Here is a 114,579-nt window from a genome sequence, read left to right as displayed (position 1 = left end):
ACACACACACACACACAGATGGACATCTCCTTGTCTTGTTATCAGTTGTGCTCGTGCATCACTCAGCCCCTTTCTGTCTGCTCCAGATCTTCATCTCCACACAAAAGGTCAGGGTTATGTGGAAATTCTCGGAAATATCAACTGCCCCACTTCGTTACAGAAAACTAGATATCATCATACTTAAGCAGACAGATCCTCCTTGTTCAGCTCATGTCATGAACTCTCTCCAGCTTAAATACTAGCTCTTGTCATTTCACATTATCCATTAGTGATTCATGTTCTTTTTTCACCCCTACCTAGACAAAGGGCAGGTAGCCTGGAGTATGCTGCCCTTACATTTCTCCACTGAATTCTACCTTTGGTCTGACTATTGGAGATTACTGTACCTCCACTGATCTCAGCAGTCAGTCATGAACACAAAAACAGAGCCTTCTTATATTCCACAAGACAACATGCCGTGTTCTGCTCCACCAAAATGCTCGAGAGGGAAGAATTGTGAGCTTTTGTCTTGCTTAAATCTTAATGAAGAATATTATGCATACGTGAGTAAAAGGAAAAGAAGGTAGCAAGAGCAGCATCTGTCAGAGACTCTGCAGAGAGAAGTTTTTCAAGGGGAATAAAAAGGGAGCAGGAGAAGTAAAGGAGCTGGAGGGAGGGATGAACAGAGTAGAAGGAGTAGAAATATAGAGAGAGAAAAGAAAAACAGCCTTGTTCTTTCTAGTGAGGCCTTCCTTTTCTTTAGAGAGAGGCAGGGGGCTGAAAGCAGCAGAGCAATGGAATACTGGCAGAATTTTAACAGTGTTCTCATTATTTATTTACTGCTCTGAGGAGAAGACTGCCAGTATATAATACATTGCTGCAAGAGCCATAGTTTGTGTTTTTTGCATACAAGTGTGCGTGTGCATGTGCTCGTGACACGACTGCTGTATCATAGTAAGGGCGATGACAGACAGTTAATAGAAAAACGGCCCCTCGCAGCGTCTTCATTCATATTCTGGAGAAGTCACCATGCGTTAAAGCTATTTCACAGAGGAAACGATGAGGGCCAGCTGCCTCAGAGCGGCACTGAGATGGCATAAGATGGGGGCTTAGATAGACTGTGGAGAGATGGATAAGTGAAAGAATGAAAAGAAACTGAGAGAGCCAGCATGTTGTGACTGAGAGGGGAGGAACTCTACAAAGGAGCAATTGGTAACTGTGTTTAATCGTACTGGAGTGGAGGAAAGTTTGGCCGGCAGAAGCACAGACTTGTTAATTATCTGGCTGGGGGAAGCACATAAGCACATTCGAGAGACAGAAATCAACAGTGATGCACATGAAGGGGGCGTGTAAGGGCAGACACTATCACTATTCTACTAACTGATCTGTTCTTGAAAAAGTGTGTTCTTGTTTTGATACTGCTGATCACAATACTTTGTTATATAAACTGAACAATAAACTAAACAAATTTTAATGATTCTGCTTACAGCTGATTCAAAACATATCTTTCTGGTAGAGTTCACACGATTGTTGCCGCTGGTTTCAAAACAAAACACCAAAAGATTGATAAAGGAGTCCCACAAGGATCAATATCAGGCCCTCTGCTATTTGTTCCATCCTATAAATAACATTTGTTTTCTGGCCAAGTACTGCAGTGTACTTTTTAATGCTTACAATACCATCTTGTTCGTACCATCTTCAAAACAAACAACTGTTTTCAGTTACTATGGAACTCTGTGTTAAAATATACTGCAAAATAAAAGTCACAGACATTTTCTCTTCAGGGACTTCTATTCTACATGCTGGTGTTTTTATTAATGTCAAGCTTAACCAACTACTGTAAGAAAGTGGAGGACTTTGATTTAAAGCATCATGTTTAAAACAAAGCTCCAACTGAAAAGGGAGATGTTGTACACCGTGTACATAACAATGGTAATTTTAAATTTTAATGTAAGGGGAGAGAAATGAGACAGAGACAAGCAGACACACTTGAGAGTTGTTGAGCAGTATTAAGAATTGAATTATCTGTCTATCACAAGAGGCTGACTGGCATGTGGGACATGTAAGTCCTCTTCCACAAATTAATGGTTTTTCATGGTCGTCGGGCAGATGGGGCAGGGTTGGGAGGGGTGTTATTCCCTGATGTCAACCCATCACTGTTCTCAAATCCTCACTCATCACAACTCTATATCCTCTATTCCCAATTCTCACTGTGTTTTGCTGCCATGTCACAACAGACTTAGCGCAGAGCAGGGATGGGGCAGAGGGGGAGTAAAGGGGATGTAAAGGGTAAAGGGGGGGATTGGCTTTGAATGGCACCATCTCACCTGCAAAGCTCAAATAAATGAGAGGGAGACTGAGAGCAGAGAGATTTCCATGCATGTGATCTACTGCTCGGCCACCTTCCCTTTAATAAGGATCCTGCTGAGAGCTGCTTTGTGGTGTTTTTGCAATAACAGAGAAAGCGATGAACAAAGGGAGAAAATGGGAGAAAGTTTGGAAACAGAGGGAGAGACATGAGGGCGATGAGAGCATGTGAGAAAGTTGGTTGGAGGAGGAAGAGAAGATTCAGCAGGTGGAGAAACAAAGGGGTTTGAATGAGGGGAAAACACAAAAGAAGTGCAGTGGGCGTTGAGTTGAATTTTCCAAAGGGAAAGGTGATTACCATAGTACCGTAGGGGAGGAGGAGGAAGGCTTAGTGAGAGAGAGAGTGGCCTAATTAATTTAAGTGCTAACACAGAGACCACAATATGGAGTCTTCATCTCCGACGCCTGGATGACTGCTCGCTTCAGCCTCTGTCTCAGCCTGTAGACACACAGCATTACACACGATTTCACATATAACAGCATGAGCAGAAACCTGGTGTCGCATTAGCACAACAGGAAGGTGGACGGCAGTGCTGCAGCAGTCACGTAAAATACTGAATTAACGAAGACACGGTGAGAGCTAAAGTAATTTCCCAAATTAATATATTATCTCAGGTTTTTAAATTTTAAACCTGCTGGCGGTGTGACGACTCCAGCTGTGAGATTCCAGGTTATTCCCTGGCATTTTTCCTCTCGTTTTGCTTTATCTTTAGTGACTCCACCAATCAATAAAAACTATATCATTTACCCGGAAATGTATTTAATAATCAATATCATCTACTTTCACCTACTTGCCCTCAGGGACACATGTGCATGGACACACATGCACACCTTGATGCATTATAAAGAGAGATTCCTGATGTACAAAATCCCATTAAATCCACTTCGTGCCTCTTTCTCCCCCCTTAGTGATCTCACCTAATGTGATCCCCAGTGACCAACCGCTGTCTAAATGCCTGCTTTTATAGCCAGAAGCCTTGATTTTATTCTGGTCCAGCTCAAAGCTTTGGCTGACAGCTGAGCTATCATTTTTCTAACATAAAAACCAATTAAAATTCCCTTCAAATTACTCTTTGGATACAAGCGCTGCAATACAAGGTTGAAATATGAATAGTGCTTTTGTGTAAACAAGCATAAGCTGTGCTCAGATGCTTGGAGATGCTCACAAATAATGCCTCTCTCTCTTTCAGGATAAGCATAAAATAAACAAAACTTATCCCACCCAGGTGTTTTAAGACATCTGCGAGCTGTGACTCTCCTCCACCCACACACTCCCACTTATTTGCCCCAGGCTTGGCCAAATCAATATATCATTAGCTAGTCTCTCCGCTCACCCCCTGTTTCTCCATCTAGAGAACCTCACCTCCCTCCCACTCCACTCTTACTCTGTCCTCCCCTCACATTTCACACTATTTCATGCTGTTTTTCTCCCTTTACCTCGCCTCTCATCTTCACCCCTTCGGCCTCCACCTCCCCACCCTCGCTCGAGCTCTGCTCCTGTCCTTTGTGTATTTTTCTGAGCCCACCACTGATTGTGAAGGAAACTGTGAAAGAGGGGTGAAAATAGGAGACAGGGGGTGGGGGGTTATAAGGTTTAAGGGAGGAATGTGGGGGGTATCAGGTAGGGATGGAGATGGTGGGCGAGGGCAGGCGTTGCAGAAATATGAAGAGGGGGAGAGAAAGAGCAGAGCAAAGCAGGGAGGAGATAGGGTGCCTGAGGGGGAGGGGAGGCTGGCTGGCTGGTTGGCTGGCTGTGTGGGTGAAATGAATGTGTAATTGCGTTGTAGTGGCTCAACCCTTCGCCAGACAACTGAGTGATGGCAGGAGCGACAGCCACAACACTCTCCCAGTGGAAGTGGTTGGGCCTGCGGGTTGTTAGGTAAACAGAGGAGGTTGTCAGGATTAGTGTGCAGGCGCCAAAACCACCAGGTAGCAACACGCCCATCCTTTACTGCAGAGTGTCAGACATGGCAGGTGATGGGCATGCATGGGACAGGAATACTAGAGGCCAGAATGAATACTGATCATTTGATAGATGAAAGAAAAAGTGTACAGAAAAGAGGGGTTTAAAAACTACTCTGTATACTTTGCTGTTAAAAATAGGGTATGCGCTATTGGCCCACTTGTGAACAAAAACAGTGACGGATTGGCTCGCTTCTCCCAAAACAGGCCACCCATTCAGTCGCAGCCCACCCCACCCTTCTTCCATTTTTTTATATTCTCTCCTCAATCTCCTCTCTATTTTCCTCTTCTCTGTCCTCTTTCCCCTCACTTAGAGTGACGCGAGGCGGGGTGAAGATGAGGGTAATTAAAATGGGGATGCTGTGCAGTGAAATGAAGCCAGTACAAAGACACACCTTGTCTCTAACAGGGAAAAGAAGAGATGGAAATGTGAATGGAATAAAGTGTGTTGTCAGGAAACAGAAATATGTAAACAATATAGTGTTTTATGATGTTATTTTTCTCACATAGAAACTAGAAATAGACAACTTTGATGACCCACCCAACCGCTCTCCCTTTCACATACACACAAAGAACAAAGCAGCAGCGCAGAGCTTTGATTCATGTGCATAGCTCCAGGACAACTAAGGAAACAGGTGAGATAATGATAGCTCACAAAAAGAGAGGGGAATCAGATCCCAGTAACTGTACCATGGTAACTGCAGAGAGAGGGATTGGCAAGACCAGGGAGGGTGCAGATGGAGGAGTCACCTTGAGGGAGAAGAGGGGAAGGAGGGAGGTAAGGGACACAGTGGCAATGCCAATTTGTTTCCTTTCAGGTCATAAGCTTGTACATATTGAGGAATCACATGATAAGCAGTTAAACTGCAGTCTGGAGTGGAGTATGGAATTTATAAAAAGCCTATAACATGTGACAATTGCAAAAGAAAATCCTGTAATCCTGATATAATCTTCACAGGTGTCAGCCACTGTTTGCATTCTGCTTGTGGTACAAAACACTGCCAGTCTGTTCAGTGGTGCCTACAAGTTGGTGTCAGTAGGACTCTGGTCTTTCTCTCAGTGGAGGTCTGAGTGGAAATGAAATAATATTGATTTGACTCTCAGACACAGCCTTACAGATTGATTTTCATTTCAGTATTTGAATGCACCCCGTGAGAAGTAAAAGTAGAGTTTATCCACAACAGTGCTGTCCTTATGTTCACCTGGGTTACTGTTTATCACAGCAACAGATTTGGGTTTGAGCTCTGCCAGTGAGACTTTATAGACGAAGTGAAGAAGGATTAATAAAAGCCTTTCTTATACACCACTGATTATCAAGTCAAACAGTTTAAAATTTGACATTAATTACCAGGGTTTTATTTTCTTATTTTGAAATCCTGAAGACAGAGTAGCACACCAGCTCCCCACATTACACAACAGTGACATCTGTTGGTGAAACACTGACACTGACTTAAAAGATAAGCATAATTTTCTATGTTTTTTTCCTACTGTCAACAAATCCCATGAGAAGACAAAAACCAGCAGTGAATGGATCTGACCAACAAGTATTATCTGTCTGGCCAAAGCCTTATAAAGCTCGTTCCTTTACATGTTTAAATGTACACACCTTTTACAGCCAGGCGGTGGCGTATGGGCCTTACAGCACAATCCAGGGCTGACAGTGGGACACCTACTAACGTCGCGTCATATTACGTCACATAAGGGAGACGGAATCCTCTGCTCAACGTCCAGTAGTACCTAGTGGAGTTGGTTAAGTTTGAATTGCGGTGTGTTGATGACTTCAGTACACTTTTTGGTAGTTTTACATCGCGTTTCGCCTGTTTTATCATGCCGAATTATTGCGTTTGTGCTGGTTGCAGAAATTCTAGCCTGTCTGGACATCGAGTCCACAGTTTCCCCGACAGGACAAAGAACAGCGACTGCTTCAATGCCTGGTTAAGTTTTGTGCAGAAGAGGAGACGGGACTTCACCGCTGCATCTGTAACTAGAAACGCGGTCGTGTGTAGCGCCCATTTCAGAAAGGAAGACTATGTTCCGGGCGATGTCATGGCGTTACGGATGGGATGTCGAACCCAGAACCGCGTGAGACTGATACCTGTTGCGGTTCCGTCGATACATGCAGCAGATCCTGGTTCTGCCGCCGGCGGGAGTAACCGGAGCGGAGCCGTTAGAGGCTCTATCCGACGAAAACGTAAACAGTACACCGTAAGTCTTATTTGCTAACTTCCAAATTAGTCCGCATAATGATTTCAACAAGGAGAAGCAACATGTGATAAGTATTAACTGTAGGGCAGCGTAGCATAATAGCTAACGTTAGCTAGCATTAGCAACGTACTTTGTATCACCCACCATTTAATAAGGCTTAACTGGAAACTTGAGTTTGTCAACACTAGAACCCTGAAGTGTAGCTTGGTGACTTTTTTGCACACATAATACACATGTAGTGTATTTTTATGTGGTATATTGTTGGTGTGGCAGAAGGTTTTGGGAGATACCGCGAGTGATGGAGGGACAGAGACACCTGGACCCAGTCAGCCACCACCTGTGCTTCACTGTGGCTCACAGCGCAGCCTCAGACCTTTCCACCTGTCAACAGGTAGTGTAACTTTACTCTTGTACCACTAGCTGCACATGTTCTATAGAAAAGTGATAATCCATTCATAAAATGTAGGAGATCAAAATATTAGAACTAGCTTTCAGTATAATGCATCTTCATGCAACTTCAACACTATTTTTATTACCTTAATAATCAAGTACTTAATCATCATAAGTTCTCAATCAGCATCATCAAGTATTTCTTGGTAATGCCTACTATGTTTCCATCATTGTCAAACAAAGCACCAGAATCTGAACAAAGAGCTCTATGAATGGACAGGTTAGCAGTTAACAATAAGATTCAAAATCCTAACTAAATATCTATCACCATACACATAATGACTACTTTTTAAATTCATTGTTCATTATTTATTCTCAATCAGCTGCACTGAAATAATAATGACTGATATCACACATATATCAGTTGTTATTTGTTGTCTTTGCTCCTCCATTCTGAGTAATTTAGGAGCTAATTGTCAGCTGTTCACTAATTAAGTTGTGGTTATTGCTTATCAATTAATTGGTAATTACTTCGGATTATTATTATTATGTGTAGTTTATTGTAAAGTATTAACATTAAAGGAGGAGAGAGCTCTAAGAGTGTAAAAGCCAGGATTAGCAGGTCAGTGCGTGCCAATAATAAGCAAGAAGGAGAGAATTTCTGATGTTTCTGAAAAAGGTTTACTTCAGAAATGAATTACACACATGCAACAGTGTTTTAAACTAAATTGAACTCAAGGGCACTTCAAATGTGATGTGTTTCTGAGTGGCAACTGGAATTAAGGCACATTTACATTTCCAAAACTGTACGTGTATCAGTGCATGTGGGAGGTTAGAGAGTCCTGGCAGGTATTCAGGCAGACATAACACACTGGTTAGGACATAATGGGCTGCATAAATTCAATCAAGACAGGGGGGAAAATATTAACATATGACAATTTATCACAAGCAGAGGAAAATCTTTACAGTTGAAATGCTTCATGCTTTAAAGTTCCCTTGACTGTTATTTAGGAATATGCACTGAGTTGGCTACACTGATTATTAGAAATGATGTCAGTAAAACCTTTTATCGAGAAGACCAAGGACAGTTCACTTCTTGAGTACTGATAAATGAAACACACATTTATATAAACCCATAATTTTTTTAACAGAAAATATTGTATGAAAATAGTTCTGAGAGAATAAATATAACAAACAGTCACTTAAAAACATTTTTTTCCATCAGTGCCCTGCTTCACATTTATAATGCATCACAGGAACTAATCAAATCAATCTTAATCACCACCTAATGACACTGTAATTTTTGATGTAATTATTTGCAGAAGCTATGTAGAAGCTTCACATTTTAAGTCTGTCTTAAACCAATATTCACATGCCCATATGTACTTTGAAAAAGTAATCGGCCCCTGATGTGTTCCTCTTATCCATTAGAAAATTAAATACTCACTAAAACTCACTAAAAATGACTGTAATTGTGTAAATGATCATAGATAAAATCTCATTCACTGTAGTTAAAAAAAAAAGAAAAAAAAAGTGTTCAGCTGAAGCTAATGTTAGGCCTCCGCAGTCTGAGACAAATCATGTGAGTATGTATGAAATTTTCTCCACAGCCCCAGAGGACTGTGGATATCCCCATCACTAACAGTGTAATTGTGTTAGGAACAGATTTGTTTTTTTTTTTTTTTTTTACTGCCATGCAAAGGTTTTAGACACTAAAAGTAAAGTGAGAATGCTTTCAAAAATAATGCATGACTAATTTGTTATGTATCAGTTAATTTCATACAACAGTGCAGTAAACAGAAACAGAAACTAGAGAGTTTCTGGAGAAATTTTTAATGTGCACAGTTTTTCAAGATACATGGCAGATAGGTTGTTCCAAGCATCTTCAAGAAATCGCCACAGTTCTCCTGTGAATGTAGTCTGTCTCAATGTCTTATGTTTCTTCGTGTGATCCCAGAGTGATTCCTTACTCTTCTTGTCTCTGAAGATAGTTATTTCTTTCTGGCTGTATGTTTGGGGTTGTTGTCATGCTACAGAATAAATTTGGCACCAGTCAAATGCCTCCCTGGTGGAATCTAAACATGTAAATAAATAATATCACAGCCTGGACTGTGACTACTGGCTAGGTTAGGAGACCACTTGAGAGACCGCAAGGTAAAACTGCAGGCACTGACGGTTTCAGCCCCAGTGCTCTGACGACCTGTGCTAGCCAGTTGTCTGCTATCCTGAGTCACCTTTTCAACGTGAGCCTAAGCTAGCTGCTTTGGAAGACCTCCTGCCGGGTTCATGTTCCCAGGAAGTTGACTCCATCTGGCCTTAATGGCTGTTGTTCAGTTGCTCTCAGTGATATTATCGCTATACCCTCAGCAGTTTGCTTGCAACCTCACCTGGGAGTGGATGATGCTGTCATCTACTTATCTACAAATAATTGAGACATTTATTGCTTGATTTTTGTTAAATGGTTGTGTTTATTTTTGTTGTTTGTCACGTTTCTGCTGTAACATATCTATCTATCTATCTATCTATCTATCTATCTATCTATCTATCTATCTATCTATCTATCTATCTGTTATTTACTTTTGAGCTTTTATGTTTTTGAAGTTAACTGATAAATACAGACTACTCATAGCATTATTTTTAACGCATCCTCTCGTTAGTTTAGTGCCAACAACGTTTGCACATCACTGAACATGTAGGCATGTGATCATTGTTAGACTTAAAAAAGTTATTTTCATGTAGGCTTCAGAGAGGATACATACATTTGATTACACTTGAATCACAAATATCAAAATTTGTGACTGTATGGATTTGTCTCTTGATATTTTTGTTTAATTTTGATTTTGTGAGACGCACAACATTTCAGGTCACAGAATCCGATGGGTCACAAAATTCAGTGCAACGCCGGCCAGCAGGGGGCGGTACTAACCTCTGCCGAGTACAGGGAGCCCCACAGGCACAACGAAACTCTCCTCACACAGCTGTTTTGGTTGAATACATACTTAACAATAGTCCACCTGCACCAACACAGGCCTAAAATGTTAAATATAACGGACAGGCCGCCGTCAAGTGTTGTTATTTAGCGGTTTTCTTCAATGTTAACCGTTAAAACAAAGCGTCCTGGGTATTTAAATGACGTCTTCCTGATAAGGGTGCGCGCGCGTCTTGGCAACGGAAGTGAAGTTTGTTGTTTCCGACGAAACTTAACACTAAATCCAGACTGTTTTACACAAAAATGTCGGCATGTTGTGTGTCTGGCTGTAAAAATCGACATTCCGCTACCAGCAAACTCAAATTTTACAGAATACCGTCAGGGTATCGACCGTTTCAGGCAAACCGGAGGCGTTTATGGCTACGAGCAATCCAACAAGTAAATGGTAGCACCGAGGGACTCAGAGGAAATGCTCGTATTTGTGGCGCTCATTTCGTATCTGGTGAGATAACCAGTCTGTTTTCGTGCTAGTACAAGCTACAACCGATAGCAGACTCGCTGGATATGGTGGAAGATGAGGTTTAACTCTGAAGTTGGCTACAAACTTTTGTGTGTGTTTTAATGTTTTGCAGGGGAGGCGTCCATGGACCACGACAGTCCTGACTTTGTCCCCTCTGTGTTTACATGCACTAAAACGTTGCCCCAAGAAAAAGCCGAAAAGGTAAGGCATTTAAACTGTTGTTCTTAGCTAAATAGTTAGGTTAGTTGGTTAGTTAAGTAAAGTAGTGGACGATCTTAAGATACCAACACAGCAGTGCAGAAATATTACGTGTTGAAGTCCTGCTTTCAAAATCTGACTTGAGTATTAGCATCGACAAGTACCAAAAGTTAAAGTAGCTATTCCACAGACTGGTCCATTTCAGAATAATAAAGGCTATATTATTGGATTATAATTATTGGTATGTATAATGTATATGTCACTATAACGTAGTGGTGGTAATTTAAGTACTTTACATCTCTGGTTAGCTTGTTAAATCCCCCCTGTGGATCAATCCAGTCTTATCTTTACCTATAATACTACACTGTGTTAGCAGTTTATTAGGAACACCCTGGCTTAAACCAAACCTGCCTAATACAACTGTCCTGCAATAACTCCAACGAAGATTATACTATTCAGTTTTTGTTGAAACTATTTCAGAGAGGTGTTGATCCAACTGTAATATATTTTAGAGGATTTAGTTTTTGGTGCTGGTGAACTGTAATGCATTATAGATATACCCTGAAGTTAATCCAACAATTCTCTAAAACAATTAAATTAAAAACTGAACAATATAACTTCTTATAGTATATACGTCTTATAGTGGAATAGAAGTGTAGAGTATGTCGGTTTCTGGCTAGCAAACCAGTGACAACAAAACATGACAAAGTCTTACATTATGCATGCACACAGAATGAAATTCATAATAAATTATACTTCACATGTTATTACCTAAGCCTTGCTCCTTGTCTCTTAGACTGAGGAGCTCAGTTGGTCAGTAAATCTAACTGTGTATGGATAATTATATAGTGCAGTAGCTCACTGCCTCAACTTTTTGGTGCATTGTTACAGCACTGCTGCAATAATGTCTGTCACACCACAAGTTGTTAATGCTCAGAGCAAACTCCCTCACCGCTCTGACGAGTAGATATATGTGACACACTTACAGTGTATTCAGGTGAATTATTTTTTACAATTTTTTCAAAGATTTTGCGGTCGCAGGAGAAGGCGTCGCCATAAATTCAATGTGGTAAAAGAAGAAATAAAGACGCCGCCTCAAGTTGATTCTCCCGTGGACCTCCAGTCACCTGTTTTGATGAAAAGTGAAAGTGAACTTTCAGAAGAAACAAAGATGCCATCAGCCCCTTCAAAGGTAGTAACCACTAATTATTATTTATGCATTTATTTTATACTTTTACAAAACAAAAAAAGCTGTATATTTTACAGCTGTATATGTTACTGTTATTATTGTGTCTAGAAGGCACACAAGTTTATTTTGATAGTGGTGGGAGGGAGTGACAGTGGGACCAGCATGCTATTTATGTTGAGCACATTTTTCTGATGTATCTTACATTGCTCTAACAGGTTTTTCCTTGTGTGAAGAAATGGTTTTCTCCTCTGCGGTTGTATGTTTACCTCCAGTCCTCATAGTCTCTTTATGTGAATCTTTTCCAGGAAACAGTGACTAAAGAAGCTGAGGCTGAAACTGGAATCGGAACAATCAAATCACAAACAACATTCAGGCCAAACAAGACATCACAATCTTTTAAAGTACCAGCAGGCCTCCCAGGACTAGACAAAATGAGTCCTGTCGTTCTCCTAAAACCTCTAGTCATACCAGCAGGTGAGTATCAGTATGAGCTGTGCAATCAGGACTTCAAGACTGTATCTGAGCCTGTAAAATGCAAACAGCTCCATGAAGAAGAGAGCTCCTTTATCTGTGAGATTTGTGGAAAACACTTCACCAGTGAGAACGTTTTCACCGAGCACCAATGTGACCTAAAAGATGAGCCCTCCTTTCCGTGCAACATGTGTGATCGATCTTTCACTTCAAGTCATAACCTCAAGCGTCATAAACTGCTGCATGTCAAAGATGGCAGGAAGTGCAGCATCTGTGGTGTCCTTTTCTGTCGACGTCACAACCACGTTTTATTCCTGCCGAAAACCGAGTCTGCGACTGAGTCTGAAGAGGATGCCTCCGTCGATGATGAACATGATGCTTCCGTCGATGAGCTGCAAAATGTGAAGTCTGAGCAAAGCCAGGCTAAGGACCTGGGTGACGCCGCTCAGAGCACTGGGACCGCAACATCGACTACAACTTTGTCTACACCCCAAAAGTCTGTACTTTCATCCAGGATTCGTAAGCTCCCACCTCTTAGACCAAAACCTCCGTCTATGCTGCATTCACCCCCACCAGTACCCAGGTACTCAGAAAACCCAGGTACGTCATCCATGCCACCCCTGCCTGGCTACCCTGCAATCTTCATTGAACCCATTGATCTCCCACCTCCAGAGCTCCCACCCTCACTAAAACTCTTTTCACCCCAGTACCTCACCTCAGCATTACTTGAGGTTAAAAGAAATTATGAATATATTTTAAGCAAACCATGTAATGTTAAGAAGGTTATTGTGAAGGAGGAAGAATACGAGGTGCCGCTGGTTTCTCCAGATGAGCAAAACGTTGAGCAAGTCAAAAAGGAAAGAACTGCTTATGACCTGGAGATTGTGGTCTGATCTTGGGGGGTTTCTCACTTTTAAAAGCAGGCAATGAGTCTCTCTTGTACTTCGTTTAACTACAGTTACACCTGATTCACCTCATTCTTGTGCTTTGCATCATAAAGCTATTAAACCACTCTGTCAAACACAACAACTAAAACATAAGCTAATTTGGGCTAATTAAAGGTGGAAGGACTTACCGTTGTGATATGTTTTTGCCACCTGTATGGCAGAAGTTGTCATGTTTTGTTTAGTATACCTATGAATGTATCAGTTAGCCCTAACCTGGTTCAGCACTCTGATTTTTTTTATGTAAGTGACTGAACCTGTCATGCTGCTACTTTTTATTCTGTGAGAGCTCTATGTATAAGATGCTGTCACTTCTTAATCACTGATGATGTGCGATTTGTTTCACCACTACACTTTGTTAGTTAATACTGTTCTGTATCTAGGGTGTAGCTGACCTGGACTTTAAAAGTGTTCATCAGGTGGCGTTTCTAACTGCAGGCTATATTCTGACCTGTCTGTTTGTGGAGTAATAATCAATTCAGTGTGTGAGGGAATTGACTATGGAGGTCATTATCCAGCATAGTATCTGATAGTAATCATCACTGGATTTGATTTTTCCATCTACGCTACCAGGAACCACATTAGTCATTATTGTAGAAATATATTTGCACAGAATGGTCATGTAAACAAATATAGAAAAAATCCACTCTTTGGGATACTTTGCATTTTTGAGTGAGCATTAAAATGTGGAAGACCTAGAAAGCTGGGTGTTATACTGTTATACCTGTTGGACAGTGAGCAAGACTCATTACTCACATAGCATTATATTATCAGTACTCTCCAATTTGTGAATACAATACACTGACTGACCTTAGAGGTTTAAAAACAGCTGTTTACATATCAACGTAATCACATAATTTCAAATCAACTTTCATATCATTTAAGACAAGATAAATCCCTGTGGGGTATTTGCAGTTTTGGTCACTACAGTCAATAGATGACAGTTTTATTACAATAAGTATTTTTCTTTGCATCATGCTGTGACCACTGTCATAGCATTGGAGCCTCACAAGGCTGACTTTAGAGCTGTTCTTTTTAAATAGATGAAATTGCAAATGATATGTTGTTGGCTGTGTTTCATGTGCAGATGCACTAGAGTCGTAGAGGAAATCTAAAACTGGCTTATTACTAAGTCATAGCATTTTTAGATGTAACTTGGTGCATCCAAACTACACTGTGTCAACCTGATTTTCAATTGAACAAAGGAACAAAAGATGAAAGAAATTGTATGTGCAATCTGTTCAAACTGAAATATAGTCTGCATATAAATGTGTATGCAGAAATAAAATTACTACCCTTAATTTGTTGGGACTTTTTTGTTCGCTGGGGAAATAGAGGATTTACTGTCCCTGAAGTGTTTCAAGATTTGGCCTGATGGTGGCACTAGAGCGATTGTTACATTGACCCAAAAATGTCTGCCTGCTTTTCTTGGGCTGACCTCTTATCATTGTGTCACAGTGCATTAAAGTGGCCAGCTTCGTCTGTGAGCTCCGTACGAGCCTATTGTAGAGAAGAAAGCCCACAGTGCAATAACAATAAGACACCCTCATGCCTCCATTCCTTGGGCTTTTTCTGTCGCTACATGTGGTTGTGGCTCTCAGAGTACCAAGAGCACTACTATAAAATGATGCTCTTGCTCAATAGTACAACCCATGCAAAGCTAATTTCTAAGGGGCATTTTTTATTGTCAGTGTCAACTTGAAGGATTGGTGTAAAATAATGTAACTGCATTTTATTAATGACATTGAAAAGCAGAATTTGGCTCTTATTAATGAGTGACAAAAAACCTATAAATGCAAACCTGTTGTAGTAAATTGAAAATTCATTACCCTAAATCAGTGAACCCTAAATGACTTTGAACACTTGTAACTGCACAATTGTTCACTTATTAAAAACTTAGATTTATTAACCTTTAATAATGAGTGGGAGAAACAACAACCTTGGAGATTTTTCACAATCTTGTAATTCAAACATTCTGATACATGGCTTGTTACTTACTGATAAAGCATCAGTATTTTTTTCATAATTAAACCATTAGCTAAAACTGTATTGCTTACATTCCAGTTTAACAGTTCAACAAGCCCACTAAACACAGAACTGCTGTTCTAACAGATTTTGATAAAAATAAGAACACATATAGCTAATGTTCACACCCACATTAAAAAGAAGGTAAGGCACTAGGTACAAGGTAATGTACTTAAATGTCTCCGGGGGACACAGCATATACAACATACAAGTATGTGACTGTGCCCCAACTATGTGGAATACACACTATTTCTAAATAATAAAACACAATGACCTGTAGCAGCACATAAAAAAGATTAAATCCAGATGTACAAAGAAGGCATTGTACATAAATGACATTAAATATAGTCTGTTTAATTAAATTTGGATTTGTGGATGGTGAATTTTTACCCGAAGTAAAAGTAGGTTAAGTGTATATTGATTTTATTACTCATGTCCACAGTGTATTCCTCTGCAACCTCTTGTGCCACATCTCTAAGCCTGCTGAGAGTTGACCGTCTCCAGTCTGATTCCATCTGCACGCTGTACACATCCCATTGGTGGGAAGGCACCGGCGAACGGTGGATGCTGATCCTGATTGGTCCCCTCGGCTGTCATTCAAAGCCTACCCAATCAGTGATTGGCTGATGTCGTCGGATCCAAGCAGCAGATTGGTCGATGTGTCTTCGCGTGGCATCACATAGATGACAGGCAAGTGGTGCTGATGCTGTGACAATGGGAGTCATCCAGATAAGCATCATCTGGACCGAGTGCGCTTAAACCTCAGCGGCGGCAGCACACGCACACACACACACACACACACTCACTCACACACACATTCACACATACACACAAATACTACGCACAACTGACCGTGAAGGACCGGGAAAAGCAGCTGGGTAGAGACACGCGGAGGAACCTCCAGCTGCTGCTCTGAAAGGGTAAGGTTACCCCCCTTCTGGAAAACAAACTGACATGCCCGGGGCGTCCAGTTAGCTGTTTCTGAGTGGGGGCTGGGGATCAGCTCTCAAGTACGTTGGTAGCAAGACCGCTATAACCGCTAGGTGAAGCGAGGTTAGCGATCTTTACCGGGACTCCCCGAATTCATTAAAAGATGCTTCGCTTTCTGGCAAGTCGCGCGGCCGTGGACGTACTGTAGTGTATTTTGTCTGGATGTGCAGCTGTGAGTCAACTCATCTCCTTCATCGACTGCATTGCGGAGAGAGCATGCCGTGCAGAATAGCATGTGTCTTAATGTTCTTAAGTGTTCAATTCACCAACACAGCGGTCACAAGGCCTTTCTCAGCATGTTACTGCGCTGTGGTTTAAATGCTTTCACACATACTGAGATTTCAGTTCGTCTGATGTAATGTTTCATTTTTGTGGATCAAATGTAATGCATTTGTCGCAAAATGAGAATGTAATGATCAAAATGCATTAAGGAAAAAAAACATAATTAATGGTATCATCATGGAAACTCAGTAGCTATTGCATGCATTTTCACTGATTTGTAGTAAGCTGCTTGGCATGCTGGGATTTGAAGTTTGAAGGGGGTGTGCATCTGTTGACTGTAAATGAGTCTATGCTTGCCTGCATGCTTGCATATGCGTGCAATTACACATACAATATGTTGTACCAGCCACCATAGAATTAAATGCTGGGAAAATGGACATCATTTTTTTGTTGCTCTAACGATTCAGTGTTGGGCTTCCCTCTGCTTTTTAAGTCAAGTGATGGGAGCGCTCAGCCGACAGAAGTTTTTCCAGGAGCTTGCTCACGGTTGCCTGCTGCCTACAGCTCAGCAGGGCCTGGAGCAGGTATGGCAGCTGCTGGTTATCTGCCTGCTGTGTCGGCTTCTCTGGATGTTGGGTGAGAGTCCAGTTATTTTGTGCCCACTCAGTGTTATTCACCCTTCATACAGCCTGCGTCATCATAATCATCTTCCTATCTTGCAATGTCAGGCCTCCCCTCTTTTGTGAAACACCTGGGCACAGTGGCCGGAGGTTTCTACACTCTTTACCTGTTCTTCGAGCTCCACATGATCTGGGTGGTCCTTCTCAGCCTTCTCTGCTACCTCTTCCTCTTCCTGTGCCGCCACTCCACCATCCGAGGCACCTTCCTCTCCATCACTGTGCTCATCTACCTGCTGTTGGGGTAAGAGAGTCAGTCCTCCTCTGAAACCTGACAGCTCTGCAGCACGCATCACGCCTGTGTTTGAAATGAGTGCTTCAAAGCCTGTGTTGCAATGACTTTTCTAAAATTTCATTTGTGGCGAGAGGACTACATCAGAACTGAGACTATTCTTATCCAATTTTATCAGAGAGATGCACATGATGGACACCACCAACTGGCACAAGATGAGAGGTAGGCCAGGCGTCTTTTTTTATAGGCAGCAACGTTTGACACATTCCTCATAGATACAAGCAGTAAATGTGATAATTCTAGATTTACCTTTATATTCAGCATCAATGTGCTTTTTATTTAGTAATCTAGTGACTGTTTAAATGCTGCTGCTGCTGTCACCCAGGTTCACAGATGGTGGTTGCCATGAAAGCCATCTCGCTGGCCTTCGATTTGGACAGAGGTGTTGTGACCAGCGTGCCCTCACCCATCGAGTTCATGGGCTATATTTACTTTGTGGGCACAGTCATCTTTGGTCCCTGGATCAGCTTCAACAGCTACAAAGAAGCTTTGGAGGGACGCAAGCTTGTAAGTGTAATACAGTATTTCTTAAGTATGGAAGAAGGTGAGGGTGAGGATTATTCAAAAGATTTATCTTGACACTAGCTGCTAACTGTTTAAATCTTTGATTCTCTTATTTTTCCTCAGAGCTTTTCGTGGCTTTTAAAAGTCTCTGTTAGCTGGGTGAAGAGCCAGGTCTGCCTAGTTATTTCCAACTGTGTAGCACCATACCTCTTCCCTTATTTCATACCTGTTTATGGAGACAAGCTGCTACGAAGGTAAGTGGAACATTCACTTGTAAACAAATCAAAATGGCTGTTTAATCTCAGTCTTTGATTACTCATCGCTATTTCTATCTTTGTTTACAGCAAAAAGAGGAGGAAGATCAGGTAATTAATTGTCCACCTCAGTGACTCTGAACATACCCAGCACTGTTGTGCTTTCCTCATATGTTGTGTTATTTACAGCATGCTTATTTACTGTTTACCATTTGTGTATCACCTTTACCTGCACGCATGTATCCACATCGTTCCCCCTCTCTGTGCAGCCACATGTGTTCCAGGACACCCATCTCACCTTCTCATTTACCACAACTGTTTCACCATCTTGAAACCCGTGCTGAGACGTAGATCATCACATGGCAAGTCATTTGGAAATTTGTACGAATTTAATGTGTCACTAACATTAACCACTACAACTTCTCTCCTTTATTCTCTTGCTTCTCAGAGGTGCATTGGCAAAGTATGTCTTTTAATGTTGTGTAATAATTTATTCATTAAGTTGGAATTTACCTGAATTTGAAACGTGATATCCACCTGTTTCTTCTCCTTTTAATGTCATTACATTAGGTGGTTGCTGGCGTATGAGAACACAATGTCTTTCCACTTCAGCAACTACTTTGTTGGCTATTTCAGCGAGACTACAGCTACTCTGGCTGGGGCAGGCTTCACTGATGAGAAAGAAAACCTTAAATGGTCAGAATGGCACGCACAATTTTAACATAAAATTTTTTTTCTCTTTATTTGTGTTTCTAAACAGGCCCTTACCTTTTGTTTTATAGGGATATGACCGTGTCCAAACCCCTTAATATAGAGTTTCCTCGGTCGATGGTGGAGGTTGTAACATCATGGAATCTGCCCATGTCTCGTTTTCTGCACACCTGTGAGTTATAATGCTCAATGGCAGCAGCTGCTTTTGCTTTTCCTCATTATGAATGGAATGATAATGGCTCACTTATGCAAACTGATGTTCTCATCTCACAGATGTTTTTAAGAGTGCTCTCAAATTTGGGACATTCTCTGCCATCATGGTGACATATACAGCCAGCGCCCTTCTGCATGTGAGTATTATGTGAAAGTCCTACAAGGCAATTATACATTGTGCTCTGAAATGTGATGCGCCTGCGTCAACAAGTGGGTTGTTTTAATTCTTACTCCTGTGTCTGGTAGGGTTTGAGTTTTCATCTGGGCGCAGTGCTGATATCTCTGGGGTTCATCACGTACATTGAGCATGGTAAGAGTCTGCCTAATGTTGTCTCTTTTCCACATTAGAACTTTTCCATTTAGAGAAGGTGCTTAGCTTTGCAGTAATGGTTAATTGCACCCACTATTACACATTGTTTCTGTTCACTGCAGTGCTTGTAATTTATCTCTAATGGTAGGAGAGGAATGTTTCTGCTAGCGCCATTTTAATGCTTTGGTCTTGTTTTGTGTTTTAGTGCTGCGGAAGAGGCTTGCAGCCATTTTTAATGCCTGTGTACTGTCAAAGAAATGTCAGCCCAACTGCACTCACAGGAACAAAAAGGTATAATATAATGCACCTTTCTCTTCCTTCTCTTTTTTGGGAGAAGTAATAAAATAAAAATACTCAGTAATAATCAGCTCATTAATTAACACACAAAATCTTGTTTGTTTGAGCTACACAAAAAACAACCTGTAAAAAGTTTGGGGTTTATGAGGGGCTGTGCGCTGGAGTATTTCTTGCCAGGTCACAGTGACTTTTGGATTTTATTACCTTTGGCTAGAGCCAGGTCAGCTGTTTCCCCCTGCCTCCAGTCTTCCAGCTAAGCTAAGCTAATTGTCTCCTGGCTTTATCCTCATATTTAGCATACAAATACAAGAGTGGTGTGAATGAATAATAGCGAATAACCATTTATTCCAAATATAACCTTTGCTCACACTTACATTCACACACACACTGAATTATCTTTACAATTTAGGTCTAGTTGATTCTAGTTAATTTTAGGACTTTTTTTTTTTTTTTTAGTTTTTAATTTTTTATTATAAATGTTGAATTAATGCTTCATGCTGCATAAATATTAATCTCAGTTCCAACCACAGGATTGTGGTGTTTTTACTCGGTTTGTATATATTCTGGTTTTCTTCCAACTATTTTATTTGTGCAAATGGCCATTGCACTGGCATTGCTGGCACTTACTTTGAGAGCAGGAGGTGCTCAAAGGGGGCCTACCTAGTAGATCTTCTGGCCTAGTTAGCATTCAGAAAAAAATATGCTCTCTATTTTTACCCTCCACTAATATGAAAATTAAAGCCCTCATAATTCCTCCCCGGATTTAGCCTAAATATAATGACAATAACATTAATACTCCTCAGCAGGACAAGTGACCATTGTATTTAACAAACACAAGAAATAGTTTAACCATTAAAATATGTACTTCATAATCACTTTGGTAATGTGAAAATCAGGTTTTAATACCAGGAAAAAAGTACATCTGCTGCCATTAAAATAGTCTGCCTTGCACTGTCAGATGATATATTTTGGGAGTTGACTGGCAAGATGCCCAACAAAAATCCCTTATGTTATACTGGCTACAAACATCAAGAGCAGCAGAGAGAGGAAATAATGATTATGCAAAGAAAAAGCAGCCTGCAAGGACTGTACGACATAGTTCTTATTGTTCTCATCACAGTTTAGGCATTTATACATTAAAGCTCCTGAACATAGGGTTTCAAGTAATTCTCTATAACATTAAATGTTAAAAAATTGTACAACAAAATGTGCAGCGATCCAAGTTAAAGTTTAGACGAAACAGTATGAACACTCAGCTAATGTGTTTCATCAAGTCTGTGTAAGAAGCTGATTGAGACAATCGATTTCTAGGGCCTTAAAGAGAAAACCCAACAGATTATAGAGAAAAAGATATGAATAAAAGGATCTGAAATATTGATTCTTCCATGATGCCTTGTCTCTCCCTCTGCAGGAGCTGTGGGTCTATATGATTAATATAGCATTCAGCGCTTTGGCAATTCTCCACCTGACGTACCTGGGCTCTGTGTTCAACTCCAGTGTGGACTACATGGAGGAGGATGAGGTAAGATGAGATAAAACTATACGGATTCCCAGAGGTGAAATTCACATGTTGCAGCAGTGAAAAAACAACAGTCTAAAGAGGTAGGAAACAGACAAAGAACCACTGAGTATAATACATGCAACAAAATAAAAAAAGTTAATTACATTTAAAAGCTTTATATACATGCTTAGACCTACCTACATTACTTGTGACTTGTTAAGGAAGCTGTACAAATATCTATGGGCAGAAGTAAAGAGGTAGAGGTGTCTCATTGAAGTAGAAGTGCGACTTAATGAGTCATTGTGAAATTGAAGGTCACAACATGTTTAGAAGAGTATAGGTTACTATATTTATACAGCCTGTACTCACAAAATGTACAGCACACTATGTGACATGAACATGTGAGATGCTTTATAGACATGTAACCTTAAGCTGCAGTATTTATACTTCAAAGGAGAGTAGTGTACTGTACTTTGTGTGATGAGTGGTTTTAGATTTTACATTTGTTCATAAAGTTAAAACAAGTGAATGTTGAATCCCATTTTTTGTGACAGTGTTTTTTATGAAAGGAATAAATAATATTATGCACTGTCCAATTCAGCTTACATAGTATGTACCGCCCTCCACAGGACGATATCACCCATCATACCATTCAGAAGTGGTCAGAGCTGAGCTGGACAAGCCACTGGGTCACGTTTGGATGCTGGATATTGTACCGCCTCATTCTCTAATAAAAGACAGCGACAGGGTGAAGGAAGCAATAATGAGAGATGTAAGGCCGGTTCTCCACTCCTGCACTGTGACTTCATCTTGCATCAGACCGAAGAGAACAGATTCAACCTGTATACAACAATAAACCAACTTGCAGTGTTCAGGTTGCGCTGCATGTTGGCTGGGTAATCTATTATTCTAACCTGCTGGGGACTAGTTTTGATATCCATGAAATGATAGCCCGCCCCCCACCCCACCCCACACCACACACACACACACACACACACACACACACACACCCCTCCATTTCTCCGTATCACATCCTTTATATCTGAGCCGCTGTTGTTGAGCCCTCATGTTGTGACAGCAGTTACCGATGTCTCGCTGTGAGTCACAATCAATACCTGTCAGCATGGCGGAGATCGGCTGCTCCTTTCTGTGGACACACGATAGAGCCCATTATCTAGGTTTCACCATCGACTGCAGCAGATGTCCTCCAGATGTGGTTTCCCTTCACCTCAAGTGTTTTACAATTGTATTTTTAGGTTTGAAGGATAAAACTGGTGATATTCTTATAGTCCCATGAAAAGACTTAAAAACAACAATGCGATAGCAGGCCTCTCAATACTCTCTCCAAGCCTATTCACTGTACTTTGATTTTTAGTCTAAAAGTCTAAATTGTTTTCTAAAACAGCTGGACACTGTACTTTTTAGTAAACATTACTCAAACAGGAGTAAATAGAGTATTTGTTAGGAATTATTTTCAATGGTAGATCAATATACGTTTAGTTCTCTAGTGAAAATCAATGGCAGCAGAACAGTGAATGAGCGACTGACTCAAAATAAACCACAGTTCCCATGTTCATTGTAATGACAGGATGTGTCACCTCGTGCAACAGTGTAGCTCCTGGATATGTTGTAAACAACAATCACACAGAAGAAGCTACAGAGACAACACTGTTTGTAGAATCAGTTTATTGTTGTTTTTGGTCTTTTCATTGGATCTGTGGGCAATAAGAAAAACGCAGAGTATCACCAGACTCACCCTTTAACAGAGCTTGTCTCCTGAGCATGTTTAAGACAACAAAGAGTTTACGTTTGAATGAAAAGAGCACAGGTTATGGTTATAAGGCAGCAACTTTATTGTCGCCAATAACGACTTCCCCCTTTTGTGAATTTTAGATAAAGAAAATTAATCAGCAAGTTTATGAATTCATTTCTGTGGTGCAGTTTCCTAATAGTGTTTGTATTTTCTTTTGTGTTATTTTGATGATTTTCTTTTAAATTGAACTTTTGCATTTGCTTAGAGAAGGTCTTATTAGTATTTGTGAACATTTGAAAAACTCTTTCACTCTTCAGTATTGAAAATAAAAGTTTAGAATCAGGGTATTACACACATGTTCCTGTAGAGAAAAACTCTTTAAACTTCTCTTCCAATTTCATATTACAGACAAGATGAATTATACGGTACAGTATATTAAATATTTATCCTCAAGTACAGATTTTTATCACACTGCTGCTTTTAATGATGCATTTGTGTAACTGATTATCACCTGATGAAAGAACATGAGCGTCTGTATCAGATTGTCAACACACTCTGTCTCTATCTTTCTTAAATCTAGAGCGTCAAAGGATTTGCTTCTTGACTAAGATGTAGTGTTTTAGATTAGAGCCTGGATGTTCGTTCGTTGCCTGAGAACAAGTGCTCAATCTCTGCAGACCTAATGCCACTCAACTCACTCCAACAAGTATTTTAAAGACTATTCTAATAATTACTTTAAGCTTTTATTCCCCTGTAAATGTGAAGGCACTGATTCACCTGTGATATTTTTATAAAATTTTACATGAAACCTGGATTGGTGTCTTTGTTTAATTCCAAAAAATCCACACAGAGCTATCTGAGAGGGTGTGAAATGATGATATCAGGTATACACAGAAGTCAGATACACTTGGATTGCCGTAAGAAATAATTGTTTATTTGAATCATCATTATTTACAAGAAGAATGTATGGACTGTCAGACAGTCACTCTACGGTATGAGGGAGTTAGGGCAGGATTGCAATGGGGTGACAGACTTGTTTTTGCTCAAAGCAATGGTCCGGTTTAACCTGGAGTCTGTTTCTGAGCATCCAATAAGCCAGAGAGGACAGTGTGGGTAGGGGAAGCGGGGGAGGAACATAAGTTGAACAACAGATGGCGATGGATGGAAATCGGGTTCACTCTCTGTGTTGAGAGGTGAGCAGATGCTGTATTGGGGGAGCCACACAACTGCCCCAGTTTGCAGGCTCAGGGGAGAGAAAGTGCGGAGAGGGGAGGGGAAAAGCGCACTCAGCCCTGTCTGCCCCGAGGACCACCATGTTTACGACGGCAGGACCCCAGCAGTGTCTCCAAAGCCATCTTCACGAACGCCTGGAAGTTATTGCTTCTCTCCCTTCGGCTGTCCTGCGAGGGGATGAAACACAGACAGATACCTTCACTGGGGACACAGCAATCACAGCACCTTATTTCCACACTGTGTGCCTGGCATAGGGAATTTACTGCAGTGTCCCAAACCACTGAAAGTTGGAAATAGTCTGAGCACAGAGTTAGAATAACATGCTGTCAAAAAGAAAAATAATTTCATTTGTAAATGCTTACCTCCTTGCTTCTTGTTATCATCTCCTTTCTGATCACCTTTCTTCGGCTGCTCTTTAGGACTCTGAGGTTGCTGTGAAATTAAAGCAAATATAAATTAAGTGAAAAATTTACAGTTGAGAAAAGAAAATGACAATTTTAGACTTGTAATGATTTTCCTACCTTGGTAGTTGACTTCTTGTCCGACTTATTACCTGAAAATATTCAGATGAGTGTCAAACATTTGGAAGCAAGGTCACTTTTTACAGGTTTCTTTTTGCAAAAGAGTTATCAGTTTTTAAAGTATTGAACTGAACGTGCAGTCTTTCTGGTATCCATATAAATTAAAGAAAAACATTTTGTAGAATTTCATTTTTGTTTAACATTGCTTACCTTTCGTTCCTGGCATTTTGGCTGTGCTCCAGAGTCTGTGCTGTTTTTTGAGAATGCAGTGCTTAATGTGGTGTTCAACTCGGTCATTTATGGCCCATGCTTCTGAATGGCTCTGTCACTGGGGCCCCTTCGAGAAAGAGCACCATGAACAAGCAAAGAGCCCCGTCAGCTGAGCAGCACGCTCCACAGCCCTGCAGGTCTTTGCTGAGCGAGGCGAAATCTCAGAGCTGACCTTGTCATACTGCCATTGTGAACTCACTGGAACTGTGTGTGTTTACCTATTGTCCATGACAAGAAAGCATTTTCATCATGTTACAGGCGAAGTGATAGTGGATTTTAGCCTTTTAATTTTTTATTTTTTTTATGCCAACTGGGTCATGAATAACATTTTCCACACTGACCAGCCACAGAAGATAAGAAGATAGCATTTTGTCCTAAATTAGAAGATTTTGTTGTTACATGTGAACACATTAAATAAGCCCTCAGTACTGTCAGCACTAAAAGAAGAAGATAATAGCAGTGTTTTTAAGTAATGCTCAAATGCGCATACTTTGCATTTCTCATTGTGTGGCTGATACATGTAAAGTATTGCTGATATTAATCAACTGATTATTTTGCTCCTCAAGGACCGAAATGACCACTTAAGACAGCACAGCATGCAAATATATAGCGTGCCATTGATATGAGTTAGTGCTTGTGTATAGGAGGGTGGGAGGATAAACGTTAACAGAATAAATGTATAATGTAAAATGTAATTTTTTTATCCCTTACACACCATGATGCTGTAAAACAAGTTTGTGCTCGTTATGTGTTGAATACTCGGATCCAATCACACTGTTACACTGGATCAAACGATGGATGTAAACGCCGTGAATCATAATCTGGATTCATGTGGCTCCACATCAGTCAGTGGGCTGGTCACTCCGCGTCACGTGACTTGACAGGAAAAAAAAAAGCAGCGATGGAGAAAAGCTAAGGAAGGTGAGCCGTTTTCACACATATTTCTCGATGTTTCCTCACTGTAATGCCACAATGAACGCCTTATGCTCTGTGTAAAATTGATACTTGATAGACTGTTTATGTACATCGACGAATGAACTTAGAATAGGTTTTTATGCGGGGACATCGCATATGATGTTGTGGCTAACCTGCTAACTGCTAGCTAGCGGTTAGCTTCGCGACGTTAACTGTAAAGAGGAAGGCTCGCTTGCTTATGGAGTTGTTTGCTAACCTTTTGCAAAAAAAAGCTTAGAGCATTCATTCTGTAGCTTCGTTTGATTTTATTTGATAATTATCTCCTGGTGACACAATCACATAACTCAGTTACTCAGCTCAGTAACATCTCTGTGGTGCCAACAGATTCTGCATCATCACTTGATTCAACGTTGTTATGGAAAGGGTGGGGTGATATTTCAGTAAAATGAATGTCATATTCATGTTAGTCAAGCTGTGTTCTCATACTGTGCACAAATATAAAGTTTATTAGTTAAAGTAGCTAAAAATATAGGGTGTGTGATGTGTATTTTGACAGGGATCTGCCCTGGCAGTGGCTTCGTCTTTACCCAGAGTGCTTGTGGAATGGCAGCAGTTTGGCAGCAGGTTTTGGCAGTGGACGCAAGGTAAGACTGAGTCAGGCTGCAGCCTTTAATAGTTCAAACTGATGAAGAAGCTGTTCAGACGTGTAATTGCTTATGGATCACTTGTGAGTTATTGTGTGTGCTGTGTCACTTCTTTCCCCTCCCCAGGTACAATGCTTACCGCACGCCTACGTTCCCACAGTTCCGAACTCAGTACATCCGCCGACGCAGCCAGCTGCTCAGAGAGAACGCCAAGTGTGGCTTTGAGCCAGGGCTGCGCAGGCAGTACCTGAGGCTGCGCAGTCAGCTGCTGGCCCTGCGCTACGGGCCCCTGTCTGAGCAGAGCAGCTTCAGGGCCAGCAGTGTGCGCAGCTCCCGCACCACACTGGACCGCATGGAGGTCAGACCCAAAGAAATAGAAAGGACAGGGAAAGTAGAAGAGAGAGGCTAGGAGGGGGGTGTCTGTACTAATTTGGAAAGTGAGATATACAAATATCTGACAGTTGGATTAGAAATATAGAATACAACATATGAGAGCCATCTGGATGGCTAGACTTCAGTTTTCATCAATCAGCAGCATTGTCTAACAACACTTTGGTTGTCCATGAATATTAAGCTGAGCAGCTTGGTTGAAATGGCTGGCACTGCCTGTGTATATGGGCAGTGTCGTTAACTTAAAATTGCATGGTAGTTTTCAAAATATTCTCAATATTTATTAATCGTTTTATGATTATTTTTGGTCACAAATTCTACACTTTACTTGCACTCACTCCTCTGAGGTTCTGTGTCCCCCTGCGGCTCCCCCCTCTCTCTTCTCTCGTGCAGGACTTTGAGGAGGACCCCCGCGCCCAAGGGGCTCGTGGTCACCGCCGGTCCGTCAGCAGAGGCTCCTACCAGCTACAGGCCCAGATGAACAGAGCCGTCTATGATGAGAGGTACCAGGGAGACCGCCTCACAGAGATCCTCAACTTGCATCCAGCATTTTGTCTCCTCATTTTGAGCAATTGAATTGTTTTTGATTTATTTTTCCTTTGAGCTATTGCATTTTGTTAGATTTACTGGCTGTTCTCATTTGTTTGCACTGAGTAATGATCAGATCTCCCATATTGAGGTGTCAGCTAGCTGTAGATAAGGGTTGTGAGGTGTGTTGTATTGATTGTATGCTTACATTGTGGTTTTTATTTCTGGCCGCAGGCCTCCGGGCAGTTTGGTGCCCACCTCAGTGGCAGAGGCCAGTCGTGCCATGGCAGGAGACACAACTTTGAGTGAAAATTATGCTTTTGCTGGCATGCACCATATATTTGACCAACACGTAGACTCTGCTGGTAAGTAAACTGAATTTATAATAATCAACCGGTAAACATAAAGCATCAACATTTATTTTGCTCTTATCCTACTCCACTTGTTCTTTTAGTTCCACGGCTGCAGTTTGCCAATGATGACAAGCACCTCCTCGCTTGCTGCTCACTGGATGGCACCCTGTCCATCATGACGCTGTCCCCGCCTCCTGCCAGTGTGAAGGTGACACTAAAAGGTCACGGAGGTCCCGTCACTGACTTTGCTTGGTCTCTGAGCAACGACATCATCGTTTCAACGTCACTGGATGGGACTCTGCGTATCTGGAATACAGAGGACGGTCGTTGCATCCGAGAGGTCAGAGACCCAGAATCCAGCGAGTTGCTCTGCTGCACTTTCCAGCCCATGAATAACAATCTTACTGTGGTGAGTCCCATTTGAGATGTGTCATCATTTTCATATTCTCTGGTACTAATTCCCTAGTATCACAAAAAACAATTAGAGTGATCTATACACTCAGTGTAGTGTAAAAAATGGAAAATTAGAGAAAATGTTTTTCTGTGTGTGTACAGATCCCTGTCTATTTTTTGTTTTTAATTTCATAAACTCAGGTCTGTGTTTATCTTACATACCTGTTAATAAATGAGGAGGCGTTGTTTTTGTGTCATACTTGTAGTCACTTTTTAAGAACATTTTAATTATTTCCTTCTCGCATTCTGTTTTAGAAGGTGTGCCACTGTATTACTTGATATTATGTTTCAGCAACAAATCTGCTAATACTTTTTTTGCCTCCAAATCATCATCTCACTTCTACTGGTCAAGTCAAACACAAATGACAGCAGCTGTGTTTCTGACACCAGTGGCAGTATTTTGTTTATTAGTTAATTACATTTCATAAGGGACCAATTGTATCAGATTTAGCTACCAGCTAGTTTTCATTCGGCATCCCTGGTCAGATAAATTAATAACAATAACAATATTTTTAAAATTGATACTGCAGTAAATCAGGTAATTAAGCCTTTCCTATGAGAAATAAAAATATCGCTTGTCACAATTGCAGTTTCTTTAACTTTAATAATAATCCCACCTACAGTTATTATCATAGACGATGAAGAAAAGCAGGAAATTCCCACATTTGAGAGGCTGGATACAAATAATGTTTGGCATTTTGTTGAAAAAATGTTTACACAGTTAAACAGTTGATTAGTAATAGGACGTATCCTAATGTCTTGTGTTGTAAACACAATGATGGCTGAAGCTCCTGGCAAGCGACCATCACCATCACCTGTTCGCAGCAAGAAACCATGTTCAACAGCAGAGAAAACTTACAAATAGCCCCTTTAGGCGACTAATTGTTTCTGCCCTAAATATTCTAATGGTCTGCTTATGAATCCTGAAATAAGTTGCACTGCTGCATTCATTGCTGTGATAATCCTCATTAGACTGTTAACAATGAACAGAAATTTGAGACATTCAGTATGTCTCATATTATTTTGACCTTCATAGGCCTTTATTTTCTTTTTTGCCTTACAAAGAAGACTTGAACCAGTGTGAATAGCTTTTGGTATGTGTCCGTGTTCAGTTTGTGTCAAATGGGAAAATTACTACGTTATTTTAAGTGTGAGTACCTTGTAAAGTAAGGCATTGGTTGAAGCTAAAAAAAACATAATACCTTTCTTGTCATGTACATTTACTGCAACATCTTCACTTTTTTTGATATGTTAAAGAACAGTCCAATAAAATACGGCATTCAGAAAATGTAGAATAAAGAAAAGAAAGAAAAGTACAATTTTGCTTTGCTCTGGACCAGATATAATCAGAGACCTCAAAAGACAGGTGGTGACTTTTCCAGCTTTTATGTCCTCCTTATGGTTTATTGCATGCGGCCTCATTAGTTAATTGTCACGCATTTTGTTTTATTCAAAACATTGTTTCATTCTTGTGTGTAAAGTAAATTGACAAAATTTTGCGCACAGAAGCAAAACCTCCCCTTAGTATCTTTTCATCCCATTCTTAATAACTTCATGCATATTTACTCTGTGCAGACACTGATTAAAATTTTAGAATTAAATATCTGTTTTTGTAACCAAACAAAAGTGGTAAGTGTCATGGATAATTTTGATTTAACTCTGCTTTTTCAGCAGCAAATTGTTTAATTGAAGAGCAGAATGTAAAGTGAAAGCAGAGTTGTGAACAGCAGTGTCCATTTACGCTTCATTAAGTGAAACATGAGGGAGATGGATATTTGTTTTTAACTGACAACCAGTGTGAACAATAAGGAATTTGAGAGGAACACATTTGTCTCTTTAGCACAGACTTCAAAATCTGGTTTGTACAGATTAAACTGGTCTGTCAGTGGTCTCATCTGCCTGAGGACAGCAAGATAGTCCATGATTTCAGATGGATCACACAGTGTCTATGTTGTTATATCGGCATATAAACAATAACACATAATATTGTGTATATTTCCAACATATGGTACATTATTGCTTTATATGCTGTGTCCAGAGCAGAGTATTAAAGCTCAAAGAAATACATTACAGTACATTTTACAAAGATAAACCTGCGCTGGTTTTCACTAATTACAACAGCACAAACACAACAACAAGTGCTTTTCTCAGTGCTGCCCTGTCCTCACTCCTGGTTTTGTGTTCCAGGTGGGAAACAGCAAGCACCACTTGCAGGTGGTGAACATCTCCACTGGGAAGAAGGTGAAGGGGGGCTCCAGTAAGCTGACAGGCCGCGTGCTGTCTCTTTCCTTTGATGCTCCGGGAAGGATCCTTTGGGCTGGCGATGACAGGGGGAGCATCTTCTCCTTCCTCTTTGACATGGCCACAGGTATTATAGCATTTCCACTTGGCAGACGGCAGAATGTGCACTGACCACATTATATATTATAATCAGTTTTTTGTGTCGCTGGTTGAGGCGGAAAAGTGGTTGATGTGTCTCTGCCGGTCTCTGCTGTTTCTGCCCCGCCCTCCCACAGGGAAGCTGACTAAAGCCAAGCGTCTGGTGGTGAATGAAGGCAGCTCCATCTGCAGCATATCTGCTCGGTCCTGGATTAGCAGAGAGGCCAGAGACCCATCCCTGCTGGTCAACGCCTGTGTCAATAAGCTGCTGCTGTACAGGTCAGTCTGTAAGGGCAAGTCACAGTTTATTATTAGGCAGTTTTGCCTCCACTGTGCTGAAACAGAATTTAAATTACATTTTTATTGGTGCAACATGTATGTGAAGATATATTTACATTGCTTACATAGAATTTTATCAGTTATGCCACCTTTTCATTGGCAGGGTGGTGGACAATGAGGGCACACTACAGCTGAAGAGAAGCTTCCCTATCCAGCATGGTTCTCAGCTTGTTCACAGCATCTTCTGCCCCCTCATGTCTTTCAGACAGGGGGCCTGTGTGGGTAAGACGTCTCTCAGTGTTCCTGCTGTGATATTTGAATAGAAAATTAGACCACAGTTCATTACTTGCTGCAGGCTACCCAATGTGGAAAAAAAGGAAATGCAAAAAATAGCATACTGCTGCTTTTGGGAAAAAGAAAAAGGAAAAAAAACAACTGCAACTGTGTGCCTACCTTGTTTGTAGCTTGTATGTGTTGTGGAATATTTGACACTGCTCAACCTCAGAGCATCACCTTACTTAACATTTCTCACCTTTTATTAATTCCTAAGAATAAACAACTCATTTTATTCACGTTTTAAATTATCAGGTTTGTCTCTCCCAATTAACAGGTTTCTCACTCATAAAAATACTGTCGAGAATCTTCAGTTAAGAATGTGTTGTAATACAGTTGTTAGAAAAGCCACTGATATTTTGCAATATGTTAAGTTACATTATTTACAAAAGGACATGAACTGACAGTGAAGACACTTGTGAAGCACTTGTGATGAAAACCTGCAGCATTTCTGGATTCTTCTGTTCCTCATGTTCCTAAATGTAAAGGGTGTATTGTACATACAAGTGATTTCACAATTGTCACAAGAATGATTGTGTCTCTTGAGCTTGTTTAGAGGTGGTGTGAACTACTGAAATGAATTGTTTTACTGAGACTTACATCATTTATTTATGAAGTCATGCTTGTAATTCCTCTTACCCTCTTGTCCCTCTGATTTTCCATCTGATACAGTGACTGGCAGCGAGGATGCTTGTGTCTATTTCTTTGACGTCGAGCGCAATACCAAGGCGATCGTGAACAAGCTGCAGGGTCACGGGGGACCAGTGCTGGACGTCAGCTTCAACTGTGACGAGAGTTTACTGGCATCTGCCGATTCCACCGGCATGGTCATCATCTGGAGGCGGGAGCAGAAGTGAACTGATCCACCGATCGAAGCGCTTCCATCTACTGCATTACAAAAGGCCTGCCGCTCCTCAACCGTCCAATAACAAGTCTGTAGATTTTCACTGGAATGTAACAGGCTGCATTAAATGTTTAATGTAATGATACTCAAGTGCAATCAGATAGAACACCATGCTGTGTAGGTGGTAGGGATGTCTTAGAGATTCAAGGGGTGGGTTGGTGGGTTGTGTGTATGTGTGTGAGTGTGTGTCACTACTCCTACAGCTGCAGCTGAGAAATTGCTTTTCAACAAAGAAAGAAAAAGCACTACTCCCATGCATGTGTCATGGCTTACCTCCGACTCGTGCGGAAGTGACTGAATTCATGTGAAGAGGATACAACGTAATCTTCCTGAGAAACCAACACTTTGTATCACACTGGCAGTCCCTCTGGCATAGCTCTAGTTCACTATTTATGTAACTGTTATTCAAGCAGTGTAATCAAGTGTAGTAAAACCGCCTTATTTGCTTTCAGTTCCGCAATTGCCTGTTTGCATTTGAGACCATGTGCATGACATTGAAGTCAGAATCAGTCATAGGCATATCAGATTGATCATAACAAGAAAAACACGTGTGTTTTTAAGTATATGTTTGTACTTATCTGTATGTGTGTGTGTTCTCAGTTCATGCTGGTGCAGACTTATAATTTATTTAACGCACATACAGAATAAACTACTGTAACTGTCAGTTGTCTTTGTTTCCTTTTTCGCAAAAATATATTGGAAACAATAGAATTTAAAAATGGAAATACTAATGTCAGAGGAGCTTAATGTAGTAGGGTGGTCAAACCTACAGTGTAGGAGAGTATTAGTCATTGTGTGGGATCTACACAGGATTCCCCCTACGTCAATGACTAAAAAGTGTGGAAAAAATGTAGTATTGCATTCAGTGCTGGGCATTGTCCATAGTATTGTGTCATGAGTTAAGGTACTTTCTGGGATTTTGGTTGTTTTAACATCATGAAAGAGCTTATTTGTTGTCTTTTCATGGTCTCAAAGGCTTAAAGGTTCAATAGTATTTGACCTTTTTGGTGTGCTCACTGAGAAAAATAGTGAATTCCTCTGTCGTGCATAACAATTGCATTAATAATTACTGTGTTTTTTGCCACCCTGGCAGTGTGGCTACATGGATGCAATGACAGTCAGATTTCAACAACTATAGGATTAATTGCCAAGATATATTGCTCAAACGCGTACAGACCTTCATGGTCCCCAGAGGATGAACCATACAGACTGACTTTTCAATCAGTGCAACATTTTTTTGTTTTGAGTAAAATATCTCTGCAGATGAATTGACAATTCAAGGTCCTAGAAAATGTTAGCATGATAATAAACCTAACTAAGATGGTGAACACGGAAAACATTATACCTTTATAACATTATATTAGCATTGTCAGTGTGAGCATGTTAGCATGCTGATATTAGCATTTAGCTCAAGAAATACCTTATTTTGCAGAAATGTATGGGGACCCCTCAGATTTTTCTTGGGACCCTTTAGAGAAAGCTCCTACACACAGACATTTCTATTTTCTAGGTGTGGACTAGTTATAAAAATGACACATCAGTGTTGCATTGTTGGACTAATATATCATTGCAAGAGTCTCACATTGTCATCTCCCACACTGTGTGACATCAGGGGAAATTAAGAAAAACATAATCAACTGAAAATTGTGGAAACAGTCTGAATCAGTTTTAAGTCACAGAGAAGAACAGAGTGAGCAGGAATCTGTTCAAAAAGTTTTGAACATAGTTCTGGATTTATCCACAAATTCAGCACCTTAAGACCTGTCTGCTTTCCTCTCAAGGTTGGTGAGGGTATTGTGACGTTTAAATGTGGCTGTGTGGGAGTGAGAGCACAATGAATGGTTGCTGCCTAGGAAGGTCAGGACAGGGCTTTGTTTGAAACAGGCAGGATGGGTGCTGATAAAAAAATATATATACAGAAACCAATCCAGGAGAGCAACACTAAACTTCTCCTGTGCGAAACTGAGCGCTCTGATAGGACAATGCAGAGAGGCCTCTGCACAGCTCTGCATCTTCTGAACATGCAGTGGGCGAGCATAAGTTTTCACAAATGAGTAAGACGGCCTTTGTTGTGGTGTATCTTGGAGAGAAGTGGGAAGGAAACTAAAAATAAGCACTTTAGATGAAGGTTCAGCATCAGTTCTGGGGAGACAGAGAGGCACAGTCAGATAGAACCTGTTAAACCTGGACTATTTAGAGGATGTTCACACAGTTGATGCTTCTCACTATGGAAACATCTTTTCCATCAGCCACAGTCAGCGCACAAATAAAGACAATGGAAATTATCTCTCATTCAAATTCAAAATATAAGCTAATTGTTTATCGAGAGCATACACAGTCATATGATGGCTGGGTTTCAATCAGGTCCTAATTAAGACTGAAATTATTTTTTTCTTCCCACCCTACCTATTTTATTTTATAATGTCTGGTGCATAATTATGTAGTATTGTTGGCTGCACAAGCTTTGCTGTACATGTGGAGTCTGTGTGATTTGTTTTACCTCTGGGGAGAAAGAGATTCAGCACAAGAAGTGTTTTATTTATGTGCTTTATGTTCTTTATCCTGCAGCAGAGTTAACCCTTAGCAACATTTAAAATGGTTTCCATTTTCAGCACCATAGATTTAAGATTAAATTATTGTTTTTAAACAGGGGAATCCTGATACTTGTAGAATTATGAATTTTAAAGAATAAACTTTGTTTTTCTGGTCTTTTGAGTGACTGGAAACCACCTTAAATCCTTTGAATTAATAAATAATACATTCTTCCTCTTACAAATGAAAATTTGAATTAACCAGAAATAAAATGTCTCCTTTCTCAACTCAAGACACTAATGGATTTTGTTCCTGAAGCTTTATTTGGTCTAGCATGAGCAGTAGCTTATGATGGCTAATGTTAGCTAATGTTAGCAAACTTTAGATGGATACTGCTGAATAACATTGTATGACATTGCTTAGTCATGTTCTTGACTTCTTCTTTATTTGTGTTACTGTGACACTTAAGTTTAGCATTTAGCATCATCCTGTACTTTAAATTCACAGTCAGCTAAAGATGCATGTCTTGCTTTTAAGTATTTTAAACCACTAGCTTAGAAAACTTACTTGTTGAATCCAACTACATTTGTGTTCCCTCACAGTTGTTCAGTTCAAGGCTTGTATAACGGTTCTAAATCTCTTCACTCTTTTTTGTATTTGTACACCTGTCCCCACAGATTTGATGGCTTGGCACTGGACAAAGAAATGACAAATCCTTTTGACTCTACAACAGTTGTTGGTCAGTGCTCAGTGGAGAGGAAAGCGTCAAGATGACTTTTTCATTTCATGCAGTGGAGTGTACAAATCTAGACCAATGCGTCACAAATTCACCTTTTTTGTATATGTTCAGGAACTAAAATGGATGTAATTTGTGCTATATGACCTGCAAAGTGGTCTATTTCCAGTTAAGTGTTCTCCACGGGGGGTCCGGCCATGTCAACATCCAGGCAGGTCAAAAATCAGAATGCATCAAAAGTAGAGTCTTTATTGATGAGTGGGCAAAAGAACCACCTCAGTTAAACTGTACAGTTACAGGATATCATCTTCGCGAAGGAATGCCAGACTTAAAAATTATGGACCTCAGTTCACTTTTCACTTTGTCTTTCCACATCAACATCTGTACAAGTTGTAATCCCCAGTCTTGAATCTATGAAATGCAGTGGAATGCATGCTAATACAGTATGCTGTGCAAGTGTCCACATTTAGAAAATTGACTGCACAAATATATCTATGCCTAACATACTGTAGGTCAGACATTTGCATTACATGAATCTTAATTTGGAGAGACAGCTTAATGTAGTCTAAGCCGGTTTTCCATACATCATACATCTCTGGGGTCGTACCCAGCCTGAATACGTTTTGATTTTAAAATGTACTGTGATCCAGACACTCAAATGGTGACATTTACGTTAAGGGGAAATATAAGAGGGCCTGGTAACATTCAAATTTCCTTCACATTAAGTGCCACTTCATTTCTTCTTCTTCTTTTTTTTCATATTCTCGTGAGAGCATAACAGTACTTTAAAGACATTCCCAAGATCATCATTTGCAAATAAATGTTCATTTGCTAATGATTTTTTTTAAAAAAAACATCATAATTTACATCATCATTCAAGTCATTAAATCCCATGGCCTGTTTGCAATGTACAAGTGTTGTTTTCTAATTATTCGGCCCCCTTTTTCATTATCCATCTGTATTTCCCATTTGCTTGAACCATTACCATTAAAAATAAGACTTCATTTTCAGTTATGGAAATCCATTTAAAGGAAAAATTTCCATATGATGACTGTTCAATTTTGCATGATTTTGAGACCACAAGATGAGGCTGCTTTCATATTGACTCAGTATTACTGGAACCTATTCTATCATCATCATTATGTCCCGCTCTCTTTCTTTCTCCCTCCCTCCTCTTCACCTCTCTTTCTACCTCTTCCTCTCACACACACATACACACAAATGCTATATAAAAACACACAAGCAGGAATATACATTCCTGTACAGTCTATACAATATCAAATCAAGTCATATTTCAAAATAGTGTCATCTGCTTAACATGTATTGTTTACAAATAAAGGAAAACAGGCAATTTTTTTATGATACAAAGAAACCTGACACGCCCTAAATCAAGTCCAAAAAATCAAGCATGTTAGGGGCTTCTTGGGTTCACAACAGCTATTTAAATGTATCCAAGGTTATTGGGTCCATTCAGTGTTCTGCAGTCTCCTTTGAATTACATGAAAAGGTGTCCAGGTTGGTCTATCAATCCATTCAGACCCTTTGAGTTCCTTGATGTGTTTCAGAGTTAGTAACGCTCTGATCAACACCTTCTATTCACAGTCCACGGCACATTTTCTTCAAGGATTTCAACCGTTTGCGTGTCTGTTTTTGTGCCTCGTGTGACACAGAGACTAATTCTCGGTTGAAAACTCTGGGGCGTGTCCCTCTGAAATAAGGCAACATCAATTTAAAATGGCATCTGTCACACTTAGTTGGAGTGGTGATTGTTGTGATCTTTCCTACGTATTAATCATACAGTACATCAGAAAATACAAACCATGAAAGTGTTACCAGGGCTTTTTCTTTTGTCCGGTTCAAACCTGTGCACCTGACACATTAATTTAAATATTAACATTCTTCATAAAATGGCACTGTGCCTGCATTTGTTGGCGAAATTTTGATTTTGTTGTGCAAAACAACAAAACAGACACTGACACTTAAACCAAGGTGCATTACATCACTTCTTTTTCTCCACATTTCCCTTTAAAACCTGAAACATTCTCTTCGTTGAGCTCACATCTTATCACATAATGCAGTAGGCCTCGTCCTGGGGCAGGTGTTGTTTAGTCCTCCAGTAGGTGGGCAGGTGAGCTCTCAGCACTTTCCTCAGGTCCTCGTTGAGCAGGAGACAGAAGATGGGGTTGACTCCAGCCTGGGCGAAGCTCATCCACACTGTGATGGAGAGGTACCTGTGAGGGATGGTGCAGGACTTGACGAACACCCTCCAGAAGCACGCCACGATGTAGGGAGCCCAGAGGACCAGGAAGAGCAGGGTGATGGTGTAGAACATCCTGCCCAGCCTCCTTTCTGACCTCACCTCTTCCATCCCGAGCAGCCGCCGGTGTTGATTGTGTAGATTTTGCCTGATGCCCAACAGAGTGGGTGGCATGGGACCACGACCGAAACCCTGCAATCCAGTTGGCTGCGGCTTGACCCGTGGCCCCAGGACCGTGGAAGGTCCAGTTCTGGCTGATGGCTGGCACCAGCTGGACGGGTTTCATCTTGCGGTGCCTGTACTCAAACAGCAGCAGCTTGGCATAGAAACCGTGGGTAGCCAGGACCACCACGGCCAGCATGAGCATGAAGCCCAGGGTGTCGTTGGTCTTCAGGTAGCGGTGTTCAAAAATGCACTGATCCTCATCACGGATAAACTTGTATGTCCCAACATCAAAGACAGGTGGGAATGCCATGGCAACAGCCAGAGTCCACACCATGCAAATGATGGCGGCGCAGGTCCAGATGGTCATGCGCTTGGCGTAGAATCGGTGGTGGGCGATGGCAAGGTAGCGGGTGACAGCCACGCAAAACAGCATGAAGGCAGCATGAAAACAAAACAGCACGGCCATAAAAGCCACAACTTTACAGCTCAAGGCACTGTAAGTCCAGGCCGAGCTGTTGTGGACGGAAACCAGCACGAAAGGGAAGCAGGCAGCTGAGCGAACTGCATCGGCCAGGCACAAGTCCAGGAGAAAGAAGTAGGGAGCCTTGTGAAGTGTCCTGTCTCGTAGGACCAGCAGGGAGACCAAGAGGTTGCCTACGAGGCTGACACAGATGATCAGACCCAAGAAGACCAGCTTAAAGTAGGCAGACATATCTGTGGCAGAGACTCCTCCACTGTTGCTGCTGCCGTCACTGCTGCTGCTGCTGCTGCTGCTGCCGCCTCTTGCCAGTCCGCTCTGTGAAGCCAGCACAGCCAGCAAACTGCCAGGGCCATCGATGGCAAAGCTCTGGTTAGCCATTCTATCACCTTCCACAGGAGCCTGCCTGGTTCGGCCCTTTATAAACACTACTGATCCTCCTACAGCCGTCGTCTCCTACGGCTCTCTCGTCTTTACAAGGAGAGGCCGTAAGGATCTTTTCTACATGACAGACTCATCTTTCCTCTTTGTCCACAAGCACGCCACCTGTGAACAGACACACATTTTGGAGAATGAAAAACAAGATGTCTGACGCGCACGTTTGCTCTAAAGCCGCCCTGCTAAAAGGAAACAAAACTTACATTTAACAGCATGGATATAGAAGTGCTGTGTTGGGCAACACAGTGGAAATCTCTGCCTTCCTGTTTCTCTGAGGCTGGGATCAGATCAGCAGCTCTACAGCATGCCAGCTCCTTGGCTCTCTCAGTAATTACCTTGCCCGTTGCTAAGATACAACAGCTCACATACTTTGTGCAAGTGTGGGTGTTTGAGTGAATGCATGGGGGTGTACAGGGGGATGGAGCAGACACAGTACAACCAACACTGGGTATGTCCAACAAACAGAGATGTTGTAAATGAGCAAAGAACATTTTATGCTTTCTCTCTGCCGCTCTGTGCATGTGTGTGTGCGTGTGTGACAGTCAGTTAAAGAGCAGAGAGGGTGTAATCTGTACCATTCACAGCACAGAACAAATATGAGAATATAATGGCAGAGCAGGCAGCCATTTGGTTTTTTTTTCTGTGTGTGAAGAGTGGATTTTTACTCAACAAGGAGGAGAAAATAATCACTGTGATTATCATAGTCAGGCCTCGGTGTTGAAGCAGGGAACCTGGAATCAACCTTGTTTAAAGATGACACGATTAAAATCATGAAAATTCGATTAAAACCCACAGTTGAGACGTAGCCTCCACCAAAAACTCATTTACAGGCGTAAGGTGGTGATAAAACATAGCTGTGCTTGTCTGGGTGGGCCTTGTCTATGTAGGCCATGAAACACAATATGATTTGCTGTAACTGTAGGCTTATTCTTCTCTCTCCCCCTCCATACAAAACACAGCCCTCTGCCACCTTGACAAATATCATTTCACCTGATTAGATGGCTGCCATGTCAGCTAGGCCTGAAACACAGACTGGAGTGAAATAAAAAACAGATGAACAGGTGTCAAAATCACCTCTGCTGTGTGTTTTTGTGTCTTGTGTGTGTGTGTGCGCGCGAGAGAGGGGGAGAGAGATGATGATAACCTACCTTTCATACCCTCATTTTTTTTTATTTTTTTTTGGGGGGGGGGGGTCTCTCTTCTTCTCTCACGGTAAAAACACAAAAATTATCCCAGTCGCTTTGTTTCACTGTTTGTCAAATCGAGAGAAAAACACATAATAAAAGCCTCATGTCTCTTGCTGTGCTCTCGGGCTCAAACAACACCTGTTATGCATAAATCCATCGCGAGGAAATCGAATTGAGCAACATATAATAAACATAAGACGGCAGAGGCTATATCTAATAATCAACAGCTGATCAAACGATCCAGGATGAGGACTCTGGCTGATAAGAGATATGTATAAAAAATATCCACTGCCACCCTTTTACTGTTTCATAGAGAGGGATGTGTTCATTTGGTCTGTGTCTGAATATCATCCGAGAAAACAGATTTTATGTTGCATCACGTCGAGGATGGGTTTCCAGAGGGCTATAGAAACAGACGCGATAAGAAAAATCACATATCTTGTTCTGTTCATATATCCAAATGATGTCAGATTTTCAATGCTTATAATAACCCACCCACAAACGTTAGAGAGGAAAAAAAGATCGCGCATCCCCTAAATGAATCGTCTTGGCATGTATATTGGCTAGTGGCACCAGAACAATTAGTCCACACAGACAACAGCCTCGATACGTCTCTTTTTCCCATCTTTCAGTCACAAAAAAAAGGCGATGTATTTACCCTGAACTGTTAATATGCAGTCTTTGTTTTGCTGTCCAGCGAAGGTGGACTACATCTTAATAGTCCACAATAAAAGCCTCCACCACGAGAGAACAAATACATTTTCTTTTTGGGCAAATCCAGCGATGTCACGAGGAAATCCACATTGCGAACGCTGTCGAAATCACGATTTAAAAACAAAACAAAAAAACAAAAAAACAAAAACAAAAACAACACGGCTGGATTAGGCGAATTATTCCTGAATAATCCCAATTATGGCTGCTTGCAAGGAGGCAGCTCGCACATTCGCGGAAAGCGTCGGTTTTATTCGGAGAGAGAGAGAGAGAGAGAGAGAGAGAGAGAGAGAGAGGCGGACCTGTGCAGCAGCATTGTGGGCCATAACTTGAAAGTGATGTTTTATTCTAACCGTCTCTCTGGCATCATGTATGACGCGTCTGTTTTCTCCAGCTGTCAACAAACTATGTGTTTCATTGGTCTCCTGCCCTTGGTGACAGACTGGGCTGGCTGGACCCAAAATGACACAGGCTGGCCTGACAGGGCCGCAGCAAGGGATTCTGGGTCCTGATTTAAAGGGAGAAGGAAATATACAAAAGTCGAATCTATAATTCATTTTCCATTTTCTGTTTATGCAGCATTTGTAACATTCATCCATGGATTCACCATCATTTGTAAATTGTATCACTGTGTTATATTATTTTTTTCCCCAATTTTATTCCTTAAAATGTATTTTAGTATACATTTATATATTATATATTTAGTATACCACATAAACATAATCTATACTTTGTATTTGGTGCAAATGTTAGCATGCTAACAAGCCTAACTATGATAGTGAACATGGTAAACATTACCTGCTAAATCAGTATGTTAGAACTGGTGGCTGTATTGTTTTACTGTGCATTTATACTAGGGTATATAAATATTTCACTATGAATACCACGTATTTTGAATGCTTTTCTTCAGGCCATATGGCTGTCCCTATACAATAAATTCTGTAAAGGTGCTATGAAAGGTTTTGCTATCGCTATATAGCTAACGTTAGCATCAACGTCTTTTCAACATGATAAAATGTTATATGTAGCTAGTATACATACTAGTAGCTAGTATGTTTATGTAACTAACTGTTTCCTTTGGCTATTTTGTAACGTTAAAGTTCTACAGTCCTAACGGCTCTTCTTCGGTGCTACAAAGATATTGTACAACGTCAAGATCATTGACTTTCCCACAAAATTCACCGGCGTCATTGTTTGTGGCATAGCGGGTGGAGTGAATGATCTTGACGTCACTTCAAACTCTTTGCTCAACACGACGGTTCTTCGACTGTGTCAACAAACCGGACAGGGAGCTTAATCCTCTCAAGCGTGATACAGGTAACAAGAAAACGTTACTAACTGACTGTTTGTAGGTCACTGTCATTCATCTCCAGACGCCATCTGACCGACAGGTCCTGTGTGGTCACGCTATATTAAACAACTATTGTCAATCGTGATGCTAGCTAGTTAATCTCCCTTGAGTGAATTATTTTGCTCACTAGCTTGCTAGCTTAATTAATGTCGCTAGCTAGCTAACATTAATTCCATCCAATGGCAGATTGATAAACTTCAAACGAAAGTTGAAATGCTCTTTTTCCAGTTCAGTTTGTTTTTGTGTTATTTTTATTTTCACAGTGTGATTATGCCATGTAACATGTACATGGAGGCTAAATATCGATTGAGCCTGTGATTACTTTCTTCACCGATACAGATGAAATTGAAAAGACTGCCATGGTTTTACAGTTAATGTATTCCCATTTTTCTCACCCCCATTTTGCCCTTCATCATTTTATTATTTTTGGGATACTGTGATTGTGATGCACACCAATGATTGTTGCCTCATATATTTTGTTTTTCTAAGTCAGGTAGTGCTTTAAACAATGTTGTGTCTGTAGACAGGGCTCCCACAGTCACCCTCAGTTATCAGAGAGGCAAGCCCATGTCCGACGCATCACATCTACAAGAGGAGAAGATGAAGTTCAGAGAAGATCTACAAAGACACACAGATGGTGCAGAGGCCTTGCTGGATCTTCATGAGTCAGCCAAGAACCCAGAGCCAGAGGACATCACTAAGATGATACATGATTGACAAGGTAAATGAATTGTATTAGTAGTGTAGCCACTAGCCAGTATCTTAGATTATAGATGGATAAGGCAGACATGATTCTGACAGCAAGTAATGTATGTTGACTTTGAATTAGGCTTATGCAGTCAGTTCTCAGCAGTGGTGGAAAAGTATTCAGTTCACCTAAGTACTACCAAAACAGTGATGTAGAAATACTTCATTACAAGTAGTAGTCCTGCATGAAAAATCCTACCTCAGTAAAATTCCAGCTAAAACCAACAACCATCCTAAGCTTGCCTATGCTGGGTTTTTTTTAGCAGGGCTCCAAAGGGAAAAAAGAAATGCAAAGAAAAAACAATAACAGTAATGTTACAATGTGGTCTACATTTTATGTGGTTTATGCAGCCAACTGTGTAGTCACTGCACAAAACAGAGGAATTAGGCCTCCGACTGCAGATGAAGTTTGGAAGCCATTTTTTTACGTTGTCAGTTTCTTGCATTTTCCTCCCGATCAACAACTTTTGGTACTTGATAAAAGCTTACCTGTGATAGTGCTTCACGTGTAAAGAATCACTTCTTGTCCTCCATTGGCATTTCACAGACATTGTACCCAAACAAACTATTGACTTGGATTCTGTCCAGTCACAAACAAGAAGTGTCGTCCCACCCTTTCCATAATCTTAAATGTTTTTGTGTTTTGTGAGATGTCATTGGGCTCTGACCTTGAGGGCCACTGTAGATTTTGCTGTAAAAGATATTATTTAAGAAACCGCTTGTACTGCTCAGTGTTTCTGCTGTTTCTTGTGATGAAATAGCTCCAGTTGAACAAGCCAACTGCCCATTAGAGTGATGTCACACTGGGTAAGAAAGAAAGAGTAAGAAAATAAACCCTTCAGCTGCTGTTTTGTAATATGTCAACACTCCAAGAACCTTTTTTGAAATAATTTCTTAACACGGCTCTCAGTGGTGTAGATCATTGCTTAAAATGGCGTTAATTATTCCAAAGTGTGCGTCTGTTGCAGAATTCACACTGATTATCCTCCTCAGGTCAGTTTTAAGTCTGCTTAAATTTTTAATACATTCTATGCTCAAGTTATGTGACCATCACACAAATTAATCACTCCCGCCCCTTTCCCTGCAGAAGTCTATGAAATAAAACTGTGCAGAGACAATTATGGGTTTGAGGTTGTGGATTCAATACAAGGCACAGTGGGTTGATTCAGCAGGAAAAGACTGAAGCAGTTTATGTAACTCAGATATCAACCAATCACGAATGTAATCACAAATAGTCTGTGACATCTCATTATGTAGCATCTGTGGAGGTTTCCTCAGAATTGTCAGCTTCCAAACACTGATCTCAGCTTACAATGGCTAGCATACACTGTACTCTAGTATGACACTATGACTTCAGTGCAATGCATGACCTTTGGCTTCTCTCTGCAGCTCATGTTGCCGTCTGTGTATTTCCACTTCAAGCAAAGCTGAACGCGCTCCAGAATCGGAGGCGCTAAAGGCTCTGATGTTATTTTAGTGGTGTGTCAGTCTCTCCAAAAATTTTCTGCTCTGCACTGCAGTGTCATTACCGTGCGTGGAAACTGTTGTGCCTTTGCAGAACAGATGAAAAGAAAAACAAATAAACAAAGACACACAGTGGTACAGGGTGTAAGACCATGTTTAATGGCAATACACTGCAAAAAACTTTCATCACTTCAAACATGTCATACAGTGCCTCAGTCTGTCTGTGAGGTTGTCAAAATTGTGCTATAAAATTTTATATTATGCAGCAACAACAGTTGCGAGAATCAACAGGAAGGATTATCAAATGAAATATGCAATAATGAGGAGGCTGTTCTCTAATGATTAGATATAAGATATCATTTTCACATGTCACACTGGACAATTTTCCACTTGTTTTGTCTCTCGGGCAGCATCACTTTCAATCTGATGTTTACTAAAGGTCATCAGGTTTTTGTTTGTTAAGCATTAAGGCAAAATACTCTAGGTTTTGCTTTTGCATTTTGTAAACAAAATTCCATTTATAAGTCTCTTCAGTGTCCAGCTGTGGTAATGTTTTTTTGTTTTTGTCCTTCATTAAAGACATAATAACAAATGGAATTCTCAAAAGTTAAATTCATGGCAGTGTGGCTAGACAACAACCTTAACTACACACTGACAACAACAATCACAAAAAAAAAAAAAAAAAAAACACAAGTGCATTATAGTGCTGATTGAATAAATCAGAATATAACACCACATACACACATCTCCACATGACACAAAAAAAGTAATTACAGAACACTGTGATAATATACTGCAATTTTATATCAGAGTGATCACAACGATGTTGTAAAGATGGGGTAATAACTTTTCTATTACTCTACACTTTGACAGACTGCATGAAAATATCACCAATATTTTTATAATAACTGTCTCCAAGATATGGACTTGGACATGAAGATACTCATACATTGTACCCAGTATGTCTTTCTTTTGATGAAAATATATATTAATCTAAAAACTCACACAGTGATACACAACTTGAACTTGATGGCTTCTTTTGGAATCATGAAAAGGCACTTAACTTGAGGACGATTTAGAGGGAACTTTTGTGGCATAATCACAAATGGTGCAAGACCAGAAGCAGTCCAATGAAGAAAAGGGCACTGGGTTCCTGCATCACTATCGAGAGGGAGACAACTCCGCTCAGAAAGATGACGGATGGCATCAGATTCCGGTTTACATCATGCTCAGACTGGGGCTCAGAAGCTTCTGACAATGTGTTTGATAGATTCTCTAATAATGTGTCAGGGGAAATCTGGGAAGCATCTTCCTTCTCTTCCCAGGCCGAGACAGACTGAGAAGCTGAGAAGTTTTGGCTCGCCTCAGTGACACCTGTACTCACTGAGGCATTCTCTGTGAGTTCAGGTGATGGTGGAGCTTCACCTTCTGCTCCCAGAGATGCTAGACTCTCTGCCACAGGAGACAGGAGCGTGGGCGTACTGCCTTCACATTGTGCTGCTGCAGACCCGGTGAAACCTTCTGATAATCCTGCAACAAGTTCACTCGATCCCAGTGCAACCTCTCGCTCAAAGCCCTGAGTCACGCTGGGAGCAGAGACGCACACGGCAGACAGTTCAAGACAAGGACGACCAGCTCGGTTTTCTGTTGATTTGTCCTCTTCTGTTGGCTGCAGATTTGTCTCTGTGGTAGGAAGATGCATGCAAGAGGCCTCTGAAGGAGGGATTTCCTCTCCGCCAGCCTGGGAACTGTCTGATCTCAGCCTCGACTCTTGATGTAGAGAAGGCAGCAGTGCAGAGGGACTACTGTCTGTGGGCTTCTCTGACGTTTGGTTTCCTAATTCACAGTGGAGTCTGGGTAAAGGCTGTGACTTATTTGGCTGGACTGATTCGCTGGCACAGAGTACAAAGGATGAATTAGTTTGAAGCGTGGTTTCGGAAGACGTACAAGGGAATCGTTCACCTGGGGATACAATGTGAGCGGACAGTGTGCCATCAGCAGATGGAAACTCTTGGTTGGGTGGGACCGAGGGACCAGATGGGTGAACTGCAATCTGTTAAAGTAAAACATCGAGACAACAGTGACAGCTAGGAGAATAGAAAGACAAAGGGAAAAGATTTGTACATTATCGTCTCACACAGAGAGAAGAAAAGCATTTTACTGCATACTAATGCTTTTCTGTGAAATGGATCCCATGCTGACATTGTAATTGTGGGGAAATGCAAACAAGGGCATTATGATGGGATTGACTGACATATTTTTTTTTTCAAATTGTTGACCAAAACATAAAACATAATGCCCTCTCCTGTCATGAGCATAAAACGATGGAGATATTTCAAAGATACTTTTAAGTGGAGCAGAAGGGTATCAAACAGAGAAAAAGAAATTAGATTTTCATAGTTATTTTCTCTTCAAGTTTACCCAATGAACATATATTCACATAATGTACCAGGGGGTGAATGTTTTTCCTTTTAACACCAGGCACTGGAACAAATATCAACCAAAAGAGTTTTGAGGCTGTTGTGACAAACATCCAAGGACATATCAAGATAAAATCACAACAATATAAAACCCAAAAGTCAGATAACAAAAACAGCATCCAGACAAGCAAGAGCAAGACACGTAAAACACAAATGACAGAAGGACTCATAAGTGTTAATGTAAAAAATACCTGGACACAGATGAATATGTTAAGACTTTAACATCATGTTCCATGTTAATGCCAGCTGTGACCTGGTATCATTTTTGAAGGCAAATTAACACAGAATCACGACAATTCTGGGAGTGAGATATTTTTATGTTTAAAGTTATACCTACATCTAGAATTTTGTATTCTGTTTCTGAGAAATCTGTTTTTAGTTTTATTCAAGAGAGCACTTTGTGTCAATCTCAGAGAAATATCTATTAATATATGACTTGAAAGCACCACAGAATGAGTAAAAAGCTCAAGGAAAAACCGACCTTTTCCACACAACTAAGCACTCAGTGAGAGAACCATTAAAATGGTGGATGCTGGCAATTATGCCGACGAAATTTAACTTGAAAGAGATTATACAAAACTTGGAGGATTAGTTTGTCAGGAATGATGATGTTTGAATGTTTAACCCCTAAAAACCCTTGGATTGGATTCTTAAAATATACTGAATGACGTTTGGAGCAGGGAAAAATTTAACAAGCGGTGGGAGCTGATGTTCATACAGTAGTTGACTGGTTCACACTTTAAGTGTAATGCTCCACTCAAGGAAAACAGCATGCATGTGGATACTGATGTAAAACAAACAAACAGATGACCTGGATCAGTGAGACATGGATACTAGATCACGTCGTCATGGTACTCTGTTGGGAGGTAGAACGTCCTAATACTTTTTCTTCTGGGCTGTCTGAGGTAGTTTACTCATTATTATGCAGATCAACAGTAACTCTCTCCTGCTTCTGAAATACAAATTTCTTCCAGTCTGATATGTTTTTATGTATGGAATAGCTCCAAAATCAACTTTGCCTTGCCAAAATGCTAATGCGAGCCCCCCTGGTAATCCTGGTTTTAAGCAGCTCAACATTTCTCTCCTCCACCATTTTATTGTAAAAAGAAAAAATAATAGGAAGATGCCTACACTTTATCTTGCATTACTGTGAAAATTTGACTTCAGAGTAGTATCAATTTCCTCATCCAACTCTCAGCAAGAAAGCAAATACGGCTGTTTCCTGAAATATTGAACTGTTCCTTTAATATTGCTGCAGGGTCACAATGGTCAAACTGTGTTTCTCTTCAAAGATTACCCACTGTCCTTGCAACAACATATATATAAATACACAGACAACAGCACAACGATAATGGATTTAAGTACCATATTCACAAGTAATGTAAACATACAAGATATTATGATTATACATGTTATGATTGAATATTAGTGTTCGAAAGACTTACGTAAGGTGGGGATAACTTATGGTGCAAAAACATGAACAGCATGCATCATGATGTGAATACGATTAGACGCCGACGAGGAGAATAGCATACAGTACTCGTGCTACAGCGGTGAGAAGCGAGACATTACCTAAGTTGTTGCTGAAGCTTCAATGAGCTGTGAACAACATAAACAACCAAGCCAATGATGGTAAGCTTTTAAAAGTTGAATAGAAATGTTTGTTATGTTTTATTAGACACGTGACTCGCATAAAGGGATAAAGCACTTAGCCTGCTTACCTGTTAAATGGGAAATGTGTCAACAACTGCATGCTAATCAAGATAATTTGAAGATAATCAAAGAGGTAATTTTCTAAATGTGTGTGTGCTCTGTTGGCTACAGTAGCCCTTTCCAGTAATAATGGACTATTTTAACTTTTGCAGGTCATAGAAGATTCATGAGATAGAAGAACCCCAGTGAACCCTCCTGTTAGTTAACATTTTATTCCATTAAAAGCAGTTCCTTTCTTTCCAGTTCTTCTCATTTCACCCTTACCTCTATGTCAATCTCCGGCTGCACAATGACAGGGCAGACAGCTGTAGGTCTGACAAGTCCTGACTTGGAGGTCCCTGCTTCTTTTGCTGATGTAAAACAGATAAATATACAGTGAGATTAGTATGAATAGAGAGAAAGCAATGACCTTATACGACAAAACACCAATTACCAACAGTAGAAAAATAATTAAAGGCGCTCTCCACTAATTTCCCATAAGAAATGTGGTTTACTCAGTGTGAAAATGTTGTAAATGTTTTTCTGTGGCTCTGTAGGGAGGTCTGACACATCTGAGAAATAACCCTGACTATGCCATTATGGTTATCTTGGTTTGGGCTTGGGACTGGGATGAGCCTGGTTTACAAACTGGGTGTTTACAGGATAATGATATGCTATTGAGGTGCACTGTGGGAAATATTGGATTTACCATTTTAGGAGCCTGACCCACACTAAGAACTGAAAGTCAGGATATCTCTGTGTCTGCTGCACCAACTTTAACCATTCTTTATACCTCTGCCGAGCATGTTATGTTTTCACTCGCATTTGTTTGTTTGTTTGTTTGTTTGTCTGTCTGTTTAGTTGTAAGCAGGATTATGCAAAAAGCACTGAAACAATTTGCACCAAATGTGGCAGAGGGATGGAGAATAGGCCAGGAGAAAACCCATTAAAGTTTGGTGTGGATCCAGTTAAAGGGGCAGATGAGAAATGACAGATGACAGATGACAGCTAGACAGACATGTGTAGGATTGTTTGGCCTTGGTGAAGGTATGTGCTCTACTCAGTGTCATTCTAGTTTAAATCTGTCTCTTCTGAGTCCCCAGAACTGAATGGAAGAGTGGTACTTAATTACTGGGGTAAACCTTTAAGCAAATTAATTCTATGCAATACTAGCGCATATAATTCTGAATTATATAAATCTTAAAATATTCCTGTTTTTTTAGATGGTGAGACCGTATGTTGAAAAAGATTTTGTATGACTGTATCCATACTGTACCTTCTTCCTTTTCTTGCTCATCCTCTGAATCTAAATCATCATTCATACTGAAAGAAAGGAGAGACATTTGGGTAATCATACAATATAAAAACAAAACAAAAATATTCAATATTACACTCTTTAAAACACAACGAAATGTCTCTATGAGTTTATACTTTTGAATACAACTATGCAACTGAAACCTCAGAGGTCAGAGATATGAACATTGTAATGATGATGCAATAGCTGAGGCCTAATAATGCACAGTGAAAATACGCAATTGATAGAGTGGTCTGTATACAATGTCGACCATGGGGAGATGCACTAAGTGAGATCTATTAAAGAAAGCTCAACTATGGATTTAGAGCCACATCTCTTCTGTTTTGTGCAATAGATGCAGCATGTTAATCAGTTAACAAATGCAGTGGTCATGTCTGAAAATAAATGATGCCATTTTGGGTCCCAAGATGGACTGTTCATGTATAAAGAAGGCAAATATAACGTGGCAGAAGAAGATAGTAATACTCCATCATTAACACCTGTTCTGGATAATTAGCCATATTATTTGCTGATGCAGTTCAGCTGTTAATGGGCTGAATTTGCCATTTTAATCAAACATGGTGAGACATCTTTTTGTACTATGTTGTACATTTTGTACAGTTCTGTTTCGGAACCGCTCCACCGGCTGAACAGAAGCACTTTAAAGCCAAAAGCCTCAGTGATGAACCATCTCATTAGACTGTTTGTTAAAATAGCTGGCGAGGGCGGAAATTACTGAGTGAGATATTGCTGACTGAGAGTAAGGGTCACTGTAAAGAGCAGGCACAGTAGAAGTCATATTTTTTATATCAAAGTTGATGTATCAAATGTAATTGTAATAATTACTGGATGACACGCTAGATTAATTCAGCTAAATAGCTTTCTTTGGGTATGCCCAATCACATATGATAGGTGTTTTCATATGTGGCTAGATCAGATCCTAAATACTGATATGAACTGTTTGGAGAGCTGATTAATCTTAAAATCATATTCAAAATAATGGAGCAGAGATGTTTTCTGTAAGAGGGCACTTCTGTCGAAAGAAGGGGGAGATAACATTGCCAAGAGTCCTGCAAAGGATGCCAACATTAAATAAAGGTCAAGAAGTGTGACGAGCATGTGACAGGAGCTACACAAATAGAGGGGGAATAACCTGACAGGCTGTTCATAGTCCCTGTGCTGCTGCTTAATGCACTTCCACTTTTATATCAGAAGGGGCTGATTTAGAATCTGATAGAGATCTGACAAAGATCTTTGCATTATACATGTCTGGTGATGTGAAGTCATTATTTGCTAAGCTCTGCACAGTTTTCAAACACAGTATCCTCAACAATAATTAGAAAAGAAAGAGAAATTATTTGTAAAATTTGGGAAGAATCAACTCAGACAGAAGCAGACATGACGCTTTTCTTTATGCATTTGAAGGTTATATTTGAGATGTCAGGGTGCATGGGTGCTGACTAGATTCCTGGTCTGACATGTTGCAGAAAAATAGGGTTTGTTGTGATTGTGTTGTGAGGTGTGTGGATAGCTCTATGTACAGACTGATTGAGATTCAGTTAACATAACAAATTCTGTTCGCCTTACTCAGTCCTTATCTGGAAATGTGGCCTCGTCTGGCCCCAGTCACGTTGCAAAACTCTCGACTGACTCAGCTGCAAGTTGATGCAAAAAAAGATTAAGACTGAGGCAAAACTCTGCAACCTCATTTCAGTCGGTGATGAAGGCAGGTGCCATCAAAACAAAAGTTACTCCTACTTTGATCTCAGTATTCACTATCAGCTACAGTGCATATAAATGTGTGATATCTATATTTGCCCGAGGTGGATACGCTTCAGTTAAATATAAACTAAACCAGCAGTAGGATTACATCAAAGCAGAAAGAGAAGCTACTGTTTGTAATTCATATTAACATACAGCGAGTAATGCATTCTGGTGTCTAGACTTGTTTCATCCAGTAGTAACCTTTCCTCCCACTGGCTGCCTTGTTAATGTGTTAAAATCCAATTATCAGTTAACTTCAAAGCACCTAATGAAATCTATGACGGTTGCTGTGGTGGGGGTGCCGCCACAGTTTCTGTTCCCCAAAGTCCTCCTTTTCAGTCAGTGACTCATCCATCCCTAACAACCCATCTGTCCCCATCCTGCTTCCTCGCAGCTACACTGAGGAAAACCTACATGACAGCTACATCAGTTTATACCTTGTTTGCTCCTTTTATGGGTCCTTATAAGCTTGGGGAGGGAGGGGACCTTTGCTGGTGTCTCCGGTCTCTGTGCACTGTGAGATTCACCACGCACTTTTATGCTGATGTAACAATACATCATACTTGACTTAAAGGGGGTAAAAAGGGGAGCGCAATGACTTGTGTGCCAGCCACTTGACTACACAAGGGAAAGAGGCCAATTTGTTCCATTGAAATTGCCCTGCTCCCCTATGACTCGGATAGAAAAGGTCAGGGGTACATTTTGGTGCAGAGCTGAAAACGACACCTGCCCTTTGCCTATTTTGATCGTCCTCACACACCACTGGATGATTGGCATTCTGAAGGGGGTGTGTATCCTCTCCCAAAGCTCTTTCTGTGTCTCACTGCAGACACCGAAGACACCAGATTGTGAGGAGTAAAACCAGCCATAAACAAACTTTTATAAACACTTAACTTGGCAGCTTAGATACTGGCCTTGTGCTCCCATTGTGCAACAGCCTGCACAACTGTGTTTTATTAACATCCTGCTTCACTTTAGACTTGAGTTCTTGCTATGCTGAAGGCAGTCTCCAGGCAGGACTTGTGAATAAAGCTCATTTAAGCCACAAAACCTCACAGGGAATTAGTAAGCAAAGGAAGCTCTGCAGCTGTTGCACAAAACCTACTGTTGCCTAGTGCTTTGTGACTTTGTTTACATCTGTCTCTTTGGTTTGATTGCCAGTGTGAACCCTATGCTGAAATAAGGATATTTCTCTTGAGCAATCAGATTTTGTCTTTGATAAGAGAAAGGACAGCTTACAAGGACTTTGAGCAGACTGAGGTTTAACTACCTGTGATTATCAGTGAGCTGCAATCTGTCAGAGGTCAGAGGTCAAAGGAATCTCAGGCAGGCAGCTGCATTTTTATCCCTGACAAATGAAAGCACACATGTGATGGGTGATTTACCTGTAAGCTTTTGGAGGTCTCAGGATACTTCTTAATTGTTGTATGTCTTTGTCTGTTTGAGCTGAATCGTCTTCATAGGACAGGAGCAGAGTTACCACATAATTCATAGTGGAGTTATTAGCCCAGAAATCACCATCAGATGTTTCATAGCGAACGACAAACTCGATGCGAGAACCATGTGTGATGTAAGGTGGTGCGAAGGATAGCTTGAAGGAGAACTGATCAGTGTCCCCATCATGAGATCCATGGACATACTCTGCTGGGTGATCAAAGTAAGTAGCCCAGTTGTCCATGGTCGATCTGATATAAACTGCTTTATGGAAGGAGATGTTCAGGACTCGTATTAAACCACTGAAGGCAAGTGGCTCATTCTCTACTGGAGACATCTGCTCAACCTCCACTTTGTTCTTGTGCACAGCCTGCAGCAGGGCACTGACGGCAGGTGCGTGAAACTCTGGCTGCACCTTATAGGTCGGCACTCGCTCGGGCTTACGGTACTTTGCCTCCTCTTCTTCCCACCTTGCGCTGTCCTCTTCCTCGTCCGAATCAAACGCGACAAATTCCTTCACATCCACCAGATCCCCACCTGTTGTATCAGCAAATGACACTCTCTTTCCGGCAGACAGCGCCAAGTGGATCCGCATATACTCAGCAGTCTCGTCGTAGATGGACGCGCCTCGCTTTCGGGGAACCGGGGAGCATCTTGGGATGAGGTGGACGTCCTCGGTGTCATCATCTTCATCATCATCATCATCATTGTTATCCGCGTCGCACATGGGGGACCTGCTCTCTGCCTGCTCGGCTGATCTGCCCGATTTAATCGTGGTGAAAAGCCCCTCTTGACTCGGTATGGATAAAAAAGACATTTTTGCAGAAGTGCACACTCAGAGAAGCTGCGCGCTGAGAGTACATATGGCGTCTCCAAAAATAAAATAAAATAATTTAAAAAAAAACCCCAACACACACACACTACCAAATACTCATGGTTTGCGCAGCAGCGGCCAGTGTAGATCCAGCGCTGTCCCTGCGTTACGCACACAGCCTCCTCAGTCAGCGTGCGGCGTTAAATGTCACCCATGGAAAACTTGCCTTTACTGCCAGCCCTTGTGATAGTGTATCCCCCTGGTTTACATGACTTTATGCATCGCACTTTGGCTGCTGTCGCGGAAGGAGCAGCCTCTAATTTTAGCACTGACCTACCGGGATCTCCATGCCCCAAATTTGTCTAAGTTAAGTTGGTATAATCCTGCGACTCCCCTCCTGGTTCCGTTTGGTTCGGGCTGACTGAACGCCCGCAACTGAAATGGGATGTGAAAGCGACGTCATATCGACCAGGTTTAGTCAGGCTTGACACATTTTTAAACCCACGTCTAGATGTTATCGATATATATTTCAACCTCTGCAGAGATCATGAGGTGGAAATATTTCAGGATGGCGCATTTCCTCATCATCGTGGAAAATGCAGACAGTCCTTTATTTAATTGCTATTGTATATTAAACCTAAATTATGCACAGGCAAAAAAAACAACAAAAAAAAAAAAAAAAACAAAAACAAAAAACAAACAAACCAGTTTTACCTATAGCCCATCTACCTCTGTATGTGTTTGTTAATTTATCTGAGCTCCAACAACAATATAAGTAATCTTGACATGAAACAAAGATAAATTATATAAGGCTTTTTTTTCTTTAACCAGAGGTGTTTTTCATGCATAAGACGTTTCAGCTCTCATCCAAAAGGATTCTTCAGTTCTGGCTGACATGGTGAGGAGTATTTCACCCTGTGGGGTCGTTATCAAGGTCATGATCTCCCTTGGTTCGTTAGTGCTCCAGGCTGTTGTCGTTAGAGTCGCCTGAAGCCAAGTGTGAACAGTTGCTGAATCTCCTGAGAGGGGATGACATGATTACACTGTAGATTGGGGATTAGTAGCAGACTGTTGATGGAGGGTTTCTCCTTCATACCTCTTTCAAACCACCTGTCCTCCTCATCTAAAATATGTATATTGTTGTCCAAGAAGGAGGTGTCCCTTTTCTTTCAGGTGGTGGGTTATCTTGACCTGAGGAGTTGGCCCTCCTGTATCGAGCCATGCATTTGTTTAATGCTGTTGAATTTTATCAGTATGTAGTCTAAGTCTGTCCATTCCTCACTGCATTGGACTGCATACACCATATTGCTTTTCTTCTGTTTGGATGTGTGCTCTTTTAGATGTACCAATTTTTGTCTTAGTGCTGAAATAAGACACAATTGTATTTAATAGTGCTACAAAATTAGTCACTGAAGCACTTGCCTCACTTAGGCCTACTTATGATGTACTGCATGTTAGAGACCGTGCCGTTTCATGTTGTAAAAAAGGGCCGAGAAGGAGAAAACAAGCTGCACACGCTTTTTTTTTTTATTGGGAGGCTATTTATAGCTGTATGCACTCAGATCTTTTCTGGGAATAAAACATTCCTATTTGATGCTCTAAACCAGCACACGGGCCTCTGTTTACGCCCACCGCCTCCACTGAACTCATTCATACGCGCACGAAGTCCTTGTTTACATCTGGCTTGACGTCTGAGGTCTTGATGTGTAACTAATTACAGATTTCTTGCATTTTAATACCGCCTGCTCGACGAGTAACCCCTCAGATAGAGAGTTTAAAATGATGTGGGAGTGGCGTAACCTTCAGTGTGTTTCGATGATATCGGGTAAACATGTAAAAGATACTTTACATTTATTGAGGTTGTGATTTTCTGCTGCACTTGCTGCTGCGCAGTTAAACCGCTGCTACAGAAAGATTACCGTGTAAACACACCCTTGTAAATGATTGGTCGAGAGGTTTTAGCGCGGCGTGCCGTAGCCAATCAGAAGATTGTTTTCCTGTCACGTCGGTGCACGAATAGTAAGCTAACGGATAATGCAAACATAAACTAAAATAAACAACGCGGATTGTCGCTAAAGGTGGTATAGCACGGGAAGGTTTGACTAAGTGGACCGTCTCTGTCTTGTTGGACTATTATTCGTGAAAATGTGATGCAGCCATCACTGCGAGGACACACGAATTGGGTAACGTGAGCTAACTACCGTTAGCAGTAGCCTGCTAATTTTTAACGTTTCGCAAGGCCGCGGAGAAATAGGAGAGCTGCTTCCTGCTCTGCTTTCACTGAGAATGTAGGTAACACTACGACCCAAGAAACAAAATCACAACGGTTATCTGAGTAGCTAGTTTAGTTGAGTAATCATTTGCATTTACGTTTGTTTAACTTGAGCTTGCGGGCTACCTAGCTTGTTAGCTATTTGGCTAGCTAGCTAGCATGAGTGAACTGACGGACTGCAAACAGTCCGCTGACTCTGCATCGAGGAAACGGTGTCCATCACCCGACCAGGATGAAGGCAGCACGATCCCCAGCAAGTGCTCAAAAGTAAGTGACGCATCAAATGAAGCGGGGGTCACTCCGGAAAGTTGCAAAAACAGTGAAGCTGAGAGTAAAGAAGCAAATGGAAGCGAGGGCCAGTCAAAAGATAGCGTGCAAGAACCAGCTGCCGTGCAAACGGATCAGAGTTCAAATAGCACGGGTGGCACCAGTACACTGCCTGTCAACAACTCCAGCACTGACGCTCACGATGCCAGCAACACCGAAAAACCACAGTCCTCTGGTGCACAGGAATTTGCTGACGCAAAGGAAGCTGCACAGAAGACAGCAGGAACTGAGCAGCGTCCCTCAGCTCCTCTGGACCAGTCCGACTCAGCAGCCATAGCAGCTGCTGAAGCACTTGCCAGTCTCACTGGAGGAGACGGGGAAGACAGTCAAGAGACTCCTTGCTCATCTGAAAAGGCTAAACAGATGAAACAGGGGAGCAAATTCAAACAGCGTGGGGGCCAGCAGTCCTCAAGAGCGGGCTCTAAAACGCAGGCAGCTGCAGCAGACAGCTCCACATCTGTGCACAGTACTGATAGAGAAGATGCAGATGATGTGCCCGAAGCAGATGAAGGTGATGAATCCATATCTGGGTCTTCATCTACGCCAAGCTCATCTTTTCCATCAGACAATGAGGACAATGATGATGGGGAGTGTGCCATTGTGTCAGTTAAGATGGCCCCTGAGATGAGACAGTCAGTGGCTCTCCTAGCGCAGGTACAGATGAGACTGGAAGCCCTTGAGAAGAAAAGTGCCCGGCTTCACCAGCGGCTGGAGCTGAAGATTAGTCGTCAGCGGCGCCCACATCTGGATCAGCGCAGCTCCATTACAAAGACAATCCCTGGCTTCTGGGTGACAGCTGTATCCTTTAAGTGAAACGTTTCCCTATGTCTCCATTCCTGCTTTGTGAATATGTAAAATGAACATATGTTGAGTTTTATTTAACTCAGATGTGCCAGCTGTTGAACCATCCCCATCTCTCAGCTCACATTGACGAGACTGATGAAGATGCTCTTAGCTACATGACTGATCTTGAGGTAGGAGGTGTTGGTGCTTTGTTCTTACAGAGTCTGGCTATTGTATATGCCTCAGCAAAATTTAGACTTTTCCTCATGTCTTTCTCAGATTGAGTCTTTCAAGAACAATAAACTGGGCTACAGGATCCGCTTCCACTTCAGACGGAACCCATATTTCCAGAACAACATCATCATGAAAGAACTGCACCTCGGGATGGGAGGTAAACAAAAGCAGGGTGGTGATTGAGTCAAGATGTATGTAGTTGTCATTCTTGATGAATGCATAATGTTATGAGAGGTTGGCTTTGCAGGTTGGCACATGTTGTGTATACAAAGGATAATCTGAATTCTGTACCAAAACCACAATAATCATTTGCCATATACATTTTGTTTTTCATTTGGAACAAGAAAACAGCAAGTCCATCTCATTAAATTCTAATCAGAGGACATTCAGTCGTATTTTGGGAGTAAAAAAAAAGAGAAATAACAACACATTTTGTGGAACAGCTACTAAAGAATGCTGAGAGTGAAGAATAGATGGCCACAAAACAAAGTTATTAACTTCACGCCCACGGTCTTCAGACAATGCAGCTGTACAGGAAAAGAAAATATTGTGAGAAGACTTTAGCATTTCCATACAACATCACTAACTATGATCTCAAAAACAAACAGAAGAGTTAACACATCTGACACAGCTAAGATAAGAATTAGTATTATAATATTTCATATATTTAGTGTAACACAGCCTTTTCATTGCATTACAAATGTACAGGGTTTCTAGTTTTCAGGGCAGGGGTTGTTTACAGTTAGCTGTGATCAGGTTTTTCATCTGTCAAACTGACTGTGTGAGCTCTGACAGTACTTCTGAAGATGGGTTTTGATTGTATTGTGAGAATAAAATCAACATCATGCCCACTGATTTCTGGGTCAGTTTCTAATGCTTTTGTTTTCAGGGTCTCCAATGTCTTTCTCCAACCCCATTCTGTGGCATCGCGGACAAAACCTGACGGCCCACAGCGAACCCAGGAAGTCGTCACGTGGGGTCTACCAGACCTTTTTCAGCTGGTTCAGTGACCATAGCAACCCAGGACAAGATGATGTAGCACAGGTATAGATGACTGTGCCCTCATGCTAACACTGGTTCATCATTACAGCACACAGACATCAACAGGTTAACCCTACCATGTTTAGAGTTTTGATTCATCAACTGGTGACCAGCCATTTTTAATGGTGCACTGCACAGCATGTATTCAGACCTGCCAACCTGCATCCTTTTTTTAGTGTTACTGTGATATCTTTGTAACATTTTCTCCCACTTGACAACCATTAATTGCACTCGATATGTGTGCTGGAAGAGGCTCAAAGTCTGAATGGTTTCACAAAATGTAATCTTTTAATTTATTCAACTTTCCTGCCAGTTTGTGATAAACCAAAATGAGTCAGGAATATGCGCAGATTGAGATTTTACCATCACAAATACCAGATCATTTTTGGAGGCATTATAGGAATTATGACACTTGTAACATGCACATGTGCCATATGATACTTAAACCTTTGTCTCAAGTTGGCAGAACTGTAGTACAGTTCACAAACAGAACTGTTTGTTGTATATTAAAAACACTTCAAGAGAGCACATGCGTCCAAACCTGTAGAATTAATGATCTTTGTTCTGATGTTTAGATACTTAAAGATGACCTGTACAGAGATCCTCTGAGATACTACCTCACTCCACTCTGGGAACCGAGGGAGAACGGCAGGTATGACCAACACACACACATAGCTGTGTACATAAGGTGTGGTAAGTGGACAAACCACTTATTAAGCTATAAATTCTAGAAACATTCTCAGCCCCAGGGTGTTGAAATTATGGTTCATGTGTAAACTTTAACAGTTTCCTGATATTCCCCCCCCCCCTGGTAAAACCAGGTGGGATGCATACCAGAACTATGAGTGTTTAATGTATGTGTGTATTTACATTTTCTCTCCAGTAGTGGCACCGCAGCCAGAGCGGCTGACAACGGTAATGGAGACGACTGTGTGGTAATCTCAGACTCAGATGACGAGCCTGGTGAGGAGACTGCTGAGGCTGAGCAAGGCCACAGCAGGGAGGAGGAAGAGGAGGAAGACGAGGAGGAGGAGGAGGAGGAGGAAGAAGAAGAAGAGGAGGAGGAGGAGGACAGGGGGCCTAGCGCAGGTCAGTACTACAGTAGAACAACAGAAAATTGATGTCAGCAGATAGCTGTTGTAAAATGATCCTGTATGAAATCCCCAGTGTTTGCTGTTGCTCATGTTGTGAATGAGAGGCTACGGGGCTTGTTAGCATCAAGATGTGTTGTAGCTGAAATATAAATGTTTGAGTAATGCAGGCAAAACTGAATAGACAGGAAATATGTCCTCCTCAGATGAGAGCCCAGAGGAGGAGGATGATGGTGGAGAAATTGTGATCGACGGTAAGACACCATTCTTAACACCAGTGTTGGAAATTCACCACTATCACAATCAATCAGTGGGAGGGCTGGGGAACCTAAGGGGTCACAGTTCATCTTGTTTTTTATATTTTCTACTTTTTGATTATGCATTTTTTATTATCTTACAGTCTGACTGAAGAATGTTTGGAGTAATTGAAACCACACCTTGAAAATTATATAATATATAATCACTTTTGTCCTGTAGGCTCTGATGACAGTGACCAGGAGGAGGAGGAGGCCTAAGAAGTGCAGAGGAGGAGGCGGTATATGTTGCAGAAGGCGAGTCATCGAGGGACCAGAGACCAGGAGGATGGAGAGGATGCTGAGGGCGACAGAGTGTCAGAGCAAACATTGAATCCTTCTTCCTGATCTTAGTCATTTTTATGCACAAAATATCAGTTTATGTTTTTTTTTTATACCTAAAATACATAGAAGCATTTTAAATCAGGGTTCACTGTAATAATAAAGCCAAGGCAGCATGTTTCCCCTCTATTTTATACAGTCGGTACTGTGTAATCTGATGTACTCTAATTCACATTTTTTGCAAAAATGTTTTTCTACAACAGCTTCATACAAGTAGTGGTTCTTCTGTTTAATGAAGAACATCATTAAACAGCCTACTCACACGCACACAAACACATGTAGGTTAGATTTGATCGCCACTACTTACTGGCATTAAATTTTGCATTGCAGATTCTTCAAATTAATAACACTGAAACCTTCTGAGGCATTATTAGTGATCATTTCAAGACAAAGTTTTGGCTTTTTTTTTTTTAAATGAATAATTGACGTGATGAATCAAACATGTCAAAGGATGAATTTGATAATGACAACAGTACATTTCAGATGCACTGAGTACTGAACCAAAATTTGTTCTCAGGGATGATCATGGTGGTAGTTTTATGGAAAGAACTTTACTGATTCTCAGACATTTACACTCTCTGGTTATTGTCGGCTGTGTATAAGGAAACGTGTACTCTACTGTAGTAAATAGGAACAAATATTGTTTTAATATAAGACCTGTGTTTTCCCTCCTCTTCTGTATGTTCAGTCTTGTTACACACCAATCTCTGCTCCTGTTAACAGTCTGTAAACCATCTCTGATGTTTAAAATCATGGCGTAATTTGACCAATGTTTCTGTGGTTTCCTATATTTTCGTAACACGCTCCTTTAAGTAGTTAAGTAGTTGAGTTTTGTATTTTTGGTTTGTTTCTTTAGATTGTAACTTAATTTGAATTTGCTTTCTAAAACAAGGTTTGTTTTCATGTTATGTGTTATAGGATTTGTGTTATCTTCTTTTTAAAAAGATGATATTTATTATGTTGATTTTTCTACACGTCCACATTACGGCACGCCCGTGAGCATGAAATGTAAGGCAGGATGATTACATAACTTACGAGGCTGTGTAGGGGGAAATAATTTGCGGTGCACGGTGTCAGTAAATGTCTTATATTCACAGCAACATTATGGGGTGCACTGTAACAGAACTAGTATTTGTATTTGCTTACTTTTCTTAGCAATGAACTTGTAAATAATATTTCAGCATTCTCTTTTGGATAAGACAGTACACATGTTTAATCCATGGATAAATTTATCAAATAATCTGGAGTTTTTTCATAAACATGATCAGAAAGTTATATTTTGTGTGCTGTGTTTTATAGAACACTGTAGTTTAAAGATACCTACTTGTTTGTTGCTTTGGTTAATTTTGTTTGCTTGAAGATAAATGTCCACCTTTTGACTCAGACCTAAATAAAATAGGCAGTTGTTTCACCTCGCTGTCTGTTGGTGCTTTTGCATGGACTGCAGCACCCTGCAATAAAAGCAAAACACATTTGTACACTGAACAGCCACAACATTAAAACCTCCTGCCTAATATTGTGCAGGTCCCTGTTGTGCCACTCTGACCTGCTGGGGCTCAGACACTGGACCTCAGGGGGTGTCCTACGGCGTCTGGCACTGAGTCTTTGGCAGCGAATCCTCTGGGTCCCTGTGGGTTGTGGGGTGGAGCCTCCGTGGATCTGGCTTCTTCCGGTGCATCCCACAGATGCTCCATCAGATTGGGGGTTTGTGCTTGGACTGCAACAATGCTCAGGTGGGTGGTGTGTGTCAAAATAATGCTCACGTGAAAGCTAGGACCCAAGGTTTCCCAGCAAAACATTGTATTGTAATGAGTTGATGAATGTTAATCACCTCCACTGTCAGTGGTTTTAATGTGGCTTATTTGTGTATTTATTCTCTGCTAAGTGAACTGGAATTTCTGCAAGAGAACCACAAGATGGCAGTGTAGTTCAGCCTATTCTTACATCATCTGAAGGTGTTAATTTTGATTATGTGTGAAAACAGTGTCATATAGTACTTTGATGCCAGTATTTAAACATTCACATGTGCATAATTGAGAAAAAGTCAAATCTTGCCTTTACTCAGCTGCCTCACATCTTAAAAACTCCTAATAACAAAGCACATGTGTTGACTTAATGACATAATAACCACCTCTGATATGCTTGGCTGCAACATGTTCTTCTTGAAGGGAGGAATCAAACAAACCCCGCTGAGATACAGCTGTTTGTTAATGTATTCCATCTTTGATATGACAGCAGTGTGTGATATCACTGACATTTCGAATGTAGCACTGCAAATAGCCCCGGGCAAGACATTTTTGGACAGGCCCAGACAAAGGAACGGCAGCGGTGTTGCAATGGTACACTTAAACCCTTGATTCCACTTTTAATGCACAGCTATAAATATTCCACTAGCAAAAACCTGTCCTGCTGTACGCCCAGCAGCACCCAGGGTATGCAATCTAGGATGGGCATATACTATTAATACTGATGATGGAAACACATTATACCCCATGAAATGATCCCATGTGAAACCACAGTGTTTGTCTCCTCTTTGAAGCAGCTTTATTCAGCCCACCTCAGAGCGCGATGTTTTTATAACTATGAATTAATAATGGGCTTGGTTCCTACAATATTGATCGTGACAAACTAAGTACAGATTGCTGGGACAACAAAGCTGTCCTCGGGCTGCTTTGTGGTCTGAGGGTTGTCTCTGAAGCCTTTGTTATGTATGGGGTGGCAAAAGCCTAAACAGATTCCCCACTGTAAACTACACTCCCCCTGGGTTGAGCCTGTGTTGCTACTGTACACAAATCATCTTGTCATGCTGCTTCATGCTCTCACGTTTCACAAAGTAGCTCGTTGGAATCTGCTACTCAGACTGATTCGCTCTAGACTGAGAAATGAAAAGATAACACACAACAGCTCATTCTTCATCTGTATGATTGATGTTGGGAGTGTATGAGCAAAGGGCTCCTGCTGCTTTCTGTAGTGGGTAATGTGAGAGGTTGAGCTAGTGCCCCTGAATACCAACTACCTGTATGTGTTTGTGTACATGGTTGTAGGCTTGCATTCTCTTATGTTCCTCCATGCACGCATGCATATTTGCAGGTTTTCAACACACGTGTGCGTGATTGTCTGCTCGTCAGCTAATCAAGATGAAGCACGACATTTGAACTGTGCAGAGGGGGAAAACAGAGAGGGATGAGGAAGGAGAATAGAGGGAGCATGATTGAGGGAAATGGATGAGTGCAGCGATAAGCAGAGCTGCCTGGGTCCTGACAGATACACACAGCAGATGGATGACTCTTATCTGGGAGATCACAGAGTGCATACTCACGCCTAGGCCCCGGTTACAGAGAGCCACGATCACACCAGACAGACGAACGGGCCTGCCCCCCCACCAACCGCACTGCACATACTGTACGCGCACGCACAGGGGCGCACGCGCACACCTACACACAAACCAACCACTTGACAGAATGAACAGATTGCAGAGCTTGCGTTACCTTCCGTGCCTTTGACATTGAAATTCACCTGGAGTCCGGTGTCTCAAGGATGTGAGGAGAGAGGGGAAGGGTGTGGAGAGAGAGAGATAAGAGAAATCAATTTCATTTTGATTCAAGCAGCAGAAGCGAGAGCAAGTGTGTTTGTGCATCTGTGTCTGCACACGCTGTATACATGTATGTTCGCATACAAATTTGTCTGCCAGAGAGAGAGCTGCATGCACTCTATTCTCACTTTCTTTTTTTTTTCCAGCATAACAGATTTTTTTCGCTGATTCTCTGAGGACAAACAATATCTGTCAAGGAGATTAAGTGGAGCTGAAGTCACACATACTCAAAACAGAAAAACATTTTTAAACTGTTTTCACTGAGACACTTAATCATTAACTGGCTATTACCAAATGCTTTTGCAAGAGTGTTGACAGATTTACCTTTAAGACACAAGGACCGTACTTTCACTCATCAACATCACATCCTCACCATCCTCACTTTCGTGTACAGTAGTCCTCCCTCCCTCCCTCCCAACACACACACGCACACACACCCACACACCCCTTGTTGTATGGAAAGAGCTCTTCTTCAACAGCTGTTGATTCTCCCAGCTGCATTTAATAGCGAGGGAGAGTGCCAATCTTGTCTTCAAGGCAGATGGTGGCTGGCTGGCTGGCCCCGATGAACACGTGGCATGTTGGACGACTCGCAGACGGTGCTCCATCTCAGGGAAGCAGCACTTATACGATATGCACTGTACGGTGCTCTCTATAAAAACCTGCAACCTCCCTCACTCTCAATGCAGCGCGAGGCCAAGCAGGCTGCGACTGGAATGTGCGCCACGTACGCGCCCTTCATGTCAAAGATGTTTTCCAAAGTTGCTCTCCTTTGATAATCACTGGTGTGTGAAGTTCGTGGATGTCACACAGCACCTGTTCCCTTATCTCGCATTTTGATGTTTACATTTTTTTCCTGACCTGTAAGATAATAATTAGAGGAGTTGTGAAGTCATGTGAGGAGGAGCTGTGGTTGAAAATAGAGCAAGTCATCTTGGTGAATATTGTACCTTTATTTTCTCTACCCTATAATTTCCTCTCAAGGTCATGGTAGTCTATGGTGGCGCCCTGGTCTTTCTGCAGAAGGCATGTTCAAACACTCAATTCAATTCATCAATATACTGTAGGAAAGATCATCAGTGGGTCAAATAATGGGTTGTTTTTCCTCGAGGGGACAATACTCCTGCCCCCTAGAATTGTCATGATTGATGTGTCTGAGGGCCCAGGATTCATCCGGAGCCTTTGGGTTGACCTGCAGGGATAAATGTCTCCCTCATGTTGCACATTACCTATCCATTAGAAGAGAAGATCCCCCTGACAGAGCTTTTTGTGGATCAGACTCTGTGTTTGTTTTCTAATCCACACGGCCTGTCTCCATGATACAAAATCCATCCATCACGTTGGAGGTAACAGGCCTCTACAGCCACTATTTCCTGCTCCTTTTACTTTAATACACAGCATAGAAAACACCCGTTCTGATCGTGAGCGAGGAGATGTTGCTATCTCTAGCAGGTTGAGGCAGTAGTGGATGCATGCTGGTCAGATAAGACCACAGGATGGAGGATGGCTCGGTGAGAGATACGGATGACGTTAATGGGTGCTTATGAAGCCGTGGGAGCCGGGCCGGTGTGCTGGCGTCCATGGTCAAAGTTGAGAGCACACGGAAACCTGAACTCAGCACACGCTCATGACTCACTTCCTTAGCTGGAAATGGAGAGATGCCTCCTGTGGGGCGGGAAACAAAGACTCCCTCCTGGACAAATCTTGACACATCGCTGCCTGTGCAACACGTCTGGCTGATGCCCAACCTGAGATAAGGTCACTGCTTACATGCTCTGCTTGTGTGACAATGAATCAAACCTGAGAATGTTACATTAAAGTCCAGAAAGTTAGAACTAAAGCTTTGTGAGGCTTTGCCAGGAACTGCCCTCCTCTGTGACCTTTAACAGACTGACACACCACACTGCCTCATGTGTTTATTTTATTTTACTGTCTTGTTGGGGCCGTTGCTGCACTCAGAATACACTCACCCTCTGCTTTTGTGTCTTTTAGTGCACCATACCGCGTCACAGCTCGCCACAAAGCCGGTAATGATGAGAGGAGCCCTGAAAGCTCTTTTAATTTCAAGCTCAAGGCTGTGTTAACAGGATGGATGTCCTTTACGTCCAGTGCCCCCTCCCTCTCCTCCTACTCCGGCTGCTTTGTCACCGTTGTCCCGAGCGCTGGAGCCAGCCACGGAGGAATCTCAGGAATCTTTTTCGCCTGACCTGGCTCTCATGTAGAACTGAAGAGTAATGGTGACATGGTCCAAGTAGCAGGCCTCCTCTCCTCCTTCTCCTCTTTAATAGTGAATTTCAGCCCCTGCATCATGCATAAGAATAGTCTGTGGCCTTCCTGGTGCATGAGAAAAACATTAATATAAAACTGTGGCTGTTCGCCCGTTCGCCATTTAACTGAATTATTCAGGTTAAATAAACTTCACCAGAAGAAAACTGCTGAACTGGCACAGATTAACAACAGTTAACAGTGAGAGTGGGAGCTGTGTGCTGAACTTGCCAGCAGTGACAGGGTTAATCATACCCATATGGTGTACCAAGAGGTTTGGTCCAATGCTGCTGTGGGCCAACAGGAGAGGGAAGGCTGGGTGGGGGCAGAACAGAAGGGAGAGGACAGCGGGGCAGCCACTCTCCCAACACCTGCACCTGGTCACTTGATTCACACTCAGACACCCTCAAACTCCCTTTAAAGGATCAATGGACCACCACCTCGCTCACATCACGGTGATGGTTGCTGCCTTCCGGGCGTAAACTTTTGGATAGTGTGGAAGAAGCGTTCAGGAATCAGATCTGTCTCTTTTTTTCTTCTTTAAATGTTGCATGGAAGAAATGCAGTCGGTCACAGCGACTGATTAGGCAGCGTTTTTTTTTTCTTCTGAGAGGGAATTTGCAAACCTATCGGATTGTTTTATGCCTGCGCAGCGCGGCTGAGAGAGATTTTCCAATCCAGCTCCGAGACGCAAAACGCGGGGAATGCAGCGGTAACATCCTGCAAGTTTTGAGGGATTTGAGAGGCGTATAGCGTCTATCGACACACTCAGAAATCAAAGGTAGGACGTTTAACTTCCCTCTGGTTTAACTTTTAACTCGTGTTTAGTTACTCTGTATCGTAGCCTGAACGGGAGGTGACTGAAGTACACCAGTACACATTTGCTCGGGTTCCTATTTCTGGATGTTGAGTTCACAGGTAAGTGCGCACTCCTCAGCGGAAAAAAGAACTAGGTTATAGAAATCCTATAATTATTTTTTAAAGGGAAACCGTATATTAGTACAGCTGAACTTTCATCTGTCCTGCCGTTTCCACCCAACACGGAAAACCACCAGAAACACCGTCATTCATGCAAAATACCACGAAGTACAATCAGGCCATCACACACACACGCACACACACACACACACAGCCCCTCAGGCACCATATAATGATTTTGTCATATTTCCTCATTGGCGATTTTAGGTTTTTTTAAAGGTATTTCAGGAGGAATATTTAGCCTTATATTCTTTTTCTGTCTTCATTGAATGACACAGAGGAGGGGACATGAATTTTAATCTGCTGAGATAGATTCACCGAGCCATGGTGCCTGTTGCCTAACCATAAAAAAAATCACACAGGGGCTTAAAAAGTGTCCGTGGTGTTCATGTGATCATATGCTCATTTTATTTATTCCTTCACTTTATGTCTTTTATGTGTTAATATAAAGTCAAAGTGATCCAGTGCTGTTTTTAATGAGTGATCCTTTCATAAGGTGATTGATACCTGTGAATTTTCATGACAAAAAAAAAATGTGTGTCCACATCATTTTGATTACACATCTCATGCTGGAGTATAAGTACCATTAACAGTAACTATACAGTGCTTGATATAAGAGGAATGGAGATCAAGCTTCCCTGGTGAGAAGATATATGGCAACTGTGTGATTATGCCAAGAAGCCTGCGAGGCAGCTCCCAGTGTCTTCTGTTTTTAATTTCCAAATGTTCACCGTGCCAGTCATTTCAGTTTCATCAGAATATTCACATTTTTCATGGGGACATATTTTTATTTAATGTGTCACACACATGAATCAACGCCTTATTTAGAAATTTTATTTTGAAATCTCACCACTTTTCCCCCATGAACACATCTCCCTAAATGCCCCCACCATTTTTTTATTCTTTTTCCAAGGCTTGTACTGTGTGCCACCAGAGGCCTCAGCTACATGGATGTCATGAGAAAAAAGAAAAGCCCGCGGGATGGCTTATAGCCCAAGCAAAGCACACCTTCAGGGAGACAATTTAATGGATGTTATGGACTCAGCTTTTAGTATTCATAATTTATATGGGATCCTCTCCAGCAAAGTGCAGATGCATAATGAATGCAGAGTTAAGGTCTAACAGTTAGGCTACGTTTCAACACCCCTAAACTGTCAGAGATGGTTTCAGCGAGGGCTACCTGTTTCTTTGAACTGTCATGTATTTCACTCGTCAACTTCTGAAAGTACGTGGACGTGCTTTGTTGAAAGACTGAGAGAGAGGCAGAGGGAATCACTGATGGGCATCGGAGTCTGGTTTTATCCAGCTTTCTATGAAAATGTGTTGAAATATGTGTTTTAAGAAAATATAACGTGTTTAGTAAAATGTACAAGAAGACGACAAAAAGACATCAATCTCCTTTTTCAGGTGTTTTCCATGTGACTGTGCTTGCATATAGCATTATACAGTCTTAACACATACCTCACTACATTTACACTTTAAATAAATAATAGGGCTGTCATATTTTCCAGAGCAGGTGTGAAGATTTGGACGTTGTTCTCTCCTGCCAAACTATACCTCTCGCCTTAGAAGGCTGCAGGCCAAACTTCTGATCAGAGAGATCAGAGAAAGAGAGTGTGAGAGAGAGAGAGTCTCTTTCCTGTCCTTCCTTCTTTTTCTGTCTCGTATTTCTCATGGGGCGCTCTATAATAATAGTTCATTCCTCTTTTCTTTTTTCGTCCAGATTTAGATCTCTGTGGGCTACCTGCATGACTGTTACCATGACAGCATCTGGAGCCCAACTGCTCCTGTTAGCCCTGTGTGTTTACAGAGGCTCGGGCCTGCAGCAGTCTGCTCCACGGGTTCGCCTCTCCTTCAAAGGTGAGCTCATACAGATTAACTAAAAACTCTTCTGACAGCAGGGATTGTCGTAATAGTTTTACTTTTGTTTGGTTTCTCCCACTAAGTCACTGGTGTGCACACACACACACACACAGAGCTCACGCACATATCCACACCAGAGACTATGTTTCCTCTTTATACATATGTAAAGAACGTATTTCCTGCCACATGTCAAACAGTGCAACACTGAAAACAAAAGGTGGATGTTACGTGTTGTTGGTTACTGGTGGTGCCCTTCGACAAAGTTTCTCCCCACACCCTAAAACCCACACGCACTGTAGTCTGACCTGTCAGTTCTTTGTTTTCTCATGTCTGACATGATGACACAAGAAGGAAACACCTGAAATCTGATCAGAGGACCAAAATGATATTTTAGAAGTGTAATGTTTTGCCCGCGAGGTGTGAATTCAAGATGAAGGTGGATGGCGGTTTTAAAGCCCTTTTTTGTCGGCTTCTGGGATTTTCCCATGTAGTCCGCTCCCCGTCCTCATTAACTCTAATGGCAGAAGTTCATGTTACAAATATGTGGATGACACCTTTGATCAAAAACAATGCAGGATGATTACAGTCATCCCAGCATCTCTATCATGTTGTCACTTCAAGTGCACCTGCACACGTGGATGTGTGCGCTCACAAACACACACCTGAGGTACCTGAAGTAAGCGAGGATCAGAGGTGCGAATCAGATTTATAACATTCCTTAGTGCTTTGATGTGGAGGTGAGTCAAAGCGCTCTGGTCCCCAGGTCAGGTCCAGGCAGAGTCAGCAACGTTTGGTGCCTTGTCTTGTCGAAACCGCGGTGATTCAATGAGAAACATTTATGATTTCGTACTTTTCTAAACAAGGGACATCTGCAGCAGATTAGAGGTGAGCTAATCATGAGAGCTGTGGTTAATAACTCCTGGCAGCTGGGAGTCTAACACGAAGTGCTGTTTCGAATTCGACTGATTTTTGCTAGACTGAAAACAGCTGTGTACATGCTGTTGGTAGTTGTTGCATACAACGACGGTTCCATCTGAGGCTCGTGAGGGTAATTGCAGTGCGTTTTTATACGACCTTTAACACTAATCCCCTTTCAGTAAACAGCTTATACACAACAGTATGTTTTTGCAGCAGGGTGCACAAAGTAGTAGTCTGACCAATTACACAAGTTTGGTCTTGAACTTGATCGTGTTCCTCCCTGTTAAGATACAGGAATTCACATCAGCACAGAGAAAATTCAAACCTGGGTATCTTGCTTAAAACAGCGGAGAGGTGTTTGAATTATTTGATTGTTGGTCAGCCGCGCTCACAGACCTCACTCACCCTTCCCCCTAATACCAAACAAAAAGAAGAAAAGTTGGATTTACTCCCCAACTGTTTTCTGCCACTCCAAGGATTTATTGTTCATTGTTTGTGACTGCGAGTCTCTTTGTTCCCTGAGGCGCCTGTGGAGGAGGTTTTGGGGCGGCTGGAGGACATGTGACTCTTGTGAGCAAATGAGTCGGCCCTGAGTGACACTCTGGGGGTGCAGAGGGCCTGGTCGAGGAAAGAGATCTTGTATTGTTTCCTCTGTCTTTTGGAAGCTGTGTCAGTTATACACACTTCAAAGGGATTGACTGAGGCTCATTTAATAGAATTAGTCAGCATTGCTAGAGAGCAAAACGTGCAGTGTAATTGAAGCCATGTTTGAGGATCCCATGCCCTCATGGTGCTGTCACCAGTTTGTTCATGCTTGAGATAGGGGCTGCGGCTAAACGGCAGTGGTCATTAGTGCCTTAGTGACAATATGTTGTCAAGTTGTAACACGAGAGCTTATAGTGACCCAGCTGTAGCTTCATACTTGAATCGTATGTCCTTCCCAGTGTTTCCCTATCAGTGTCAGAATGTTGTCAGGGGGTAAGTGTTTGCTGAATGTTTACCAGATGATGGCAGTACATTGTTTGCTATTTTTGGAGAATGGAGACATGTATAGGGGTGTGGTGTTTCTACATTTAGCCCCCTCGGTGAATCCACTATGGCCCAGTGGAGCTTGGCCAGAGGCTTGTTATCCTGTGTTTACCTCTCAGGAACAGAACCGGACCTCGTCCCACCTCCAAGGCTCCATCCCACCCGGAGATCCGATTGCATTGCCTATTTTAGTGGCACCTTGACTGCATCCTGTTAACATTGACCTCAAAAGGAAGATGGCAGGCACTTTGATGTAAATAAAGATTGCGCTTCCTCTTGAATCCCTGTAAGCCGCCTTCTGAGGGTCTGTGTGAACATTTGTCATTATATAAGCCTGCTGTCCTTAACATGCCTCCATCGTGTCCCAGTGTGCACATATGGTTGTCAATATCTTTCCACAGATGTGTGTGTGTGTGCATGTGTTTAAAATGATGCAATGAATTGTTGGATGGAGGAACGGAAAAAAAAATCACATTCTGAGGTAGAGTGCTGTAAGGAGTCCATTTGTCTCGCAGCAAATGAAAATTGTTCAATCAAAGCTTTCAGCTGAACAAAAAAGGAGAAACCTTTTTCCACTGCAGCATGTCTTAACAGGTTATGCTCTGCTGAACACAATCCTGATCTTAAGAATTAGCTGCGAGTTCCACTGACCGTGTTTCCTAAGGGACTGGCTTTTTCGTCTAACTCCGCAAGGCATGCGGTGCCTTAAACTCAATCAGACAGTCAGGACACATAAAATATTGAGATCTTAAAAGCGAATGTGTTTCTTAAAATGCTCTAAGTAGAGTTATATTTAATCAGTGACACACATTTTCCAGAGACGAAGTGAGAACTTTAAGGGACCATAAGTTCATCCAAGTCAGTAATGAAACATGTTAAAGGCATAAAGGGAATAAAGTGAATAGCAGTTAAGAGGTAACCTCTGCTCCCCCTGCTGTTGGTTCTCCAAATGGTTTTAGATGTTTTTAACAAAGCTGCAACTTTTTTTTTAAAACACAGAGCTGATGGACACACGGGCAGCTCGACCCTTCAGTTTCTCCTTCAACACCAGCGACTACCGCATCCTCCTGATGGATCAGGATCAGGGTCGCCTTTACCTGGGCAGCCGGGAGTACCTGGTGGCTCTGGACATGCACAATGTGAACAAGGAGCCGCTCATAGTGCGTGCAAACTCCACCTGCTTGCTTTTTCTTAAACCCAGTCTGCTGTTTGGTATGTGGCATTAAGTCTTTAAATGCAGTGATCCTTAATAATCTGGTGTTTTCATGTGTTTTTTTTTTAAAAACAGATCCATTGGCCGGCGTCTGCTAAGAGAAAGGGAGAATGTCAGATGACGGGAAAGGGAAGACAGGTGGGATTCATCTGTTTACATCCTGTTCTTTTCAAAAATCACAGACCTCTGCTTTCACGCTGGGACAATGACGGTGGTGATGTTTGAATTCCATTTGTCTTACTTCTCTTTGTCCAGGGTGAATGTGCCAACTTTGTGAGGTTGATAGAGCCGTGGAACCGCACCCACCTCTACACCTGTGGTACGGGGGCGTACCAACCTATCTGCACATTCATCAACAGAGGCTGGAGGGCAGAGGTGAAACGCAAAGACGTTTACAGTTCCCTGAGTGGGATTTACAGCAAAAATCCCTCAGCAGCAGGCCTGGAAAGCTTTGTCCTGCTAAATATTTCAGTACTACAAACTGGGACACTGATTTGTTTGTGATTTTCCCATGCTCCCATGTGACGTTTTAGCAGTCTATTTATACGCATATTCTCCCTGTCTGCTCTGCCTCTGCAGGACTACCTGTTCAGGCTGGTCCCTGGGTATGTGGATTCAGGGAAGGGAAAATGTTCCTATGATCCCACACAGGAGAACATTGCAGTTCTAATCAGTAAGACACGCTTCATTTATAGGCAGAAAAAATAACACAAAATCTTTAAATTTAAATGTCTTATGCTGCTGAATCACAAAGTCTTATCTCTCTATTCTCTCACTGCCTCGCCTCTGCAGATGGTAATCTGTATGCTGGGGTCCATATAGACTTCATGAGTACAGATGCTGCTTTGTTCAGGACCATGGGAGGGAGAACGGCAATCAGGACAGAGCAGTATGACTCCAGGTGGCTCAACGGTGAGTAAGTGTGGGTGTGAGGAGGTAAACGTTGCTGATTACAGGTTATGACTCCTCTCATTTTATTTGACAACCACTTGCCTCAATCCCCTCTTTGCTTATTTGTTTTTATCCCCCCTTAGAGCCCGTGTTTGTTCAGATCCAGCAGATCCCTGACAGTGCAGAAAGGAACGACGACAAGCTTTACTTCTTTTTCCGTGAGAAGAGTTTAGACTCCAGCGGCGGGGCGAGCCCCACCGTTTTGGCCAGGGTGGGAAGAGTGTGTCTGGTGAGCCAAACCACACTGTATATGTGGAGAAAAGATGTACAGCTTACCGTGTAATATGAAACGCGTTGCACATATTGAATCATGACCTAATTCCCTTCCTGTCTAGAATGATGAAGGAGGGCAGAAGTCCCTGGTGAACCGGTGGACGACGTTCCTGAAGGCTCGTCTTATCTGTTCAGTGATAGGAGAAGATGGAGTGGAGACCCGATTTGATGAACTACGTGAGGCTGCGATAAAATAAGCACTGCGCTTCAACTGATCGACATTTTAATTGCAACTGCTTTTCTATAGAGTTATTGATCAACTTATCATTCATCCTCCAGGGGATGTGTTTATTCAACCCACGCAGGATGAACGAAACCCTATGGTATATGCTCTCTTCACCACAGCAGGGTGAGTTGTTCATGCTTTCATTTTAGGGGTTGGGTGCAGAGCATCTCTTAATGCTACCTCTTACCTTAATTGTCTGTTTCTGTTAAAGCTCTGTGTTCAAGGGCTCAGCAGTCTGCGTGTACTCAATGGCTGATATCCGCAACGTCTTCAATGGACCGTTTGCTCACAAACACGGCCATAATTACCAATGGACGGAGTACACTGGCAAGATTCCCTACCCTCGGCCTGGAACAGTATGTTTCAGTCACATTATCTCCAGAGTGATAGGATCAAATTCACCACAGACATTCAAACCTGTTTCTAACCATTTACACAAACATATAAACAAACAAACCCCACCTTATCTTCCTCCTCCCCATCCAGTGTCCAGGAGGAACCTTCACCCCTGGGATCCGCTCCTCCAAGAACTTTTCAGATGAGGCTGTGGATTTCATCAGGTCCCATCCCCTCATGTTCCACCCGGTCTATCCGATCCACCGCCGCCCCCTGGTGGTGAGAACCGGCTGTGGACTACCGCTATACTGCCCTGGTAGTAGATCAGGTGGATGCTGTGGACGGACGCTACGAGGTGCTCTTCTTGGGGACAGGTGAGGCAGCTGCAGGACTGACGGTGCTTGTCCAGCCGGAGGATTATTTTGGGAAGAAAATGTAGAGTTTAAATATAATTTCTCTCACCTCTAGATCGAGGCACTGTGCAGAAAGTTATTGTTTTGCCTAAAGACCCAGTCAGCATGGAGGAGCTCACACTAGAGGAAGTGGAGGTTTTTCGGGTATGTTTAAATATGTGGACCTGAAATGAATAAAATACTTTAATGTAAAGAAGACTTTATTAAAAAACTTTTTTTCCTTCTTTTTATTAATGTACAGACCAGGGCTCCTGTCAAAACAATGAAGATATCTTCTAAAAGAGTAAGAAAATTCCTCTTGAATACAGATCTGACTTGAAAATTTGAACTGTTTCCTCACTGCCTCACTGATTTGGGTTTATTTTGCTTTTGTCACCCCAGCAACAGCTGTATGTATCATCGGACGCCGGGCTGACCCAGGTGTCACTGCACCGCTGTGGTGTGTATGGCAGGGCCTGCTCTGACTGCTGTCTGGCCCGGGACCCCTACTGCGCCTGGGATGGAGAGAGCTGCTCTGCATTCACCCCGTCCACCAAGAGGTCAGGGACGTCTCATAGCTTCACAGTGTGCTCTTTCTAGACTTTAAAGCGAGGATGCATTGAGTCGACTTCATTCTTAATTCTGATGTTTGTTTTAGGAGGAGCAGAAGACAGGATGTTAAACATGGTGACCCACTGAGGCAGTGCAGAGGCTTCAATGCTAAAGGTGTGGCAACTTTTTTGTTTGTTTAAAGACCACATAGATTTCATATATTTTGTTTCAAGCAGCTGTCACCATTTCCTCTCTATCTTTGCAGTGGAGAAACGTCTGAGAGAAACAGTGCAGTTTGGGGTGGAGGGCAGCAGTACTTTCCTGGAGTGTCAGCCTCGCTCTCCTCAGGCCACCGTCAAGTGGCTCTTCCAGAGGGAAGGAAAGAGGAAAGTGGTGAGTTAAATTTTAGTAAATGCTAAAGGAACAGTTCAGTATTTTAGGAAATACTTACACTTAGGTAAATTATATGGTAAATATAAGTCTTGTCGGCAAGAAACAGTCTGTCACTTACACTCAATAAAATTGCAATTTGTTGTTTTTAAACTTTGGTTTTGGCATGAACGTTACAGGTGCTGGTAGCTGAATCCATAATGTTGAACTGAATTGCTTTAAGGGAATCAACCACTTGCTCATTTTGAATCTCTATACAAATTCAAACACCTAGTTCCCTCACTTAGACTTTCCTCTTTTTCCTACAGCTCAACCGTGCGGGAGGTCTCTTGAAGACCAACCATGGCATCCTCCTGAAGTCCCTCAACCAATCAGACGCAGGTCTCTACCACTGCCTCGCCACAGAGAACAACTTCAAACACACAGTGGCTCGCGTGGCACTGCGCATCCTGGATCGAGACATCGTTTTAGCTCTCACCGCTCAAGATGAGGACGAAGAGCCAAAAACTCGCCACGCGGGACCTTACCCTCAGTCATCCCTCGTCTCCACACCTTTCCCACCTGAGATTAGACTGATTAACCAGTACTGCCAGTCCTACTGGGAACAGCTCAGTCCCAAACAGCAGCAGCAGCGCAAGCGCACCAGCCGCAGGCACACAGAGAGCCAGGACCAAGGCCTCGGCTAGAGGATGGGACTGAACCTGTCCAACACTGGCCTGTCTGGACTTCATGGTGGACTTTTATGTTTGACGTGCATGTCCTGGTGTTACCTCCATTCATTAGCAGGTGATGCTGTCATGCTGTCATTAAAGAACTATATTGGTGGTTTTGCAAGTGTCGGCCTCAATACAGATTGTGTGTGTTTTACATTACCGATGACCACTTTTCAAAGAATACTGTACGTTTCTTATGTATTAATTCAGTTAGTATGACATTGAACTCAACTTACTGACTTAATACTTTGATCACACCACACAGGGATTGTTTTCTAACTTTTTCTTGTTGGTACATTCAGGTGCTTGTGGGAAACTCCAGCATCACTGACTTGAGAATCACTGTGGAACAGTTTTAGAGCAAGAAACAAACAAACTAAAAAATCCCATATCCATATCCTATCTTTTTCACAACATCCATGTTGCTTGTTATTTGTCTGCTTGGTTGCTCCCACAACATAGTGTAAAAGCAAAAGAATTTCTGCAGCTGATTGTTAAATGTCAGATGTTGGACGGTCCCTGAAAGCACCACCAAGGAAGCGTTTTCAAAACCATGTTACTGTGACAAAAAATAACATTGCTCATCGTGATTGATCACGTATTTCAAGCAGGTTTGTTGTTGTTGTCTTGGAAAATGTTTGACTGTGATGTAAAGTAAATGCAACGTGTAGTTTAACAGGCTACAACCTGCAAAACCACAGGTATGGTCCTTTTAAGTATCTTGAAACAAAAATGTAATATATTGATTGTGAATATAATATATATGGTCATTGGATTTCTCTTGTATTGTATGAAGATAATATGATGATATAAATGCAGATGTTTGCATGCGTATCTGTCGTTGTTTGTTGCAAGTTGTACATTTTACTGTTCCCTTTTCAACCTTGGTGTGTTACGATGTTTGTAAGGTGTAATGTATTCTGTTAAGCTAATTCCATTGGATGTTGTCATGTAATGACTCCCTTACTGTCCTGTGCTCTAGTGACCTACAGTATGTGAGTGTTTTAAGATATGTATAGCATACAGTGTTCTTCCAGTTATGCACTTTGTCGGTGGCGGTATTAGAGGGAATTGGGGATCTTTGCACAGATGTGTGAGAAAATGATACAAGAACATAGTTTTCATGTACAGTATGTTATTACAAAAATGGGAATGAAACTGGTTCAGTTTTAGTATTGATTTGGTGGTGTTCTGTAATAAGCTGTATTTACTTATTTTTTAAAATGGCTCTTTTTAACAGAAGCGTGAGGAACAAGATATTTTCCAGCCAGAGCCACCATTCACCTTCCTTGTGAGTAACACAGTGCTATGTGCTGTCATGCCGAGCAATTCTACACTGGAAATGTTTGAACAGATATATAAACATTTCAGAATTCTCTTAAACGTGTCCTTTACAGTCCTTCAATTGCTTGTTTATTTAATCTCCTTCATAGTTTGTCTCATACACAAGTCACATTCCACTTTGCAATAGCCGAACAATATGTTGCAACCTGGAGGTTTGTCACTATAATCACAGTTGAGATAAAGATAAAGATAAAAATCCACACAGAAGAACCTCTACGTCAGTCATCCCATTCGTCATCGTCTTCGTCCTCTTCTCCACCCTCATCTTCACTTTCATCTGAAAGAGAAGATAAATATTGGACTGTGTTTGCTCTCTTAATGCATTTTTAGAAAAACAAACTTTTTCACACTTTATGTACAGATGTCATTTATGTCCTTATATTTACCAGAGGAGTGGATGACTTTACTCCTCTTCTGCATGACCATCATGAGAGCACCAACAATGCCCTCCTCTGATGCTGGAGATGCAGGTGGAGCTGGATCAGGGTTCTCTGTCACCTAAAACAGCATTTAAACAAAATCTTAGTTGTGAGACTTGTGTGCTCATATAGAGCATATATTAAATGTTTTGGAAAAGAGGAAATTGTTTTACATTTCTGAGCTTCTTCCCTAGTCGGATCTGATCCAGCAGGGCTCCTCTGCTGTCTCCTCCTCCTCCTCCAGAGGATGCAGGGGGAGGTGGCGGTGGGCCATTGGACAGGGGAGGAGGCGGTGGGAAGTCTGAGGACATCAGAGCAGGTGGAGGTGGAGGTGGAGGGGGTGGAGGAGGAGGTGCAGCACCTCCTCCTCCTCCACCTCCCCTGCTGGGTGTAGATGGGACAGGAGGAGGTGGGAAACCCATGGAGCGCTGTGGGCCAGACGGTGGCGGGGGAGGAGGCGCGCTGTGGGAGGACATCGGAGGGGGGGCATGAGAGAACTTCGAGGGGGGCGGTGAGGGGAACTGAGAGTGTGCAGGTGGCGGCGGTGGTGGAGGACCGCCTCTGTTTGACGGAGGGGGTGGGGGTGGCAGGCCTCCGCGACCTGAAGATGATGGAGTGGATGGGGACCCTCGCTGTGGCTGGCCTGGGATGGGAGGCAAGGGGCCAGAGCGGCCTCGTGGAGGTGGAGGGGTTGGGGCAGAGGAGGGACTGGAGCCCGGCAGAGGAGGTAGGGGCCCTTGTCTGCCAGGTGGAGGGGGTGGAGGTCCAGAGGCTGTAATGGAGTGGAACAAGATATTCATTACAATTCAACCTGCACTTTAGACCATTACATTAGCCTGTGGGGAGCAGTGAGACTGATGGGTAGGTAGAAAATGATCCAGTCTAACCTTTGTTCACCTCCCTTTTGACTGCCTCCATGCCTCCAGACTGCTCAATGACATTATAGATGAGCTGGGAGGTCTTTTCATCCCTCATATCAGCTTCACCGATTCCAGCTTGGGAGAGCAGCTTCCATAGATCAGGATCAATGTTGTTTGGATCCCATCCGACGTGAGTAACATGTCTGCCATGAAGGAAACAAATGAAGATACCATATTGTCACATATACGGAAAGTTTTCTGAAACAACATCCTCACTGCTCGACATCGGAGAGAACTCACTTGAATCCGCTGGGAGCGCCGATGTCTGCTTTGGAGAGTTTGGGGCCCTTTTTCTTGCTCTTCTTGTCCTTCTTCTTTTCTTTGCTGCTTATAGATGCAGCAGCGGGCGTAGGCACCGAGCGGTAGCGTGAAGACTGGATATCTGGGTTCTGGATGTCCACTGTGGCCATGCGAAAAGATCCAGGGCTAAGAGATGAGGCTTTTGGAAGAAATGCAGAGAACATACAAGTCAGTGTTTAATTTCAGGCATCACTGGTGGTGGTAAAAGTTACAGTAGAGATGTGTTGAGGTGAAGGAGTCACGCACCATTTCCAGGTGGCGGTGGAGGCAGGGAACCTCTGTCTAGAGTGACAGGAAAGAGAAAAAGAGGAAGGAAACATAGTTACTCTCACAGTTGACTAGATACGTAAATAGCATCCTGCTGTCATGAAATTAATTGCTATCTTACCAGTGGGCGGCAGAGGGCGCTGTTTTTTGTCTGTCAATAACAAAGGGGTGAGAGACACCATTTTGCATTACTTTACCACACCATTGTTGACAATGTCATTTAAACAAGTCTAGATTGAAAAAGTAAGTTATTTATCAATTATTTATCATTACATAGCATTCTCACTTGTAAAATGATCAGATTTAGGCAAAAATCAACCTTGTTGAAGTGGATGTCAATTATTTTTTCTAGGTCAAACAACAACAAACAACACAAAAGCCCAAGCATATAGAGGAAAACATAGTGTTGGGACAAATATAGCTATGAGTAATTGTATTAAAAATGTATTTGTTCCTCTATCATTCTAAATATAAACATCAGTGTGGTGGCTTTGACCTCGCTGACCTTGACGGTTGTGTCTTTGGTTGATTTTCTCATCGACAGCATTTTTAAAGGCCGCTGCCTCCTGTTGCTCAGCAAAGTTCAGTCCCACCTGACACTCCTGCAGTGTGTCAAACAGGTAAACGTGAACTCAAACACACATGTCTCACAAACAATACTTTAGAGATTTGTGGCCTATAGTGGTGAGTTTAACACAATTGGCAGGGAACCACATCCTAACTAGACAGTTATTCAAGTTGCAGGAAGAGGTGAAATAAGGGTGTGCTTACATCTGCAGGAAATGTATGAAAGTATGGTTGTGGTGAGGAGTAAACAATTTGGTTGTAGAGCTCCTGCTCCCAAACCTGCCTCCCTGCCTGTGGAAAAAAGTAGTATTTAAGTTTCTCAATAGATTTGAGTCATTTTGTGTCAGTTTAGTAACTTTTCAGAGGGACAACACAGGCACAGAGATTAGGTTTACAGTAAGTGTTCTTATCAGTAAGTACTTCTTGGTATAAGTATCACTGTGCAAGAAATTACCTTCAAATCAAACATCCGTATGAAGTAGGAACGTTGAGGGTTGTCTTTGACGAAGCACACCACTCCAGTGTGCTGAAAGCTCCACACGTTAGGACTGTTGGGCAGAGCCATGAACAACTGTGCGACTGCGGTGGCCACAGACTAAACACACAGACATTGAAACACATGCATTGAAAACAGTTTGGCGCTGATAGAACGCATGAGAGCATTTTATTGCCGTTCACATGTAAATAGATGGCAAGTTGCTGTGATGATCTTGATTTGGAGCTGTCATGAAAATGTGCAGCTCATACTGGGTTATTTTTGTCGTTGGCAGTTATACGGAGAGTGTTTACCTCAGTAACTAAAAGAGAGTTAGGAACAAAGCAACTTCTGCTCTACAAGAGTAGAACCAATGATAGCGACTAATTCTGACACAGAGGAAGAAATGGTTCAGCCACCATTTCCTGTTACTGCTACCTCCTTTTTGATGACCTAATGTCAGCGACTCATTTTTAACTGCATTTGCATCAACATATGGAAGTTTCTTTTGGAGGAAATATATGTTACATTTAAGCTTGACTTCAACTGTAACTAAATAAACTTAATAAATAAAAGGTTAAGTGAATAAACGAACAAAAAGCAGACGAGACAAGCGTCAAAATATGATATTGTTGTAACTTAAATTAGTTAGTCCTCAACTGAGAGTTCAACCATCAACTGTGCTCATTGAAATTCAGGATATATTTAACCACCAAAGGGAAGAGAGAGAAGTTCTTAGGGCTAAAACAAGTTACATTTCTATGTAGCAACCAGAATAACCAGTATTATCATGGATACATTTTCCTTTCACTTTTACAATCAAATTTAACACCAGAAAGGATACAAATCAGGACAGACACAGCAGATTATTATCCCATAGTGGGCAACCCCCCCTCTCTCCCTGGTCAGCTCAGAACTTACAGCACACCTTCTGCCCAGCAGGTCCTCCAGCTTCTCATTCTCTTGCGGGCTCAACAGAGCGCTCTGGACGCTCTCCGTTTTACTTTTAGATCCACGGCTCATGGTCCTCTGATAAGTCTCTCCGGTTTTTTATCTTAAATAAATGTTCACGGCATTTGAAAAAAAGCCTTCCCTCTCTACACTGTCAGAATACTGAGCTCTACAGTCAAGGAAGTTTCTCTTCTCTGTTCTATGCACACTTCATTTCAAAGCAGGAAACGGACAACCGCACTTCTCTAACCCCCACTTTTCTTCTTTCTCTCAGACGCAGAGCACAAATGAATGTGTTACTTCCTTTTACTTCTTTTTTTCAGAGGGAGGCAGTGCACTGTTACTCTTCTCCTGCTGTGAGTACATTCATTTCAAGGCTCCACACACTAAAGATGACCACTTGGTGTACTTAACATTTTATATAGATAAAAAACAACTCAATACGTATGTAAAAACTGAAAGACATATTTTATTGACAGATAACAACATTCAAATTAATTTAAAAATATACAGGATGAATAACAAATTTTAAAGACAAAAAAGAGAAAAGAATCCATTCGTTTTAACTTAGAATCCAGAGATTATTATTCATCGCACAGTTGAACAGTTTCTGGGGTTGCTGAAAGAGATGCAGCATTTTTAACACTGGATTTTTATATGCACAATTTTTAACTGCCTTTGCCGAACATAGTAAAAAAAAACAAAAAAAAAAAAAAACAAACAAACAAAAAAAACATTATCAGTTACATCCCAACTTAATGTGACACAATAAATATGTTCTTTGGTTTGCAGCTGTGGACGTTTTCAGGGACACATTTAAAAAACACTTGTGTATGTGATTGTCAGTAACTGTCCGTTTGACCTCCATGAATAGCAGCTAAAACCCTACAAATTACACTGTATCTGTCGGATTGCTTATAAAAGGTCACCTCAGACTCAGGTTTGAAGACGAACCTTTACAACAGTTATGTTAAGTGTCAGAATACATTGACAGAAAATATCACATTAAACACATTAATTCAATTTCATGTACAAGTTTTTGGTAGACTGGAATGGTCAGCGTGGTACTGCAGACTAATCCCAGCTGGTCACATTTAGCTGAACCTGTGAACTTCAGTCTTATATGTATAATGAAATAAAAACTGATAAATGAACAAAGTAAAACAAATTTTGTTTGATAAAAACAAAAGGACGTGACTGCCATTTTAAAATTTTCTTGTCTTGTTAACTCTGAGATGGTAGGGAAGTAGACTGGAAGGATTTTTGGCAGTGACTGAGCTATTCCAGGGAACTCTACACATCCATACTCTAAAATGGGATTTCCATTTGAGTCATGCTGTTCCCATTCATTCTTTATGCTGTTACTCCTTTTCTGTCTTTTGCATTTTCTACACATGCCTCCAAACAACATCCTTGCTGCGACCTGTGACACAGGTTTTATTCAGTCAGAACACACTGCCTTGTACTCTCATGTATCTGTGTTCGCACCTCCAGTACAGGACCTTTTATCTGCCTTGTGTCAAAAATGATTTATTTTATTTGTTTATTTTATTTGATTGTAGGCGAAGGGTCCTTCACATTTGCTTCGTCTTGTGCAGCCAAATTTTCCTGTTTGGCTTTGGATGAGGACTCAGCAGATCAGGGGTAATTTAATGACAGGGAGCTTTGGTTGGCATTATGTCTCAGGGTTTCTCTCGATCGGTCACCGGAGCTAGTGTCCACCTCCACTTCTGGACTCTCCGGTCACCCAGTCGGTGATGATGAACGACAAACTCATCACCATAAAGATGAATCCCAATGCAGCAAAGCATGTGGCCTACAGGAAGTGGAAAGAAAGACAAAAAACACATGTCAACAACACGTGCTAACTTCAGCAGAGGAAAGGAGGTGATAGAACTACAACCAAAACACTGATAAGTAAACAGAAGTTAATGCTAATGATTAGCTAGCAAAACTTACAAATAGCTCCTTTAAATGACTGTTGTACATTTAATACCATTAGCTGAGGTTGTACCTGAATCTTGGGTCTGGACAGTAAAGGTTCCTGCTCTTCAGGAACAATCCGGATGTAGAAGATTCCAGGTAGGATGAAGATGAGGCTGGGTGCAGATGTGGCTCCTGCAGAGGACAGAAAAGAAGTGAATTTAGAAGTTTGAACACGGTTGGCGATTACACGGTTGACAGACGATGAGGTTAACGACAGACAGACAGCGTTTCCTCCCGTGCAAACGTACCGATTATACCGAAGATGTCGCGGATGGACGGCACGAAGATGACGAGTAGGTTGACGATGAAGACGAGACAGAAAGCAATGGCGATGTGTCTGACCCAGTGGAAAGGCTTGTCGGGGAACAGGATCTGGAGCAAAGCTCTGCGGATCTGCAGAAGGAAGGAACGACAGAGGAAGAAAGAAAGAGACAGTGTCACGTTTTTCTACAGGTAAACTGCTGCTGAGAAGCTGTTGAATAAGGTGCAAGATAAACTCAAACACATCAACCCAACTAGCGGACATTTAAGCAGGTATTTTCTGTCAGCTGTTTAAGGCAAAATATTTGCTGCATTATGTTGTGGACTGAGACCAGAAGTGCATCATACTTGAAAGTTTGAGCCTACAGAGTCACCTCTGGAGCTCACCACAGGCAACTAGCAGAGACTCCACAAGTCCCTGCTCCCAGCCATGAGACATGACTCCTTGTTGTTAACTAGGCTAACTGTTTCCCCCTGCTTCCAATCTGTATGCTAAACCCAGCAAACAGACTCCTGGCTTCAGCTTCATATTGAGTGGACAGACTAATATAATTCTTTAATCTATAGTCTATTTCTTTAATCTGCAAAGGGCTTATGACTACAGTATATGTGTACTGAGCTGCAGTGTATTCTTAATAATTGCTTATAATGTCCATTAATTTTAAAAACTGGCCTAACTCTGGCCCTTTTTAGCATCGACAGATTATTCTGAAATCTAACCCCATGTGCTAGAAATGCCCCATACAGTCAACACACTACTGAAACAGAGACAGCTGCTCTGAGAAGTTTCACTCTGAAACAGTAAGGCATTTTCAGTGCCTTGATAGGCAATGACTCTATTCTTACTCTGATATATACATGGATGCCTTTGGCACCATCAATTATGTGGTGTAAAGGCTACATTAGCAACATTGTGGGCTTGTAATGTTCAGGTTGTGATTTCAGGATGTGCCTGGACTGCATTGGTAGGAAGTGAAATAAGGGACCAGAACACATAAAAGTGCCAAAAGTCACAAACTGGTCTCAGGCCTGTCTGCCAAAGAGACTTTTTTGTCTCAATGAGAAAGTGCAAACCTTGCATGTGGTGTGCTCCATGGCTCAGTTCTGAGTCCACAGCTCTTACACTCTCTTACACTTAGAGTCAGTTATGCCAATATTAATTGTTTATTTATTTTATACAAACATAATTATTCTAACTTGGGTCAGGCCTCTTCTTTTCAGAAACGTGTTAAACAAGAAATATTGTTTTTCTTCTTTGTTGTTGATATAGACTTTCTCACTAAACTGATGGATATCTTACCGGGAAGAGAACCACAGGGACGGTAAGAGTGACAGCCACCAGCACAGCCAGACGCACACAGAGAATCAGGACGTCCCCTGAGCCCACACGACTGTAGGTGTGTAACAGCTCTGACTCCACAGCACCTACCCACAGAGAAGCAGGCACCCCTTGACACATGATATCTCACATGGTCTAGTTTCTCATACACAGCACTGGAAAATGCATATGGGCTCTGGGTATAACTGGGTCATTCATTTGAAATCTTGCCATTCATAACATCAGAACAAAGTGACCTTTGAGAGTATCTTACCATAGAAGGTAAGGTAACCAAAAAGAGCAGTCAGCAGGTACATGACAAACATGGCCAGGATGGAGATGTTGGCAACACTCTGCATACGCTTCTTGGTGGCACTAGAATAGAAGCAGGCAGAAAAATGACGTGAATTTAACTAAAAGTCTGAGCACAGTCCTCAGCACAGAAAGTCAAATTTGATGACATTTTGACTTACTCTCGTAGTTCAGTGTAGATTGGTAGCACCTCCGGGTGGCAGACAAAAGCAAAGGCCAGGATTGGGACAGTGTACGCTGTCTAAAAGCCAAACACACCAAAGGTCAGTGAGCAAACCCACCATTAAATGCTTGTTTTATACCTGACACTGCTGTTGACATTACACACCTTGGTTCTGTTGACATAATACGCTCTAGTGCAGAACAGGAGGATGTAAATGTCCTGTGCAAACCAAGAAATAAATATACAGCTGACTCCTCTAACCTGTGAGTTGATGGTAAACATCTTGGCTTCACAGAAGTCTTCTGTCACATTAGTGGGAGCGTGGTGGGCAGCAATGGAGCTATCGTTATGATGTAAATCCTCCAGTGGACATGAGATGTTGAATTTCTTGTAGATAACCTGGGGGAGTCACACCCACAAGTTAGTGAAAGATAAATATTTAATGGAGCAGCTGGTAATGTTGTACGTGTCTTTGCTGACTTACCGAAATGAGGAAGAACACCATACAAGAGAGGGAGAAGCCACTTGTATAGCCCAGGTAACCTAGATTGCAATGATGACAAGATGTTGAATAATGATTTATTGTCACAGATTGAAGAGACTGTGGAAGTGATGAAACATTCATTTCGGTACAGGACAGGAAATTAAATGCCACAAAAACAGGTAGTAGAGAAAAGAACGTACGTACATGAAAGTGTATGGGTAATTAAAAAGAAAAAAGAAAATGTGATGACAGAATGAAAAACATACCAAGTTGTTTCATGAGTGCTAGAGGAAGGATGATGAAAGCACTAACAATGATGATCAAGTAGTTTCCATTCAAGAACCACTCTCTAAGAAACAGTCAGATGAAAAAAAATCAGTATGTCACCAAACTAAAAACATGTACTACTCAACTATGTATAAATCATAATAATACACGCCAACACTCACCCTGTGTTTTCTTTATCAAGGAAAGCTTGAATAACCAATGGGAGCTCAGACTTGATGATGAAGAGATAGCTGGACATTGCTGAAAGGAAGTGAAAGCGTTCTTATCTTGTGTTCCTTACTTACTTATGTGTGTGTAATCTTATCTGATTGAATATACACAGGCATTAAATAAATATAAAAATAAAAGGTAAAAAATGGCATTGTAATACCTCCAATGTTATGTACTGTAATGACGCAGGCAGCCAGCATTTTTCCTGGGGGGCCAAATGCCCGATTTCCAAGCTGCTCATAGGCCCGGATCCCTGAAAACACATGAACATTATATATGTGTGTGTGTGTGTGTGTGATACATTATGAATACAAAAATGACTCTGGCTACATACGCTAAGTGTGTCTGGCTCTGACTTACCAACAACTCCAGCACTTCTCAGCAGGAGGTGAATCGAATACGCAGACAGAATGGCAATGAACACCAGCAAGACTCTGAAAGACACAACAACGGAGATTTGTTGGGAAATGTGTCTCACAAGTTAGGATGTTATTCTGTATCCGTTAAAACTGTGCTCATTATCTAAAAAAAATAATTACACAGAGAAAAAGAGAAATAAAGTAATTCTTTATAAACATCTACAGAAACTTAATTTTGTTAATGAGCAATTCATAATTGCCATCTTTTTGTTTTTTTCCACCCACACAAGAGAGTTTGGCTTTGAGAGACTGACTCTCCAGCCACTAGCCTCCACCTCTCTCCTCCCCCCCGCCACATAGCACAGGACTGATCCAAGCAGGCGTGTCTTGGATCTGATCACTAGGGTCTATATTTAACTGCTCAAATCTGATTTAGAGAAGCTGCGTGTGTATGAGCTCTAATGTACATTGTGACAGATCAGGCTTTGTAGGGTAGCAGTTGTGTGTACAGTTTTACGCCTACAGCTCACGCAGGTGGACGAACAGAAACACACACATTTTCCAGTGTGGAGCACATCCCCTCCCTACCATGCTGCCACCAGACATACCTGTCCAAACACAAACACACACGGACAGTCAGATGATACACACACCCCTGTGGCCCTACTTCTAGCCTTATAAGGAGCCTCTATTGACTGTATCCAAACTGTAACTGCTAACGCACACTTTAACCTAATTCAAATTCTAATCCTAACCTTAGATCATAATTCTAACCCAAAATATGATAATTAATGATAATCTGTTTATAGTCAGGAGGCTTCATAGTTAGGAAGCTAAACACAAGTAAATAAAAACAGAGAACAATTATAGAACAGAATAAAGTATCTAAAATAAGTTCACAATGAATACACACATACATATAGACATAAGTTATGAAAAAGCCATCTTGAAATAAAAGACAAAAAGTAGAGAGAAGCCATTATGAAATGGCCAAAATGACTTCATTTAGCAAACATCTTCATGGGGGCCGGTCTACAACTCATAAACTCAAACACACACGCCAGACAGCGCTGCTTTATTCTTGTAACCACCTGGAGTGTGCACATTTGGCTTTATCCAAATACTAAATATAAACCACAAGAAGCTGAATATACTGATGTCCTCTTTGCACATGAGGTGACAATATGCTGTGAGCAAATACGTTCACCTACATGGGTAGATACACACACACTGACAAATACGGTCAGGCACAAATTTTAGCCTAAATAGGGACTGTGTGTTTGGGTTTCGTACTCACAAAAAAAGAATGATTCCGGTGTTGGACATCGCAAAAGCCAATCCCAGAATTCCACTGCCCATTATGGCGTTACTGAGGTTAAAGATGGACATGCCAAATGAAGTCTTTCCCTCGAACTGCAGTAAGAGGACAACAGAAGATGTAACACAAAACAATTTGTAAACAAAAATCACATAAACAGCATCAGTATTATCTACTGTATCTCATTCTTAGCACAATTATGCAACAAACAATGGCTGAGAAACATCTCTCACGTCCGTAAAGTGGATTTCTTTCTTGCCACCAGTTTTATGTGGGAGAAACTCCTCGTGTTCAGCCATGGCGTCCAGCCCATCAAACCTACAACAATAAAAAAATATTACTTTACAACACATTTACTGTGATATGATCGCAGTAATTACCATTCATTTGTAAGTCTTACCCATCTTCCCTGCTATGTCCGTTCATCTTCTGAAGCTCCATTCTGGTTGCTGGGGTTGTGACTTGAGAAACTTTAACGATTGACTTTTACTGGACTTAGCGAATCCAATTTAAACTTCTCTGGAAACGAGAAGAGACAACAACTGTTTAATTTGTGAAATACTTACTTATCTAAATTCCCTACAAATTTATATGGTATTTATGTGTGGACTTTGTAGGTTTGTTTTCCCAGCACACCTCAGGCACAGATCTCGCCAGCTTTCCATTATTTGTGAAAATAACTGCAAGCAGGCTGACCTCAGAATGCGTCGTTAACTGTTTTACATTGCTGCGGTATGCATCACCTTTTCTGAAATCTTGCCTTAACTTGTCAGAGTTTGGACAAGAGCTCAGAGTGAATCTTCCAAGACGCTGAACTGTAGTCTATTTATGTAATGAGATGGATGAAAGGCATTGGCTCTGGTCTACAGTACAGTAAAAATAGATTAATGTAACAATAGCAGACTGGCAATGGTGTGTCATTTAGAAGTAAACGTACAATTTATTTGTACTTCAACAGAGGGAAGCCACAGTATTCCAGAAACAGTGAATATGACTACTGTAATACAAACAGAAAATGCTATGTGGCTTCAAAAGGGCAAACCTATTTATAAAGTCTTGAGACACACCACTGCAATTCCTTCTACTTGCCAAGGACAACAAGAATCTTGAGTTTATGATGCTTTTTTTCTCTTGGCGATCCTTATTCTGGAGTTCTGCTCCCTACCTCAGATATGAGGATAAAAAAACCTCCAGATCACTTTGGTACTTCACAGAATAAAAATCCTGCAAAAATGGACACTTTTCCTCAGGATGTAAGTCCATTTGACGCTTGTGTGACACGAAAGGCTTTAAATAACAAATGTTGTTAGAGGACTTATGTTGCTCTAATCTGTTGTAGGCCACACAAAGCTGGCATGGACAGACTCTGGGAATGAGCGTAGGTCTGCGCTCCTGCCACGGGGTCATGGGATACTTCCCTTCCTCATACAGCCCTCAGGATTTTCACATCTGACCCCTAAGGACACACTCGCACTACATTGTGCCATTCTTTAAGAGTTTCACAGAAAACCAGAAATTTTTTATATTCCTACGCTCATCACTGAACGGGCCCGTTGAAGTACAATAATCCATGCAACTTGGTGCTCGATAGCAGTGGGCCACAGAGACAAACAAAGGGTTCCTGTGTAAATGGTGCTATTTAGTCTAAATACAGAGTAGCCCTTTCCCTGCATACTGGCCTCAGGTCAAGTTTGGTTAGAGTAACTTTCTTTAGCTACATACCCAATGACTTTCCCATGGCCCATGGCCAACACACACAACCAATGAAGCACAGACTAAATGTTAGAAATATTTTGTAATTCAACTAAAGCCAGTTTTGGTGGATTAATTACCTCAATCACATTTTAATAGGTAGATTATATAAATAGTGCTGCTTTGCATTTTAATGGGGGTTGGAGAAACAAGACAAACCTGGTTAACTAGAAACTTGTTCCACATTAGATATTTCATTGGCCATGGGGGTAGCTCTGAGACGGAGGGAACAGTAAAAAGAGAGGAAAAAAGTAATAAAAACGAAAGTACTCCTGTACTTTCCCGCAATTTATACAAGCATTTCTCCCAACAACCCACCCTAATGCTGTTTACAATGTGTTCAATGTAGAAAATCTATTTAAATAATAAATGAGATATATAATAATCTTGTCAATGAACAGCACATGTTAAGTTAAATGCAGTAGATATTAATGTAGCTTTACTGTGTAGAAATGCACACCACATGGCTCTTGTCTGACGCAAGACCAGCTCACTATTGACAGTTAGCCCTTCCCTTCTCTTCCTCAACATCTGAAACTCAAGGACACACACACACACATACAAACACACAAGTCTGAGCAACTTACCCTGGTGGTCAAGCCTAGTTGTCTTTTCTGGATATTGAAATAATAATTCCTTGGGCAAATTCACTCAATTTGTAGATGTCAATGTTTATATATAGCTTTGCTCTTAGAGGAGTCTCTCCAAAGCTCCTTGGTAGTGAAGAGAGGAGAGAGTGAGAGAGATTAGAGGCTGGGAGGGAGTAAGCGGGAAATGGGAACACCCATACTTAACCCTTTGTTTAACCAGTTACAGGTAGTGTAACAGACTGAAGGGATCCACTCACCAGGTGTCTACTCTGAAAAGGTGTCAACACTAGAGCCTGAACAATGGAAATGAATTGTCTGTAATTTTGGGACAGTCTGCAGGTCAAGGCTACAGGTAATCCTAGGAACTCATCAAATCAACAGGGATTCATATCGGAGTCTAATTACCATGTCATTATAGACTATGCAAGCAGAAAGGAGGGGCAATGTGGGTGTCATCTGAGGTGGGCTTTGTTATGGCATGGGCGGATACTCGCTGACAGTTTGTATCCTGCCGGAAGTCACAGTGATGGTAATTAGCTTAGGAGATAAGTACTTTTTTCAGATTGCCAGCATGTGATTGTACTCAAGACTGGAAACATTGTGCATGCCACATGACATGTAAAATAGATCCTTTAAAGGTACTATATGTACGTGTTTGCTATTGCTACATAGCCAATGTTAGCATTAACAGCTGTTTACTTACCAGTCTAGAAGAAACATTGTGAATTCTGCATCAAAATTAACTTTTGTTCTGTGTCTATCATATTTATTCTACTGACGTTAGCATGCTAACCAGCTAGCGCCAGACAATCTTGTAATAACACTTTGCAATAGTGAATCACTGTAGTGCTCAGTCTGCCCTCAGTCCAGTTTGACCTCTTGTTTTGTCAATGCTAATGTTGCCCATGTAGCAATATAAAAAAATTTTAAATAAAATAAATCATGTAGCACCTTTAAATATTTCTGTACAGTTTTATAACATTTAATCTATAACAGAAGACATCTCCATATTTCAACGTCATATAAGAAGGTGCTATACAGCATAGCACACTTCCTGAATATACCAACAAAAACATGTGCTCAGTCTATTAGTGTGTCATCAAACCCACACTTTGCAGGGGACAACATTTCAGTTGGTTGATAAAGTTTGACTCAGCCGAGATATGGGCTTTGCCTGCACGCCCAAGAAACACCCACATGTTCTTTATCTCATGATGAAACAAATAGTTTACTGGAAAACGTGTCTCTGTTGCGTAAAGATCTAATGTAGTGGAGAGCACACACTGATGGCAGATTTTCTTTATACGCTTTAATAAGTTTTGTTTGATTTCATAGTAATAGAAAAACAAAACATACGAAATAATACATACTTCCACATTTCAGTAATTTTGTCAAGTTCAGGCCATTAGACCAGCAAAATATCACAATCAAGGTTTGTACAGATTAGGTGAATTTAAAGATAATGACTGGTCATCTTAAATGACCTCAGTGTCTTGTAGTCAGTTAAACAAGTGATTTGGAAAAATCCAGGACAAAGTAACTAACATAACATGACATGGGACGTGCATGTGTAAAATATAGCTCATCAGGAGACATTTTGTCTGGATAAAACCATGCATCAAACACTTAATGTTATTTTTGTACCAAACAGTATGCCAGCAATTTCAGCCAACATGATCTCTCATTTCAGTGAGTCATTTAAAATCCCACCTCTGTGCTGTGAATACTGCCAGCATGTCACTAAAGGCTCAGACTGCGAATGAGAACATAAATGTATTCTCAGCTGAAAGCTTAAAGCAGAAACCAGCTGAAAAGAAAAGAATGTTATTTCAGCTGTCATACAGTACATTATCAGTGGAGATAATGACAATAATTTTCATCCATATCTCTCCTCGTGTATGAATGGGAAGTTGTGTCGTGGCCCAAATGCTGGAGCAGAAGCAGAGCACTGCCTTACAGGCCCTGTTCTGCTACTCACCTCTCTAGTAACAGGCAGACAGATGAATGTCTTCGGTCTAGACAGAGGTAACGGGGTAAAAGTTGAATCTTGATGGCCGGTTCACGTCCAAAATCCCCCTTTCACAGAGCCTTGAAGTGCTCTGCAGCTGTGAGAGCAGAGGAAAATGGGGGAAAGAGGCAGGAAGGCAGTAATTGCGCGCGTTAAGAAATTTCCTGCCATGTCATAAGCCAACCCACTCTCAGCTCCTTCAGAATGATGAGGCCACACGTGGTGCTGTGACTGTGAGTATGAAATACTGTCATCTAATTTGACGTATCTGAACAGTGCCAGCATTCATCCAAGTACATTTTTTTAACCTCAGGAGCTGTTTGTAACATTAAGCCTCTCCAGTGTAATGTAGGCTTAAAGCTGACAAATAAAAACTTCTGATTAAAATACTCCTACTGGCCTACATTACAGTGGTTATTCTGTAGCTGTGCAGCTGGTTGTGTCAATAAAATGTCTTGCTGTGGAAAATTACTTCTCATTTCTTCTCTGAGCTCAAGCTCTCTGGGTCATCAGCTCACTACCATCACCATCTAGTGGGCAACGCCACTAAGGTAACAAAAAAATTATTAATTTATATGAATGGAACAACCAACAACAGCGTCCAGATGTGATCATTACATATTCAACCTGCAATCCTCACTGCAGATTACAGAATAATGACATCTTGGTCAATGAGGAGCCATATGATGTGGGGCGGTTTTGTACTCTTTAAACAGTATCATACTATTAAAACAAGTAGGACTGCAACAGACAGTTATTCTCACTGTCACAATTAACTAGCCTGTAAAAATAGTAGAAACTGGCCTATGGTGACATCTTCAGATTGCTTGTTTTGAACTCTTAAGATATTCAATTTACAATGATAAAACAGGTCAAAGGTTGCAAATCCTCACATTTGAGAGGCTACACTTTCATTTAACAAAATCATTTCTGCTCTAAGAACATATAAAACCAGACTCAAAGTGATAGAAAACTATTTGCTTTTATTATTTAGCTAAGAAAAAACACATAGTCAACAATTAAAATGTGAACTGTTGAGACATCTGTGTAGTAATCTTACAGTAATTGTTTGAACTAGAGGTTTTACTCATGAGTCAGGAAAAAAACAATGCGTGGGTCCATGCAGTGACCATGTCACTTCCCCTTGTCAACCCATGCAAAGAAATTACACCGAGCCTCTGGGTTAGAGGCATGTCCCTGAGGACGGGCACACACAAAGAACTGTTTGCCCATGTTTGGCCCCTCCTTTTTTACAGTACGAAGCACACAGGGTTCTCCATGGACCTTACATGAAGGTGGTGGAGGTGGTCCATGAAGCACTGACTTCCAAAACACCAGCGATGCCCCTTTGTTGGCATTTGGGTGTCGTACAGTAGGCTGTGGGATTGACTGTGGCAGTTTTGTCACTGTATGTTTGTCAGGTTTCTCTACGGTGCTGCTGGCACACGTCTGTGGGCAACCATCAAAGACTGACTCTGTGTCCTCAAGTACTCTACCATTTTCTGTAGTTGTGGATGCTTTTGGGGAGTTTTGTGTTGGCGTCATTTCATCAAGGTGGAGTGTTTTTTCACACTGTCTGACAGGGGCTTCAGTAGGGGGAACAACATTTGTGAGTTTAGGTTTGAAAAAGGAAAGGAGACTGCCTTGTGGCTTTGAAGAAGTCTTTACTGTCTTTGTCTTTTTCCCTTTTGGGGCAACAGAGTCTGATGTTAATACCCGTTTTTTACCAGAGATGTTTCCAGCTCCACATGGGTTTACATTCTCCCTCCTTTCTTCTTCCTCTTGAGATCCAGGTAATGCATCCCTCTGCTCTGACTGAAGTGATTTTTGGTCCACCTTAACAAGGAAGCGGGAGAGTTTCTGCTGCTTGCCAGCAAACTCTGGCAGGTAGCGAGTGCAGAGGGGAGGAGGCTTGGAGCTGGGCAGGAGAGGGCAGCTCAGTTGCCCCCATACAGGGCAATGGTCTGACCCCTCCACCTCTGGCATGATGTCTGCTGCCACAAACTGCTCCTCAGCGAGCTGGCAGTCGGCGAATATATAGTCAATGCGTGTGCCATAGTTGGTCTGTCGCGCTCCAGTGAGAGTGGACCAGCATGTGAAGGCATTTGTTCGAGTTGGGTGGAAATAGCGAAAGGTGTCCACAAATTTACCACCGTGGACGGATTCTCCATCAGGCTCCTCCTCGTCTCTGTCCTCTTCTGGTTTGCCACTGTGCAAAAAGCTATTCAGCCACTTCCTCCCAGGGTTTTCCCCAAAATCATCCTAAGTAATGAGAGAAACAAAATAGGTGTGTTTCATCATGATGTATATACATACACTGTACTTTTGGCAGAAACATAACAATACCATTTTAATGTAAAATTATATTATTAATTTATACTAAAGGAGTAATTTGGGAGACTTGTTTTGCTTCCTTGCTGAGACTCACACCACTGTCATGTCTGTTTGTCAAATATGAGGCCACAGCGAGTACCTATCTTAGAATAAACACCTGAAGCAGGGGGTAACTAGCTAGCCAGTGTATACTGAAACCTATATTTTCATATGAATTAAACAACAAAATATAACGTGTTCATTAGTGAGCTTTACAGGTGCTAGTGGCTAGATTTTGTTATCTTCGGACAGTTTCCAAAACATTCATATGGCAGTATTCTAAGCTTTACTTACATTATCACTGGGGTCACAGTGGTCTATTTGCCGGTGAGATGTATTTACATCTCCTAGAACAATCACATGGCTGAAAAACAGAACAGAAAAAAAATTAACTCAGATTGCTCAATTTACAATTTTTGGATAAATGAGAGAATAACAGGCTAATTATAATATAACATTTTCATGTTAACTTGTATAAAAATTAGGATAACATCACAACATATTTGGCATAAATCACAATAACCTGTATAACTAACTTTTATTTGCAAAACTTTTTTTAAATTATGTTTCTTACACTGCAGTGTAAACTGTTAAGTTTCAGTGAATTTATAAACACAAAATAAATATCAAAATGTCCATTGTTTGATTTTTTTCACAAATAGACAGTGCCACTGCTCAGGCAAGTGCAGCACCCGTAAAGTGGTAACAGGCTGCAATTTGAAAATTAGAACAGTTTCATGGGTAAAATATGTGTGGTAAAAGCAGGATACACCTGTGCCTCAGTAATCTTTTCTGTGTAAAGTTTTAAAAGTGCACACCTGCCATCTTTCAGAATAGCCTCAGCCCGACCTTGAAGCAGCTTGTAGAAGTGCAGTTTGAACTGTTTTCGCTCTGGCTTCTCAGGGTCAGCCCGCGGACAGTATACATTGATTACAGTAACAGTTTGCACTTTGTCCTGACACCTGTTGGGGGAAAGAAGAGGGTCAAAAACAAACAAACAAACTCCTCACTGAAACCCAAAAGTAGAATATTTTTCTCTTACATGATCCTGTGCTGTGTGATGATGGCTCGTCCTTCATTGTCCAAAAGCTGCAGCTCCTCATTTGAAAACTCAGCGTGGTCACCGTAGCATCCAACAGCCCCTTCGTGGTTGGTCAGCAGACCCGAGAGACCCTCCTCAGCAGCAAAAGGAGTGGCACTGTCCTTACAGTAAGTGGCAACCCCTGTGCACATCAGGAATGGGAGATGAATTAGTTTGCATAGAGCAGGTGTAGTGCAGTGGTTACAGGGATTTTCTGCTCCACTAATAATTAAGTGTCCATTCAGTAAAATCAATTCTGACAGTCTTTTGTTTTAGAAGCCTGTGTCTTCTTATCTGGGCACACTGAAAAACTATGCTGCGATGACTCAAGGACACAAAATGAATTGTTATGACTATGTAATGAACCTGAATAACCGCTGCGTCCTCGACTGTAGCTGAAATAGGAGTTGTAGCCGTCAACAATGGCCGTTCTTTCGTCAAGCAGGTCTCCTGTGGGATACAAATTGGGGTTTAAATTTATTAGAACTTTCTTAACAGATTGGCAAATGCAGACATCTCCGACTGGTATGTTATATGACAGCTCCTTCGTTTCCAAACTCCTAAGCTAACCACTTACTCGTCACTTTTGTCTCCTGAACGCAGATAATATCTGCGTCTAGTGAATCAAGAGCCTGTTTGATGCCGCCTCTGAAAGTCCTTATGCCGTTTATGTTCCAGGTAACGATCTTCATTGTGCAAAACTACAGTTCGGCTCAAGCGTGCGCCTCCGGAAGTAAAAAGGAAGTGAAGCGAGGCACACGCGGAAGTTCATTTTTCACTAATCTTTCGTTACTTCTCCTCTATTTGGTGTTTGCTGATACAATGTAATTAGCGTGTGCGTTGCATTATTATTAAATGTCTATGCCAGGATACGCAGCACACACCATAACCACCCAAATACAGAATATTACACATTTCTTGGTCAACTGCATTGCGCCGTTTCCTAGCTAGGGGGGGTAATCGTGCTTTCAGGTTTTCGGCGCGCTTTTGACACTCGACCTCCCTGTGAAACGAGTGAACCGGGTGGGAGGAAGGGAAGCGGCTGCTCAGACACCCAGGCTGGTACCCCTGGCTACTGGCGTGATTAGCAACCGTTGCTGCTTTTATCAGTTCCCCGAGGAGGAGCAACCTTAATGTTTGCTGGCGACCGGCGAGCTCCATCTTTGAAATAAAACCAGAGGGTGAGTGGCTGGTTTTGCTAATGGTGGCTGTTTCGCGTTAGCTAATTAGCTTGTTTGACAGGATCCGACTGGCCTTACGACAGAAGAGTCGGGTAATGGATGTTGCCCGTACTGCTAAGCCTGTGTAAATTTAGCTATTTACAAAGCTAATGTGCTAGCTAGCTGTATTCTTCAACTCGACGTCGCTGTTAGCATTGTGGTGTCATTTGCTTGTTCATCAAGCTAAGGCTACTCCTGTTAGCTGTCCGGTCGAGTCCTGTTTCCAGTCCCGGTGTCGTCTTATATTTTGAAACGTTATCCTTGTCAGGATATTAGTCACCTTATAGGTAGCAGCTTACTTTGGAAACAGGTTGAACATATGGCCTGCTACAATAGTTAGTTCCACCTTTATTTTACTCTTAATTTGATGCTCCGAAGGAGTAGTTTGTGGGCAGGGAGAGACAGATGCAAAGGGGATACATCATTTTGGCACCGGGACAAGCGGCGGCTGGTGTTTCCATCTTCGGTCAGAGAAGAGGACACGAGGAAATGGGGGGGAACACCGCCCCACCCAGTCAATACTGGTGGCCAAAGTAACATTGATCCATATTGTTTCCACGGTTACTTTGTGGGGGACACTTGGGAATATGAGACTAACATACGGTCTTAACGGTTCAGCTAACATTAGTAACCATCTGCTCAGTGTGGTAGATGTAACGTTGCTGATGTTGAAAGGCAATAGCGCTGATCAGTGTTATGTGCATCCCAGTTTAATAGTGACAACTGTGGAGAGGAGTCATCATTAACGATCTTTAAATGCCACTGACTAGAGAGAGCTTTTCAAAAGAGGTGAAGAACACTATGCACTAATTGTAAGTCCAAATTGTTTGTTACAATCGGGAGTGGAAGAGGCATTCTGATATTTTACTTAAGTAAAAACCACTGTGTAGAAATACTGTTACGGGTAAAAGCAGAAATTTTAAAACATCAAAATATACTTTAATTAGCAAGTGAAAGTGCTTATTATGCAGAATAGCCTATTTTTGACTCATGTTTATTATAAGGTGGAGCTAATTGTAACTACCACAGATAATAGCTGGTGAAATGCTATTTTACCTTAATATATAATAATACCTCACTGTATATATGTTGACAATATAAGTATTGTGTCATTAACCTTAATCTGCAAAGTAATTTGTATCTACATTTATTGAATATAAGTAGTGAAGTAAAAAGTACAATATTTTCCTCTGAAATCTACTGGAGAAGTAAATAGTAGCAGAAAAATGGAAATTGCCTCAGAACTATACTGAAGCACAGTATTTGAGTAAATGTACTTATTTGCTTTCTACCATAGGTTATAACTGAAAATATATCCAGAGTCAACATGGCTAGCTAGTGTTAACAGGTAAAACATATGCAACCTGCATCAATTAGGCAGTTTATTGCTTGGATTTGTGTAGTGGCCATTTGGCCTCATGAGCGTGTTTTCCTACTCAGCCAATCCCAAAGTTAATCTTGCCCCATTCAGTTTGCTCAGTTGGTGTCACAATATGATTTATACAAAACCTCTTTGCTATCCCGACCGTTGTTCTAAGTAGTTTACATAACCACCATCTTTGTGTTTTGTTGTTGTAGTGTGAAATAATGAGAGTGGAGGAGTGAAGGAGGCAGGTGTCCCAGCAGAACATTGGCAGACAAGAGGGAGGCCAGGCAAGGATGCTGGAGGCAGATGCAGACCCAGTCGGCGCAGCAGTGGAAGGAGAAGGGGAGGCAGAGATGGGGAGCAGAGACTTGAACGCAGAGGTGGTGCGGCTGACTCTGGAGCTCCAGGAGGCCACAGAGGAGAAGCTACAGGCAGCCCGCTATGGCCTGGTGGTGCTGGAGGAAAGCGCTGCACTCAAGACAAAACACAGGCAGCTGGAAGAGGAGCATGAAGCCCTTAAAGCAGAGCTACAGCAGCTCAAAGAGGTAAGAACACCTCAGGCCTTCCAACATATGCAGTATAGATTTTTCATCTAGGCACGTGAAGCTTTCCAAGTGTTATTTTCCAATAACATACCGCTGCTTTGTGAACTCTGTTTTTCACTACATATTTCCCTTTAACATTAGCCATGTGATTTCTTGGCTTTAGAAATACTCATGTTTATTTTTACATCAAAGTAGTTTGGCTGTGTTGATGTACAGTACAGATTTCATGTTGACTGTCTGGTGACTTTCTGATGAAAAATGTTCTTGGATATCACATTTTTCTTCTATGTCGAAAGAACCTTACATGAGGAATGAGCACGACAGTGGTTACAGTCTTTTTAAAACTGAGAAACATCCATGCAAATGTGATAAACTGACACATTATTCCAAGACATTATAAACAAGACACAATGGAACAGTAATGTCATGTCTTGCTTTACCATTGTACAAATTGTATTATTATGTGGTTTCTGTTGGCAAGATGTAAATACAGTCAACCTTTCAATGGCTGACATTTTATGAAGACACAATCTCTCTGCTCGTGTTGCTCATTTTAATTTTACAGCTGAGGAGCTGCCCTGTTGTGTACCTAGCAGACCTATAAAGACACTCATTGTTGTCTCTGTATTTGTACCAGTGAGCTATGACATGAATTTGATTGCTCATCCTTTCAGTGTCTCTCACTTTGTCTGTCTCCGACCACAATAACAGTTCTGTTACAGCTCTGACTTCATATTATACCTTGAATGAAGGTGTTTGTGATCCCATGCTGAGTCAGTTATGCTCTTGTGTGTCATCTGATGCTGATGACATCAGAGAGGGAAGACTGTTAAGTGATCAGGACATCTTCCACTTCATATCCAGTCCTGTTAACATGCTGCATTTTCTCTGCTCACCTTAAACGGATTCTGATACTTAACTGCATAGCATTAAGGATTGAATTAGGTTGGCGCCGGATAGTTAAAAGATTAGACCAATATGTCAAAGCTCAGATTATCATGTAATCCATGCCTTTCACAGATGTATTGTGAATTGTTACATATGCCTCTCATTGCCTTAATCTTTTAACCAAACTATGTGCTGCATGGTAATTTTTCAAAATTGCCTCTCTCTGTTTTTTAAAAACTAATTAACTATTGTGCAGTAAAGCTGACAACCACCCCATTAACTGTTTTTATCCATGTTTAGTATAGTTTGTACAGTTATAGTCCAGTTAGCAGTCACAGTTTATCTTTTAAAAATACATTTTGAAGAAATGTGTATATTAAATCCTTATGCCATACTCATGCTGATGCAGCATAGGATGACTAATGTGTGAGGAGTTAATATTGTTTCCTGATGTAAACGTTGTCACAAATACACCAGATGGGCCTTGAAGGCTTTTTAAAACTGGTTTATGTAAGATAGTAATCCCATAAAATTCAGTCCCATCATGTGGGCAGATTTTTGGTTTTGCAATTGTTCCATCTACCTGTTTAAATTAAGAGAGAAATAATGTTTAAATCCTGCTTACAGACAGTTGGACACTTAACAATAAAATATGTGCCAGAATAACCGTGAAATTGGTCCATCCCAATGTTTTATAATCACATATCAAGCAAAGCCGTTTAGGTCTGAAGGGACGTAGTGGTACAGAATTTCAGCTATTTTTTATAATCTGCATAAAGCTAATTTCTTGGCTGTTTACCTACCTAGGCTTTGGCAGGATTTTAACAAAGCAGAGCGGACTCATGTGTTGTAAATTAGCATCATTATATAACCATACCACAATGTTCAGTTGAGCGTGTTTAATAGCATGTTCATTTCATTTAACACCTTTTTTCCATCAGTAGTCATTGATGCATAATGGGTCAAGATTACTGATTATGGCAAGCTGGGAAGAAATGCATGTTACTATAGTGTTAAGTGTAATTCTTTAGGCTTACACTATCACGTTGCTGCCAGGGTCTAAGGTATCTTATTACAGAGCCATAACAGCTGTTTCCTTGCTGCGGCCAAGTTACAGGAAGTCTACATTTCTGGTCTTTATGAGTAGCACAACATCAATGCATTTGTCTTAAAGCACTGCAGACATTGTTCAAGTGTGTAACATACCGTAGCCCTTTCTTAACCCCCTTTGTTTGTGTAAAGGCATTTGCAGATTCTGTGAGCAGCCAGAAGCGTGCAGCTGCAGATGGAGAGTGCCGGGAGGAGAGCCTGCTGCAGGAGACTGCCACTAAGGAGGCTGCCATGGCAACCCGCATAGAGGAAGTCCAAGCAGAGCTCAAGCAGGCACGCCTTGCTCTGAGCAATGCCCACGCAGAGATCGATAGACTGGGAGTGGTCTCCACCCAGCTAAAGAAGGTATGGTGTACTCAGTACACCTGTATACTGGTGCTGTACTCTATACTATCATGCCCCATCTCTTTGTGATACATAAGAATTAACCCCTGAATCACTGGAGGATATATTAATTGTGTAGTCTCATTCCCAATGTATAATTTACTACATGATGTGAATTTGGTAAGTGTTGCATTTGACAGTGGGTTGTGTTCCACAGGAGTGTGAGTGTCTGGAGGCAGAGAAGGGCCATCTGAGGGATGAGATGAAGGAATACAAAGTGCGAGAGCTACGCCAGTTGCAAGACAATGGCGAGCTTGAAGAAGAAAACATATCTCTGCAAAAACAGGTGTCTGTGCTGAAGGAGAACCAGGTCAGTAATTGCTCTAATAACAACACTCCAAATTCCATTTAAGTTCTACCTGCAGGCTGTAATTGTAAATGTAAGAGTGCTCAAAGAATAAATATTGTAGCCGTCCAGAATGAATATCATCAAAACCAAATATTTGTAGTACTACATAATTAGGTGGAAAAAGACATTTATATGCACATTGGGCCATGCTATTGTGTTTTCTATTTATTTGTATTTTTACGTCCTGTTAGTGAAGCACATTTCCTTCATGAGAGTAAAACTGCTTTGCATGCCAATAACTTTGAATCTCGCTGACATGTTTATTGACAAAACTTGAGCTACAAATTGGCCAGTGTTGAAGAGCCTGGACAGGCCAGTTGCTGGGTGATTAATATTGTTATTTTCAGAAAATGAACACAGCAGAGGACTGTCATTCCTCTCCTTATTACCTCCTTTTTCCATTTGTCCGTTAAATCCCAATATGGCTGCTTCCCTTGACAGCCAGACACCATGTATGATTAAATATTTCACTGGCAATATGCCACAGAAAAGAAATACTTATAGTTGCAAGTAGCACTGTGGCAACCAGGCGCCAATCTAGTAATTTCATAGTTCACAAGTGACTGCGGGGACAATCACTTTCAGATTATTTTTCAAGCTCTAGATTACTTTAGTCATGCTCTGTCCAAGAAATGTATTATTATGTTTTCATACTTTTAGCTGATTTTATCATATACGTCCATGTAATTTACTTTGTACAACAGGATGCTTGATTTTGTGTCATTCAGGTAATCAGAAAGTTAAAAACATCTCAAATTTTACTGTGTGCTCAAAGTGCTCCACAAAAATGTTGTGCACTGTGTGATAAAGGATATTCAGTAGTCGTGTGGGTTGTTATGTAAAGTGGTTATGTGGAACTGTCATTGTTTGCATTCTTGAGGGTGTGAGACAAGTGCTTCCAATTACAGATGGGCCTTCTGTGTATATTGCTGCTTTGCCAAGGCAAATTGTCCCTGACTAGTTCTAAATGTAACCATGGCTTGTTTTTGTGTGCATGACCTCTTAATCGACTTTTAGATAAAACCTAGTCTTGGATCTACAGTCTCTGGTGTTACAAATATTTTTTTGTTGTTTTACGTGACAAACCCCTAAATGATCCAAAGGCTGTCAGTCATGCATTAACCTTTTTAATGGTACATGATGACTTTATTTAAAGAATAGACAGCCATTGTTATTTTAGGTATACTATATGTGAATAATAAGGGCAACTGAACTACTGAACTTAAATGAGAGTATAAGAATATATTTATAAAGGATATCGCTCAGTGTTTCACTGGTATATTTGCATGTTTGGGCTAGAATTTCCACCCGTATTTGTCGGATAAAAAGACAAACACTTAAGTATAGACTTTCATGTGGCCACGGTCTTTATCGCATTTCAGGTCGAGTTTGAATCGATAAAGCTGGAGCTGACCCAGAAGAACGAGGAGCAGGAAGAGCTGCGTAGTCAGCTGGAGGAGGCAGCAAGGCTGAGAGAGATAGCAGAGAGGCAGCTGGATGAGGCCCTGGAAGCCCTGAAGGAGGAGAGGGAGCAGAAGAACAGTCTGCGGCGAGAGCTCTCCGCCCTGACCCTTAACCCCTTTGATTCCTGTGGGGAACCTGGAGCTCCACTTGGAGCAGCTGGATGACAGCCAGGAGGAGGTCCAGGGGGGAGAGGGAGTAGGTGAGGGTGAGGGAGAAGACCAGGACAGCGGCTATAATAATGGTCCTGGGTCTGCTCCCAGTTCTGCTCACCCTCCTCACTTGGGGGGCTCCAAAAGTAATGGCCTCATCCATCGCTACTCTACTCCACGCAACAGTGACGTATTCCTACGTGCTCCAGCCTCGGGACTGGTGTCGGACCTTCTGAGTGAGCTACACTTTTCAGACAGTCAGAAACTGAAACAGCAACTCCTACAGGTAGGCAACAGGACAAACAATATGTGCCACTCTTTTAACATAATTGATACGATTAAATCATGGAAGTGCACCAAAGAGAACTACCACAGAATAATGCAGCCAGGCTTATGTGTGATTTCAAGAGTGATGTGAACAAAACTAAACTGGTTTTGTTCCTTTTTTACTTGATTTGTTCAGCAAATTTCATGGCAGTCTGCCCTCTTGTTTTATTATGAGATATGAGAATATGAGCTTTGTGTGCAAATGTGACAGTCCAGGATTTGCAAGATGAAAGCTTCAAGGGTGTATGAATATTCACTAAATTTAATAATACAACAATCATTAGGTGTAGAGAAATCAACTTGAGATGTCAGCAAACCTCCAGTAAAAGTGAATACTAATTTTAATATTAGTTTATGATAGTTCTGCAGAGTTTGCTTGTTTGTATTTTAATATAAAGTATTATATATTAAGTATTTGTATGATATGAACTTCTTCTGGTGCCAATTTGCATTTTAACACTATTCAGATTTGTTTTGGTTGTAGTATCATTTACCTGAATGTTATAAATGCCCTGAGGGCTTTAGACCGTGATGAATGAGCACAAAATGGCTTCTTGCATAATGGTAATATACAGCACATTACCTGAACACTACTGCTACCACTACGTATTCATTGACAGGTAACATTGCATGTTGAAATTTGTCTGTGATTCACATTTATACATTTATATTTATACAGAGCTATCTGTTTGATCCAGACTAATTTAAAAGTCTGCCACCTTTTGTTAGGTTGAGTAGTGAGGTTAGTTTGTGTGACTAAACTGTTGACAGGGATGTCTGCTGCTTCCTGCTATAGACCACATCCGCTGTGTGTTAGTGTGTGGGCCTGTCTATAATAATAAACACCACCTGGTCCCGCATTGTATCATCTACTTCACCAAGCAATTTAGTTGTCAACTCCCACTGGATACAGTTATGCTGTAGAAATAAAAGGTATTCAGGAAAATTCCGGATGCCTTGAACTGTCATCCCTCTCTGTCTGAAGGAAATATATTATTTATGATGCACTTAAATTGGGGGTTGGGTAACCCTACCCACCAGATGTTGGGAGTGTGGAGTGGAATGGGGTCAGCCTCTGTTGTACATAAAAAATGCATTAAGAGTGAAGGTGGTTGGGGGTGACATTTGTGTTCTAGAGAACTGTCCTTTTGTTTCGTGGAAAATAATCAAGAATCAGTATAGACCTGTTGCTCTTACTAAGAACTCAAATAGATTATTTCTCAACTATTGGATATCTTAATGTGATTTTATCAAATTAAAGACACACATGATCCTACCTCACAAGAGTTTTATCTTTTGTATGTGTATGTATGTATACAGGCAGAACGAGAGAAGTCCAGTCTGGCTAGCAAAGTGGAGGAACTGCAGATGCAGTTGGTAATGTCCAAACAGGCACTAAGTCAGCAAGAGGACAAGGTTGGCTCTCTCACCCAACAGCTGGAGGCTGTGCAAAGCAGCCACCAGCACAACCAGGAGGCAGAGGACAGGGGAGATGATGAGACAGAGAATGGAGATGGTGGCAATGGCGTCTTTGATTACGAGGTAGACACCAAGAGCAAGGAGGTGCTGGAGGCGCGCATGCGTTCAGCCAGCGAAGAGCTTCTGAAGCTGCGAGATGAACTGTCTCAGGCAGGAGCTCGTTATAACACTCTGGAGCAGCGATACAAGCAGGAGAAGGATCGCTGGAGGGCAGAGGCCCAGGAGCTGGCCGACAAGATCCGTCAGTGCATCAAATCCAGCAAACAGGACCAGGAACGCATCAGCGAGCTGGAGAAGGAGATTGGAGCCACACGGAAAGTGGCAATTGATTCAGAAGGGCACTTGAGCGTTGCCCAGGAAGAGCTGCTGGCCTTCTCTGAGGAGCTGTCCAACCTCTATCACCACATCTGTGTGTGTAACAACCTGACACCCAAACGGGTCACCCTGGACTATTACCGTGATGGTGCCAGGGCGAGTGGTGGAGGAGGCAGCGCAAGAAGATCACACCATGTCTATCCCCAGCACACCTCCCAGAAGAAGCCGCGAGCCAATGACATGTTCATCTCCAAAGCTGCAGCATTGCAGTTTATGGGGGAGGTGGACAGTGCAGGAACCAGCACAGACTCTCCTAATTGCCCTGGGTCCCCCACCCTGGATTTCAGGGACCCTTCCAATGTTCGCAACTTGGTAGCGGTCATTCGTTGCCAGATCAAACACCTTCGGGTAAGATACTGCTTGTAACAGTCACTTATTAGAGTGCCATTCTCCTACTACTTGATTGTTTGTGAACTGAAAGTTATCAAGAGTGCAAATTCTTCAACTCCCTCATTGTAGCCTGGCCACTGAAAGCCTGTCTTTTGTTCTGGTTGAAGGCATTTCCTCCTGCACAAATTTCTGGCTGAACTTAATGCTCAGCTCAGACTGTTAAATGTAGCTGAGTAGCTCTCGTGTCTGGACAAATCCATTGCCTTATTGACATGTGTGTGTGTTGGCTTGAATGGATTGGATTATCAGGGGTCAAAGTTGAGTTGCGGCTTCTACTACAGAGAATCCTTTCAGAAAACACTAGTGTCTGGAACACTGGGAACTTTTGTTTTTAAACACTTAAAATTGCTGTTTTTCCTTTACCTCAGAAAATGAATGTCATGGTGTAAGAATAAAAATAACAGTTGATTTTGGTCAGTGTTTATGTGATTTGAGTATACCATGTAGAAAAAAAACATTGATCTGAAAAAAATGCTTAACTCCTTTTATGAATAAGTGTCTTTGTATTCCTTCAGGTGGCAGTGGATCTCTGTCGTCAGAGGGGTGCAATGCCTTACTCGGGGCTTAGCAGCAGTGGAGAGTCGGAGCGAGATGCTGAGAGCCTCTTGGAGGAAGTACTAAAACTCAAGTCCCTTCTCAGTACCAAGAGGGAACAGATTGCTACCCTCAGGACTGTTCTCAAGGCTAACAAACAGGTAGGTCACTGGAAGCACTGGCTCGGCTAAAATGTTCCCATTTGATCAATTTGCCCTCTTTTAAAACAGTTTTAGTCTTGGAACAGTCCAGTTTTCCATTTTAGGGCATTGCTCTACCACGCAGTCCTCTAATGTCCAAGGGCAATGTGTACTTTTTTGTAGCTTGCCATTAAAAACAAGCTTTGCCAGATCTCTCCATTTTAGTTTACTCTGAGAGGCCTTGATTGTTTATTTGTATGTACAAAACATCCTGACAGCAGCTACCTTGAAACAAAGGGATTGTCTATTGTGAAATGTAGTTTTCATTCTGCTGCCATTATTTTAATATGACACTCATTGTCCTGAGTGGAGAGAGCAAGTCCTTTTCTTTAGGTATCAACCATGCATAATCTCGACATAAGTAGCATGGTTTACCTGTATCATCAGTGTCTTGTCTAGACAGTCCCTTGGGCTCACAAGGTTCTACACGTTGAGTACAGTGTGAGGATGAACACGGCCCCCCACCCCCCCTTTTCCTGTGCCTCAAGCACTGCATGACCTGCTTCTGTCTTTCCCTGAGCTGTCACTCTCCCTTTTACACACACAGACACACACACACACTCTCCAGGTAATCTGCTTGGCATGGCCATGCTCACATACAGTAGTTTACCTTCTTAAGTCTGATTTCTAGGACTATGTTGGCTCTCTTCATGTTTGAGCCTGTGATGTAATGATGGAATCTGTGTGTGAGACCTTTGCGTTGATGATTGCATTCGAGTCACAGATGCGTAAAAGGTGAATACATGAGAAGGACAAACTGTGCTTAGGCCTTCAGCTATGTGTCCTTTGGTAGAAGGACTCAAAGCACTGTTTTTGTACTGTTATCATAATCAAAACAACCTTCCAAGCTCTGACACAGATTTCTCTTTAACAGGGCATATGCTGTATTCAAATGGAATAGGAATAAAGGGGCAGTAATTATGATAGTTTATAGCTTGTTTTATTACTAAGGTATTTGTTTAATTGAATTGTACAGCACTTTGGTTGATGTTTTCTACTCTGCCGCAGGCATCTCTCTAGTCTTCCTGGTGCTGTCAGTTTGAAATATGTGTATCATTAACATATTTTGTCTGTTCTGTACAAATCATGCATGATAATATCCATTTAACAGCCCACTTTGAAAGAGTAATGATGATTGTATATTAGCTTATGATGGTGCCACTGTATTTTCTGTCAATGCAGACTGCAGAGTTGGCCCTGTCCAATTTGAAAACCAAGTATGAGACAGAGAAGAGCATGGTGTCGGAGACAATGATGAAACTGCGGAACGAGCTCAAAGCCCTAAAGGAGGATGCCGCCACCTTCTCTTCACTCCGGGTCATGTTTGCCAGTCGGTAAGATTTTCTTTTAAATTGTGTGAACGCAATGTTCCATTCAGCAGTGTTACAAGTGAAAAAAGGAGTTTCTTTCAACTGAAACATGTTAATTAGCTCTGATTGTCTGGTCTTTGCCTCTTTGCTAGTGTTCTTCATGCTTAGTAATGGTGCTCTTGTTGTGGTACAGCTTTTGTTACCACACATGTAATAAGCTTACCACGCTTATTACGCCTGTGGACAATCTTCTGGTTCACGCGAAGATTACGAACCACATGCTCTGCCCTGTGCCGACGTGGGAGGAGGCAAGGACAGATTTGTCCCATCAAGCCAGGTCACCTTAGGGAAGGAGCCTTATGTTTGTTGGAGATGGGTGGGGCATTAGACAGAGTGGAAGGTGCTATCAAGGGTTAAACTTACAGAACCACAACACTTCACCCACTAATCACTAACCTCTTCTGAGCATCAGTTGGCATGATAATTGTTTGGAGGACTGTTTCTGTAATGGGTTGAGTGAGAAAACTAATTTTTTATTTTAATTTTTTCAGTGGACAGCAGAAATGTTTGCATTAGTTTGTTATTGAGAGAATCTTCTTGGGCATGTATTAGACTGTCTAGGCCCTCTCCAGACAGTTATGAGCTGGCTCTCTAAGAAGGATTGGAGAACAGACAGTGGTCAAGGACTACTACTGTCTGTTGCAACAGGCTAAAGATTATAGCTTTAACAGAGCCCCCTGGCTTGTAATTAAGTTTAATGGTGCCATCATGTGGATAGCTGGGGTGACTGCGTTTCTCCAGCATATGATGACAGGGGAGTATTCTTGTTCCAGTCTACGTATACTCTTATTGTTGTCATCTTTAAATGCACCCTTCTGTTCTTGTGTGCAAAATTATTATTAGTAGTCAGTCTACATAGTATTAATTAAATACTCATATATCTACAGGTGTTTTTGGACCAAACAGTTCTGGGGACTCCTTGAGAGGAGCTGCCACCGGGGAGCTCCCCTGAGAACTACTTACCTTCATGGGCTTTTTTCTGTTTGCATTTTCACTGCAAATTGAAACTCTAAAGTGACATAACGTACTGTTTCTATAGCAGCAACAGGGTGGAGGACGCTGCAGTCAGAGCTGTGTGTTGTCTGTCGTGGGCTTCATGATAATAACGGAGTTGAAAATTAGAGATTTGTGGTTGAACTGTCCATTTCCCATGTTTTGTGCCTGAGTTGTTGTTTACATGGATAACATTTTCCACTTTTAAAATAGCATTTGCTGATGCTGCATTGACTCACTTGTTTGATCAGTCACTGTGCACTTACGTCACTCGAAGTTCCTCTTGTGCTGGTAGTGTACCTACTCTCAAGTAGGAGTTAGAGTAGTCCCTTGAAACAGCCATATAAGATCTATGAGCGCTCCCAGTTCTTGTGGCGTGGATACAATTGGAGAAGAAAAAGAATAAGAGGGGGGTCCTCCACCTGTTCTTAAAACGGTGAAAAAGTTGCTCTGGTCCAAATGGTCTCATGTTATTTAACATACATTTTAAATTTAAGTAAAACTTTTAGTTCTCAAACATTATATGGATTTCTCAGTTTCAAGTTTAGTTTGATAACTTTTGTTTTTTGTGATTATTTGATGCAGATTTAACAAATAATTTATTAATCCAAAAACTTGCTAGATTAATCAGTAATGAAAGTAACCATCCCAGTGTTCGGTCACAGCTAGTGTTTAAAATGTGTGTCGTGTGGCTTTGAGCTCTAATTTGTTATTGCCTGCTTGTGCATGTTGCATCTTTTCATTGTATCTGCATCTCTCAGGTGTGACCAGTATGTCACCCAGCTGGATGAGATGCAGAGGCAGCTAGCAGCCGCCGAGGATGAGAAGAAGACATTGAATTCTCTGCTGCGTATGGCCATCCAGCAGAAACTGGCTCTTACTCAGCGTTTGGAGGATCTGGAAGCCCCTCTGTCTCCCCACAGCTTAAACAGCAGCCCTCGTCGCTCCCGGGCCAAAGAACTGGCCACCAAATCGGGCAGGGCCCCTCGGAGCCCCCGAAGCAGTCCAGCGCGTCCCCCGCTGAGGAGCAGTCCACGAGCTAGCCCGGTTCTTGGTAGCAGCGCTCCTGGCTTGGCCACGCACCACCTGCGAGCTCTGACCCGAAGCCTTCACACAAGTCCTGTAAGAACCCCTCTCTCTCTTTGCCCTGACAACCCCATCCAGACAGGCAGCCGGTCTCGTAGAGGCAAAGGTCTCCCACGAGACGCCACTTTCATTAGAAGTCATAGTGTCAGTGATGTTTTTAAAGCAGAGTTGAGTCCTGGCTATTCCCTGGCACGTAAAGGTTCCACCAGCTCTGTGCACAGTGAAGTAATGGTCAAAACACAAGTAAGTGATTCAAGAAAGGGCGCATCAGGCAGGAGGGCTTCAGTCCCTACACGTCAGGACACCTTCATCACAACTCGTGTTGTACCTGCCTCTTCTACCAAGCAAAAGTCTTCTTTGTTTTCTCCATCCATAGAAAATCTAACCTCTTCTTCCAAAGCTATGCATGTGTATCCTAACACATCAGAAGCATGGAGTGAAAGTAAAAAAAAGCCTGATCTAAAACCAAATGTAGATACTTCTGTGCGAAGAAAACAACCACTGGCTCACAGGTCTAATTCTGTACAAGCAGCAGCTGCATCCCGTAACACGTTTCAGTCAGACTCGGTCTCTTCTCAGCTGAATGCTAAATCTTCAGGGGCCGTGACAACTGCATCTCTCTCTGCTCACAATCCACCTGGTAAGACCAGGATGACTGGAATCTGCAGAGAGTCTAGACGTAGATCATCCACCTCCACAAGTAGAACCAGTGAGGAATCGCACACAAATGTTAGCAGGAGCTCTGGTAATAAAGCTCAGGCCACATCTGGCAGGGCCTGGAGCTCACACTCTAAATCATCCCGCAGACGATGAAATAAAGTAGCCAGAAGATTTATGCTCCACACTAAACCACTATATCTACACCACTCAGCCACAATCTTAAAACCAGTCACCGGTTTTGATGTTATGGCTGAATGGTGTATATATGAAGTATATATAGATACCTTCATATATATACACAATTCATCTAAGACATTAAAACCTGTAACTAGTTTTAATGATGTGGCCATTTGGGTGTATATATTAGAAATATATAAATTCTATACTTATACTATAAAATATTAAATAAGACATCATTAATATTTGGAACAATCACTTGTGTCTTTGCACAAATCTATATTTAGAGCCAAGGCGTATTGGGGTTATTAATTTTTTGTTATACATCTTTCTTTAACCAATTGCACCTAACTTACTGATCCTTTATATGTTGTATTGATCTGTTGATCCGTATGAATTACCCTCACCATTTTAAGTTCATTTTTTTGGGTTGAACTAAATGTTTTCTTTTGTCTCTGTCTCACCCTCCTGTCTCTGTAGCGCTGAAACACTCCTTCCATTACTCCAAACCCCCTCTTCTCCATAAGGACCTGTCTTCATGTTGACTCCCTGGCTCCCTCCTCCTTTCCTGACTCAAGACATCCTGTCCATCCCAGATATGATGCTACATTCCCCACTCTACCCACCAGAACCATGGATTAAAAAAAAAAAAAAAAAAAAGTAAAAAAGACAAAAAAAAAAAAAAATCTCTCATCCCGCCCTCTTGGTCTTCTCTGCTTGGAGCGGAGAAACCTGCATGCAGCCTGGAGAAGGATGAAGAGACAAATGTGCTGCTCATTGCTCTGTGAAGTCATTGACTGTGTCTTGTCTTGAGTGGTTCAAGCTTCCATCTGGTCTTGTTGAAGGCTGTGTTCTGTGGTGAACCACTGACAGTATTTATTCCAGAAGGAGACTTTACATGTACAGTATTACTGTCCTCAAGGCTATGATCTGTTTTAAGGCTGTATGTCTTTACACTCTTGCCTTTAGTCTGGCATCCTGGTCAGGCCTGTCTGGCGTCTTTTAGTGTCTGTAAGCCTTTAGATCATCTGTGATAGATCTTGCAGGTAGTGGTTTTTATAGAGCAAAGCAGCCTTAATAACAGAATTGCTATCCTAAGTAGAGAGCTTGCTATCGTCTGGAGTTTTCTCTCTTTTACTGGTGGTATAGTTACATGCCCTTTTTTTAATTCTGTGATATGTCTGGCTCTTTGGCTTCAGCCACACCCTTTAACTCAAGGTCAGTAAACATGGCATTTCATTGATGGAAATAGATCAGCCATAAGTTCACCACCTCAGGTCAAACACAAAGTAATCAGATACATGATTTGGGAGATCTTTAATGTGCGTCTTACTTTGCAAACTATGCAGACCAAGTCAGGACAGTGCCTGTTTACTTCCTGCTGTTCTTTAGGATGAGGGTGGTTTTGAAACTTACCTTCACTGTCAGTTAACAGTGGCTGACTGCAGTCATTTTACAACAGCCATTTAGCATCTCTCACAATAATCAGCTTTTCAAATTAATCTTAGGGTGCACAGCAGCACAAGTGCAAGCATCCCATTGGCTGATGGTGTTAAAAGGCATTTCACTCAAAAAATCAAAAGGGTTGGTTTTCCCTAGAAATAGTCCCAACATGTTGGGCCATGCTCATTTTGCTTGATTGCAAAGTCATAATAACAATTCCCATTCTGCTTCTGCTTTTTCTCGCTCCAGCTAAGCAACGATCCCCATGTTGTGTATTTCATTGTTTAATGTCACCATGCTCATGTGTGCTACCAAAGTAAGCATGTTGTAATGAAGTAGTGTTACCCACAGCAAGCTAGTTTCTTCTCCTGTGGCCTACAGCTTCCATTGTTTTCAGTTAGGAATGCTAATAATGCTAGCAGGCTGCTTGTAGGAAATTGACGAACAATAATGTCCCATAATCATTAAAAGCATTACGTTGTGCTTTACATTAAGCAGCCCACCATGACTTATAACAATAAATAAATAAATTTAAGAAATTAAAACTATTTCAAAGCAAAAAGACAAAGAAAAGAAAGAAAATAATACACATTTTTACCATGGAAATATACAAACATTTGTTGATGACCAGAACATGAGCTACATTATAGAGTAGTTTAATGCCGGGGCTGTGATTTGAGGACAGCATTACATATGTCAACACTGGTACAATAACTCCACCTGTCAGATTGAGTGCAGTTTAAATTCAAATTGAATTGATCTGCTGATCTTTTACACCACATTTGGAAATGGATGTTACGAAAAATGAGAACTGAATGCAAGAAAGTGTTGACATGTTTTTTTTTAAGCTCAATTGTCCTGTGGTTTAGTAAAAGAGGCCACATCCTGCTGATTGATTTTTTAATTATTATTTTTAGTGCCTTGGTTTTGATCTTGTCCGTTGTTTGTAGACAACAGCATTTTCTAAATAGAGGCTTCTATTCAACACTGTAGTTGTGATTTTCTTTTTTTGAAGGTATGTTTTATCTGCTTTTGAGGAAACTCATTTAGCAGTGTTAGCACTGAATTAAGTGATATCTCATTTTGGTAAAATATTTTCACTTTTTAGCTAGAATGCCTTGTTTGAACTTCGTAGTATTAACTAATGAATAATTTAACTTCAGCTCTCTCTTAAATTAATGGTCAGTACATATGTTTATTATAGAGAACTGTTACTGTGAGACAAGTTACTGTATAAAGATTATGAATGCAGAAAATCAGGAACATAATGTATCAAACCATAAGGTTATGGTAGTAATACCACTTGTTTGACTGTTCATGAACTTGTGCTAAAAAGTGAAAATGCTTTAACATAATGTTATGTTGCTTTGAAGGTTGTAAATGGATTTTTCTGATCTATTTAATTCATTGTGCAGATGTGTGTATAATTTAATTACCATTGTTGTATAATATTTTAACTGTATTTATGTGGTCTGCATTCTGTGTAAATTGCTCTAGAAGATGACACACACTCCGCATAACACATTTGGTGGTCCTCAACTTTTTATGTGTATGCAAGTTGACCTTTCATTGACCTGTGAACCACTTTTGTCATGAAGAATAAAAACAAGCCAACACTGTCCAATGATCTGTGCTCTTAGGTTAAAACACGGGCATCAGTCGTGTGTAACAGAATTCTGAGATGCTTTCAGTTGGTTGTATGGGATTATACAGCAGACTACCATTGTGGGGTGGTAAAGTTTGTGATGAATTCATGTGCTCTCTGTAGTATGTTAGTATAAGTGCTCATTCTAAAATCTTAATATATTTACTTTTCCTTGTAAGGAGGAAAGTGAGAGAAAATAGAGCCCAGTAGTCCAGTTTCTCGCTTCAACAATGAATTTTGCAGCATGCTGCATAAGTTATTTTAGTCTACATTTTAAATAAACTTCAGTTGAGTCCAGAGTCACATAAAATAAAAGTAATTAATCCCACAGCGGGATTATTTGCAGTGAGTTAAATTAGTAAATAGGCTCAGTGGTTGAATTCACAATATTGCACAAAGGAAATATTGATATTACATGAGTAGATTTGTCATCTTTGGTGTGAGTGGTCTATTGGGAGCAGTGTTGATGTAAGTCTGACAGCAACGGGAAGGAATGACCTTCAGTATTTGTCCCTCACACACTGCAGATGAAGCAGCCTGTCACTGAGCTGTTCAGTGTTGTCTATCAGTGTCCATCAGGGATGACAGTTTACGCATCATTCCCTTTTCATACTCCACCTCTGCTGAGTTGAGGGGATGTCCCAGAACAGAACAGGTCTCATCAAACAGTTTGTTAAGTCTGTTTTTGCCAGACAAGATCGTAAAAGGGTCAAAAAAGGACGTAGAACTGACTCAGCTGAACAGGATGACTAATGACAGAATTTCCATTTTGGGGTAACTAAAGTGTGACAAACCAGATAATTTGCTGGTGTGGGGTGAGGACATGATAAATCTTGTGCAACTCATTCCTCTGTGATTTGTTAAATTTAGAATATCCACTGCAGATAATGTAATCTAATCTAAAACTACAAAAGCTTCAATTTAAAGAATAATCTGACGTAAACTGCAGTAAGACA

The 114,579-nt window shown here is 41.5% G+C and overlaps 10 protein-coding genes and 2 long non-coding RNA genes across 18 annotated transcripts; 7 read left to right on the top strand and 5 right to left on the bottom strand.

Moving 5' to 3' along the window:
• Positions 1-5,998: 5,998 nt before the first annotated feature.
• On the top strand, positions 5,999-23,715 carry LOC108882175 (porcupine O-acyltransferase). Of its 2 annotated transcripts, XM_051071365.1 has the most exons (18): positions 9,500-10,334; positions 10,465-10,553; positions 11,577-11,742; positions 12,045-16,099; positions 16,885-17,027; positions 17,120-17,312; positions 17,479-17,522; positions 17,686-17,867; positions 17,988-18,118; positions 18,209-18,229; positions 18,567-18,581; positions 18,689-18,814; positions 18,901-19,001; positions 19,103-19,179; positions 19,289-19,352; positions 19,558-19,643; positions 21,061-21,171; positions 21,780-23,715. In XM_051071365.1, the coding sequence occupies exons 5-18, from the start codon at positions 16,892-16,894 to the stop codon at positions 21,879-21,881; spliced, it is 1,389 nt and encodes a 462-aa protein (XP_050927322.1). In that variant the 5' UTR covers positions 9,500-10,334; positions 10,465-10,553; positions 11,577-11,742; positions 12,045-16,099; positions 16,885-16,891; the 3' UTR covers positions 21,882-23,715. The 2 variants fall into 2 exon arrangements, with proteins under 2 accessions (XP_018530028.1, XP_050927322.1); XM_018674512.2 differs by lacking the exons at positions 9,500-10,334; positions 16,885-17,027; positions 17,120-17,312; ... (10 more) ...; positions 21,061-21,171; positions 21,780-23,715 and adding exons at positions 5,999-6,513; positions 6,787-6,904 and having other exon boundaries at positions 12,045-14,455.
• A 2,042-nt stretch (positions 23,716-25,757) lies between these two features.
• On the top strand, positions 25,758-32,769 carry wdr13 (WD repeat domain 13). Its single transcript, XM_018674510.2, has 10 exons — positions 25,758-25,848; positions 26,399-26,486; positions 26,613-26,844; positions 27,270-27,379; positions 27,639-27,769; positions 27,859-28,166; positions 30,398-30,578; positions 30,727-30,868; positions 31,032-31,150; positions 31,874-32,769. The coding sequence occupies exons 2-10, from the start codon at positions 26,446-26,448 to the stop codon at positions 32,056-32,058; spliced, it is 1,449 nt and encodes a 482-aa protein (XP_018530026.1). The 5' UTR covers positions 25,758-25,848; positions 26,399-26,445; the 3' UTR covers positions 32,059-32,769.
• Positions 32,770-35,596: 2,827 nt separating this feature from the next.
• Positions 35,597-40,944, bottom strand: LOC108882174 (probable G-protein coupled receptor 173). The gene is given in 3 exon segments (XM_051071364.1): positions 35,597-37,822; positions 37,824-38,819; positions 40,557-40,944. Coding segments are annotated over 2 exon segments (1,215 nt in total). The 5' UTR covers positions 38,655-38,819; positions 40,557-40,944; the 3' UTR covers positions 35,597-37,438.
• A 913-nt stretch (positions 40,945-41,857) lies between these two features.
• LOC108882172 (uncharacterized) lies at positions 41,858-48,615 on the top strand. Its single transcript, XR_001960746.2, has 3 exons — positions 41,858-41,926; positions 42,484-42,681; positions 48,517-48,615. It is a non-coding gene; the product is annotated as an uncharacterized LOC108882172 (long non-coding RNA).
• si:ch211-167b20.8 (protein phosphatase 1 regulatory subunit 3A) lies at positions 44,308-54,076 on the bottom strand. 3 transcript variants are annotated; one of them, XM_018674508.2, is made up of 5 exons: positions 52,787-54,074; positions 49,620-49,666; positions 48,629-48,714; positions 48,224-48,250; positions 46,081-46,224 (listed from the first exon to the last, which is right to left on the bottom strand). In XM_018674508.2, the coding sequence occupies exons 1-4, from the start codon at positions 53,650-53,652 to the stop codon at positions 48,224-48,226; spliced, it is 1,026 nt and encodes a 341-aa protein (XP_018530024.1). In that variant the 5' UTR covers positions 53,653-54,074; the 3' UTR covers positions 46,081-46,224. The 3 variants fall into 3 exon arrangements, with proteins under 3 accessions (XP_018530023.1, XP_018530024.1, XP_050927320.1); XM_051071363.1 differs by having other exon boundaries at positions 46,122-46,258; positions 52,787-54,076; XM_018674507.2 differs by lacking the exon at positions 48,224-48,250 and having other exon boundaries at positions 44,308-46,224; positions 52,787-54,058.
• A 1,110-nt stretch (positions 54,077-55,186) lies between these two features.
• On the top strand, positions 55,187-61,443 carry tspy (testis specific protein Y-linked). 2 transcript variants are annotated; one of them, XM_051071362.1, is made up of 8 exons: positions 55,187-57,046; positions 57,145-57,222; positions 57,311-57,422; positions 58,155-58,309; positions 58,882-58,958; positions 59,193-59,395; positions 59,604-59,651; positions 59,875-61,443. In XM_051071362.1, the coding sequence occupies exons 1-8, from the start codon at positions 56,081-56,083 to the stop codon at positions 59,910-59,912; spliced, it is 1,677 nt and encodes a 558-aa protein (XP_050927319.1). In that variant the 5' UTR covers positions 55,187-56,080; the 3' UTR covers positions 59,913-61,443. The 2 variants fall into 2 exon arrangements, with proteins under 2 accessions (XP_050927319.1, XP_050927318.1); XM_051071361.1 differs by having other exon boundaries at positions 55,188-57,046; positions 59,190-59,395.
• Positions 61,444-66,191: 4,748 nt separating this feature from the next.
• On the top strand, positions 66,192-77,106 carry sema3ga (sema domain, immunoglobulin domain (Ig), short basic domain, secreted, (semaphorin) 3Ga). Its single transcript, XM_018674501.2, is given in 19 exon segments — positions 66,192-66,670; positions 68,591-68,727; positions 71,677-71,837; positions 71,966-72,028; positions 72,146-72,265; positions 72,470-72,563; positions 72,683-72,802; positions 72,925-73,070; positions 73,177-73,291; positions 73,394-73,463; positions 73,552-73,696; positions 73,827-73,967; positions 73,969-74,050; positions 74,145-74,233; positions 74,331-74,372; positions 74,471-74,628; positions 74,727-74,794; positions 74,886-75,013; positions 75,319-77,106. Coding segments are annotated over 18 exon segments (2,232 nt in total). The 5' UTR covers positions 66,192-66,670; positions 68,591-68,615; the 3' UTR covers positions 75,697-77,106.
• Positions 77,107-77,113: 7 nt separating this feature from the next.
• LOC108882168 (WASP actin nucleation promoting factor) lies at positions 77,114-81,253 on the bottom strand. 2 transcript variants are annotated; one of them, XM_018674502.2, is made up of 11 exons: positions 80,937-81,253; positions 79,995-80,135; positions 79,745-79,831; positions 79,479-79,575; positions 79,095-79,124; positions 78,953-78,988; positions 78,647-78,845; positions 78,374-78,549; positions 77,660-78,258; positions 77,454-77,565; positions 77,114-77,344 (listed from the first exon to the last, which is right to left on the bottom strand). In XM_018674502.2, the coding sequence occupies exons 1-11, from the start codon at positions 81,036-81,038 to the stop codon at positions 77,286-77,288; spliced, it is 1,638 nt and encodes a 545-aa protein (XP_018530018.1). In that variant the 5' UTR covers positions 81,039-81,253; the 3' UTR covers positions 77,114-77,285. The 2 variants fall into 2 exon arrangements, with proteins under 2 accessions (XP_018530018.1, XP_050927316.1); XM_051071359.1 differs by having other exon boundaries at positions 80,944-81,253.
• A 162-nt stretch (positions 81,254-81,415) lies between these two features.
• LOC108882166 (sodium-coupled neutral amino acid transporter 3) lies at positions 81,416-92,197 on the bottom strand. 2 transcript variants are annotated; one of them, XM_051071360.1, is made up of 17 exons: positions 91,986-92,197; positions 90,005-90,130; positions 88,066-88,184; positions 87,899-87,983; positions 87,645-87,760; positions 86,349-86,422; positions 86,149-86,241; positions 85,940-86,018; positions 85,757-85,839; positions 85,491-85,549; positions 85,268-85,405; positions 85,005-85,084; positions 84,806-84,906; positions 84,514-84,638; positions 83,201-83,345; positions 82,981-83,084; positions 81,416-82,782 (listed from the first exon to the last, which is right to left on the bottom strand). In XM_051071360.1, exons 3-17 carry the CDS (start codon positions 88,104-88,106, stop codon positions 82,678-82,680), a joined length of 1,428 nt encoding a protein of 475 aa, XP_050927317.1. In that variant the 5' UTR covers positions 88,107-88,184; positions 90,005-90,130; positions 91,986-92,197; the 3' UTR covers positions 81,416-82,677. The 2 variants fall into 2 exon arrangements, with proteins under 2 accessions (XP_050927317.1, XP_018530016.1); XM_018674500.2 differs by lacking the exon at positions 90,005-90,130.
• On the top strand, positions 83,272-84,639 carry LOC127142580 (uncharacterized). The gene is made up of 2 exons (XR_007813439.1): positions 83,272-83,405; positions 84,484-84,639. It is a non-coding gene; the product is annotated as an uncharacterized LOC127142580 (long non-coding RNA).
• A 788-nt stretch (positions 92,198-92,985) lies between the features above and the next one.
• apex2 (APEX nuclease (apurinic/apyrimidinic endonuclease) 2) lies at positions 92,986-96,256 on the bottom strand. The gene is made up of 6 exons (XM_018674498.2): positions 96,047-96,256; positions 95,836-95,919; positions 95,431-95,611; positions 95,207-95,350; positions 94,683-94,752; positions 92,986-94,277 (listed from the first exon to the last, which is right to left on the bottom strand). Exons 1-6 carry the CDS (start codon positions 96,159-96,161, stop codon positions 93,150-93,152), a joined length of 1,722 nt encoding a protein of 573 aa, XP_018530014.1. The 5' UTR covers positions 96,162-96,256; the 3' UTR covers positions 92,986-93,149.
• A 210-nt stretch (positions 96,257-96,466) lies between these two features.
• Positions 96,467-113,597, top strand: zgc:162200 (uncharacterized protein LOC558638 homolog). Its single transcript, XM_051071356.1, is given in 11 exon segments — positions 96,467-96,650; positions 98,268-98,600; positions 100,731-100,943; positions 101,140-101,292; positions 102,714-102,920; positions 102,922-103,230; positions 104,592-105,473; positions 106,031-106,210; positions 107,432-107,583; positions 109,374-109,734; positions 111,016-113,597. Coding segments are annotated over 10 exon segments (2,715 nt in total). The 5' UTR covers positions 96,467-96,650; positions 98,268-98,348; the 3' UTR covers positions 111,022-113,597.
• The last annotated feature ends 982 nt before the right edge of the window (positions 113,598-114,579 follow it).

Source organism: Lates calcarifer, linkage group LG6 (genome assembly GCF_001640805.2).
Source record: "Lates calcarifer isolate ASB-BC8 linkage group LG6, TLL_Latcal_v3, whole genome shotgun sequence".
In the NCBI taxonomy this organism is placed as follows: domain Eukaryota; kingdom Metazoa; phylum Chordata; class Actinopteri; family Centropomidae; genus Lates; species Lates calcarifer.
This window is presented reverse-complemented; position numbering and strand designations above follow the sequence as displayed.

Excerpts from the sequence above, each read along its gene's own strand:
- LOC108882175 (XM_018674512.2), top strand. The coding sequence starts at position 6,425 with ATGCAGCAGATCCTGGTTCTGCCGCCGGCGGGAGTAACCGGAGCGGAG. Across the intron at positions 6,905-10,464 it reads ACCTTTCCACCTGTCAACAG|GGGAGGCGTCCATGGACCAC; the intron begins GTAGTGTAACTT and ends AATGTTTTGCAG. Across the intron at positions 10,554-11,576 it reads CCCAAGAAAAAGCCGAAAAG|ATTTTGCGGTCGCAGGAGAA; the intron begins GTAAGGCATTTA and ends ATTTTTTCAAAG.
- wdr13 (XM_018674510.2), top strand. The coding sequence starts at position 26,446 with ATGGCAGCAGTTTGGCAGCAGGTTTTGGCAGTGGACGCAAG. Across the intron at positions 27,770-27,858 it reads CCAACACGTAGACTCTGCTG|TTCCACGGCTGCAGTTTGCC; the intron begins GTAAGTAAACTG and ends TTGTTCTTTTAG. Across the intron at positions 30,869-31,031 it reads AATAAGCTGCTGCTGTACAG|GGTGGTGGACAATGAGGGCA; the intron begins GTCAGTCTGTAA and ends TTTCATTGGCAG.
- si:ch211-167b20.8 (XM_018674507.2), bottom strand. The coding sequence starts at position 53,652 with ATGTCTTTTTTATCCATACCGAGTCAAGAGGGGCTTTTCACCACGATT. Across the intron at positions 49,667-52,786 it reads AGACCTCCAAAAGCTTACAG|TATGAATGATGATTTAGATT; the intron begins GTAAATCACCCA and ends CCTTTCTTTCAG. Across the intron at positions 48,715-49,619 it reads TGAGCAAGAAAAGGAAGAAG|CAAAAGAAGCAGGGACCTCC; the intron begins GTACAGTATGGA and ends GTTTTACATCAG.
- tspy (XM_051071361.1), top strand. The coding sequence starts at position 56,081 with ATGAGTGAACTGACGGACTGCAAACAGTCCGCTGACTCTGCATCGAGG. Across the intron at positions 57,047-57,144 it reads CTGGCTTCTGGGTGACAGCT|CTGTTGAACCATCCCCATCT; the intron begins GTATCCTTTAAG and ends CAGATGTGCCAG. Across the intron at positions 58,959-59,189 it reads GAACCGAGGGAGAACGGCAG|TAGTGGCACCGCAGCCAGAG; the intron begins GTATGACCAACA and ends TTTTCTCTCCAG.
- LOC108882168 (XM_018674502.2), bottom strand. The coding sequence starts at position 81,038 with ATGAGCCGTGGATCTAAAAGTAAAACGGAGAGCGTCCAGAGCGCTCTG. Across the intron at positions 80,136-80,936 it reads TGCTGGGCAGAAGGTGTGCT|TCTGTGGCCACCGCAGTCGC; the intron begins GTAAGTTCTGAG and ends CTGTGTGTTTAG. Across the intron at positions 78,989-79,094 it reads GCGCCCTCTGCCGCCCACTG|ACAGAGGTTCCCTGCCTCCA; the intron begins GTAAGATAGCAA and ends CTGTCACTCTAG.
- LOC108882166 (XM_051071360.1), bottom strand. The coding sequence starts at position 88,106 with ATGGAGCTTCAGAAGATGAACGGACATAGCAGGGAAGATGG. Across the intron at positions 87,984-88,065 it reads GGACATAGCAGGGAAGATGG|GTTTGATGGGCTGGACGCCA; the intron begins GTAAGACTTACA and ends TTATTGTTGTAG. Across the intron at positions 83,346-84,513 it reads TCCCTGTGGTTCTCTTCCCG|ATCCGCAGAGCTTTGCTCCA; the intron begins GTAAGATATCCA and ends TTCCTTCTGCAG.
- apex2 (XM_018674498.2), bottom strand. The coding sequence starts at position 96,161 with ATGAAGATCGTTACCTGGAACATAAACGGCATAAGGACTTTCAGAGGC. Across the intron at positions 95,351-95,430 it reads ATCACACAGCACAGGATCAT|GTGTCAGGACAAAGTGCAAA; the intron begins GTAAGAGAAAAA and ends TTCCCCCAACAG. Across the intron at positions 94,278-94,682 it reads ACTGTGACCCCAGTGATAAT|GATGATTTTGGGGAAAACCC; the intron begins GTAAGTAAAGCT and ends CTCATTACTTAG.